Source organism: Anser brachyrhynchus (assembly GCF_964034855.1).
Source record: "Anser brachyrhynchus genome assembly, chromosome: 1".
NCBI classification, from domain to species: Eukaryota; Metazoa; Chordata; class Aves; order Anseriformes; family Anatidae; genus Anser; species Anser brachyrhynchus.
The window spans coordinates 112,047,867-112,184,217 of NC_137694.1; the positions used below are offsets into that span (position 1 = coordinate 112,047,867).

The window sequence follows — 136,351 nt, forward strand, 5'->3', positions numbered from 1 at the left end:
GTAAGCACTTCAGATAGCAGCAAGCTTTGGCTGTAACCAGTCAGTAGCCTAAATGGTTCACATCCCTTTAGTTTCCTGAATATCCATATCCCATTACTTATTCTCTATGATAAGTAAAAACTCACTTTGTTAGTGAGTTCATTTCTGTATGTTACTTGCCAAATTTAATAATAATGAACCTGTGTAATGTGTATTTTGTGAGTTTAGAGATTATGTTCACAGTAGCTGTTTCATTTTTCCATAAAAGTGAATAAGATATAATATAGTACAGTACAGTACAATACAATAGTTCAGTTTAAAATACAAAGACCATCTAGTCCAACTGCCTGACCAGCTCAGGGCTAACCAAAAGTTAAAGCACATTACTGAGGGCATTGCCCTAATGCCTCTTGAACACTGACAGGCATGGGGGCATCAAACACCCCTACAGGAAGCCTGTTCCAGTGTTTGACCACCCTCACGGTAAAGAAATATTTCCTAATGTCCAGGCTGAACCTCCCCTGGAACAGCTTTCCGCCATTCCCACATGTCCTGCCATCGGTGACCAGGGAGCAGAGGCTGGCACCTCTCTCTCCACTTTCCCTCCTCAGGGAGTTGCAGAGCAATGAGGTCGCCTCTCAGCCTCCTCTTCTTCAGGCTGGACAACCCAAGTGTCCTCAGCCTCTCCTCACAGGACATGCCTTCCAGCCCTTCTACCAGCTTCGTTGCCCTCCTCTGGATGCTTTCAAGGACCTTAACATCTTTTTTATACTGTGGAGCCCAGAACTATACACAATATTCAGGGTGAGGCCAACACTAGTTGGCTAGATAGTAGGACAATCACCTCTTTTGACCTGCTGGCTGTGCTGTGCTTAACGCACCCCAAAATGCAGTTTGCCCTCCTGGCTTCCAAGACATATTGCTGGCTCATGTTAATCCTGCTGTCAACAGTTCTCTTTAAAAATCTTTATACTGAAAAATAGAATGACAGTGCTTTCGATTAAATGAGCCAGATCTTCAGCTACAGAAGGATAACTTTATTTCACTCCAGTGGGAGAAAGTTGTTCAAAAGCCAATTCCCCTGACCTAGAGGATCTTCCTTGACTTCATCTCTCCTGTTGGACTTTTCCACTTTGTAATTAAACATTCACTGGGTAAGAGGGAAATAAAGAATAATGAAGAAAGGAAAAAATAAGCCCTTTGTAGAGGTTCCAGTTTTCTGGTCCAAGGAATATTTAATTATTTAGACAAAGTGGAACTACTTCTCTGGAGAGGCTGAGAGAGTTCCATGGTGTTTCAGTCCAATAGAAAAAAATTGACAGAGGAAACCCAGTGTATAAATCTCAGTAAGGGAAGAGGTATCTTCTTAGCTGTTTCAAACAACATAAATAAAATTATATTTACTAACTGAGTTGAGAAGGAAAAGTTGATTAGAAAGTTCATTGTCCTTGTTCAGATGTTTCACATTTCTTTAGAGTTATTACTCTATTCTTAAATTAGTCAGGTAGCCATTAGGGAAGGAAAGCTTTAATGCACTTGTTTTTGTAACATATATGGTATATTTGTTGTGATGACTTGTCTTAAATTATTACACAAAATTTTCTAATCTTTAGCAAAGCCTGAGAAGGATGCATCCTGAAAAAAAAAGGACGATATTTCTCACAGGAGAGAGATTTTTAAGGAAGGGTGATTAAGTAGTTATGTTACATACAGTGTGTACCTTTACCAGTGACATGTGCTGAATCCAGCTGATAGGTCAAATACACAAGTGAAGTTTTAATGAAAACAGATGCCCACAGGATCCTAGAGCAGCTGCATCTGCCCATTGTTCCATGTGTAGAACATCTTCCCATTGCTTCGCAGTGCTGCACTCCCCCACTTCCAAGAAACTAGGGGCCTCTTAAAACAAGGTTGAAAGGAGAACGTCTTGCTAGTCAGCTGGCAACATATCTGCATTTTTAAGCTAGCCTGGATACAGCAGAGGAGAGCTTAGATTTTGCTATGTGACTGACCTCTCTTAGCCAAGTTCATAGCAGTGTGAGCTATCAAATATGACAGACTCTTGGCAAACATTTGCATGCATTTGGCCAGAACCTCTTCTAAGCCCAGCTGGGATCAATTAAACTAAATAATAGTTCTTGCAATAACTAGTTCCTACCACACTCTTCAGAAATTGCTTAGTGTTCAAATGTAAATACTGTTAAGTTCATACCTTGCTTACCCTTCCCCCATTTTGCAGAAACTGTGACAGAAGTTCAAACCTAAGATTTTTAAAGCAAGCTCTTAAAGATTGAATAAGAAACATAATATGTACAGGCATGCATTCTTGTCTTCTTATTTGCCATGAAGAATTCTATTCTGTTCTTGTAATATCCCAAATACATATTAATATATATATACATATTAATCTCATTAAATGGATATCTCATTAAATGGAGTATCTCATTAAATGTTTAGTAAAATGAGTTTAGCTAAACTCTTCTCAAATCCTGCCTTCCACTTTTGGACGATTTGATCAAAAAAGCATGTGTTGTGCTATAACTCAAGCATTTCCAGGGCCTGATAATACATTAGGACAAGATTTTTTCTAAGTTTTTCTTAGTGATTTTACTACTGTATGGAACTTTGCTGTAAGCAACATGAATAAACAGTCTCATCTTTTAAATGAAGGAAAACAATGTAATTGGAGCAAATGCATGAATGTTTTTCATTGTAACTGAAAAGCCAAATTATTTTCCATTCAAGTAAACACAGAATCATTAAAAGTTAATTTCTATAATCCAGTAATCTCCAGATCTTTCCTGAGAGGAGCACATGATAAAGTTATGCATCATAACAGGTAGTTACTCTGAAGCCAAACAGTATTTGCACAATTGCAAAGTACCTGATCATTCTATCAATTACAGAGGAACACAGTTCTGTACCTAAATAAAAAGAAATTAATTGCATTTTTTTATTGTTATTATTTTTTGAATAAATGTCATGTAGCTTTACATGGTAGATTTACAAAACCTAATGTAACACTAAGAAAACACTTGTTCTGCTAGGTACTTGAATTCCGTTAGACTGCTCAGCTGCTTAAAGGCCCTTGATGAATGGAAGCCAAGATTTTTATGATCCTGTGAAATGTCCAGTGCTACCCTGGAAGAGTACACTATTTTGTCATTACATTCCTTGGGTAATGACTTTCCCCACCAAGTATTCTCCCCTTATTTGAAGAGCTGCAATAGCCTGTCCAGCCTAGGCTCTGTCTGCAATATTCTGCTAACATAACAGACGAGCTTGCAGAGGTTCTGCAAGCATTCAGATTTTAAACACTATTAAATTTTGCAAGGATAAGTCACGAAAATTATGGCTTACTTTAAATAAGCAGTATGAATAGCAGAAAACTTGTAACTTCACTTGACTTAAAAACAATTCCTAAGGTGAAGAGTCAGAGAATGGCTGAAGGCACCAAGATAACCAGTTAAGTCTTCCTCTGAGAAAAGATCAGTAAACATGGCATTGCAGGTTCAAAATGTATTATTTTTACATAATCTTGGAGAATATGCTCATTTCTCTAGGAAAAGGGAAAGTTTTTTTTATAGTTATCAATACTACCAATTCAAGTATGATCTGCAAGCATAGCTGAAATTCTTATCCACCACTGGCAGTACACATTGCCCATCTTAACCTGCACCAGCAAAATGACATAAGCAGCTTATCATTTTGCTCTCAGGATTACACAGTCCATCAGCAAACCTCTTTTGCTACAATGTAATTGATGGCCTCATCTGGTTTTAATGCTCCATAGCATGACAAGCCATGTTTATTTTCAGAATCCTAACCTGAACTGGAAACAATGCTTTTCAAAGCATACAGCCATAGAGAGGTACAAATGTACTGCACTGCATGGTGCTGTAAAATCTCCAGCGCACAAGTGATCATACTGGTCTCCATCGATCTTACAGGAGAGATGAGGCCTTGGTCAGAGCACAGAAGAGCATCCCAGTGGTAGTCAGCTTCCACCATGATCATCCTGAAGGCCCAATGCATGAAAGAGCAGCAAGGCGCAAGCAGGCTGGGTAACATAAACTAATTTCTGATGTACCTAATGTCTATAAGAGCTGTCTGATGATAGCCCATATGGGGATCCTCACCACTATGGCTGGACTCATTTACAGGAAGATCACAAAGACCTGTTGCCATCTGACCTCTGCTGATAGCTGCTCCAACAGACAAGAGGGATCATATGTGCTACAGGAGACAAACAGAGACATTATGTGTTTAGTGTCTCTATCTATAAATGGACTTGCTTTACTTGGATTTGCAAAGCTACCAGAGACATGGGAGATGAAGGAAAGGGTGAATAATAAGGGCATTGTAGCTTTCATTCCTGGGGAGGTCCCCAGACTCATATATAAACCCAAACTTGACAATAGTTCAAGAAGAAAGCTTACAGGGTGGAATTTAGAAAATTTCTTCTACCTCTGACTGCTCTGGGGGATTTCACAGCAAGAGGTAGTCTTTGAGACCAATAACAATACCATTCAATGGGTGAGGATTAAGCATTGGAAGTGTTTGCCAGTACATACTTTATTTTTTGTAGGAGAGAAGTTAATCCCTAATATAAGCACATTTTAGTGATATGATTCCTCCTACCATAGCCTCTCCGCCATTTTAGTTTGAAAAATTGTTTAAAACATAACATTCCTTCATAAAGTAAATCCTTATTCCAGTAAACTTTCAAATGTAGAACATACCAAGCAAAGTTACAGCTACCTTTTTAAGGTAGCTTCATCCTCCAAGATGACCTTGTAAGATAACCTCCTGGCTAGGAACCAAGAGATCTGACAGGAACTAACAAATCCAACTCATTATTTTATATATATAAATATCAACTTCCATTTATAACATCTCATCTCTACACCAAACAGCCCTCATGCTTTAAAGTATCAGTTCTCTGTTTCTGAATGATTCCCAAAGGGACTACCTTAAAGACAGAGTAGTTCCCCAGGAAAAAAAAATAAAATAAAATAATAACAATAATAATAAAAAATCACAGCCCAGCAGTATTTTCCCAATATTTTCCAGCGTATGTCTGGCAGCCTTCTAACTCTGTATTCAGTCTGCATTCTGGGAAGCACTTCTATTAGACTCACAGTTGAGGAAGAGAGGCATACAGATAACAGAATGAACATTTCTGCTGAAAATCCCAGAGCAGCTGCCAGCCTGTCCTGTAGGTGCTGAACAGCTATGCTGTCCAGAGAACTATGGGCATGGGGGCAAGAGAACAAGACCAGATTTATAAGCTAATGGACTTTCACAGTTGGACTGAGCTTTTCTGTGTCTCCTGCAGAATATGGGTAGATCAAGAAAAGAGAAGTGCAGTAACTGAGAGTGGATACAAAATAAGCTGAGATGGAGGATGCTGACAGTCTTTCAGTGTTAGGAAAAGTATGACAGTCTTTAAGAAACAGGGCTGGATGAACAAATAGACATACAAGTGACATGGGATAAAACAAAAGCATATGAGCTTAGAACAGTGAAACACAGATATAAGATAGCCAAACAGCTTACTCAACTTTCTAAAGCATTTAATAAGATATTATTATGGTACAGTCAGAACCATGATGAGGGAGGAGATCAGATTCTGTTATAAATTACCACTGACCATACAGTGTAACAGACTTACTCCAGATTTTCACCAGTGTAGCTGATTCAAAACATAGGAGAGTGTGGGGAGGGGGGTGGGGTGGGGGAAATGGGAGAGGAATTAATCAAGGGATATGTAGTACATAGTTAGTCATCTGTGTTTCACCAACACATTAGCCAATAATGAGAAATCAGGAAGATAGATGGACAAAACAAAGGGGCCAAAGCAATGTGGCAATATATAATAAAAATGAAAAGAGAAGGGAAAGCTGTAAGGGCAGGCTCTACAGCTAAAGGGAGAGCATGGTTTGGCCACGTGTTGCTGCGTGCTTGCTATGTCAGGCCTTGTCCCACCTGCCGGGTGTGAGGTGGCTTCAACTGCACCTACCAGGGAGAGGCAGCTGGGAGATGGGGGGAGAAGTGGCAGAAATAGCAAGAAAAGGAGTAGGCGACATTCCCCCCACCCCCCAGCATTGTTGGGAGGTGCAGTGGGAAGTTGGTGGGGACACATCGAGAAGCCCTTTCCCCCTCCACCTGGGACATCTCCCCACATATTGCTCTGGGTCTACCTTCTCCTTGCTTTCCCCCAGGATGGTACCACTCAGAAGTAACTTTCTTGACAGCAAACAATAAAAGGAAATGGAATTGTTAAAACCATAGCAAAGGTTGTAGAGAACAAAACAAATCTAGATCAGTTGTCAGCTTATTGTAACCAGAACCAGAATGCAGTACATTACCTGAGGGAGCATCCAGTATCACTCTCTGACACAGGAAATGCACCTTGCAAGAGAGATGGGCTGGGAGAAGACAGTATGGTTTTACCTGCTGTGCACTGGTCAGTCACATACAGCAGCAAAATGACCAGTAATGGCTGAAAGGAGTCAAAGTTTTACACAAAGAAAAGCAGATGAGGAAAAAGAAATCTGTACTTTTGGCTAGGGGGTTGATCACTGAAACAGGACTTCAAATAGTTGCAGCTTTGAGAAGAATATAAGATTTGTCCTCAAAGAAAGAGCAGCAAAATAACAAAATGGGGTGAGAACCTGAAAAAGTGGGTTTAATGCTACAGAAACTAGAATGATGTTTTGTTGTTTTTTTTTTCTTTTACATTTAAAGAAACTCAGAATGAACTCAGTAGGGTCTGTAACTTAACAGATCCTCTCCCCAGAGCACTATGAACCTTTAAGATCACAGAATCCTTTTTCTCTCCATGCACCCTTTCTCCTGGCCTTGCTGTCAGCCAAGCAGCTTGACATGGGCCTCTGCAACAGCACTATATAGTTTGCAGGAAGAAACTTTTGTCTCTTTAAGCTATTACATTCTCCCTGCAGCCCCTCAGGTTTGTGCTCAAACACATGCAAACATGCATAAACTCTTCTCCCTCTTCCCACTCCCCCCACTAAGTACTTATCCTATCCTCAGACCTTTCTCATCCAGATTCAGAGTGCAGCCTGTAAAATGCAAGCCAGGCAGCTTGACAGCTGTGCTATCTGCTGACTTTGGAGGAAAGTAGCACACAATGCAAAACTGCTATATACAAAAAAAAAAAAAAAAAGCTCATCTTTTACAGTCATTAACAGAGAAAAGGTTAAAGTTGGTTTGTTATGGAAGATCAGATATCAGCAATATGTGGAAAGAAGCTCTAAAAATATTTACTAATTAATAACATGTGTGTTAATTTATGTTCTAGCTCTTAGCTCTTTTCTAATAAAAGAGCCACATTGCATCACCAAGAAAAAGTAGCTTTTATAATCTCAGTGGGTATTATTATATATTTGCTTATTAAATGTTGCTTACAAAATAATTTATTGATTTTGGTATTTAGACTATTAAGGTGGAACATATAAGTCCTGAAGAAGTGAATTCTGTCTAAATCAACTCTTAATAGATGGCTTGAAGTGTATGGGACAGAAAGAAGAGAAACAGAAGATATATCAAGAAAAGAAAGGTCTATATTATTCTATTAAACTTTCTATATGTAACAACCTGATGATGTATTATAATCTACCATTCAATTCCTATAATGTGTTTTTCTTTAAACAGGAACCAGCAGACCCGATGCCAAAATACCTTACTGAATAACTAAGTGTAGTGTAATGCAGCACATTAAAAGCAGTCTGGTGAAAGAAAGCAGGTTCTGTATGTATGAAAGCTATGTTCTGAAATTTCATTAAAGCCTGTTAAATGTATACTAGATTGAAAAATATGTTTTAAACTCAAAATCACAGCATATATTTGTTGAAAAGGAAGCAGCAATACTAGATTCAGTGAAAGCAAATGTATCAGTCCCTGTTGTATGATCTACAGCTGGGGCTTGGAGCGTCTGCGTGACTGCCTTCACTTTCATCTGCGCATGCTGAGAGTGGAAATTGTTACCAAATCAGAAGCGTCTTGGCAATGAATGTGACAACTCCGTGGTAATTTACTTTTTCTCCAGGCTCAGGAATCCACAATACTCATACTATGCTTTCCTCACAAATCCATCAATCCTTCCACTGTCCACCCATGGGCTTAATACTTCAAAAACACCCACATTTGTTCTCTGTTTCCTTTCAACTACCTGTTCATCCAACAAGGGTATATGTTTTAGCAGGGAATTTTGAAAGTAATTTTCCAGTTGCCATTGGTGGGGTTGAGTAGTGTCCTCAAGTCCTTTAAAATGTACTTGAGAACCCACCAGTGGAAGGAGTGCAAAAGGGTGGGGGTGGGGGGCAGAGGGAGACAAAGAGCTGTGGACAAAAGGGCTTTGACTCTTTTGCAAGAGCTGCTCGGGCTATTTCTTCTTCGGGTGCCAGTGACTCCATCGTACATCTACCATATGCTGTCAGACATATTGACAGGTGAGACAAAAATAATTTCATAGCAGCTGCTGTAGTTACCAGAAGAATGAGTATACTCAGGAAGGTGGAAAGTTCTAACATGCAACCAGGGATTTTTGTGTAAACTGCTTGCGTTTTTTTATTGTTTGTTTGTTTTGTTTTGTTTGTTTTGTATGTTTGTTTGTTTTTAAGGTGAAAGCCCTATTTTTTCCCATATTTCCTAAAGTTCAGCTAGCCCCTGCCTTTGATTCATGCAAATTCCTGATAGGGACACAAACCAGGACAAAACTTTGGAGATGGAGTCTTTGCAAAATATATATATTTCGAGTATACATATATACCTGCAGAGACAGGAGCAGAGAGGTTATACAGCAGGTTTTGAGCCTGCTGTGGAATGGGACACATTCCTTTCAGTCTTCATAACCAGTCTGGGTAAGTTATGGTTGCCAGGGTCCTACTGACCAGTACACCTTACCTATCTTTCAGGGCTCAGCAGCCCAGTGCTGCACTTAGTTATGCTCATGGTGACCTGATTAGAACCAGCTTGCCATCATCTGGCTGAAAATGTGGTCAGAGGGAGAAACGACTGCAGAGCTGCCCATGGCACTATGCTCATAGACATTACAGAAAGTTTGGTAGTAATGAGGAGCCATTAGGGATGAAGAGTCTATCAGAAGAGTCATTACCCCCTTTGCAAACATGATACAATACATCTCAGTTATTTTCCTTTTTCGTCATGGGTATGATGAAAATGTACCTTTTTTCATGATACACGACACCTGTCATCTATAATTACAACAAAATAATCGCTGTGCTACACACATATCTTCCCTTTGAGAGGATAGGTACTTATGATAGCTATTAAATACATCACTTGGAAATCACAGCAATGAGACCATAATACTAGCTATGTAGTTCTACCCTACAAATTAGGATAGAACAGAAGAAGCATACACTGGGGTATGAAAGAAAGATTTCTTATTGTGATCTTCAGCAATTCAAAGAACATTAAATCTAAAAGAGTATAACAAGAAAACTGTAAGTCACTCTGGCTACATCCAAGTAGGGAACACAAAGCAGAGTTATATGCGTCTAGAGCTGGAGCTCTGTGACTGTCGGAATATGTCTAAGAAAAACTTAGAGGGACAGAGCTCCTCTTCCTTCCACAGAGATTGTTTCATGTATTTTCAGCAACATTTTATTCTACAGTAAAGTATAGTAATTGTTAATGCTCTGATGTTCCAGACAAATAAATAATTTCATAAGAAAGTTCACAGTTAATTTTATAATATGGTGGGGGAAAAAAAATTCTTGTACCGAAGATGCCTGAATGCTAAATAAGCCAGACTTTTAAAACATGTTCCAGTATTTGTTAAATTCAGTGAAAATGACTCTTTTTTTTTTTCTCCAGATGTGCTGAGCTGAGAATTCAGCTTGAAATCTGTAGTGAAAAAATGAACAGAAGTTTGTTTAAATATCTGGCTCTCATTTAAGACTGTGTTCAATTCTGTTTCTTATCCAGAATGGGTGGATTCCTTGAAGAGTAAAATATATGATATTGATATATTAACTTCTGGGTGTTCTAGAATTAAAAAATGTGACATTTATAAATGTATTTAATCATGTGTGCTGTATGACTTTAGCTGTTATCTTGGCTAGTGAAGTCAGTAAATTAAAGATGAGACTCACTGTTTTATACTATACATTTAACTCCAGATGTGTTCTTTTATTATTGTTAATATTACCTATGGATGTTTCACTTGTTTCACTAGCCTTGAGTATTTTCCTCTTTTCACTAAAAAGATGCAATAATATTATTGCACTGATGGCCTCCTGGAATCCCTGAACTTTTCCAGAACCACAAACCTGGCTATCAAAACATAGCCACAAGTGCTCCTTGGTGAGCAATAAACTATTCCCAGCATCAGCACTGGATCCAAACTTTTATAGACAATTACAGGATCAAATAGTTACAAGGAACAAGATATTTTCAAAGACTGGCTGTGGCTACCTCTGTCTGTGAATACCTACTAAAGATATACCTATTTCTGAGAAAACACATGCATCTCAACAATTAAACATCATTAGGAATAAGTTGCAAACTCGTTTTTGAAACCCAGAGTAAACAAATCATGCCAAAGCCATCCATGGCACTAAGCAAACTCCTTCTTTCCTTTATTTAATATCTACTCTTGCACTCCATTTCCTTAACATTTAACACTGGAATTAAATATTTACTCCTTTATGGAAGAGTCTGAGATATATTATTTTCACAAAACACAGCTTTTTTCTTTGATTTAAAACAAAATTCAAAAACAAACAAACAAATATAAATTTAAACCTCTTATTGCATTTTCTGTTCCTCTTTAGAAAGTAAATAAAAAGAGCTAAGCAATGGAAGATATTTTCCATGTGGCACTGTCCAGCTCTTTAGCAAGTTTGTCAGACAAATTTTGATCCAGCATTTTGTGTACGATCATGTTGCTGCTGGACACAGCAAGTTACACCCTGAATCCACTGAGATGCCATTTTTCCTTGACTTCTCTTCCATCTGAAAAATCTTTGCAATTTCCATGGTAGTTATGAGTAAAATCTTCACAGATTACATTGGTGGGTGTTTCATAGCCACAGAGAGATTCCTCTCCACAATCTCTAACTTGCTTACATAATTCAGAAATACCACTTCAGCAACCTGTTCTAATCTAAGTCTTAGATTGTGCCTGTCACCACGGTATTTATAGCTTGGCATCACTCAGACCTTTTGGATCTGTTGGAAGGATTATTTCTTTCTGTGTAGAAAGAGAGTTGGGTAAATATATTTTTTGCAGCAGAAAGGTCAACAACAGAAAAGTTCTGGTGGACTTGGGTGACAAAGACTTTTCATAAGTTCAGGTCATGCTGCCCACATATTTTGGCTAAAAAGCATGGGGAGAGATTTTCAGAAGTAATGAATCATTTTCCTTGGCCAAAATGTTTCATCTTGGCCTTACCCAAAAGGTTTCTTTTTCACATTAGTCTCCAACAAACAACTCCAAATTGTATTCAAAGATGTGGTGTTCAATCTCCATGCATATTCACCAACTTCCTCAACAGGCAGGACTTACAAACAGTCTGAATTGTCCTGTAGGACAGTGCAAAAGCCCCGCTGCAGCGAGTCCAAGATTTCTTTCCTTATCTCACAGGTGCCGAAGGGAACAGCATATCAGAGTGACTCTGACTCTCCAGCGCAGGCTTCCACGTCAGGCGCTGTTACCTTTTCTGATATCATGTACAACAGCATCGGGTGCTCCTGGGGGCTCGCCCAAGGCTGTGAAAGGTGCTCTTGCAAAACAAAACTCTGTGAACTGCATGTCTTGCACTGCCATATGCAAAAAGTCCTTCTCCAACTTGCCTGCCTTACCATCGACACTAAGCAGAGGGCAAAGTGCACCTCCTCTCTCTTATCTGCTAGACCACAATGCTGGTCAAGGCACTTGATACTGCCCACGTGAGAGAGGAGAGAGTGAAATGACTGAGGCTAGATATCCTGCCCAGGGCATTGCAGAATGGAAGCCGTAAGCCAGACCAACAGGGACGGTATCGGAGCTTTTACTGAATTAAAACAGGAGTGGAATGACCTAAGCACTGAAATTACAACTGTATAAGCAATAGTAAGACAGCTGTCTGGTGGTATCCATTAATTAGTCAGTGTTTTAAATATCTAAGCAATAAATGCATGCACTGTGCAAAGCATTACCACTTTTAGAAATGAGGTTTGGTGAGAGTGGAAAACACCTTTTTCAGAAGATTTCTCTTCATTATCTAAAATCCATGAAAGGATATAACATCTGAAACTCATGAACAAAGATTAATCCCTGACATTCGTAAATGGAGGGTTTCAGGTTCTCCTTTTTCTTTACCAGGCCATGAGGACTCTGATTTAAAGGCAAAAAACGCAGTTAATGATGACCAAACCTGAGGTGCTGCCCGCAATGACACATGTACAGTTCTTGTTACTTTCACACAAAGAAATGTGAGATTTTGGAGCAGGTTATTTTAAAATGAAATGATATCATAGCTTTTGAGGTATGAAAGTTTCCTACCATTTGTCAGTTTAATAAACTGAAGACTTTAATAGAGATCTTTTAACAACACATGCTGTACTCTGAAGGTGTGAATATTTCCTAACTAGCCAAGTTTACATACGGCTCACACAGGAAACTCATAGCTTTCTTTGTACCCTGACAGTGAAATTTAGTTATAACTTAGTAGTATTAATAAAAAGTAATCTTTAGGACATCTGCTCTCCACACTGAAAAGCTTGGTTTGTGCTTAAGAAGAAAAGTGCTTTAAACTAGGCTTCTAATTCCTCATTTAGGCAATGAGCAATTCTTCAAAGATCCAAAGTGTCCACAAAGCTTAAGACAGTTTGCTGGCTATCTCATACTTTTGAAAGGCAAACCATTTTCTTTGGAAGCCTAAATGTAAAATTGAAGCCCAATTTTAGGTTGTATTAAGGGTAATTATATTAAGGGTAAGAGTGATCTTCTTGGTAGTAAAAAGGAAGTATTATGAAGAGAAAGCAATACCAAAAAAAAAAAAAGTATCAGTTAAACCTTCCAAATCCATAATTTAAGAAAAGATTCCATCTATGTTCATAGATCTGTTAGTGCACATTTCATCTAATGCACTAATAGCCAATATGCTATATAAATTATTGATTATTAACTGCAATACTTCTTCCCTATTACAACTCAAACTCTTGCTGTGTAGCTGGTAGATACCCACAAAGGAAGAAAACACTGGAATTTGACCACAATTTTAAATTTATGTAGAAAACTGCGGATAAGAAACTTAACACTTTCCCACTACAAATAAATTCAAGCCTTTATTTATTGAAGCCATTTTTACCTTTGACCTATTATACACAGTGTACTGCTGTAGCATGAAGATGTTCAGAAGGGCTTTATCGCACTGCACTAAAATACACATAAAGTTATCAACAGTTTTTAAAAAATAAAGGACAGAGGTAAAGAAATGCTGCTGTCTCCATTTCTCTAGTAGAAAACTAAGGTACAGAGGGAGTTTTGTTTGTGTACAAAGTGGTTTGCACAGATATTACACTGTTAACTGCAGCTCTGCTCTGCATGAGTACTCTTCTCACTGACCCCTTCAGCACCTTCTCTACATCTATGCTTCATCACAAATGAAAAAAGAACAAATCAAAATCCAGAGGCCAGGCCTGAAAAATGTCAGTCCAGGAACATCCAAAGTAGGAGCTTCAAATGGTAGCTTTTTGATCCAACTTAACAGCTATTGCTAAAAATGGTAACAACTTTTTTTGTAGGGTGGACAAGGAGGCACAACAGTATAATTTATTGGCACTTATGCTACACAGATAAAAATATATAATTTTATTAATTTTCTTAGTTTTATTACATAAATCACTTAAGATATATAACCTATTTTTTCAGACCACACCAATACCAAGAAGACATTTCAAAATTTTACAGAGTAATCAGGCTGGAATCTATGAGTTATCAACAAAATGCCAGCTAAAACAAATCCATTAACAAAACATTAACAAAATGATTAAGCCAATTGACTTTTTTTTTTTTTTTCCTGGAAAGTGCCGCAGCTAACATACCCCTGGTTATGCTCACACTGTGATCAGTAAGTGGGTAAGCAGAAACAGCAACCACAAGTAGTTTTTTACTTTCATTTTGGTCTCTCTCAGTCACCAAATCTTGAAAAGCTACTGTTCAAATTATTTGGTATCTGCACTTGGAGATATTTAGGCAGCTAAATTCTTATAAGACATGTCCATCTACCACTCTCAGGGAGATGCTGGCAGCAGAAAATAACACTGATGAACACACTGAATGGTGGAAATTTGTCTCAGATCAGGAGGTGAATGGCAATGGAGATACAGCCAAGTGTTAAAGTACCTGGGATTTGCCTTACAGGAGGTGCCATGTAGTTGAAATTTAAAGTAAACTAATAAAAGCATCTAGTTCTGCTGTGAGATTTTAGATCTGTACAGCACCTCTAATACCTGTGAGTGGGTTATACTAAATGCAGTATGCTTAGAAAATATGCATTTGTCTAGAGACTTTTTGGGAAACAATTAAAAAAGAAAATTTAGGAGCTTAACAGCTCCTCCTGTTACCCTTATCCAACATTATGAGTTTGTTTCATCCCACATTTATCTAGGCTACCAAGTGATTATCCAGGTTAAACTTCCCACTGAAGTTTCAAAGATGCTTTTAACCATGTTTGGTGTCTCTGAACATTGTGTGCATGTCAGGTCTAATTTTCATATACCTGGTAGTGACTGCAGTTGGAGATGACTAGTCTTTCAGTGCAGGCCTTAACAAGGGAGGGAGACTGGTGCTGAAATAGAGGGATCAACGTAGCTGTCACCACAGCTTGGCTCCCCCTCACAGCCTCTCCCCTGTTTTATTCCATTGCCCACAACCATGGGAAGGAAAGAGCCATCTCATACTCCTGCTGGCAGTACAGGGGTAAAAACAGTGATCTTGGGGTGGGAGAAGTAGCAGTGAATGCCCTCTAGTAGGGCTGCCACACCATGAACAAGGTGACAAGCACCTACTCCTCCAGGCACTGTGTTTTAAAATGTAAAATGTTGTTAGTAGTGACTGTGTTTTGTGTAGGACCATCACTACAAATGAGATGTATCCAGAGGATATCTGCTCAGCCAGGTTCCTCCTCAACATGCCCTGCAGTCCTGTTCAAATGTCCATCACAGGAACCACCAGCTTAATGAAGGAGGCACTGGGGTTAGATGGGCAGATGGAAGGGGAAGTGCAGCTTTGGGGTCTTATATCCCCTTAGGACTCATTTAAGGTATACAAATCATCTTTTAAAGTTTTACATGCTAGAGTTTCATATTTAACAGTTCTCTTGCTATATTTCTAAAAGAAATATGAGCCTTGTTTGAAAAGGGAGAGATTTCAGATATGCCAGGGAAGGACTTGCTTTTCAAACATCTTAAAGACAGCTGTGCCGTCCAAGCAAAGGCTTTGGCAGAAGTCTGAGTGCGGTGGTAATACTGCCCAATCCAGACTTTTTTTCTTTAGTGGAAAATGATGGAAAGTCCCGCTTTAACAGGATTCAGACACTGACTCTTGGAAACAGGCTTTGGTAACCAAAATAAAAAGGATCTCAGAGACTTTAATGGCCTCCTTCACTCAAGCCAGGCCAAGTGCTTGCATTTAATAATTCAGGCTATCAGTTTACTTTACATAGTGGATCTAAATCTGCTCTCCAGTACGCTCACAAAATCCCGTTGGCTTCACTGCCTGTAGCTGGAATTGGGTGCAGGGTATATGTGAAAAATGAAAGATAATGATGTTAACTGAAGTAATATTGTCATTATGGTTAGAAGATGAGGTGGCAGCTGATAATCCTCACATCCTGGAGCCAACATAGTGTTTATAGATGTCAATAAAATCACTGTGACCTCAGATAACTGACAAGGTCCCCCATGTAGCTGAATAAGCTACATACAAAAAGTCTACATCTATCCCCAGCTTTTCCCATGAAATCACCAACGAGCTTCCTAAGAGATGAGCAGTCTTCACACAAGGCCTAATGTGTCCTACTAGATAAACTCAGAATTTCACCCAGGAAAGTTTGGATCTTGACACCCATCATTTTAGCAAATGTCTCTATTGCCTCTATTGCTGTGTTATAAATTTAAAAATATTTGAATTTTCTAGCTAACAGAAAATATGAAAATTTTTATTAGAACAGATGTTTCATATTATTTTTAGAGAGAAATATTACCAATCAAGCATGTACCACACTTACAGCAAACTGGAGCATTGAATGCATTGATCTATAAAAAAGGATAAAAGGGTTGCAGCATTGTGGCCTCGTGAGAAGTGCCTTTCATCTGGACCCTCACCTCCAAAAAGCCCTCAGATCGCCAAGATCTGTTTTGTTAAAGAACTCCACGCACTACACTTAAAACACACCTTCAAATTATTTCTGAATTAAGGTGCATATGCATATAAAAACAAATTAAAGAACATATGCATATAATTTTCCAGCTTCACTTATTCTGTTTGGACTCACTTATTTAGACCCAGGAAAAGAAGCTGACCATGAAATCTACTGGAACATAAGAAGTCCCTCTGTCCATTAAAACAAAGGGCATGGAACACACAAAAAGCAGACTTCAATGTATCCTTTCCTTCCAGCCATAAACAGTTGGCTGTTGAATTAATGGTGTATTTCCTTATGAATTTACTAATTTTATATAACATTCCTTTGAAAGTTGTGGAGCATCAGTATGTTGTGTAATGGAAATTTGGTAAATGGGAGGCTTGTCTAAGTCTGTGGTGGCTAACTGGTTAAACTAAAATGGAGATAGCTGTTTTAAGCTGCAGAAGAAGAAATGAACACTTGTGGAAGAATATTACATTCTTATCAGAATAGCTTTTTTTCCACAAAAAGCACCAGACGCTTTATACCTCTGATATGTAGGCCTGGATTTCTGCATGGCCTGGAGCCTGGCAGCATGATTCACTTACTGGATTACCACAAAATAAAATGCACTGTTTTGTGTTAAGTGTGTGGTAACTACATGGTAGATATACTGGAAACCATGATTGCTATTACACAGCAACTTGCAGTATTGGTACAATATTGCTCTATGAGATAATAGCAGGGGGCAAAGAGCTGCCTTGTGAAGAGGCTTGGAGAAATACAGCAGTCTTACTGGTTGCTGAAGTTTGTCATTATCACTCTATCGGCACAGAATCAATACTATTGCCAGCCAGGTAATTACACCATTTTATTTTCAAATACTCTAATAGCAAAAGAAGGTTATAAAATATTTAAAAATTAAACCTTGCTCAAAAAGACATCATGAGGCATAAAAAAAGCTAATGTTCTGATTTAAATCTTAGTCTCCCATGATCTGCCTGAGAACACTTGGCCTCTTGCTAAGTTTAAAAGTGCATCAAGGAGGCTTTGTTCACACTGAGCACAGTCCATGTGCTGGCATCAGGAAACTTGGTGAAGTTTAACCAGCAAATGATTAATTATTAAAAGGAACAGGAAAATAAGCATGGAAAAAGAGGGAAACAGCAAAAGTAGAGGGGACTCTGTCTATCGTAAAACTGTGATCAAATGATTTGTGTGGAATTACACTGCATCGCCCTCACCAGTCCACTGGATTTAACCACTTTCATTCAGGACTGGTTAGATCTGTGGAAGCCTGACAGCTTAACCTGCTGTTCTTATAACTACTGTTAAAAGGATCTCTTGCTCAAGTTAATAACTCAGCTTTTAAAAACAGAAATAAAATGTTTATCTTTACTAAAGCACGAAAATGGAACTTATGCAATATTACGATTCCATTTTAGCCAAAAAAGGAGTTTGAAATAAGGCAGTGTATACCCATCACAAAAGTCAACACTAGATTTTTAAAGGAGCTGGCTTGTAAAAAAGGAAGGGAATTTCCACCCTAAAGAGAATTACATCATTTTAACAATTGTTACTGCACTGGCACAACATAAACTCTTTCCCTATCCCTCTCACCCACCCACTTCTCTCTGTGTTTAATGTAAATGCTCTCAAATACTTCAACCAGAAGAAGAAGAAGAAGAAAAAAAAATTATTTTCATGCATTCAGTGTTGAGCTACATCTTCTGGTGCAGTGCCATGTGGACTTTGCTGCTTCAGTGCTTCATGTTCCCATTCTCATTCATAAAAGGGGCACATGATGGAGAAGTGGGATGATACTGATCAAAGGAGTCTCCTGATCACTGGCCAAACTCTTCCACTGACAGAAATGCAGTTGTACATCTTAGCAAAATGGTTGTTTCTGATTCACTTTTCACACAAAACTTCAGCTTACCCCATGGAGTCCTACTGTGACCAATGAATTTAATTATGATGAGGTTCACCTGCATTTAGATTTCCTAAAAGCTAGTCTTCTAGCCTCACTCTGTAATCAGTGCAAAGATATGGTTATCTTCACAGAGTGGTTTAGTTACACTAAAGACAGATTAAAATGTCAGATGTAAAAGACCAGGATCTGGTCCAGAGACATAGTTATGCACTGTGCTATCTTCAATACAGAGGTCATAAACTTAGTACTGTAACTTGTAAAAACAGCCCTATTACATGTAGTAAGATGTATGGTAAGTACATGATGATATGAACTGGCGTCACAGAGAAGTCATAGCAGGAATTTCTATGATACTGCTAAAATAAATGCACTTGTCCCTCAATATTTCTAAGGTCTTATGAAAACAGAAACTAATTCAACATGGCCTGGGACAAGTTGTTTCCCACAGTCTGCCTTGCGTGCACCTCTGCAGGAGACACACATAGCACGTTTCAGGGAGAACGCAGGCTCCCAGTACTGCCAAGTGCATTGCTTGGCCCTCTGCAATCAGAGAGGATCAGACTCCTCAAGAGGATAGTTCAGGAAAACTAGCTCGCTAGCTAAAAAGCTGATGTGGAAACTTTATTCAATACATAAACGTTAATAAGTTTAGTAGCTTAGAAAAGACACAAAAGCCATTTGAAAATTATTTAGAAAAAGGGTATTCCAAATAGAAACTGCTTTGACTTAGAACATGGACATGCTGATTTACATCAGAGAAAGGTACTTTGCTGTAGGAAGAAGGATGGTCGTAACAAATGCAACTTTTCTTACACAATACCTGTTGAGACCTATTAAAGTGCTTCACAAGAATGAGTTTTGTAAAATAAGAGGATTACAATTACTTGCATGGCTACTTGATGAGGTTTTTCCAAAAGGAAGTATAAACAGGATGTGTAGATTAAGCCCTAATAACAAAAGATAGTGTTTTCTTAGCTTGTTAAAACGGGAGTGCAATGCAAGCAGCCCAGATTAGGTTACTTATTATTATACAAGCAAAGGTCTAATAAAAAAAGCTGGAAAAATAAATACATTAAATTATTCCTCAAAAAGGTTTCATTTGTGTTTTTATGGCCTACCAAATCACTCCCACTGTGAAATTAAATTAAAAAAAAAAAGTAACATGCTGAAGGAGCTATCAAAGTTTCCCAAATTAACACCTAATTAATTAACACCTTCTCCCTCATCCTCCTGCTGTGCAATTCAATCACATTTCTTTTACATAAACTTTAGTTCAGTCATTTAGTTTGCCTAACCTTGCAAATAAGTGAATAGCTCTGGACAGGCATTTTTTCCTCCAGTCCCCTCAGAACATAATTCCACTCTCCCTGTCATGGTCTTTCTCTGATTTTTTTGTCGCTGATTAACAGAAAAAGAAGCAGAAAACACTATTATAAGAGCAATGATTAAAAAAAAAAAATACAGATACCTTTCCTAATATTTTGGGGCTTTTTATTTTTTATTCTTTTTGCCCCACCTCCACTCTCCCCTTTGGTGATGGCAACACAGGGTTTGCATAACTTCGTTTCCTTCTTGTTAGAAGAGAATATGAATGCACATGCACATCCACTTCAAAGTATCAAATATCCACCTGTTCGCATAGCAAAAATAAAATGACTCACAAAACCATACAACTACTTCTTGATGCTAAGTAGGTAAAGTAAATCATGACTTATCTCTGCACTCCAAGTAGGGGAGTAAATTTGATTCCACATCAAGACATATCCAGGCACCAAGATGCATAATCTCTTGAGTAAATTACTAGAATTAAGTTTTAAAATCAGATTCCTCCTTTGTCCACATTGTCCACAAAATTCAAATCACTGATTGTTTAAAAAAAAAAAAAAAAAGCAAAGAGTCGTTTTTGGTTTTCTGCCTGTACTGGACTGTGGTTAAAAGAGCCCTTTTTCCTCCTTATCTTCTGCTTCTATGATGCCAGCAAACATATATCTTCTCAGCCTTTGTTCACCCAGCGGGGCTGAACAAATATCTACATGATGGGTACAGACTCTTGAAGGACATGGGGGGTCCAGAGCAAAAGCAGTCTGATACTCCACTACCACCAGCATGATCTGTGCAATTTGTTCCTATACTGCAGTCCGTGTAGCCACAAGAACCCAACACAACATTCAAGCTAAACAGCCCCATCAAGGTCTCTGCATTTTATTTTACCATGAAGTATAGCTATTATTCTTTCTCTTAATTAGCCTTTCTGGGTACCCAATGCAGTACGAATTTGTTTCCCTTGAACATTACTGAAGCCTGTCACCAATACTTTCCCCAGAAGTACCAATACTTCCTGGTGGTTTTTGGAATATTTCCTCCTATCTCTTACAAAGAATTTACATCCTTGGGCAGTTTTTAAAGGATACATCACATTAGTGATGTATCAACAATCAACAACTGGGTATGATTTAGGCAATTCTTATGAACTGCTAGGAAGTGCCTAATTATGTGACTGGGAAAAGTGACGGTCATCTGTCACCACCTGTCTCATGACAGAAAGGGAAACTCACCTTCATTTACTGAGCAGAAACGTTGAGAGGACCATAGTCTAAAAAACATAGCAGATGAAGTTGTTAGCATGTTAGGAGAACAATGTGCTGGAGCACCTCACATGTGTTAAGCAAGGAGTCAAAGTCTGAGCAAAGCCAGCTAAGGATGCCTAAAGACATGAGCAGTTCCCCCAACTCAAACACCCAGAACTGAATTTCAGTGTATAGGTCCTATACCAAAGACATTGGGTGCTTACAGAGGTGAACATCTAAGCAGTTACTACACCCCAACATCTGAGTGCATCTGCAGTTCTTACTTCAAAGAGAGATGGGGGCACTACTGCACAGAATGAAATGCTAAAGAAGATCGTGGGGTGAGCCACACAGCCCTGTGGATGCTGGATTTAATCCTGCCTCTTTCTGTGGATACCATTTGAAAATTTAAAATATATTTGCTGAGACTGCATACAATCTTCAAGTTTGTACAAGCATTTGGTTAGTATTATCATTCCTCATTTGTGGTCTAACTTACAGAATAATTTAATAAATAAATGTCGGTCATGCTTTAATTAATGCCAGACTTTCTTGGGCAAAAAAGTTGCTTTGATTAGTTGCTTTGACTAAATATAACTAATTTAGCTTTCAGACAAATTTCACTATATTTTACATATTCTAGTACAGTGTACAGAGAAATGTAAATGATCTGTACAGAGAAATGTAAATTCCTATTACTTATTGAAGTTAGACAAAACTTGAACATTTCTAGTAAGATTCCTTCTTCCAGAGTGAACAACTGTCTCATGCAAATTAAAAAACAGAGGTCTGTCTTTTCCATATACACTTGCATAAAACATTAAATATATTTTTTTCAATGAATAATATTTTTGTAAAATAAGAGAACTAAATAAACAACTTGCCAAGAGAAGCAGATATATTTTTCATGTATAAGAGGTAATGGCTCAACCAAAATAGCATCTTTCCTATTTTCAACGGAGAAGAAAATGTTTTACTCAAACATTTATGTAACTACCAAAAATTTTGTGGTTAGAGAGAGCTACTGTATAGTTGTCATTCATTTCATCAGCCTAGACTAAATATTTTAGAAATCCATGCTGCTATTTACATTTAAGCAAATTCCCCCTTGGTCTAACCTGGTTAATGAATTTCCTTTGTGAGATGTCTATAATATACAAAGAAGGAAAAGCCTAAACTAAAGTTAAAAAACAAAACAAAATGAACATACTTGGAACAAATCAACCACTAAGATTACACTATCCTCTTGTTCTGTGACATCCATACCCATGTTCTCCAGACTTTCCAAAATACAGCTATTAAAACCAACTGTCTTCTGTGTCTCTGACACATCTGTACCTCATGTTATCAGACAGAATAGCTCACACACTATGAAAAGTACTAATAACTCCTCGGTGACTTTTGCCTGGGATGAAAGTGTACATGGTCAAAATTTGCATGAGTAGATTAATGCAAGCACTGGTTTTAAATAGCAATGAAAAAAAAAATGCACACAAAAACTGAAAAAATTCCACTTGAATCACTTTTGTTTTAGATCATTTGTTATTCAATATCCCAAGATTAATATAGCTAGTAATCTCTGTGCATTGAGAAACAACATCAGAACTGCACGGGTGAAGCAAAGAGAAGAGACTGTGATGCTCACTTTGAAAAGGCTTTCCATGGAAGCAACTTAGTCATAAAGTGATATGCTGGAAAGATGTTGGAAACATTATACCTGGAAAGAATATATAATATAATACCAACAACACGGTAGCTTTAAAGACAAAAAGGTTCAAAAATGGACAAATCTTATTTTGATAAAAACTTTAGAATTTAGGAGAGGATTGATGTTACCAAAGCAACAAACAAGATGACACATCTAAAGCATAGGCATAATTTTGTAGTCAGAGACAATGACTATGTAACACCTCTTTAGTAAAAAGTACAAGGAGGAGGTAAAGCTAATACCATGAGTGGTATGATTCAAGATTTATGAGAAAAACCCATCTGCTGTGACAATTTATGTACTTTTTTTTTTTTTAAATGATCAGTAACATTTTCTATTTCATATCTTTGCTGACTTCATGACATGAGTGATGATTCAATCTGAGTGCACCAGCATGAAATTCCTTGAAAGAGTGAAAATAAGAACACCTTCAATACAGAGTAAGAAGACAATGCAGCCCTTTCTAGCCCCTCCTTTTTCAGCCCTCAGGAGCTGGTAAAGTTTTCTGTGACTGCATCTTTCTTCTCCTTCCTTCCTCAAGGAGAATTTTTTTTTTAGAATCATATAGAATCGTAGAACAATAGAATCATAGAACAGCTTGGGTTGGAAGAGACCTAAAAGGTCATTGAGTTCCAACCTCCCTGCCATGGTCAGGGATGCCACCCACTAGATTAGAATCTTGAGTGAACTTGTCAAAAATTCTAAAATCTCAGACAGTATGATCAGAAGTGTGTAAATGTCTGTCCTTGCTCTGTTTATTTTACTAAAACAGAAGTAGTCTCATTGACCTTCAGCGGGCTAGAAGATCATGTGTTATAATTGTTTTAAAGCTCACAATTTTGCATACACTTTATGTGGTGAACAGCATGTCAATAGTTTAAGTGAACACTTGGTCCTTTTTGCAATAGTCTAATGTAGTGGCCCTGCTTTGAGTGGGGAGCTGGGCTAGAAAATATCCAGAGATCCCTGACAACCTGAATTGTTTTATGGTTCTATTATTCCTTAAAAATAAATAAATAAATAAATATTTTTTTTTAAAAAAAAAGGCAGAGAAATATATTTATTTTGATCTTGATATCTGACCAAGGATAAGGTACCAATTCAGTATTTCAGTGGTACATTTCATGTAAGGCTATCTCCAGATTTTCTTGTTTCTATTATATTCACTGACACATTATAGAATAAGGTAAAATTGTGCATTAGTTAAGATATAAAGAGATCCAAATCCACACCGTGAACCATTTCCATATACAGTTTAGATCTATGCTATTGTGTTGAGTGAAAGCCTTATCTGCATGGACACAAGTTTTGTTATGTAATTTTGCATTGTTTCCCTGTGTTGTTGTGGGGCGAGAGTCCTGTCAAAGGCCGTGGAGTCAGCAAAAAAATACGAGCAAGAGTAAGATAGATACAGCATTAAGAGGATTAGAAGTCTCTTCAGGCAGGTAGGTTGTGGATTACAAAAACTAAAAAGGTTTTCTTTTCTTTCTTTCTTTCTTTCTTTCTTTCTTTCTTTCTTTCTTTCTTTCTTTTTTTATTTATTTATTTATTCTGGAATTACTGTAGAAAGATTGTTAAAAGGAATTATTAGTAGGAACAAATCTGAATGAATAAGTCTCCGTTTGTTAAACAAGTTCCAAAGAATATTTTGGATGCATATTCCAGTGCTGTGGAAAAGAAATGAAGATGATACAGAGGAATCATTTGATTCAGAGGAACATAGGTAATTGAGAGAGAGGGTAGGAAAACAAGTGATTCATGGAGATAGCAAGCATGAAAAATGTTCATACATGGGAAGGAAATAGAGCCAGATGAAAAAAGCAAGAAAAAAAAAGTATGCTAGGGGATTATAATATCAAATTTTTTTAGATGGCTGAAAAGGAAGGAAAATAATTAATCGTGAAGTCCACAACAAATTAGACAAGATAAGGAAGAAAATAAAAATAAACACCGCTACCAAAAAAAAAAAAAAAACACGACCACCACTGCCCCCTCCCCAAAAAAAAAGTAATAATAAAGGAATTACCAAAATTATTGCAAAATTTCATTCTGACAGTAAGAAGTCAATATGAGAATTGTAATATAAAAAATGTTTATATGCAATTTATACTGTCTGTGTACATAATTGTAAGAGACTACTTGCATTTACAGAATCACAAAATGACTGAGATTGGAAGGGTCCTCTAGAGGTCACATGGTCCAACCTCACTTCTCAAGCAGGATCACAAGGAGCAGGTTGCCCAGGACCATGTCCAGATGACACTTGAATATTTCCAAGGATGAAGTCTCCTTGACACTTCCAGGAAACTTGTTCAGTGCTCAGTCACTCTCACAATAAAAAAGTGTTTCCTTCTGTTCAGATGGAGCCTTCAGTGTTTCAGTTTGTGCCCATTGCTTCTTTTCCTGTCACTGGGCACCACTGAAAAGAGCCTGGCTCCATCTTCTTCACACTTTCTCTTCCGTATGCTGAACAGTCCAGCTCTCCCAGCCTTTCTTCATAGAAGAGATGCTCCAGTGCCTAAATGATCTTTGTGGCCCTTCACTGGACTCTCTCCAGTATGTCCAAGTCTCTCTTGTGCACTCCATGTGTCCTCACCAGTGCTGAGTAGAGGTGAAGGATTACTTTTCTTGATCTGCTGGCAATACTTTGCTTAATTCAGCCCATGATATGGTTAACCTTCTTTGCAGCAAGGGCACGTTGCCAGCTCTTGACCCACTTGCCTTTCACAAGGACCCTCAGGTCCTCCTCTGACAAACTGCTTTTCCAGACAAGTAGCCCCTACCATATACTGGTACATGGTCTTTCCCAAAATGCAGGACTTTACTTTTCTCCTTGTTGAACTTCATGAGGTTCCTGTAAACATTTTTCTCCAGCCTGTAAAGGTCCCTCTGGGTGGCAGCATGGCCCTCTGGCATATCAGCCACTCCTCCCAGATCGGTGTCATCTGCAAACTTGCTGAGGGTGCATTCTGCCCCATCATCCAAATCATTAATGAAGATGTTAAACACGACTGTACCCAGTATTGACCCCCACCACTAGTTACTCTCCTCCAGCTAGACTTTGTTCCATTAATCACACTCCTCTGGACCCAGCTGTTCAGCAAGATTTCCATCCACCTCACTGTCTGCTCATCCAGCCCACACTTCAAGAGTTTCTATGAGAATTTTATGGGAGACAGCATCAAAAGCCTTACTGACGTCAAGGTAGATGATATCCACTGCTCTCCCTTCATTTACCAAGCCATGAACTTCTTTGTAGAAGGTTATCAGGTTGATCAAGCATGATTTGCCCTTGCTGAATCCATGTTGACTACTGTTACTTTCTTGTCATTTGTGTGCCTGGAAATGATTCCTAGGATTAACTGCCACATCACCTTCTCAGGGGTCAAGGTAAGGCTGACCAGCTTGTTTTTCCCTGGGTCATCCTTTCCCTTTTAGAAGATAGGAATGATATTTGCTTTCTTCCAATCTTCAAGCACCTCTCTCAATCATCATGATCCAAAGATTCCCAAGTGTCCTCCCAATGACATTTGCCAGCTCCTTCAGTACTCATGGATACATTCCATCAGAGTCGATGAACTTACATATATCCAGCTTTCTTTTATACCTTTTTAAACAAATCTACATGAAAAATATGATTTTTTATTCTCAAAGAGGTAGTGTGATTTACTTTTTCATTCTAGAACAAGAAAGACCCGTTTGAAACTTTTGTGACTTTTTTAACTCAAAAACTCTTTGTAGTCTCACATATCTCATAGGAACTGTTCTTTAGGTTAATGATACTCAAACTCTTAGCAGTCTGTAATCCAAGGCCTTGTTTTCGTACAGCAGACCTGTGTGATCTTGGCATGGTTTTACTGAGAAAATTGTTGTTTAAGGTGTGAGAATAAGTGAACTAAAAGCCATGCAAGATAAGCAAAATGAAAACCTAGACATGGAGTAGTTGTTGAGATCATGATAGCTGTTTACTGGTTCAAGAGGAGAAATGCTGGCATAAGAAGGTCTAAAACCTCAAGAGGGAAAAAAGAAGCAGAGGATGGAAGAGGCAATTCTCCACCTCTGTGGATCAGCCTTCCACTGCCAATTTATCAGTGTCTCTCATCAGGGAGCTGAGCATGCTAGTGTTCAACATAGTAGCTGAACAGCACACATATCTGCTCTGAATATTATTCAATAAATAATAGCTTAACACAGTAAAAGAGGCTTAAACACACCAGTCCCAGAGGATGTCTACAAAATCCTTATCTAGAGTCAGCTCCCTTGACATGAATTTTCTTTATGATGCTGCAGGTGGATTTTAGGAGATGAAGCTTCTCAAAGGAAGGAAATAATACGTTCCATGGGGGAAAATAGCAGAATCTTATATTCTTTTCATACTGTATAGCACAATGAGGAGATGCAGGCAAATGTCAAACTGACTCACTTTCAGTTTGGGTAGATAGATCAATATCTTTTTTCAAATTTCTCACTTTTCAATATTTCAAAAACTTCCCAAAATTTCCATTAAAACAATAATAAAATTTAAATTTTCACACACAGAAATACATTTTTACAGGTACTGCATGTTTTATGAAGATAAATTCGTGGAAAATATCAGGTTAAATTGCAGTTTCAACTCCATAGATTAAGAGTAGAAGTGGTTCTTTTAGTAAATAGATAGTGCATCAATACACCTTGCAGACAATGTAAAGTAATTCAAAAGTAGCTGTGGTATCATTCCACTAATAATGTGACTAATAATCAAGTGTTGATGTCATTGCACTTATTGAAACCTCCATTTAACTAAGTAGAACAGATTTCACAGCATTAAAATATATGAATGTATGTTTATGTATATATGTAAATTCAAAGTACATTGTATACACACTTCTCTATTTCTATGCCACTTGATATTCAGCTGGCATAACTGAGTGTAACACCATGCAATACTTTTTTTTTTTTTTTTTAGTTAACCTGTATCAGTTAAAAATTACTAGCAATCTGGCCTACTGAATGATCATTGACACTATTCTGCAAAGCATTTTAGTTTCGTTTACTCCATTTAAAGTGTTAATTTATTTTCTAGGTCTGTGCAGTATAAAGAGGAAAATGCATGACAGCTGATTTTGAACTGCAAAGCACAAAACCACGTAAGAAACAACAGTTCTTCCAAAAGTGACTCTCCTTTTCTTCTCATGATGATATTGAAAAAAAAAAAAGAAAAAAAAATCAGGAAGTAGAGAGAAAGTTATTGAGCTGTAACAATGTTACAGCTGAGAGAGATTTAACATGACCCAATTAATTTTATTTATCTTAACAAAGAACTGTGCTTGTTAACTTATTTTAAAAACAGTACTGAAGTCAGTCATGAGAGTTTTGTATAACTACTGCACTGTTCTGTACAGCTGCTGTATGAGACTGAAAGTATGCCGTATAAGTTTATCTCTCTGATGCCAAGCCAGCCTTTCATCTGCACAGGCAAGAGGTAGCAGCAGATCAGCTTTGGTTCCCGTCACCTTCAGACAAAGTCTCCTGTAGCACAAAACTTTCCTGCTGGGGGAACCTGTATCCTGTGGTTTCCTGCATGCAATAGGCTAGACTGGCAAAATCCCAGTACAGATGGAACTCCAACCAGCTGCATCAGCAGCATGCAGACAGGCAAGCACCTCACAGCCATGGGATGCCACCAGGAAGTATTTCTCCTTCACAGAGCTCCATGACATAATGGTACAAATCCACCCTGCAAAAAAAAAAAAAAAAAAAAAACAGACAAGTTGTTTTGTAAGGCTGAAATGAGTAGGCACAGCTAGTGTAAAAAATAATTTATTGCTGAACCTGTCATAAGGCATTTTATGAGCCATTACCTCAGAAGGATTTTATTGTGCTTCTGGGAAATGAGGAACTGGGGTTTGTAAGCTGCTCAGAGCTGCATGTGAAACACTGCCTTCTTGATTCTTGAAATCAAGATCAAGGTAGATTCTTGAAAGTCCAAACCGGAGGATAGCTCACTAAAACATAACTTGCTAAACTAGTAGATTAGCCTTTATATCGGTAAAGCAGTGCCCCAGGGAAACCCAAATGTTCTTTCGTTTTCTGTAAATAAATTGCATTGTTTGCATTAAACATTTTCCTGAATATAGCTTTCCTGTACTTGTGAAAAATAGTCACTTGTTATTACAAGAAAGAAATAATGAAGACTCACCGGTAGCTTTTTTTTTTTTTTTTTAACTCAGGAGAAATCTTAAATATCAAATACTTCCTAATTAAATCTTATTCATAGCCCTGGTTGACGGGCTGGAGAGGTCTGAAGAGTAAAATGATCTCAATGCACAAAGCGTAATACAATCTCACATTATTGGTATTCACAGTACAGTCTCGGATGACTCATGTAACCAGTTCACATACCTGGCACTAAGTTTTGCTCACAAAAGATGCCAGGTAGGGGGAAAAGCTGTTTCTCCCAGCTGGTGTTATACTGAAGCAGCAATGAACCTCTAGAGAATCCCTTCTTAGGGATAGGGACAAATGGTAGGACGAAATAATTTCTAAATTTTAAAGAGAAATCTCTTTTTGTCCCACTCAGTGAAGGGGAGAGGTGGTGGTCCTTGCTACCCCATACATTGACTCTGACCTTCTCCTAGGTCAACGGGGTGATACATTCTCCTCTGTGATCAGCCTTGGAGATGGAGACATTTAATGGAGTTGCCATGTAGGGCAGTTCTGTGGAGGGAGAGTTGGATCAGTGCTGAGGCAACACAAAAATATTATCAGTAAACCTTTCTACGTGGTCTGCTGCCTTACTGATAGATAGGTACCATCAAAGGCAAAAGCTGAAAAATTTCCATGATAACTGCAAAAGATACCTTTGGTGTGCCAGGTCTTCTCCCTGACAAATTCAAAGGTCCTCCTCCAAAGAATGGAGGTACCAAAGTGTTATTTTCACACTACTAGAAGAGTTTCTGTTCCTTTGACATATGAAATGGTTAAACCTCTGCTGTCAAAACATTCAGCCTAAGGCAAAGAACAATCATGGAAAATTTCAACCCAACCCGTTAATGTTTGGCAAAGCCATAACCAGCTTATAACAGAGGCTTGTAATTAGAGCGGGTCGGAACATTCTCAACTAAATGAAATTTCATAGAAATATGCTGTTTCATCCAAGCCAAGACATTTTTCAGAGACATATCTGTTTCCACAAAGTTTTTGTTGGGAAAGCTGAGAGAGAAAGCATGCTCACCCACTATACGTTGAGGATTAGGTCACTAGTTTGGGACGTGAGAGAGTACAGTTTAAGGCCTGACTCACAGTGGCCTGCAATAAAAATCTGTGCTCTTCATCAGAAAGAGTAGGTACAGAGCATCTGAAATGCCAAAGTATTGCCTTGGCTGGGTTACCTACAAGAAATGACACATCAAGAAAAACATGTTTTGATTATGACACTCAAGAGATTTTATGTCTTCAAGTGCCACACACAAGCATTGTAAATTAACCTAAAAGGGAGTTCCCATCTTCCAGATGTCTGTGTTCTAACAGGGAACATTAGAGAACATTTAAACATTTAAAGTTCCAATTATATTGACTCCAAATAAAATTATTAAATACGATTCCTTTCACATCAGAATACTTAGCAATAACCCTCTTAACAGACTGAGAAATAATATGTCAGTGTACTCACAAAAGCTTTGTACCCAATTTATTATGCAAGGTGTCAATATTAGGCCAAGGCCCAGTCAAAGCCCTCACAGGCCTCATATGTTCTGGAAAGGGAAGGTGGAAGAGCTCTTGTATGTCTTTAAAGTAGCATCTATTGGCAAAACACAAGCAAATCAGCTTCTCTCTGTACACGACTCCCTAAACTCTGCCACAGAACAGAACATACTGGCTGGGTATACATAGAAAAACAGAAAGAGACACAGTTCTGAGGGCTGCAAACGTAGAGAGGAAACAAACCCTGCAAACTCTTATCAGTAAGCACCGCTCCACTAGAATCAAACTTGTATGGACCAATAGATACCTAAAAAGATGGCATTCCATTAAATAATGTTTAAGAAAGGACAAATATTGCCAGGTGAAAAATCATTACATTTTTATACTTATGTTTTTCACATTTTAGACATGTATGGGAATTATGGAATAATAAGACAAAACATGTTTGCAAATAAAATGTATTTTATATTGCTGTAGGTCCTTCCACTGGTTGCAGCAAGGTTTATGGCCTACAAGTCTTGTTCAAATAAAGAAGGAGAGATCAGAAATTTTTATTTCCAAAGTTGTAAGCAGAAAGTCATTTCACTCTTGAGTTGGACTGACATAAACCTTTGCTTTTGTGGGACTACTACAACATCTCTAGCACTTGCACTTTTTTCCTAAAATATTATGTTAGATGCACAACTGTTTTTTTTAAAATTATCCAAAGGTTTTCTGACAGAAATGTTGGACTTTTAGCATTAACTCCCCAACTAAGCTATTGCTCATGTCAGCATGAATGAGTCATGTGATACAGAAGACTGGGATCATACTTAGATAATTTCTTGTAAAGCATTATGCTAGTATATTTTTTGTAAAAACATATTTTCTCACTTAGAAATTCTGGGTTCTCTATCTTTGTTTTAATTCTTAGCATATCATTTCATTTCTGTTATTCATTCAATTTATTTAAAAACAGCAATCAAAACAACAAATGTTCATTTCAAAGCAGCAAATAGCTGCTGTAGTACTCAAAATCTGTACTCTTCTCAAACCACTGTGATTTGTGGCAATGTCTTCCCTGAACAAGAGAGACTTCTAAGTGGCCAAGATCTGAAGTTTCTTGTTAAAGTTTTGTGAGGTGGAGTTGGACTACGTAAAATATTTTTCCAGAGATTGAGGGTTGTTGGCAGATAGTAAGAGTACAGGAACAATGTTAATGAAAAATAAATTTTCTTAGCAATTGTGAGGAAAAAAATGCATAGTTGTCCATTAACTCTTATGTTACCAGAGTCAGGACAAAAAGAAAGGCAGTCATTATCACTTGACATTAACCAATAAACAGACAGCTGTTACTGAAAATAATCCAAGTCTAGAACAGAACAGAACAGAATATAGAACAGAATAGAACAGAATAGAACAGAACAGAACAGAACAGAACAGAACAGAACAGAATAGAAGGTGAGGCTGCACCAACACTAAATATAGTGGGAGAGTCACCACTTTTGACCAGCTGGCGGTGCTGCGTTTAATGCACCCCAAAATGCAGTTTGTCCTCCTGGCTGCCAGGGCACACTGCTGGCTCATGCTGAGCCTGCAATTGACCAGCACCCCCAGATCCCTTTCTGCTGAGCTGCTCCCTAGCCACTCCTTTCCCAGTTTTGTGTCCAACATTATTTCATCCCAGGTACAGAACCCATTTTCCTTTGTTGAACTTCAAGACATTGCTGATTGTCCAATTCTCCAAGGTATCTAGATCCCTTTGTAAGGTCTCTTATCCCTCCAGATATTTAACAGCACCTCCCAGTTTAGTATAAGCAAACTCACTAAGGATACATTCAACTCCTTCATCCATGTCATTGATAAAAATGTTGAACAGGACCAGCCCTAGAATCTCAGTTCTGTGGAACACCAGACTGGTTGTTAGGGGTTTAAAACTGATTTTACTTTGTTTTTAATATTTATCAAGGACTTGCTTTGGCAAAGCCTTCATTACTTCAACTGCTGTGGTATCAGGATATACAAAAGTGAATGAGGAGAAAAACAAACAAACAAATAATAAAACACAGAAATGATAAACTGTCATACTTCCTGATAACCATTTTTAAAGTAATCTCAGTACTAGTGCACACTAAAAATATCCAAATCCTATACATTTATTTCTCCACTAATCTCAGATTATTCTACTGTCAGTGTTTGAGTTGCACATTATTTCTAAATATTCCCAAAGTTGTGTGAAACAATGTCAGATTTAAATGTAGTTTTTCACATAGATGAATTGAAGCCATATTCTGTCTCACAAAGCAGTGTTCAAAACTATTCAAAAAACACTTGGTGTTCTGCATTGTAAAGGAGTATATTACTGACAATATTACAGGAATAACATTTAATACTTTATTCCACAGTATTTTCTAAAGTTTTAAAACAGTCTGTAGCACTAGAAGAGTCAAAATAACTCCCCAACATAACAGAACTCCTTTCATCCTTTAACTCACTGCACCTTTCCCTCTCCGATAGTCCTAAATATACAAACACTACTAGAGGATGCTGGACCTTGATTATACATGCTCAGCCTGACCTAGCAACTGACTGATTCCTTAGCTGCAGTGACTCTGATAATTTGAATTCAGAATTTTGCCACATGAAGGGAAGATATTAAAAGGGAATTAATACTTTTGATTTGTCCCAAAAAGATTATTTAGAGTGAGGAAAAAATTTACTAACTTGGAATGGCAGAACAAGTCCAACAATTTTTATTTTTTTATTTATTACTTTTATTTCTCTGAGATGTTAACAGAAAACAAATCATTCATTTAATGTGCAGGTTAATAACCTTTCACACTTCCATTAGACCTGAAAGCATTTTATTTTCTCATTTTTAAGGTCCATGTACCTTCACAAAATTAAAACATAGTAAAGGTCAATTCGGTCTCCTAAAGGCTTTGGGAAACCACAAACTTTCCAGAAAGAAAATATTTTCATAAAAGTTTTCAAATTTTAACATGCAGAATCCGATTGGTGTGGTTTGCTTTCCATTAATGGTTGGTACTTCTTAAAACCTGGGAACTATGGCCATAAACTAAAGACTGGTGCTGAGCTAATGACTTCACTGGATTTTGTGGTAATTCCAGTATCTCAGGCTGTACCTTAATGAAGTCATCCAGACAGGCCAAAGACACATGGACATCCCTGCTGCTGGCACTTTTCTGGTTTTCAAATACTTCCCTTTGCAATGTTAATGATAAATTTTAACATAGATTTTGCAATTTAAAAATTGTATTATTTTCCATATGATTAAAGGCAAGAAATATAAATGTGAATGCTTATGTAGTGACTAGAAGAAATATAAGTTTATATAAGTCTTAAGTATTATTTGTATGATTTAAATGATCCAAAGTGTTCTCAGCTGCTTCTGAATAAAATCTTAATTTACTGCCTTAAATTTTTTTACCAGATATTTCTAACTTTCTATCAAAAATAGAGGTGAAAACTTCTTTTGCATACTGAGAACATGCATAAAAAAATTATGATATTTTTAACAGGAGCAAGCATTTATTAAAGTCTACCCTGGCTTTTGAAAGTAAGACAACTTCATACACAGGAAAGAGGTGTATATGATAAGTTGTTATTTCCGGGCTGTTTTGAAAACATTAAAAAAAGGGGGCTAAACCTATTTTACATGCCAATTTTAATTAACCTAATTTCCAGAAGAAATTTGACCACTGATGAAGCAAAGCATAACCTTCAGGAAAACTTTAAGTATCACACATTTAAAATTCTTTATGGCACAGTAATTTACTAATTTCAATACTTTATGAACTGCTTTTTTTGTCAAAAGCTTTTTACAGTTTGCACTGAACATTTTGAAGGCCTGTCTCAATTCTAATTGTAAAGTGTTAATATTGGCTTGAGCAAAATTAATAAAATAACTCTTACTCCCCAATCTTAATCTTCCAGCATATTCTGCCAAATGCTTAGAGGAGAATTTAAAAGTAATTCATGGTGGTCACAAACACTCAAGTAACTTCATATTCCATTGAAAACTTACCTATATTATATCACAAGATATATATATCACAAGATATTGTATCACATTTTCCTGACAGTAATATCCTAGTCAGATCACCATGAGTCTATTTCTAACTTGGCCATTTAACATTTTTCCATTTTACTAGCCTCCTTCTTTACCTAAGTAGATGGCTATCTACATTATTTGTAGAGTATTGATTTTCCTGATTTTTTTTTTAAGTAGAAGCAGAATTCAGTAGTGCCTTTGATCACAGAACAGAATCATAGAATGGCTTGGGTTGAGAAGGACCTTAAAGACCATCTAGTTCCAACCTCACAAAGGAAAGCATAAATGGAAATGCTTGAGCGCAATCACTGTGATCTAGACAAACCATGGGGAAATTGAGAAAACGGCAGAGAAAATTAGTATTGAGTATGCAAAAGGATGTACCTTGGAAAAGCTGGCTGGCAAGTGGATAACAAACCGATCAGTGGCAGCCAAACATGGAGTAGTGTAGAGAGCTATGTGTGGAAGTGCAAAAGTAATGGCTGTGGATAGGAGGAGAGGTCCAGCTAGACCAGAGCAAGTCATTATCTATTAAAAAGAGATAGATAGACAATGGAGCAGTCAAGATGTTAACCTCTAACATGCAGGAAGTATAAAAAGAACATAAACACTCTTCTGAGTTTTCTGTGGTTTTGTTGTTGTTGTTTTGGAGGGCAGGGCAGCGAGTGGGGTGGGGGTCTTTGCTATTATTTTTTTCTCAGAAATTCTTGTATGAGGTTAGAAACAGAATGGACTAGAACAACTTTCTCACCAGGGAGATGCCTCTCTATCTCTCTCTCACTTATGATTTGCATCTTATATGCCAGCACACTACCAAAGGATATGCCACTGTTACCTCTTTTAAGTTTATTAGTAAAGTCTCTCAGCCTTCCTCCCCAACTTTTGCCTCCAGCATTTTTCCCTGCAGACCCTTTCCAGTGTTCTTGCTATATACAGAGGTTTCTAAATGAAAGATCAGCAGCTACGGGTAATCCTTCTGGACTAATAGACTTAGATAGATAGATAGATAGATAGATAGATAGATAGATAGATAGATAGATAGATAGATAGATAGAAAGATAGATAGATAATGTAGACATAAACATGTGTATGTGTGTGTACACGTGTACATATATATGTGTATATAACTATATACACTAAGATATATATATGTCTGTGTGTATGCTATATGCATCTGTACAGCAAAGAACACAGTCTAGCTGTCCCAGTTCAATATATTTCAAGCTTTGGGGTTGCAAAAGGTCTTTTAAAACTATGCCCAAGCACATTTGCCTTAGCATTTACCATTGCACTGCAAAGTTATATAGAATTTCTCAAAATTAATAAATAAGTTAAAATAAAGAACACTACAATTGCATACTTCATTATTAAAGAACTTATCCTACACAAGCACATTTGCTGTAAGTGCTCATGCATGTATGAATCTGATTTGAACATGAGAAAGAACAGGGTTTGATAAGTCATCTAAAAGCAGCTGTTTTCACTCAGTAGATATCTAGTATTTGTGTCTACATGCATTGATGACAATAGATGTCTCCTCCTTGTCCTTATGGAATTTACCAAGGTAGTACATCAAAAACAGTCAAAACCAATCTTATTGGATGTCTTATAAAATATATAGAACTATGAAATAGCCCTTTTTACTCTTCATGACATCAATTTTCAGTGAGCACAATTGACATTTTCTTCCACCTATTTCATGGTAGGCAGAAAATCTTTCAAAGAAAGGAAATGATTTTCATGAGTGAGTACAGGATCAGACTGGAGACCATAGTAACAACCCAAGTCACATGTTGAAGAAAACAGAAGGTGACACAGGAGCTAGTTGTTTTAACTACACATGCCTCAGGCCTTTAACACTACCTATAGGGAAATATTTAACAGCCATTGGCACTCTTAAAAGGGTTTTATTTAGCCAAGATGAGCCAATATTGCATAGTTTTTTTTCTATTCAACTAAAAATTAAATTTACAGAATCCTGAAAATTGATTCTAAGAAAAGTAGCATATATAATTTCCTCTACTTCATTGCAAAATGGCAGTCACTTCGTTTCTCTTTTCCCCTCAATTTTCCTTTGTACTGTTGATCTCAGAAACCATCCTGTATTTATATATCTATGCTTATATTACCTTTATTTTCTTTTGTCCTTCTCAAACCACTTCCTAGTATGTAAACTTTCTAGGCTTGTAAATTCAGCTTTACATTATAGAGAAATTAGGCAGCATTTCTCTGGCAAACTAACCCAGTAATAGAATTTTGAGGCCCGAACTACAAACTACTGTTTTATTTTTATCCTGAAGTTCTTAGGTATTGCAAGGAAATATTCTCAGATAGGTAAAAGACAATAGGAAAATAAAAGTTCTTGGGTAAATAGTAATGGAAATACAAAATAACATTTTCTATATATTAGCCTTATCCATAGATAGCCTATTACTCTGCTTAAACATGATTTCATAGGCCATTATAATGGGCCATTATAACGTCACACAGGTCTATGCTGTCAGTGAAACTGTCTGCACTAAAAAAGGCTCTGCATCTAACCTCTGAGGAAATAAAAAAATGGGCATAAACACAACACCATAAGACTCATTTTTTGTTGTCATTATTGTTTCTTTCTAAAATGAATCAATACATTTGCCTTATTGTCATGCTGATTTTTTGTAGATTACCTCATTTTACCATCCCTGTTAATCTTTGTTATTGCACTATTTTTTTGGCTGCATCTGATTTTCTTTTAATTATTTTATTCTTTTTTTTTTTTTTTAAATTCAGTTGTGCACAGGCATTAAAAAAAAAAAAAAGCTGCCAGTGTATTTATTAATTTATTTTACATTCTTGAAATACAGAACTATTTTAGTTTTCTCACACTAGAGACACACTGAATGAAAATTTACGACTGGTTTACTACAGGAGTAATAAGATACAAAAATTCAACATATGGTAGAAAATAAAGAGGTGTCCTCCAAACTTTCATATTTTAAATTTCAGTTAGTAATTCACCTGAGTTGCTAATTCAGTGAGTGTTTTCATTTAGTATTAACTGCCGAGAACCATGTGAGACAAATTAAAAAATAAAATAGAGGAAGATATCTTTCACAATCATGTTAAGGAGATGCAAATCCAGATAGGTCACTTAAGTTGAAATGAAACATTATTAATCGAAAAGCATAAACTAAGAGGTGTTACACTGTCTAGTGTCTTTCTAGAATACTTTAAATTTCCCTCTGAGTAAATTCATGTAATTCTAGATCTCTCTTTTAAGATTAATTTTAAATCTTGATTACTCAGTATTCCAATTCATTTCCAGTCAGAATTTAGTAGAATTATTTATATATTATCAGATCAAAGTGATACATTTCATAGTTCAAAAGCTCTTCTCCAAATTCCTAAAAAGTTTTTTGCAAATAATAAAACAAAAAGTACATTTACAAAGAGTTAGGTATGGAAGTAATAACAACCTCTGAACGTACCAGAGCAGAATTCAGAGGCTGTATAAAAGTTGTACGAAGAAAGGGTAGATAAGAAACAGACTGCAGTTTAAAACCAAGAGTCTACTGGAAATATTATTTTAGATGTTGCTCAATGTCATGAGAAAAATCCTCTACTGGCTACTAATGCTGAGGTTATTAAAATTATGGTCTTCTATCTCTGTTCTCTGTTATATAGAGCTATAAAGATCATGGTCTGAGTTCCCTGCTAGTATAAAGAGCACAGCTGGATTTTTTTCAGTATTTTTTCATGCATATACTCTACAGAAGACTTCTAAAAAGAGCTGACAGGCAACCAGCATTTTCACCACACAGGAAATTCCATTATTGAAACACTTTGTTCTGATATCAAATCAAGACCAAAACTCAAAGTATCTTTTTGTTTTTCCACACAGCAAAACATGTACAGCTCTGTTTTTAAAAATGTCAACTGCTTGAAGTTTGCTTAGTGAAGAATGGTAATTATTTGTAACAAAAAAAAAAAATCACAGAAAAAATCTAGATCTATGTCCCGCATTTCCATTTACCCTTATGACTTCTCTGTACAAGTTAGGTTCCCTGAGTAAAGATCCTAGCCAAGAGGGCATTCACCTGCACCAGCCCATTCTAATAGGCACAAACATATATGGCTAGAAAAACATCCAAATTGACTCCAAAACCATTAAGCAAGTATGCACTTTAGCTCTGACATCAGATATTAAGTGCTACAGAACTGTCTTTCCTTTGTAACTGCATACTGCAAATACTAACGCAAAGAAGGTTTTGGAAAGGTGATGGCTATACTGGAATGACATCCATGACTTTACTAGTAAATAAATAAAACTGATTACAGAATTCATGGCAACTGCCACAATATAGTTAAACATATGTCTTTCTCAATAGAGAAATGACTGTATAAATCTCAGCATAAAATATGCATTAGCTGTACAAGAACCACTATTGCTCCCATGAATGTTATAAAGATTTATTTCGATTTCAGCAAAAGCTGACCAATGAGCAATGAATGAACCTAAGAAGTCTACAAAATACTTCATAAGTTATGCTTACCAGATGTAATGTGCTTCTGAGATGGACTTTTCCTATGGACCTCTCTTAACTGTAATATTCTTTATAATTCTCCTGTATTTTTATCTTTTAATTTTGTACAGATCTTACATATAAAACTAAAAAGATAACTCCTCTTTGCGTACAGTGTTTCAAAGAATTTGCACTCCCAGAATTGCAATAATTTATATTACAAGATATGGTAAAAATCATTTTACGGTAACTACAGCTGCAATGTGTTAGGCATAGATTTACACTATAAATTTTCCCAATCAGTTTGGCAAAGTTTTATCTCAGAGGTGTATAACTATTTCATCTATAATTTTCATTTTTTTCCTTTCTAGTTTTGGTGTACTTAGTAATTTTCTAGATTATTCCATGAACATTCTTCATTGAAATAGTAGTGAAAGGCAAAGTGAGAATTTATTCCTATATGTTGTACATTCTTGCTATGATATAGAGAGGAGTTTGAAGGTAGATGACTTGTTTTGTATTTTACTATCCTACTTGTTCTTTTTAAATTTTTACATTTTTTTTACGTACATTTGGTCTTAAAATCTTATCCTGTTATTCAACACCTTCTCTTGCTTAAAAAGTGGTTTTGGGTGTAAAATCTTGTCCTTAACAAAAGCAGAATTTATAGCACTTGAGTGGGATGAGGACTCTGCTCTGGTGATTTTTTTATGATGATGATACCAGTGCCCCTTTCATTTTGCAATCCAGCTTTACAGCCTAGCTGATAGACATATATATTGTTCCTCCATCTTTGCCAACCGAGGGTCAGTCAGTCTATGAAATTTTCAGTTGTATACCTTCAGCTGAAACATCTAAGAGAAAGAGTGGCCAAGCCTGCAGAGTGATGGAGCTGCATGTGGAGACACCAGACACAGTTGCAGCAGGATCTTGAGCATCAGACCATTTCCAGAGCAGCTGGACAAAAGGAGTTATTTTCTGGGAGTTATTATCTTCCTTCTTCGGAGGAAGCAGAAACCATAGAGTGGACAAGTAAGGACACATCTCCCTGTAAACAGCCCCTACTGTGTATAACCATTTCACTATGTGATTTGAATCACAGATTTCTCTGGATAGGGACTGTTTCTTACCAGATATCTGAAAACAGCCTAACACAGTAGGACTCTAATCTTGTTTGGGGTCTCTAAGCAGAAACCTACTGCCAAAAAAAAATAGCTGATTATTAATCTTCCCCTGCATAATTTTAACTGGTTATGAGAATATGCAGTTTAGATTAACAAAACAAAGATCTTTTTGCACTGGGTTTATGAGGCAAAATTTTTTGGTATCAGTGTGGATACAGGGGTGGCTTCTGTGAGAAGGGTCCAGAAACTGCCCTACGTTAGATAAGAGTCAGATCCAGCCAGCTCCTAACAGGACCTGCTGCTGGCCAAATCTGAAACAATGAGCTGTGCTGCTTGCACCTTTGTGAGAGCAGATTTAAGCACAACAGCAGCTGGGAGAGAGGAGTGAGAAAATGTAGAGAGAAACAATTCTGCAGACACCAAGGTCAGTGAAGAGGGAGGGGAGGAGGTGCTCCAGGCCCCTGAATAGAAATTCACCGGCAGCCCATGGAGAGGAGTGCAAGGTGGAGCAGGAGGTCAGGTGGGAGCTGCCACCTTTGGGGACCCATGTTGGAGCAGATTGCTCCTAACAGATGGACCCCATGGTATGGACCCATGTTGGAGAAGTACTTGAAGAGGTGCTGTCTGTGGGAAGCCCACACAGGATCAGTTTGGGAAGGATGGCATCCCGTGGAAGGGACCCCACATGGAGCAGGGGCAGAGAGTGACCATGAAGGAGTGGCGGAGATGAAGTAGCAACTTAGCAACTGACCGCAGCCCCCATTCCCTGTTCCCCTATGCCACTCAGGGGGAAGAGGTAGAAGAGGGTGGATGGGGAGGAAGGAGTTTTTAGTTTGCTTTTTGTTTCTCACTGTTCAAGTCAGTTAGTAATAAGAAATACATTATATTAATCTACCTACATTGAGTCTGTTTTGCCTGTGACAGTAATTGGTGAGTGATCTCCCTGTACTTATCTCTGTCCTTGAGCCCTTTTCATTGTAATTTCTCCCCCTTTCCTTTTGAGGAGGGGATTTGAGAGAGCAGTTGTGGGGGAGTATAACTGCCCATCAGGGTGAAACCACCACAATTCTCTTTTTAGTCTTTTGGTTTTGATTTGCACTCGTGTGCCTAAATAATTCAAAACATAAGTGCCTACTCTTATTTCTTACTGCAGATGACATCTGTTCCTTATGAATTCACTGAGTCGCATGCATGATATTTACTATGCCTGGATATTTTCCTTTGAAACATCCACTAACTAAAGATGAACTCTTATTCTGAAATTTGACAAAAGTTTTGATCAGTAACAAAGTTAAACCAAAAGGTCTGTGTTGGGCAAGATTTGAACTCACAGTTTGGAAAAAAAAAAAAAAAAAAAAAAAACTTCATAATGAGTTTTTTGACTGGAAACATTTATCTAAACAGAGCAGAAGGAATATGAGGATACTGTACTGAAGTGTCAGAGCCAGTTCATCCAAGAATAAGGTAAAGCTGCTTTCACTCCATATTTTTCAGAGCATTCTTTATGTGTTGGTTCTGTTATCAGGTTTTCCAAGCCAAACATGCAAAAAGAAATCAAAATACACACTCACAAAACACAGCTCTTTCCCTCTCCCCCTAAAAATGTGTAGTTTTGATCCAATAACTTAGAAGTTATACATTACTTGTTCAGAACACAGAGAGACTACAATCATAAGAAAAGTTGCTGAAGAGCCTGCCACCAATGCAGAAAAAAGTTTCTTGCTCTGATAACATATAATCCAGGGTGGTCTATTGTTGCCAGCTTAAAGATTTGGATCTACAATTCAAAGCCATCATACAGGCCTTGATCTGCTGTGAAAACCCCAGAGCCCTTCAGCAGCACCCACAGTGGCTGCATTTATCCTCCTGCCCATGCTATATAAGGTCATTGGATGTCCCCAAGGGGATACTGTGAGGCAGCTGGCAGAGACATGCTGACACAGACAATGTTCTAAGACATCAAGGAGTTCAGGGGAAAACACATCCCACCAACAGAAGAGTTTCTGCCATCATGACAGCATGGGGCTGCAGCCAATGTGTGCAAAAGGAACTGACTTAAAATGAGGTTTCCTGTCAGTTATTTAAGATTGTCTCTCCATAGGACCTTACCTATTCCTGTGAAGACTTTGTTCCTCTCACATTGAAACACAACTGTGAATTGGTTTTAGTCAAAAGAGGTTCAGATGAACCCTGTGTGAGAAGAAGGTACTTCACAAGTCTAAAACTGACAAAAATGCTTTTTTATAATCTGAACTGGAAATAAATGCAACTGAAAGAATGAATCTCTTTTTATCTTCTTTTCCCTTCTCCCTTTCTAACTCCAATAACTGGAAGCAGAAAAAGGTCTCAACAGTAGGTGTCCACTGCCCTGGACCTCAGTACTCTGAGGACTCATTTCACTGAATGCTGACTTTATCCTCCCTCCACTTCTTCCACCGTTATCAAATGCAAGATTTTTTGTGTTTGATGTTTACACTGAAAAGTTACTGTCTATTTTTCTCTCATGCCCACACCAATTTCTCTTTTTTTTTCAGTGAAAAAGCCCTCAATAGAATATTTAAGATAACTTGGTTAATCCATATATCATAATATGACACTAGCATAAAGGTATTTATGCTAAACATCTTTCTTTTCTTCCTTACACATATCTGATTGCCATACCTAACTGTCCCTGTAGCCAGCTATCTAATTCAGTTTACCAGCAAGTGGTTCTGTGCACCTTCTCTGTCAACATTGTATGTTTTTCACAGATTCTTTTTGATGGGGAATATGGGAAATTGATGCATCATAAAGCTGGAAAAGCACATAACATCACATTCTATCAATAAACCTAGCCAACCTTCTCGGATTCCTTCTTTTTCCTCTGTTCATTTTCTTTGTAGACTTCAGTGCAGGGCTGCAGTGATTAGGCTTAAGAAAAAAAAAATGAGAGAGAAAGAAAAAGATGTTTTGCTCATTTAACCATTTTCTTTTTGCATTTCTTTGTAAAAAAAGATATATGAAGGTAAGTGAAGGTAAGAAAGTCTTTAGTCTTATTTTTGGTTAGTTAATACCAGAGTCCTGGAACATGTAAGCACAAAAGTGGCCCAGACAGAGCTAGTGAGAAGACTTGATGTTCATTAACTTAACACTGGAAATTAACTGTGCTTCACTATAGCGTTACCATATCTCTGTAAGAGGTATGGGAAGTAAATGAGCTGTGCTTTTTTAAAATGAACTATTTCAAGGATATTCTGATAAGCAACGATACTTAAATACTGAAAGTTAATCTTTTAAGAAAAGCATGGTACAAACTTCATTACAATGTAATATTAATGGACAACATTAAGGCTATCTCTGACAACTGCTTTACAACAAACCACACAAGAAACATCATTACCCCTTATACAATCAAATGGGAAATCTTGGGGGGAAATAAATATATAATGGAGACAGAGACACTAAAGTCTGGTGTGGCCTCAACCTCCAGATCTGAAGGACACTAACCCTTTCATTAAACCACACCACAGTAAGGAAAGTGATATGAGATACAAACCCGTGCAAGAGCAAATATTGTATTGCAAGAAAACTTGTGCTGATAAAAGCTCTTATACAGCTACGGTCACATCAGAACAGACAAAACAATTTTCATGAATGAGATATTTTAGAGTAATTTGAATTTAATGGGCCAGGGAACTAAGTTCTGCTGAACATTTTTTTTCCCCCCTTCAGTTTTACATTTGGGGCTGCAGTTAACTTTGAGAAAGGACAGAGAGAGTAGAAAGAAAACAGCACACTCACACCACTCAGTGTGCTGTCTGGCATGAGTGATGTAGAGGAGACTGGCAGTTTCTTAACGGCCAGTACCTGTATAAACTGTTGAGATGGTGTTTCAGTTCATATGTATTACATCTTGCTAGATTTGATTTGGCATAATGAAAATGAATTCATGCATATAATATTTTTGCTATTATATCAAGCAAAACTGAAAATTATGTTTGTGGAGTAGCTGCTGGAGAGTGGTAGAGCTCTCCCCTTGTCCATGCTATTTCCATTGGAAGCAAAGATGTTACATGTGGGCAAGAGGCAGAGTGAAATAGCAGGACTAGATATATTTTATTTATTTTTTTTTCACAACCATCAGCCAGAATATATGTCTGGATGCAGGATGAGCGCTCAGACACAACCACAAGATACCACAGTTTTAATTTAATGCTAGCATTCCTTGGGATGACCAAAGGAGGACAAGGCTCCTGTATAAACAGACGGCTTCTGGCTGGATTGTAACATAGGTGGTAAAAAAATTATATCTAACAGAAATAGAAAGAATTTGCTACTAACTTGTTTCTTGTAGGTCTTTGAAGATAACGTTTAAAGTCTATTTAAAAAAAAAATCTTGTATTTTCATGACAGTTTATAACAATTTGTATTCTTCACATTGGGGCTGAGTTAAAAACAGCAGACATAAAAGAACTTAATGGAAAGAAGGAAGGAAGGATGGAAGGAAGGAAGGAAGGAAGGAAGGAAGGAAGGAAGGAAGGAAGGAAGGAAGGAAGGAAGGCAGGCCAGAATTTACTGGTGTGAACTTTTCATAGGAGTTCCTGTTGTATTTTAGTTCTTACAGTTTTTTGTATATATGAAACCATGATGCTTAACACAAAAAATGGTAACATTTCACATCCATTTATCACATGAGGTAGTGGAGCTAGTTTCTTCAGCTATTTTCAAGATTCCCTTTCTACATTCTAAGGGAAAGTCAAGTCTTAATATTTGAATATTGAGGAGTGTTTGATAAGCCATGGTTCTTTAGAAGATAATATCCAATTCCATGGTTATTGCCTGCAGGAACAGTCATTTCTAGACAAGATATGCTTCCTGCCATCCAGTGCTATAAAAAAGTGCCTTTTTTATAGCACAGTACAAATTAGTAAATTTAAAATTATATTGCAGGAGGATTGTCAGTGACCATTGTTCTTTTCTGAGGCAAATATGTTTTTGTGGCCACCTTTAGTGAGGTAAACATATACATAAGAAGCTGAAATCTATTATCTGAATCGATGGCTTCAATATAAATAAACTGAATTAGGTAGTTGAATTTAACCAAAAGATTAGCAACATAAATAACATCACCTTCTAATATGATGGTGTGAAACAAGACTGAATTTTCTCATGATGCTTGCCTTTAAAAAATAAAATAAAAAATAATAAATAACAATATAACAGTATAGTTGCATGAACGCATGGCTTAAATAAGCCAAGTAGTTATATGAAAAGTTAACATTCCATTTAATTTTGTAGTGTTAATGCCAACTTTAATAAAAATGCGTTTTCCACTAAAGCTGTGCTAAAGATATTTTTAATGAGAATTAACCAAAGCATCAGAGAGTAGCATTCCTTAAAAACAAGCACTTCCTTATCTGTTCTGTTTGGGAACATTTTTAGTTTTTAGTTTAATTATTCATATTTTTGCAATAATTTTCTATGGTACTTTGCCAAGTAGGTCAGTTTCATTACATGGTTCATCACAGACTTTATGGTGAGTATTTAATTTACTTGGTCAGTGTTTAAGATTACTTTTTTTTGTTCCGTAATGAGGGACTATCCATTGAGTGACATTATCTCACAATGATTTCAGAAATACACACACAAAAGACATTCTCTGTGGCTTTTCAGATGACAACATTTCATGTAATAGCCAAGCTTCTCTTCTTCTCTGTGGGAGTAAGATAACAGGTACGATAGCAGAACACTCCTCTTTCACAGAAGACATATGCTTCCCTGTCTTTTGTTCATGAGAGGGATGAAAGTAATGACCAGAGATGGAGACCTTAGAGATATGCCTTGTTATTCAAAATGGGAATCTCTCTCTTCCACAGATAGGCATTACATGGATGTTTAGCTACTGCTGGCTAGCACATACTTTGCAGGTCCATATATTTTTATTTATCTATTTATTTATTTATTTTTGAGATGAAACGACAGAAGTACATCTTACAGGAAATCTTTGTTACTTCACAGAACTATCTACTCTTATGTCAGTTAAACGGATCTCACCAGGCTTCTTTCTTTGTTCTCATTCTCACTTCCTGCATAGTCTCACTCATCTACTGTCTCTTTCATACAACTGACAGTCTTCATTACCACACTTCTCTGAATGGATTCATGTTGGCATCAGTTTTCATGGACCACCCATTACTATCTCATCAAGGCATATTGATTTGTTTTTGGAGTCCCACAGGCCACAAATGTCTAAGTGTTATTAGTTATTCTATTTCCAGAGAAGATGAAAAGTATAATTTTGTTGGCAGCCACCTGTCAGCTTAGAATTGTGAAAATTGCAAACATTTTTTTTGATTTTAAGAGCCCACATTTTAATGATAGCCTATTGCAAACTCCATTTTCCTTTACAGTTATTTATATGCCAATTTTCCACAATTTATTCTTTACTTGGCACTCTCTATTCCCACCACCTGTCATGGAGAACTCCATGTCACATAATATCATCATATAACTTCATTCCATGGGCACTTCCAGCTTTATATTTAATAGATTTATCTTTTCATTCTGTCTGCTTTTATGTTGTTGCAAGAAAGGTACTGTAGAAATGAGACATTATCCTTGAATAATTTTGCAATTTACTCAAGACCTGAATGTTACTGAAATATTAGTACAAACTCTTCTGAAACAAATTTCAGTAGTATTAATAGTAAATATGAAAATAAATGCACTGCTTCAAGAAACAGGATAGCTGCAAAAGATGAAGAGTTGTTCTAACATTTAGATATCCAACTTGTAATTTTTATGACAAGAGAGAAAAGTCTATCATCTAAATCAATCTGGTGGTGTAATGAAGTGACCAGTCTCATTCATTTCAAATTCATTAATTAGATGATATTTAGTAGTTAATTGCTAGTGCTTGGAGGTTTAATATTTTCAGTAATATTCACCAAGGGTGCTTCAAATACAGCTACTTTTATTTACTTATTTTCCCAGCAACCCTAATACTTCTAACTTTTGGAGAGAGTATAACACCATATTTTCTCTGTTGGTGGGGAGGAAGGACGACCTAGAAAATCTCATTTACATGATACTGACATATCGAACATACTGTTTATTGATGCCATAAAACAGCTGGCATCTTGGATGTATGTGGCTTTTGTAATGGTGGAAAATAGTTATAGATTGCCCATCTAATTGTAGTCATAAGGTTGTTCGAAATTTCCAGCAGTTGATAGGACCTTCTTTTTGTGTAGCTAGTAGAAAGAGGCATGAGAATAAACTCCAGCCACAATGAAAAATGTATACAGAGAGCAGCAGATAAATGTAAGTTTGTTTATTGTGAGATGTCTGTGTTTGTTAAAATCATCACATTTTTAATCAAACTCTGAATTTATACAAGTATTTATAATAAATAAATAAATAAATAAAAAACTCTGGGAGATACGACTGCAAGACATATCTGCAAAATTATAAAGTAAGCAATTACATGCTTACTTATGGGGTGAAATCCAGCTGGCAACCAGTCACCAGTGGTGTTCCCCAGGGGTCGGTGTTGGGGCCCATCCTCTGTAATATCTTTATTGATGATTAGGATGGGGGAATTGAGTGCACCCTCAGTAAGTTTGCAAATGACAAGAAGTTGGGGGATAGTGTTGATCTGCTGGAGGGTAGGAAGGCTCTGCAGAGGGAGCTGGACAGGTTGGATCAATCAGCAGAGTACAATGGGATAAGGTTCAACATGGCTAAGTGCTGGGTCTTGCACTTTTATCACAACAACCCCACGCAGCAATACTGGCCTGGGGGAGAGTGGCTCAAAAGCTGTGTAGAGGAAAGGGATCTGGGGGTGCTGACTGATGCTTGCCTGAACATGAGCCAGCAGTGTGCCCAGGTAGCCAAGAAGGCCAACGGCATCCTGGCTTGTATCAGGAATAGTGTAACCAGCAGGAGCAGGGAGGTGATTGTCCTGCTGTACTCTGCTCTGTGAGGCCGCATCTCAAGGACTGTGTTCAGTTTTAGGCTCCTCAGTACAAGAAAGACATCGAGGCCCTGGAGTGTGTCCAGAGAAGGACTGTGAAGCTGGTGAAGGGTCTGGAACACAAGTCCTGTGAGGAGCAGCAGAGGGAACTGGGTTTGTTTAGTCTGGAGAAGAGGAGGTTCAGGGGAGACCTTATTGCTCTCTACAACTACCTGAAACGAAGTGGTGGGGAGCTGGGGGTCTGCCTCTTCTTGCAGATAAGGATAGGACAAGAGATGAGACAAGTGATAGGACAAGAGAGAATAGCCTCAACTTGCACCAAGGGAGGTTAAATTTGGAAATTAGAAGAAATTTATTCTCAGAAAGAGTGATCGGGCATTGGAACGGGTTGCCCAGGGAGGTGGTGGAGTCACTGTCACTGGGGGTGTTTAAGGTAAGGTTGGACTTGCTGCTTAGGGACATGATTGAGTGGGTGATGTTGGTGATAGGGGGATGGTTGGTCCAGATGATCTTGGAGGTCTTTTCCAACCTTAATGATTCTAATGACCTTAGTATTACAGGAAATACTCTCTACAGAAGAAAAATGGGAAGTAAAATCAAAGTAACAATTTGAAATACTGTCCATGGCCACATTTGACAAAAGCCATTATTAACTATGACAGAACTCTTGAATGGTAACAGCAGTTAAAATGGTAGTCTGTGTGACTGTCATGCAGTATCTAAGCTTTATCCGGGAAACACAGTAGAAAAACCTCATCTTTTGCACTGATGTTTTAACTATTTCCTGCTTTCAGGCTTTTAGCAAAAGTAATGAATTCCAATATAGTTTCTGCTGGTCTGGCTGTAAGTCGAATCTCACTTATTTAAAATGGAAAGCCTGAGAGCGCAGCACAGATTGACATATGTTTATCATGTGATTTGATATTTTGCAGAGAAATATTTCTTGTCAGACAAACCATATTTCTTCCTTTGTCTGTTTCAGAAGGCCACTGAGTTTTGTTCCTTTCAATGTATTCCCTATATTAACATTATTAGTCTTCCCAAAATATGTTCTTCAATGGAAGTTGTATAAAATCACAGCATCTTAAGCTTAAGATGTGCGCACAGAAACTGGGTTTACATGCCTTTACAGAGAGAAACACCCTGCTCCACCATTACCAAAAACCCCAAAGAGTTTCAGAGTATGATTCCCCAGACATGCTTTTAGAACAAACCATACATAATTAATATTATTCCTATTATTCACCTGCAAGTGGCAATTTGAGCATGAAATAATAGGAAAACATATTTCCAGAAATATCTCTGATCATAGAACGGCTCAGGTTGGAAGGGACCTTAAAGATCATCTAGTTCCAAACCCCCACCATAGGCAGAGATGAAAAACATTCCTTATAAACATATTTATTCTACATATCCTCAGACAAATCAGTGAGAGAGATATTGAGTAAGACAGTACATTGGTTAGCAAATTGAAACATTTTGCATGAGTGCATGCCAATCCTTTCAGATTTTCAGTCTTTTATCCAGATCTATTCAAAATCTTTCACTAATACTGAATAAATCTTTCCATTCTTCTTCATATAGTTCTAATAATGCAAGATTTGTAATTTTCCTTAAAATATTTTCCAGTTCTTTTACTTTCAAAGGCCTCCTTAATATATGACTTGTAAAGCAATACGTAAGGTTCTGAGTTTTTGTTAGGACTTAATTATGACTTGTTACTAGTCATCAGTCAGTCTAGCCATTCACATTACCATTGAAGCCTCTGCAAGTACATAAACAAAAAAAAAAAAAAAAAGTCCTCTCTTACAGCATGTCCAAGGGTCTAATCAAGCTCTCTTTTCTGTTTTTTTTTTCTTTTTTTTTTCATCATCAAAAATGATAAAACACAGCTTACAAGCCCTTCTCTCAGTCAGATGATGTTTAGTCACCAATAACATGAAACTAATAAATTGTCGTTATCTTTTGAGAATCTCAGTGGTGATGGGATATAGGTTTCTTCTTGGCTCTGAACTTTATTGAACAGCCTTTGAGAGTCTCAGCTCATAAGTCAGTAGCAGCAATATTGCAATACCATTGCTACTTCACAGTGTCTGGGTGTGGAGTCCTTCAGACGCTCTCCACCCACTCAGCATATTGGTAATCAGCATTTGGCTGCTTTTTGAACAGATATTTCCATGTCTGGGAGGAGACTGACCTGGGTTCTTTTTTTGACTTGTTTTTCATCTCGATGTGTGAGGAACAGACTGTGATCCTGGAGCTGTCATTCAGCCTTAAAATGTGTTTCAAGCAGTAAAAAACATGGAAGCAGAAACTTCCCATTCATCATTCATTACACAGACTGAATCCTATCTGGCTGCCTTGGAACCCCATGATATACAGAGATTCCTAAGGAAATGGAAATCTCTGATGACATAGAAAAGTTTGCTGGCACTGATGTGTGTATGTGATAGGCACCTGGGCCTTCAGTGGAGAGCTTTGAAAATGCTTTTAATATGACAAACCTGGCAAAATCCCTTTGAAATGACACTGTTTCACTAACTCTAGGGCCTTTTGAGTGTTACTTGCGATGTGCTTAACTTGAAGTACCACAGAATAGAAAATTTTCAGATATCTGGAAGGAAGCAGTTTTCCTGCTCACACTTTCCACTGGGCTAACCTAGCCCAGGGAAATCTGTCTTGAGGGTTGATCTGCAAATAAAATAAAGTCTTTTCTTACAGCTTTAAAATACTTAAAACTTTTTGTCTTTTTTTTTTTCTTTTTTTTTTTTTTTCTGTACAGCAGCACAATGTTTGTGGAGATTTTACAGCGGACAGGAAGGAGGTACGAGACACTCCCACTTCAAAATATTCTGTGATTAAGGTATCATGACAGACAAAGTCCACACAAAGAAACAAATCCACAGAGATATCATTAATCTATGACACAACTCAGCTATAACCACCATAAACTATGACACAATTTTGCCTGGTCAATATTTTCTGCAGGCACATCTTATGCAAAATCCTGTTTATTCAAAGGAAAATGTGTATGTTAAAAGATCATTTCAGCTTTCTCTTTTAGTGAACTGAAGTTACCTTATAAGATCAAAGATACAGAAAGGATTGGCAAGGGGCAATTTATAACCGTTACAGACAAAATGAGGATAATTAAGTTCCACTAGCCCTTTGACATCTTGATTGTCTAACCACAGTATTTGCAAAGTGTTTGGAAAGAATACAGGTTTTCTGGGGTAGACCATCAGAAGTGGTTCCACACAAAACTCAGGGCAAGGGACATGAAGCTCAATCTAAAAATGAATTGCCTGTTACCATGAGGCTCTAGTTTTCATGTCAAGTAAAGGATTCAACAAAGAACTACATTTACAATGCAAAATTTCTGAAGAACATTTCTCAGAAGAGCAGTTCAGTGTGGTTGTCATTAAAGAACAGAATTTGCTTTACATAATATCTAGTCTATTCATATTCAATCATTTTTTTATGTTTTTATATTTTTCTTTATATTTCTATATATTTTCTTCAATCTGAAGGTAAAAATCAGATTAAAAAAAATAGAATGTTAATCAGGAAGCAATGATTTAATGCAATACTATCTAATAATGATGCATGCAATGTGTCCCATGACAAGCCACATACTTTGACACAAGATATCTAAAACATCATGACTTGTGAAACTCCTTGACGTTGTTAACTCAACTACACAGTATAGATCTCAACATGCTATTGTCTCTTAAAACCAAACATAGCTCTTGTGTTATTTAAAAAAAAAAAAAGACTATTTCCATTCTTTTTCAGTACACAGTTCAAAAGACTTCAAATTAGAAAACTTGAATTATAAAGCTATTCTATTTGTCCATAAACAAAATTAAGAAAAAAATATTTTCTGCAAATAGCAAACATTTTAAGTGGAATCAAAGTTATCCTTACCATTGTCTCAAGGATGTTATAATTTTCAATAAAATTCTGGATTTTGTTAATGATGTTTTTCAAAGCCACCTCCTCTAGATGGTCTTTTAAGACAACTTTCATGATACAATGAATGATGTCAGAAAACTAGCTTTATGCTTGTCATTATTTTAATCTTAGGGAAAGCTGTTTCCACAAGATAAGAAGAAAATCACATTTCTGGAAGAGAACAAAAGAACTTTACATATATACATTTCCTTTATTTTCTTTCTGAAACAGTGATGGCTGATAACAAATTTCAGAGTTTTTGCAGGGACCTCCAGGGTCTAAAAGTTATTATTATTTTTTTTTGCTGTGGCTTCTAGATTATGTCACTTTCATACGTTTTCTACCTGTCAAAGAGTGAGTCTCTTTAATTTGTAACCTTTTGTGTAGTTTATCACTTGACAGCAAACTCACAGGAGTGCCTGTTCCTTATTTCCTTTGCCGTATCTCCCCTTCAATTACATCTATGAATGGTTCCAGGAGAAGACAGGGTAAACCTGCCCCACTCTAAAAAAAAAATAAAAAAATAAAAATCAACAACCCACCAAAACAACAACAACAACTAACAACAAAAAATCTGTTCATATAAGAAAAAAACACTGGTTATTCAGATACAATAAGAAGAAATTTAAAAGGCAGTGCAAAATGCTGTTTAGTTTTCTCTCTTCCCATTGGTAGAAGTGCTCTCTTGAGTGCCAGAAAATGAATCTAGTTTCATGTTCTACCCTTATTTCTCTCCTGAGAGAAAAACACTGCTTAAAGCTCATTTGCTACCCCCTCTCTGGGTTTTAAAATCAAGTTAAGTATAGGTTTTAAACATAAGTTAAGTCCATGCTTCAGACAAGTCCAAAAGAGGCCCCAAATGAAAGACTTATTTGGTGCATTGACTTTGTCCTCTACAGTGGTAAACTGTACACTGGCTTATAACTCTCAGTCATCTGAGTTACCTTTTAGGTTTAGGATTTGTATCTTACGGAGGAGTCATGTGGCTAAATTCAGATTTTTAAGACCCTCTTGGCAATCACTAAAGTTAACTCAGGCCTTAGGTGTTCCTGAAGGCTGATCCTTTATGTCCTAAGGTAGGCACCTACAACAATCTGGCTTTGTGCCTCAGGAATATTTTGTTGTTTTTTTTTTTTTTTTTTTCAGCTGACACTAAAGACAGTCCAAGGTGAGCCTCTCCAGGGTAGATATCTAAAGCTACAGGAGATTAATCCCTCCCCTTAACATAACATGGCTTTCCCACATGAGGGAAGAAAATTGAACAGGAAAAAAACTCAGTATATAGCCGAGGAGAAAATATTACACAGGAAATAATTCATATATGGTAGTTTGATCAGACTACTGTGCTGTTCATAGGTTCAGTGCTTTCCTCCACTGGAGCATGTTTAAGGGACTGAAAAACAACCTTTGTCCTGTGAGACAGAGTAACTCATGCCGACACACTATGTGCTCTAACGACACAACTTCTGCTGCTAACATGACTTGCTGAAATAGTTGAATTAGCCATGTCATCGGGACAGGTGATGTGTTATATGTGTATTGCATAACATCATCATCTCATACAAAGTGGCATCATGCCAATTCACAAAGTTAGAGATGTGGCAGAACTGACCTTTGGCGTAATCCCAGTGTGTTAGGAAAACACCGAGCCAGAAATGCTACAAAAACCTCAGTAAGGCACTGATGTTGGACATGAGCACTTACACAAACCTGTGCCTGCATCTAATCCAGTCCTGACAAAATATTTAGCAGTATTCTCTGGACATTTCTGTCTTGACAGCCAGGTAAATTCAAGCCAGAAATACAAAAGATGCCCCTGAGCAAGGGAGAAACACAAAAATAAGCATTAGCCAACAAAACAGACCTAGAGATACCTGTCAATAGAGCTGATAAGAAGTATTCCCTTCTGTGGCAAATCTAAGGGGAATTCCAGGAAAGATAGAAATTGGTCACAAGAGGTTGTGGTGAAGCAGGGAAGCTGGCCCAGATGGGTTGCTGTACACACACAGTGCTTGTGCTCCATAGGTTCAGAGCACAGCAAAGCTTAGGGGTTGAAACACAGGATGAAGGTGTGGATCACCTCAGTCTCCTGCACTTTGCTGTCTCCCATACACTCTGAGGAGTATTGCCTTAGGTAAGGCAATATCCATACTGCATTGATGAGGTGTGACAGTAAGGTATGGACAAGTTTACCACACATACTAGCTGACATGTGCCATGCTCTGAGCCCATCTGGTAAAGTCCTGGGCAGCCAATGGCCATGCTTGTGATAACCATACTGCTACTGTCAATCAGGCTAATTAGTTTAAAGCTAGCTTACATGTGCTTTTATGATTACAGTCACACCTCTTCAAACATGTTTTGCATGGAAACATCTGGCAAAGTACTGTTGTTTCTCAGAAACTACCCCCTTATCCTTATCTGTGTTCACTTAATCTACTGTTGTTTGTGTTGTTTTTTGTCTTTTTTGTTTGTTTGTTTGTGGTTTTTTTTAAATTCCATTTTCATTTCTAATAATTCTGGTGTCAGTTTTTCAGATATGTTAGTTCTGTCATTAACCAAATATGCAACATATCTTGTCCAAAACCAGTAGATTCCATCAGTATCATTTGCAGAGCTGTCAGTTTGGTTTGGTGTGCTTATCTCCCCTTCATTCTCTGATGTTGGCTGAAGTCACACAGAGGATACTTAATTAACCAAAATGATTGTGGGAGTGAACATTTTCATAATGTGTATAAGGAACAAAATGTTACAAGTCAGTTTCCATCCTCTAATACTTGGCACACACTTAGTCCAACTCGGCACTTTTAGAAACATAAAGAAAGCCATAGGTTCAAAGAGAGAAACAGAATGGTAACCCAGAGTCATGTCCTGAAGAAAGGTAAGATTTTTATTTGTGACACTCATAACGGACAAAAGTGCTCAAGACAGTTCTGACCTAAGGTCTTCACCTGTTTCTATTAATTGCTTTTATAAAAATGTGGTCAGTGATCTGGTCCTCTGTACTGTATGCAGGATGAGGAGATGGCTTGCAGGAGGATGAATTACTTCAAAGTTTTGCCCCTCCAGAACCCAACATGTCTTCAGCATTGAGAAGAAATGGATTTGGTATACAACATTAAATAAATTCTGAATAAATTCAGAACATGAGTCTAGGGAAGTGAAGAATAAGGAATCTACCCATGACAACCACTTCCAGCATTAAGGAGAGGTATGAACATGGAGATCCAGTCACCTCAGAGTCTGTAGGGTTGACAGAAAGGAGCACCTCTGTTACAGCCCTGTTTGGATCCTGTTTGAGAAGAGCCCTTTGCTCCCAACTGACTCTCAGCGGTGTTCAAGGAGGCTGCATCTCAGAAGTTTGCATTTGAGACATCTCAAGCTGATGGTGCAAACAGGCTGTCCTGTGTCCGAGGTGTCCAGCCAGAAGCCAGGTGTGTGATAGTCCCATTCCGGGAGGTAATCTGATATCTCATGGGATATCCAGCTAGAGGAGCTAGGCGGGACTAGCTCCCTTTCCAAATGCACGTAGCCCTAAGCTGTTAGTAAAAGTTCAAGCTAAAACTAGTTCTTCCTGTGTGTAGTGTAAATCAACAGGGGAAGGTCTTAAACTATCTGTAACACACAATTTATGCTCTCACAGTCTTTCATCTTTTTAGTTCCCTAAGGTAATGGAGTAATTGCAGATAATTATTTCAGAGATTACTATCTAATTCATACTGTGAATCTACATGACAGATATTATTCATTTAGCCAACAAGCAAAGCTATTTTTAATTCCTATCTAGTCTTAGTTCAACCTTTCAAAATAAAATAACTCACTACTGATTCCACAATTCTTTGTGCAACTGGCAAGGTATTGTGGAACCTTATGCAGATAAAATGCCTATGCTTAGCAAAATTATGAATATGTTTTAGTAAATTTGATCTTGAAATTAACATTTTAATCTTAATGAATATGTTCACTCTGAGGCTTTAGAATTAAGAAAACATTTCATCTGTGAGTCTTGGAGGCAGAAGTAATGTTATATTTACCTATGTTTTTTCTATTTCTATCTTAGTCATTCAGATCTTTTAGGACATTTTCCTCATAATGTGTCTTCTCACTTTTTCCTATTAAAATTAATAATAATAATAATAATAATAATAATAATAATAATAATAATAATAATAATAGAAATTTTGATCTAGAACTGAAACCACTTTAAAAATTATGTTATAACTTTCTTCATGGCTCCAGATCCCAGCTGAGTGATATTACATGCTTACTAAATATAAAGAATAATTGAATCAGTTTTAAGAACATTTTAATTATTTATCTGATAGCTATTTTGGATGCTTCTGAAATTTTTACTTAGACCTCTTATAATGTTCCTAACTTTTCTTTTTCCAATTACATTTTTTAGTTGTTGCAAAACAATTCCTTCCTTTAATGGGTATAAAAAATACCTTCAAGTTTCCCTTTGTATCTCAGCTATAAAATTGTGTAAGAATTAAAATAGCCACACCCAATAAGGAAAAGCAAATCTTACAGAACTATGAATAGAGACATAGGCATATTATTTCTTTATTAGTTTATATATATATATGTGTATTATTATCTATATTAAAAGCTCTCAGAAACGTAAAATAAAAACAATGCAATGAATCCATTTATTCTTCCATAGTTTTCAAACTGATCTATAATCATCAGTGAATGTTCTTTCCCAGAACAGAAAGATCACCCAGAGTCCCAAGAGCAAAATAATAAATAATGCATGAACTGCAAGCAAGATTTGATATTGAAAATGAAAGTACATTACCTGCAGAATTACACACTTGCTAATACTTCAGATGACAGAACCAGGACTTAGCATGTCTTTTTATTCTTATTCAGCCTTCAGCTACCCAAATTCTAGGTTATGCTAGACTTTGACCTTCAGGTTTAGCTACATTCACAGCTAAATGAAAACACAATATTGCCACCACAGTAGTGAAACTGAGAAGTGAAAAACACTGTCGTTTTTCCCTGTTTCTATCCACATACTAGCTCAACCGTAGAAAAATGTGAAAATTAATAAATGTAATTTTGTTATTTCTTTTTATACTTCCTGCTTATATTTAAAAGTTGACTTTACTGCAAGATAAGGTTTGGTGTGCTCCCAGACCTTTATGAACTGAAAAAACATTATAAGTAATGAGAACATTTATAAAGCAAATGTCTGACAGAAATGCCTGTTCTCCTCATTTACAATATGCCAGACTGACAGTCAGTTTTAAATACAGCTATTTTTCATTTCTTGGGCTGCTTATTCACTTTTTCCCCAATCATTTAGTGAGGAGAATATTATTCAGATTGAGAACAGTCTTTGTCATATCTGGTTATAGTAGTCAATCTCAAACACATTAAATTCAGGTAGTAAGACTCCCACTGGCTTCAATTACTTTTGAAAAGGCCCTGCTCAGGTCACTGACCTTGCTAGATTCACACACACAAGAACATGGCAATTCCTTGTGGTGGCTGCCTTCCTGACCATATATGAAGATATGACAGTCCACATGGTGAGGCCAGTCAAGTGTGCAGTGTAGAGGGAGCTGGGATTCTGTCTCTGCTATTTATCTTTCTCTTTCATATCTTATTCTGAGAAGTCATTGGGATGGCAGCTCTGTATTCCCCATAACACAAGAATAACTGCTGGAAGACAGAAAAACTCTGTGTGTGTCTTTGTGATGTAAATCATCTCTAACACTTGTATAGAGTAACAAAATATATAAAACTCATTTATACAACTTTCTAGCCAGTTCTAGGCTTTGTGGTTGAATTTTGTATCTTTTTTTTTTTTTTCTCATTTAAATTTTATCCTTTCCTAAAGCTGAATGAAAGTAGTGTTTCAATTTCAATGAAGATCCGAGAAGCATCTGGCAGGCTGATTGCAAAAGTAAGTTTTTGCAACATTGATGTGCATTTGGGAATACTATTAGAAACACTTACTGATATTAACATGATTTATAAAGTAGTAAATTAAGCATTCAGTAAATAGATATGTAAGATATAAACTGGGAAAGTTACCTCAGTCTGCTCTCTTTATAGCACAAGTAGCATAACACTGGAGTGGACAGGACTTTACAGGCTTTACATACTGAAAGTAGAGCAAGGTGCTTTGCTGTCACAGATTATTGAATACCAAACAAAGCTTCAGTTTAGGTGGATTAAAAATTCAATACATTGTGCTCAGATGTTGTGGTTCACTGAAATTAAGAGTTTCCTGGCTTTCCACTCTACTGAACTCATATTTCCGATGCACACAAACATGTGTCAGCCCACCCTTCTTCCCAGTCTCATTTATTTACCATAGTCAGCAAAATCCAAATAAGTGACTTTCTGGCATCTTGCCATTTCCTTGAAGGATGCATCTTGCTTGTGCAAATGAAAGCCCTGTCATATGAAGCAAGGAGCTACAGCCCAAGAGGCTGCAAGTTTCAGCAGGCAAGTCTCCATCTTGGACTCTACAAGACAGATATTTATTTTATTGTAGCTTCTCCACACAGTGTTGTAATGGTCTCACATTCTACAAGAGCACAGTTCTTGTGTCTCCACTAATTTACCTTCCTCCTCTTCTCTGGATTTTTTTTCCTAGTTATGCTGACCTTAATATGTGAAGGGAGTTACAGATCTCTTGCGATAACTTTTGCTAATTTCACATCCGAAGCTCAGTGAGCAAACACAACAGCACTGCTCTCTTCACATAAAAGCCATTTCAGACCATGCTGTTTGTGTCATTGACTGCAGCAATTGGATAAAATGGAAATGCTCACCAAGGACTTCCCAGAGCCTGTGATAGCCTTCTCAGAGTTAGGCAGCCACTCACACATGCTCCGACCTCCCCTCCAGCCATGCACATGATAACATCTATTTGAGGAGAAGATGCCAACACCTCAAGGGAAACCACCCCTTTTCTCCTTTCTCCACTGAGGAAGCCTAGACAAGATGCCTGACATTCACACACCAATGACTGGACAAAGGAAGCCTACTGGCTCCTCTGCTTCCTCCCAGGGGACACCACCATATGTTATATGCATGATAGCCAAATCCCCATGCTCAGCACCAGCATGTATGTGTTGACCTGCACTGTCAGGTGCCACTAATCAAACACATGGAGCCCCTTATGCAAGAGGAAAAGCCAGGGAAAGCCTAACAAAGGAATGGAGAAACACTCTGAGTGAGGGAAACAAAGTGGAGGAAGATCACACAGGCTCACACACAGCTGCTGAGGGCTCAACCCTGGGTCACTGCATGGGTTGTTACCTCCTGCTCATTGAGCAGGTTCAGCATGCAAAAAGTATACTTGGGGTTCACACAGCACATGCAATGGGTGCAGAAGCCAACATGCAATGGGGAAGAAACAAAAGAAAACACAACTATGCAGAGGAGGGAACTTCAGGAATGGAAACCAGAGACCGACACTTTTAGAATTTTGTTTAGGCTGTTGTAATGGCTGAACACAAGTGACTGGGTTTGAAGGGTAGGTGGAGTGAAAGAGCAGGGAACAAGAGTGACTGTCATCTGTGAGATCGTCATTGCTGCTGAGGCAGGAATATGCTGTGTCCTGTATGTGCCTGACATGGTCTAATGTACCAGGAGACATATCAAGTGAAGCTTGAGCTTGAGCAATACCAGCAAAATAGCAACACCAGGCCAAAGAAGTAGATGGGGGCAATGTGAATCAGCTAGTCTTGGCCCAGTGGACACCAAAAATACCCTGGATTTGAATCATAAAAATGAGACAAACACCATTAATTAGAAAAGACGTAACACCTGCTTTTAATGATACAGGCCTTTAGACTAGTTCTCAGCGGAGGAAGTTCCTGCTGAAATCTTCTGGTACTTGAAGACAATGTGCTTCTTATTAGGATAACAGAATCTGCATTAGGGTCCCCAGAAACTCTGGAGAGCTGTTGCTCTGTGGCAGATGTGTATGCCCTGTTGAGCTTTTATATCAGCATCACAGACTTTCCTTACTTGTCCTAGCACACTAGCAGGGAGTCTGTAGGACCACATAACATGCAACCATATAGATACAGTTGAAGCAAGAAAACAAGATATGTCTGCAACACACTGTCCTCAGATTTGTTTTTATCCTAGGCCAGAACACAACCATGCTAGAAAATTAAATTTAAAATAATAAATAAATAAATAAATAATAGTAATAGTAATAATAATAATAATAATAATAATAATAATAATAATAATAATAATCTCAGCTCAGTGCAGACATAAAAATGATTTGGGACAAGCTTGGAGCTCTTCAGCATCCTATCCTGCATTGGACTTTGAGGGAGAAGCAGAGGCTGTGCAGAAGGCACCAGTAACACATTTATTCACTCATGGATTAAAATTACTTGCAGATGTAATTTACCAAACCATCAGTTTAGATTAAGAAACATGGATTCCTCTCTTGTGCATGTATTGCGTTAAGTCATGCCCTTAAAAGCACAGAATCACAGAATCGTTCGGATTGGAAAGGACCTTAAAAACTATCCGGTTCTAACCTCCCTGCCATGGGCAGAGACACCTCCAAATAGATCCGTTTGCTTAAAACCCCATCCAACCTGGCCTTGAACACTTCCAGAGATGGGACATCAGCAGTTTCTCCAGGCAGCCTGTACAAGTGCCTCTCCACTCCTCATAGTAAAGAATTTCTTCTTTATATCTAATCAAAATCTACCCTCTTTTAGTTTAAAGTCCTAGTCCTTCACTAGTTTAAACCTTTTACTCCTTGTCCTATCACTACACTCCCTGACAAAGAGTCCTATCTTTCTTGTACCTTTAGGTACTAGAAGGCCTCTATAAGGTCTCCCTGTAGCCTTCTCTCCTCTAGACTGAACAACCCCAACTCTCTCAGCCTGTCTTCACAGGAGAGGTGCTCCAGCCCACCGGTCATCTTCATGGCCCTCCTCTGGAATCATTCAAATAGGTCCATGTCCTTCTTGTGATGGGAGCCCCAGAGCTGAACACAGTCCTCTAGGTGGTAAAATACCAAAGAACATGAGTGTGTTACTGCTCCACATTAGCTGCAGAAATTTGTTCCTTGCTTATAAAACTACCAACTCCACTGATGTCCACTAAATGACTAAGTAAAATGCATTCACTTGTTAGAGCAAATACTTTTTATTAACATTATAGCTGAATATCTTGTAAGTAGAATTTGATTGCAAGTTTTTTTTGGTCTTGTTTTGTTTTTTCTAATATATATTCTGGTCAGCACCCATAACTACTTGCAAATCACATTTGCGGCAAATAATTAGCTTTTTACTGTGTTTACTTGATTATGATTACAGTTGGATGGGATATTGACACATGATTTTCATTGTAATGTTATTTTCTTCCATTTCAAGAGAGAAATCATTTAAAGAAAAAAGTATTTTCTTTTTGGTTTTTATTATTTTGCCATTTGTATCTTTTTTCCAGCTTGAAACATGTTTCACAGTACATCTTTGGATTCATTGTCTGATAAACTGTCCACATTATTGTTCTTGTGGAAAAAACAATTCAGTTAAAGTTTTATAAGTACATTTGCAATTTTTTTTTGTTTTGTTTTATTTAAACAACACAGAAGTAAGCATGTAAGGACATGGTGGGGCTGCAGTGACAAGAAATGTAAACAAGTTATTTTCCCATCAGTTACTTAAAGTCTTCCTGCTGTTTTATATGTTTCCCACTTTATGTTAACTTTGCTTATCAATACAGAGGCTCTTAAGTGAATTCATTCTTCAGCTCATCATTTACTCACTGGAATTTACAAGTAGCAGTGAATTGGCATGAAAAATTTGAAATAACATCCACATATGCTCTATGTCTCTGCATATGAATTCAATAGCATTCATACATGTGGTATCTGTAAGAGATATTTCACCTAATGTTTTGTTTTAATTAATTTTGTGAATGTCTTTTATGGTTTATAGGATGTTCCTCTCTGGAAATCATGCATAAATAAGAAGTAGCAATGAAATTACATAACAATGTCTAGAAGAAAGAAATCTGGATTTAGTATTCTTTAGTGAACAAATATTTCCTACAATTCATCTTTTTTCTTATACTGCTTTTCATAATTATTCTTGGGACAAGATTTTAACACTGTGAATCTTCAGGTTGTTGTGAACTTCTGAACTTTGTGCTTCCAGGTAAGTAACTACTGAGTTTCAGCTTTCGAATGCTTAATAGTTTTTGAAGTCAATTCAATTTTTAGGTAATCTATGCAAGGATTAGAAGACCATAAACTTACATTTAATTTTTTTCTTGAGCTTTGTAAATTCTATAGGCAAGGGAACATCTCTCATCTCCCCATACAGGATGGTGCTTACTGACACTATTTCAGAAAACCCCACACAAAATCAAAACAGTACAAAGAGTTCTGGTTACATATTCAACCATTAGCTGTATAAGTTATTATAAACAGCATACATTAGGCTGTTTGCTTGACTTTTATTTATAAAGCATTTGGGTCTATTTTTCCCTCTATCCCTCTCTCTCTCAAAAAAAAAAAAAAAAAAGAAAAAAAAAGCAATTAGTTGAAGGAAGCAGTTCAAATGATGAGAAAATGTATACTATGAATAAGGCTCTGGGACTTTCTGAAACATTCTCAGTCTTCCCCAGCAAAAGAGGCATTTCATCAAAACAGAAAGATCTGTAAACCATGCCCATTTCTAGGAGTTTTAACAGAGAAATTCATTTCTTCCTCTCAAATTTGATGCTCAGCATGCTCACAATTATGTTTCTTTTCTACTTGCATGTATGTATCAGGGCAGTGCCTTTAAAACCTATGAAACCTCTATATAAATTATATCCTCTATGTGTTAAAAAAAAACAATTCAGTTATGAGAATTTTCATTTTGTTTTCATTTTAGGCTAAAATGCTTAGAAAATATTTTGTCTCTAATCTCTTTCTACTATCAATGGACAGAGCGATATTTTTCAAAGTACTTGAAGATACACTCCTGAATCAACTCTCCTTTTAAAGAAGCTTTTCTCTCTCCACTGACTATGGCTTCCCTCTAGCTCCTTACTACTGAAATGTTGAAAGACTTCCTTTTCTTTCCATTTTAGAGTGGAAAAAAAAAAAAACTGTGAAACTTCTAAATGCCTCACAAATGGAATTGTTGTTTCAGGACATTCCTGGGAGTTCAGATGTTTATAAGTATCTTATCCAGTGGTTCCAAATGTCTTGACCTTGGGCTAGAAACCTCAGGAAAACACATTTTCCCAGTAGTTCTTTTGGTTCTCCTGATTCTCTTCTCATTCTCCTGTTTGCATTTAGATAAGAAAAAGATAAAGATAAGTCTGATTTCAGAGAAGTGGTAGCTCAATATTTTTTATCAAAAAAATCATGTATTTCCTTTATCTGGTCTAAGGTGAATGTTCTAATTCTCATGTGGTTGGGGTGATAAGAACAGAAATAGAACAAGTTGGTGGAGAGAAGTGGCTCACTCTCTATATGTTTCTAGTAGAAAGTGCAAGGTTATGAGCACAACCATGTGAACCCATCAAGAGGAAATATACTGCCTCTTTGCATTTCAAAATGATGCACAATCATTGTCCTCAAATCAAAGTGCATCAGAGTAGACCAGGTTCAAAGGTAATGCCCAAATCCAGTGTAAAAATTACAGAATGATATACTTTAATTACAACTCCCAAATATTGTAATGTGACTTTCCATCCTAACGCCAGACAAATAATGGAGAAATTAGGATATGGAGGACATCATTCTCGATTTTCTAAGTTCCACTTAGACATATTTAAACACCCATCTAACTTTAACCTAACTTCATAATTATTTTCCGAGCTTTTACCCTAAAGCAGCTTAGGTAATATGGTATGTGTAAACAGCTCCACTCCCTTAGTACCCAGAAATTCAAAGAGCAAATGAAAAGACTTACACTTATTTCAGTTGAAGAATTTAAAAGATTTTGGGAACTCCCAGTTGTGTGATGACAATACAGCTGGATTACTAGTAGTAGCTCAAGGAATTCCCATGAGTATATGGCCTAATGATTTTAAGGGTGAAGTGAGAAGACCCTAAAGCATTAACAGCTGCATTGGTAAATTTGCTATCTTAGTAAAACCTGAGCTACTGAATTGCACAGTGCATGCATGTGTGTGCATGTGTCCATAATTTGATGTCTCTCTGTATAAACATATAGATAGATATACGCGATTTTTATATTCTTATGTAGACACACACATACATATACAAGATAATGTATGCATATACATACGTATATATCTGAAAATTATTTTAATCTAAAGAGTTTTTCTCATCTTAGATGACATACTGATAAAGAACAGTCTAATGATTCTATAACAGGTCTATGTAAAAGTTTGAGCCAGAAAAAAACACTGGTTTCATTTTATACAGTTTTTCTTTTGATTTTAGGGAGCTCTTTGGGATAGGAATCATGTCATCTTCTATGTTTTATTTCTGTATAAACACTTCTGAACACAAGGCCAAATTTTAAACAAATGCAAGGCTTAAGTATTCTGGTGGAGGGCATGAATTTTCAGCTGATGGAAGGACACATGCAGGAAGCAGAACCTACACTGATATTCAGATCAAGCCCGTCTAGGCCATTATCTCTTGCTATGCGACTGGAATCGCAGTTTCAAAAGTCCAAAGCATGCTAAGTAACCGTGTACACATGTACACATATATCATCTTCCACATGGAACAGGCAAAGAGCAAGCATATAGCCAATGACCATATACTACCTGAGAAGTACTAAGTCAGAAATTATCACACTTCATTAGCTTGCAACCACCTGACCGTTCCTTAATGTTATTGACTTCTGTACTGTATTTGAAATAATATCAATATAAATAATTGCTGAAAGTGTGCAGGCTCTTTTTTTTTTCTTTTTTTTTTCCTTTTTTTTTTTTTTTTCTGTCGAAGAGAGCTAAATTTGAAGCAAAATCACTCTCCACAGCTTAATATATCTAGGAATCATTCATCAGAAAAGTAAAATGGAAATAATGTATAATACAATGCAGTCCTGAGAGATTCCAGATGTCTTTCTTCATCAGTTCAAAGTATTTTAAGTGTGTTTTTCTCAGATGCTGTGTACAGATAGTGTATTTAATTATGATAAATTGCTTATAGAGTGGTACCATTTTTTTGACATATAATAACATATGCTTGTAGAATATTCATACATCAAGACACATGAGTAATATTTCATACAACTGTTTCATATACCACAAAAAGAAATTGCAAAAACACTAGTTTGAGGTGTTCTTATTTATAATACATCTTATGCCAAAATATTTCAGTTTTTCTTAGTTTGATAGTAGGTCTTGAAGGAGATTGGAAGTTGCTAAAATGACATGGAAGACAGGCACATATGATCATAGATCATGCATTTTTCTAATGCCTTAAAGACAGAAAGGCATTGAAAACAACACAAATCTTTCATGTGATCCACTTTGGAAGTAATCAAAGTTTTCTTACTTTCAATGCATAAATAGTTGCATTTTTATATTTGACTGATGGACAATACAAGGCATTCAGACTTTCTCATTCAGATTTAAATCCCAATTTTAATCACTCAGAGTTGAAAACATAGTTTGTTGCACAAACATCTGGTGACAGTGACTGGAAAGAAATAAGGGGAAAATGAAAAAGTACACGAATCTTAAAGAGTTCACAGAAAACCTACTGAATCACATTACTTTTAAAATTGAATTTTGCTTCGTGCTGAAAGGAATCAAGAGGTACTTTCTAGCTGTAAACAACTATGATTCCAAAACAGCAAAGAAGTCCTGAAATTTGGTATGTGTTTGTACCAGAGGGTCATATTTACAGAGTGTTCTGCCATTTCAGCGTTCTTACAGACTCATTGTGAAATTCCTACCACGCTTCACACATGAGTGTCACATTTACTTTGCTCACTTCAGCAATAATGTGTGACCTTCTTTCCACTAACTATCTAGACCACCATCACGAGACCCCAGTAAACGGGAAACCTGCATTCAGGGTTTTAGTCTTTGTTGATTATGACATTATTCATGGCAAATCACAGTCTGTTCCTTCAGAGGGTGGCACAGAAACCCTCAGTATTAGACATATTGACAGCTTCTATGGACAGTAGGTGAAGTCCTTTCAGTGAATGTGTTTTCTGGCTAAATATGTACTAGGATACCAAGTTTTTCCTTTTTCTCTAGAATGCCATCAGCACACTGACAACAGATGATTACATTTTTGACATCAAATTAAAAAAAAAGAGTATAACAGGATCAAAACCTGAAACTCTCAGTATCTCAATATCATGTTTCATCAATAAAAGTATTGATTTAGAGCACTAACAAATATCCAATGGAGCTTAAAGGCAAAAATATTTAAGGGAGTGCATCAATAACAATAATAATTACCAACAAGTCATAATCGGCATCAAAATTCCTACAAAAACTTATTATCTACATCTTTAGAAAATCTAGAGGCCCCAAATCAAGCTTTACAATTTTACTTTACAACCTGAGTATCTCTTTATAGGGACTGTCACTACAACTTTTTTTTTTTTCCTAATGATAACAATAATTAAATGAATGAGTAACAAATTTTAAAGGTGATTCAATTCTCTAAAACTATTCTCCTTTGAGACAGGATTCTAACAAAACAAAATAATTTATTGCATTCCCAACTGCATAAGTTGTCAATATTTGAATAACATTATCAGTCAGAAGGAATAAGGATAGTCTCTGTTAGTGTCCTGTAATTATTTTAATCACAGAATTAGTCTGTGCTTCCTCATCTATCAGTCCCTAGGACTTCCATTTGAAACAAGCTATTTTCACAGCTGTTATAGTAGGACAATATTTTTTCCTCCATTATGACAGCAGAGATAGCAATTCTGTATTGCTGAACTGGGCCAGTTCAACAGATTATATTGCCTCAGTCAACTACCAGCTCCCAAAGAGTGAAGCTATACAGTTAACAGAATTCATAGGTATATAGTCAATGGTTATGTGCATCATATATTTTTCATAATTAAATATAGATATGAAAGTACAGACCAAAAATCAATCACTTTATGTTAATCTTAAAAAATGATGATAGAAGAATAATTGGTTTTGTTTCAACAGCGGGGCTGCATATTAAAATTCAGTTTAGCTCCAGTCTTATTGTGTAAACCTCGTGTAAGATAGTAACATACCTTTCTTTTCTACTCACAGAAATTCCAAAAAGTCAATATCTTGCCTGACAAAATTACGTAATTTTTTTCTATAATCCTTTTTTTTTTTTTTTTTTTAATCACCATTTAACAATATAGATAAATTAGTGGTAGTTTATGGTTTAGTATTGACAAAAGACATACTCAGAAAATCCATTTTTCTGCTTTGCATATTTCTTCTGCATTAACAATCAAACTTTTACTGCTGGTTGGGTTTATCTAAAGCTATTTTTAAAATATTTTTCCTCCTACTAATGAAAAAATGATGCTATTGTTGGCCAGAGCATTTGCTGGTAAGATACATGCTCACATCATCATAAAACATATGACTGGTAGATTATGTGCTAGTGAAAGAAGATATGGTGTTTAAGTATAAAATTTAACTGTTGAGTGTTGCAAGAAACAATCAGATCATAATAGCATTTTAAATTCAAGGAGTTTGGGATCACCAATTAGGCTTTTACTGTTAAAGGACACGAGGATCATAATTCTCATTTTAATACTTTGTTTAACCCCATGCTTCATCATTATGAAATTAGAGGGAAAAAATGATGATTAGGAAATGCTTGTTTATAAAATGTTGACTGCATTTCTCTAGTTTCAGCATTATTTCACTGATGAAGTGTATTCCTTAACTGGAATACTAGTTCCCTCTCTGTCAACTACAACAAACAAAAACAAGAGAAAGCAGAATATCAACCAACAAAGTGCAAAATAAATGAAGCCAAAACCTTTTGTTGTTGTTGTTTTTGTTTTCTAAGACTCGTAAAAAGACTTAGAAGAAAAAGAAAAAAAAAAAGGCTGTAAAGCTGCACTAAAAGTACTTAAAACTTCCTTTAAAACATATTGATGTAGCTAAAGGTGTCTGTAAACAGTTAACAAAGCAATTTGTCCTCTGGAGGACATAAGGCTGCAAAGAGCTTGGCACACCCATTGACAGCAGATGGGCCCACTTTTAGCATTGTGATTATTATCTTCTTCACAGACAGCATTCTGAAGATCTGAGCCCTAGTAACTCACAGACAGACATGCCATCAGCTGCAGAGGCCAGAGCCGTTCCGCTTGCAGCGCCAGAACAAGCATCCCATGGAGAGAACTGGTGGGGTCCCAGGCTGTGCCCACCACCCTCACACCACACTGCTGGGCTGATCTCCCTGTGGCCAGACTTCCCCCTCTATCCGTGCACAAAAACAAGTGACAGATCAGGAAGTCTGGTTTTGCATGCTAACAGACACATCTTAAACATTAACAACAGTTCAAGACTCATTTCACAACTACGTTTTTAATACTCCCCAAGAACCCTATACGCACACACACACATACACGTACTGTACATGACAAGAAACACAAAGTTTGCTTTGCTGACAAGCACAATTTGTCATTTGTAAAAGTCTGTCCATGTAAAGTTGCCAGAAGTTTAACAAAATGTTATGTATTCATTTGAACTCTATGTTCCTCTAGCCTTTGTTGAATAAAAAACATGGCCAATACTACGCACTCCAGCTGTAGGAATTTTTATTCTCAAAATATATGGGAGGATGACTAAATGGTTAGCTATACACAGCACAGAGAACTGAACAAAGAGGATCACAGGTTTTACATGTTTAATAAAACTGGACAGCATGGATAATTTATAGCAGCTTTGAACTGTAAGCACAACACACTGAAAGGTAAGGCTGTCTAAAGGTACCAGCCACTTAGCACACACTCCCCCTCCTTTGCAAAGACAAAGCTATTTCCAACAGGAGTAGGCATTTTTGAACATCCTGGTTTCCTTCACATGTTCCTCTTGCTTGGCCTCAAACAGCAGAACCCCTTCAGCACATTCTTAATATTATCCCATAATATTAACTGTTAATTCATAAGACCGTCAGTATAAAAATAAACTGCTTAAACACCTGCTTAAGGCCCATTTATTAAGAAAGGAAAGAAGACTTGGGAGCATACATAAGTGTTTTCTGAAGTAAAGGACATAGATCAAGAGCTGTAACCTCAGAGAACTGGAGAGTTTTCTTTCTTCCATTATAGGAATGAGAAAAATAAATAAATAAAAAAAAACAAAAATAAAATAAAATAAAATAAAATAAAATAAAATAAAATAAAATAAATAAAATAAAATAAAATCAAGGTACTATAAACCAATTAAGCTAATCCAGACTGGTTTCAGCTTCCCTTCTCCACTTTTCTCCCACCCCTCATTTTTGAAGTCTGATGTTAAACTTCCAAGAATGGGACAAGAGATCCTGAAAGGTTTGTTTTATCTGGTGAATGATGCAATTAATATGATGGACTAAATGCCACTGGACCATACAGGTGTCTGAAGAAGTAAATTTAAGACATTGTAAAATGCCCAGTAGCTATTTAGTTTATTTATTTATTTAATTATCTATTTTTATGTTATGCATTTTGATTCTATGTATTAATATCTGTATAACGTTTTTATTGCATTTACACTTTATTGCACTGATATTGCATCATTATCATTTACTTCTTGGAGAGTTCTGGGAGTTTGTGGTCAGTGCAGTCACTCCTCCCTGCCTAAAGTACTCTCTTCAGCTGCTATAAATCCTGGAGCTGGCAAAGTGGCTAGCAAATAAGCTCCTCTGTAATAAGAAAGATGACAAATGGAAGGAGAGAGAGCCACAGGAGCAACAGGGAGATGCATCTTCTAAATGCGCAGTAAAAAAACTGGGATACCTCCAGGTGATTTTTGTACTTCCTAAGCTAATGGATAACCAACTGACTGGAAAGAACTGGGCATAATGTGTGGAACAAACTACTTCAGTCCCATTTCCAAATCTCTTCCTGCCCTTTGGCTGCCAGCAGTAGCACTGCTCTCTTCAGTCCATACTGACCTGAAAGCTGTGGTACGGAAGTACACCACTCTCTATCATGCACCTATCCTGCTGCTCTCTGTGGGAACAGCACATCTGCAAGGAGATGTTCAAAAGTTGGGATGGAGACTCCCCATTTCTGGTGACTTGTTTACCATACTCACTGAATGAACACTACACCAGTCACCTCCACACAAACCCCTAGTACGGGTTCAACATTAAAAAATCTTTCAAGGACAGTTAAGCATTGCTCAGACACTCTGCAACCTTTGTATTAACAACATGATATGATGGCAGCTGATGGTTGTGACAGTTGTGTGCTTTGCCCCCAATCAAAAAATAGTCATAAAATCATAGAATCACAGAATCACTAAGGTTGGAAAACACCTCCAAGATCATCTGGTCCAACCATACCCTAACTACCAATATTACCTGATAAACCATGTCCCTAAATAGCACATCCAACCTTTCCTTAAAGACCTCCAGGGACAGTGACACCACCACTTCCCTGGGCAACCTGTTCCAGTGCCCAATCACTCTTTCTGAGAAGAAATTTCTCCTAATTTCAAACCTGAACCTCCCCTGATGCGACTTGAGGCCGTTCCCTCTTGTCCTATCACTAGTTATCTGAGAGAAGAGGTTGACCCCCAGCTTCCCACACCTTCCTTTAAGGTTCCTGTAGAGAGCAATGAAGTCTCCCCTGAGCCTCCTCTTCTCCAGACTAAACAGCCCCAGTTCTCTCAGCTGCTCCTCACAGGACTGTGTTCCAGGCCCTTCACCATCTTTGTAGTCCTTCTCTGGACACACTACAGGGCCTTGATGTCTTTCTTGTTATGAGAGGCCCAAATCTGAATGCAGTACTCAAGGTGTGGCCTCATCAGAGCTGAGAACAAGGGGACAATCACCTCCCTGGTCCTGCTGGCTACACCATTCTTGATATAAAACTTAGTCAACTTAGTCAATACCATATTTTCCTTTCATCAGTAAGCTTTGCTATGATCTAGCACACTGAGGATATGGTGGGTAGGTGGGTTGCAGTGTCCATGCTTGAAAACCCTGTAGGAAGCAGAGGGACACAGAAAAGACCCCTGTCCAAATGTCCACTATGGGATCAATGTGTCCAGTGCCTGACATCAGAAACATAGACCATAGCCAAACCTTTCAAGATGACTTGGTGATAACCCATCTCTATGGTCATTGCTGCTATCTGAGCTCTGATGGTTCATTTAAATGCAAAACAGCTGAGAAAAAGGAGTCTTCCTAAACAGCAGCAAAAAAACAAGGTAAATTCTCTGCAGCTGAGCCATGACAGGCAGGAACGAGAGCAAGTCCTCTTGGATAACACCTTAAAGTTTATCCTTCTCAGCCCAATTCATACTATTCTAATCTGAGTGCTTTGCCCTAAGGACACATGGTAGCAATATAGCAGGACGGATTCAACAATGCAGAGATGACAAAACAGAAAGAAAAAGAATTCTCTAAAGCCTAAGAAGAAAATGCTACTTGCATATTGCATATCAGTGGTGCTTCTAAGATAGGAAAAGATTTTAATGAACTTTGAACATCTGATTTCTTCCAGCATTATGGAAAAAAAGTTGTCATTCATTCTACAGTCCCCATCATAGCCAACTATATCCGGCACTGGAAAAAAATCTGTAGAAAGGTACAAAATGAAAGCAATTAAATTTCCAGTTATCACAATATTTTCTCAAATATTTCCCTGTGATAAGCCAAAAAGATTTAGTTAAAACAGGAACTGCTTCCAAAAAGCAGAGATGCCAGCACTACTAATTTAAACCAAAGCAGGGATAAATTTAGCAGTAAAAGTTTTCAGTGAACACTTTCTGTATAGAGAAGTATATCCTGAGTAATGGTTTAAAGTTAATGAGCACTGCACCAGTCACCTCCATGCAAATACTTAGCAAGTATTCAACATTGTAAACTGTTTCAGGGACAGTTGAGTATCACTATTATAACTACCTCATTGGAGTAACAGTCTGTATGATGCCTACCTCCTCTGAACCCTGATCTCAAGGCACTGATCTGTGCCTTGTCACACTACTCTCAGTATCTCCTACTTCTCACAGTTATTGGTAAAACATTTACCGACTCAGATATTTCTGAATTGTATTCTAATGCAAGATTTACAGAATGAAACACCTACAAGACAGGGCCCCAGAAGGAGTCCCAGCTGGCTGGAGGATTTACAATAAATACACATTCCTTTAAGCAAGAGCAATCAACTTGCTTACCCCTGGGCCAGACACTCATATCTGCGTGTGTCTGAGAGCCAGAAGACTCGCTCCATAGGCTTTAAAGAACCAAGGATAAATTGCTGGGAATGTGGTCCTCTGGAGGGAACACCGCTAGTTTCATCATTGGACTAAGACCTGGCTATGCAGCAGAGACCCAGGGCCATTTGTCACTGTCAGGTTCAGCTTTGCCTGCTGATTCATTGTCTTCCTTGTCCAGGAGTCCTGGTTGCACATAGCTTTGCACAGCAGCACGGCTTTGCACTGGCATACCAGTCACGCAGACCTGCTGTAAGATCCACACTACTGCTGCTTGCAAACCATATTGAAATCACAGGCTTCCTCCACTTTTAAGAGATTGTACCTGTCAGAATGCTAACAATTTAACACTTGCACGGAGTGTCATTCCTTCAGGAAATTACTTTAAAAAAATACTAATGGGCAGTGTGAGAGAGCACGATAAGAACTGCATATTAGACACATTGCATTATATACTACCCATCTGCCTAGTATTTGGAAGCTCTCAGGGCATACAGTTTAAACCTGTTATGACAGTATCAAAAAAAAAAAAAAACACAAAGCAGTTCATATTTTTACAATAGAACAAACTTTTCTGACTGCTTTAATGTAGTGTTTCAAATATGTCCTGGCCAGAATACCATTTGGTAAATAAGAAAAAGAAAAGACATTGTAAAACTTCTGGCAGTTTATGTTCCTTTCTCAGAACTGCAGTTCTCTCCTGTAGACCTGCTTCCTACTTCCTTGCACAGTCACCTTGCTTGTATACTCTCTAAAGTACAATAGCAGAGAGAAAATTTAGAAACATGAATAAGTGGAAAATTATAAACTGTTAAAATGTTTTTTTTCTATAAACAATATGTGAAATTAAGTGCAACAGGATAATATAAAAGCTAAGAAATTATTGCATGTGAATTATGATCAATAAGTATGAAAAATAATTACAAAATTGAGTAAGTAGAAAATAGTGCAAAAGATTAAATAAACAATTGTGTTACAGAACAGGAAGAGGAGTGGATGATGGGGTCTGGCAGAAGGAAAAGATAAACCCTAAGGCAGAAGCAGGAAAGAAGAGGAGAAAGGGGTAAAATGGGATAGTAAAAGGGGAAAGGGGAACATTCGATGCTCTTCCTGTAATGAAGAAGACAAGGAGAATGGAGAGAAGGAGGGAATATGCTTTGTTTGGATTATCTAGCATGTGCCTGCAAACTGCAGATGATACCAACCTAGACTGTGAAGAGGTGCACACATTACATAGGACTGAGGAACCTGACTGAGGACTTGTCAAATTCAATAACCCATCCACTTCAACATTAGCAGTGCTACGTTCCTCCATGCAGGAGCTGGCTGTTCCACTGACATCCTTATTTTTTCTTGTTGTATATATATTTTATGTATTTCTATATCTTATATAACCAATTTATAAAAGAAGTTACATCCATCTATAGTAAATGCTTTTTTCTTACTAGAGGTCTGGAGACATTTGGTATCACTTTGCAAAAAAACAAAAACAAAAACGAAAAAACCTACGTGGAAATAACACTAAAATATCATAAGAATTTGGATGATATTAACACCAAACAACTGAACAAATAACAGAATGACAACTCATTATTCTAATCAATAGGGTTAATTTACTATGTTTTTGTGAACTGTAACAGCTAAAGAAAGCTAAACAAAAATGAACAGGGACTACATGCTGTGCAATGAAGTATTAACTACTTCAGCCTGTTCCAGGCTGTTTAACTATGCTTCATTAACCTGACCATTTATTTCATCAGGGGTGGGTCAAAGTCCCGGAATTTACCTGCAGAGTTCTGGAAACACACAATAACTCTGTCGTATATTTAATCTCTACTACTGTCCTAAAAATACATTCATCTTTACAAACATATTTCAGAACACAAAATGAAAGGGCACTCCGTTGATGTACAATCTCAAACATATTTAAACAAGTGAGGAAAATAAGCACACAGTATGACATCTTGCCTTGCATATTTGTCTTCTGTACACTTTTGTGTCCTAACTGATTTTTCATGAGTCCTAACTGATTGCTTTCTGACAAGGAACAAATGGAATACTGCCAGTGACCACAGTTTGACATATAGAAAAATGAAGCTTTTAATCTCTAGGATTAAAATGCAGTCCCAGTGAAGCATGAAATATATTTTATTCTCTGCATGTTTTCGACACATAGAGTTTCCCTGGATTCACAGACAAAGCAGGAGGAAATATGTGCCATTGCATAAGTGGTTCATACACCAAACATACCTCACCACCAATAAAAGCAGCACTCAGTAGAGAAATATAGAAAATATAAAATGAAAGAGCATTCTTTTTCTGTAATAATTAATAATAATTAATTTCCTCAATTTTGAGTGAGAAAAAAAAATTACTTTTTTTTTTTTAATGTATAGAAAAATGCAGAATCTTCAAGAACAAGAGAGCCCATTATTGCATATAGCTCTTGCCTATCTTCAGATGAACTATTATCATGTGATTTGGGCCAGAAGTCACAAAATTACTGGTTGCAATTTTTCTAAATCCTTTTTACTGTTAAGACAAGATAGTCTCCGTGTCATGATTTTTGTCAGCACAGCATGAATACTCCAGTCTTCAAGAAGGGCAAGAAGGAAACTGCAGGCCAATCAACCTCACCTCCATCCCTGGAAAGGTGATGGAGCAGCTCATCCTTGAGACCACGTCTAAGGATGTGGAGGAAAAGGAGGTGATCAGGAGCATTCAACATGAATTCATCAAGTCACGTTTAACCAACATGACAGCCTTCTATAATTAGATGACTGGATGGATGGATGAGGGGAGAGCAGTGGATGTTGTCTACCTTGACTTCAGCAAGGCTTTCGACACTGTCTCCCATAACATCTTCCTGGGCAAGCTCTGGATGTGTGGGATCCATGAGTGGACGGTAGGATGGATCGAGAACTGGCTGGATGGCAAAGCTCGGAGGGTTGTGCTCAATAGTGCTGAGCCTCGTTGGAGGCCTCTGGCTAGTGGTGCCCCCCAGGGCTCAGTTCTGGGTCCATTGCTATTCAACTTATTCATCAATGACCTGGGTGAAGGGACAGAGTGCACCCTCAGCATGTCTCTGGATGATAAAAGCTTGGCAGAGTGGCTGACACACCAGAGGCCTGTGTGGCCATTCAGAGGGACCTAGACAGGCTGGAGAGTTGGGTGGAGAGGAACCTCATGAGGTTCAACAAGGGAAAGTACAGGGTCCTGCACATGGGGAGGAACAACCCCAGACACCAGTACAGGTTGGGGGCTGACCTGCTGGAGAGCAGTTCTGTGGAGAGGGACCTGGGGGTTGTGGTGGACAGCAGGTTAACCCTGAGCCAGCAGTATGCCCTTGTGGCCAAGAAGGTCAATGGGATCCTAGCTTGCATCAAGAGGAATGTGGACAGCAGATCGAGAGGTGATCCTCCCCCTCTACTCAGCTCTGGTGAGGCCACACCTGGAATATTGGGTGCAATTCTGGGCTTCCCAGTACAAGAGGGACGTAGAACTTCTAGAGAGGGTCCAGTGTAGAGCCATGAAGATGATTAAGAGATTGGAGCATCAGTCTTATGAGGAAAGATTAAGCGAGCTGGGCTTGTTTAGCCTAGAGAGGAGGAGATTGAGAGGGGATCTTACAAACCTCTACGAATACCTGAGGTGATATATGAATGTAAAGTGGATGGGCCAAACTCTTCTCAGTGGAGGCCAGTGATAAGACAAGGGGTAATGGGTATAAATTGAACCACGGGAGATTTCATCACCATATGAGGAAGAACTTCTTTACAGTTCATGTGACAAAGCACTGGAACAGGCTGCCCAGAGAGGTTGTGGAGTCTCCTTCTTTGGAGATACTCAAAATCCGTCAGGGTACAATCCTGTGTAACATGCTCTAGGTGACACTGCTTGAGCAGGGGGGGTTGGAGTAGGTGATCTCTGGAGTTCCCTTCCAACTTCAGCCATTCTGTGATTGATTCTGTGATTTTATACTTCAGTTGATAAGAAAAAGCAGGAAGACCAGGTAGGTCTGGCATGTGTTACAGGTTAGTGTCTATCATTATTTCAGAGATTGCCCAGAGAGCTGCAGCACACAACCTAAAATCCAAGCTTTTCTCGCCTGTTCTGAATGCTAGATCATCCTGTTCATCTGAACTGACACTAGCTTAGCCCTCTCTGTGGGTGTCCCATGGGATGTGTCCATCTTATCTAGTGTTAGAGTTCCAGATGTTAGACAGTAGTACAGGCTCCTTTACAGCAGGAGAAAGGAGAAAGAAAGAATCTCCCACAGCAGATATTTATCTTCCAACAGGATGAATTAATATTTGTATGTGTTTTTCTCTCTGTCTGGTTGTTGACTACAGTGGAGGCCTAGGTGAGGAGCAGCAGAGTAGCTGTGGCAGTGCTGGTTTAAGGATTCAGACTCAGCAAAGTCTGTAGTTAGAGGCAATACCTTTTATTAGACCACTTTTTCAAAACACAAAGTGGGAAGTGAGATGGACCTCCTCAAGTGTGCTTGACAGCAAAAGAGAAGGGATCACATCCTGCTAACAGGTGATTTAAATCACTCCCATACATGCACACACACCAGTTTCAAGGCACACAACTATATAGACATGCACCTCTCAGTTGGTCTGGGTTTGTATGTCAAGTTTTGTAGATTTTCTGTTATCTCAGCAGATTTTCTATCATTTACCAATTGCTTCAGCTCAGCCAGTGCTTGGAGTCTTTACACTTTTCTGTAATGCAGACAAATTTTACCAATGTTTCATGGAAATTTTGTAAGACAGCTTCTCTGGGTGACCTTATTAACCTTACAATAACACATTAATACATATCTTGTATAATTTATTGCCTCCTGTGCACATGACAAAGCACTGCTAGGGTACACTTTTTAATGTATGCATTCTGTGTGTGCATTTAGTGGAGAAAGCAAATTTGAAGACTCAATTTCTGAAATCAAAGCAAAAAGTTTACTTCCATGATGACAATAGAATAAATCAAAACCTGTTTTTGTAAGTTTCATATTGTAGCCTCTGACAAAATTGTGTTGAACTAGCACTCAGACTCTACAGAAATATTTCAGATATCTGTGAGTGCCTTAAGAAAACAATATCTTTACTGCTTCTTTGTACTTTTTACACTGCTTACATATTAAGTGAAAGTTAGAACTAATAGCTTCAGGGTCAAGAAACTGGAATGGAAAATGCCTGACAATAAAGATACACGTCAGTGAGCATTGGGTCATTGTCTTCTAGATTGGGATGGCCTTCTAGAAGAAAAAATTGTAACATGATTTGCATGAACATTCATGTCAGCTCCTTGCCACTGAAGAATCCAAGAGGTCATTTAAACTATGGTTTGATATAAGGTTTAGAAAAACGTCCTATTAAAAGTAGGGAAGCACTCACTGCTTGTAATCACAGACTTACCCATTTAGACATCTTGCTCTCTTCACAAAAATTATTCAATCATGAGAGAATATTTTCAAAATCCTTATAAAAACTATGCTAGTGTGTGACAATGATGAAAACTTTTTTCTACCTCCTTCACTTTCCTATACCTAAGGTGGGGAAAAACATTTGCAAATTATATGCAAAATTTAAGATGGCATGAGACAAAAATTTTCAGCTATATTATCAGTAATTTTACTGAGTATACCTCTGTTTCAAAGACCTAGTCTGAGGTAGGGTGGAGTATGTGTTACAAACAGGGGAAAACGAATACTGTTTCACTACTTTTTCATTTAGTCTAAAAAGGTATACATTTTACATTAAATATTTCTAGAATATTCTTTGCTGGTTTAATCTGATGTTTGAGAAGAATGGATTTGCCTTGTTCTCAGACTGTCTGTGTGGAGGTTGCCAATTGAAAGGGCCATTTTTCAAAACACGTCAATCAATTTACAGGGCTAAACATCTGTGACACTTACTAGTTTAACAAATGTTCTCTTTCTTAAAGAAAAAAAAAAAAAGGTCTTTTATTTATATGGTCTTTTACTTGAAAAAAGAATATATATATATGAAGGCAATAACTCATTTGATAAAGTAGACTCATACCAGACACCAGTACTTTGTGGGTGGCTAGAGACGAAGACTGTGAATATACCTGAATTATGAAGACATATGGTTTGACTAAACACCTTATAATTATTTATGTGTGTAATGGTTATATTGGTCAATTATTTTGTCTTCATTATATAGATATACCATATTGATACATAATATCTTACAGAAATCATTTTAAGGAATTTTTTGCTTCTTTAACAAAGAGACTTGTGCAATCATGACTGCTGGCAAAGGTTACTCACTGACTGATTCCATGAGTAAGACCCACATTAACATCTGAGTTCTTAATTTCATTAAAGAAAACCCCTTTGGCTTTCCACATTTCTCTTCTAAACGTCTAATTCAAGGTAACCTTTTAAAAGAAAATGGAACCTTTTGTTCTTCTTCCAGCTCTCATACATTCAAAAGTCGACTACCTGCTGGCACATTTGCTTTGATTTAGTAGCTTAAATTTATTCCACCTGCTTATCTTTCTTTCTCTCTTTCTTTCTTTTTTTTTCTTTCTTTCTTTTTTTTCTTTTTCCTTTTTTTTTTTTTTTTTTTAAGCTTACAAATCCACACAAATTGTGTAGAAACTGCATAAGACATTCCGAAGTCTCTTCCTCTCCCTGCTTACATTTTCTTTGGTTCACAGCAAGGGAATGGTATTATTATTTATATTAGAAAACACAACATTTTGGTGAACCTACTGTGGTTAGGAGAAGAAAAGTCTTAAACAATGTAAATGTAACAATAAATAAATAAATAAATATTTTTTTATTACATTAATGGCACTTCATATAAAAATGTAGATATTAATGTTTTCCATTATGTTTCCATATATTTGTTTTCCAAATGTGATATCATATATGTATATATCCATGTCTTTTCTATTTCCATGTGTTAAGAAAATAGAATTTCCCTAAGCATTAGGGGAGGCTGAGTCTTGGGTGAAGTGCCCTTTCATTCTGCTGGAGTTTTGGCTGATAAGTAGCTCTGTGAGAAAGAAGACAGGGTATATGAAATGTCTTTGGATAGGTAAATTAAGACCAAAACATTAAGTTTTCAGCTATGTATAAGTGCCACACTCACAGTGTGAGTTTGTGCTTTTAGAACTGCTCTTAAATGTATACATTCTTGATTTTATGATATGATTCTGCTAAGGCTCTTCTCTCAAGAAACAGAGATATTCTATTACATCCTTAGTCCTACGGATTGCTGTGTAACCTCTGCCCTCACGTATTTCAGCTCATCCTTCCCTTCACTGAGGTGCCCAAAGAATTTCTAAGGTTAACTGGACAAGGACTTTATAAATTCAAAGAATTTTTAGTTCTAACATCAACACTGTACCATACCATAACAAAATCTTCATGACTGTTATCTGATTAAAACATGTTGAAAAAGAAAACAAAAAAGAAAGAAACCAGAGGAAATACATTTGTAGAATATAACAAGTAGGAAAAGTTTATTATTATGCCAAATGAAAGAACTAATATATTGAATTATAGAATAATTTTCCTTAATCTATGAAATTCTACTTAGCCCTTACTTCAAACCTCCCAATTTTTTCTAGAAATAATTTGCTCCTACATGTGTTTTTTTATGGCTGAATCCTTTTTTACAACCTTTGATATGATTTCAGACTTCATCTTTATTCTGCTTCCCTTCCAATAAAAAGAAAAAATATTTTCAAAAGAAGCATAATCTCTAATAGAAATATGTTTCCTTTTTTTTCATGAAATAGTCATCTTTACTTCCCATTATGATTTTATTTTTTTTTCATTTTCTCAAAACCCTTGAAGACATAAAATGTTTATGATCCTTTATACATCTAAAATATTTTACATCTAAAATGTTTTACATCTAAAAGAGAAGGGAAGGGAAGGGAAGGGAAGGGAAGGGAAGGGAAGGGAAGGGAAGGGAAGGGAAGGGAAGGGAAGGGAAGGGAAGGGAAGGGAAGGGAAGGGAAGGGAAGGAAGGGAAGGGAAGGGAAGGGAAGGGAAGGGAAGGGAAGGGAAGGGAAGGGAAGGGAAGGGAAGGGAAGGGAAGGGAAGGAAGGGAAGGGAAGGGAAGGGAAGGGAAGGGAAGGGAAGGGAAGGGAAGGGAAGGGAAGGGAAGGGAAGGGAAGGGAAGGGAAGGGAAGGGAAGGGAAGGGAAGGGAAGGGAAGGGAAGGGAAGGGAAGGGAAGGGAAGGGAAGGGAAGGGAAGGGAAGGGAAGGGAAGGGAAGGGAAGGGAAGGGAAGGGAAGGGAAGGGAAGGGAAGGGAAGGGAAGGGAAGGGAAGGGAAGGGAAGGGAAGGGAAGGGAAGGGAAGGGAAGGGAAGGGAAGGGAAGGGAAGGGAAGGGAAGGGAAGGGAAGGGAAGGGAAGGGAAGGGAAGGGAAGGGAAGGGAAGGGAAGGGAAGGGAAGGGAAGGGAAGGGAAGGGAAGGGAAGGGAAGGGAAGGGAAGGGAAGGGAAGGGAAGGGAAGGGAAGGGAAGGGAAGGGAAGGGAAGGAAAGGAAAGGAAAGGAAAGGAAAGGAAAGGAAAGGAAAGGAAAGGAAAGGAAAGGAAAGGAAAGGAAAGGAAAGGAAAGGAAAGGAAAGGAAAGGAAAGGAAAGGAAAGGAAAGGAAAGGAAAGGAAAGGAAAGGAAAGGAAAGGAAAGGAAAGAAAAAAGAGCTCTGATAATAAAATTTTTGTGGAATGAATGAAAAACTTGCTGAAGTAGAAGCAAAACCAAGTGCTATTAGAGTACTGGTGGTTATGTCTCTGTTATCTTGTGAGATTCAAGGCTTCATTGTACAGTCCTAACACATGCAAGCAAAGTCTTAGAAGAGTGAAAAACCTCACACCTCCCATACTAAAGTTCGGCTAGATGTCACAGGTCTATTAATAGAGCTCTTAAAACCTAGTGAGGGTCTCTGTACTATCGAAGGCACTGTTATCAGAGTTGACAAGGTCAGCTAAAACTCCCGTGTGAATACAGTGACTGAAATTGAAAGAGCCAAATTCCTCTAGACACATCTAAGGTATCCAGGCATGAGAAAGTGATAAAAAAGACACAAAACCCATCTTATCTCCTTCAAACCTGAAAACAGCCTTTGAAAGTTTTTTTCACCTTGTTGTGCTCCTTTTCATTTGACCATTAGCCAAATCGTTCAATAATCTCAACAGCTCCTATTTGGGGTGAGGGAATTTACGTCATCTCTTTCCCAAGAGGAAATCAGATCCCTGTAGGTTGCTAACATGCCTTTTAGAGCTGATGATTGGGTCACATATAACAAATTTATAAACCTTATTCTGTTTTCTCCTTTTCCTCGTTTAAACTCTTGACTAAATTTACAGTGTTTTCTTTAAGTAATAATAAACATCTGTGACAGTGTAGAGGCCAAAATAAATTGAGTCAAGGAAATTCTATGTATGTACAATAAACAAGTTTTATTCACAGGTTTAGGTTTCCTATTAAAAGGAGTACAAAATATCTTCCTGTCTGGTTTTATGTGCTATTACATACCTTTCTGAAGGTAATGTATGTAATACCAAGGGGTTTGCCATATTCTTAAGATGGTTTTTCGCTCATATTCTCCTGGAATGAAAAGCAGTTGTGCAGCTTTCAAGTCATAACAAGGGGATCAATGCTTATTGTGTGAAATGTTTTCTTTTAGTGTCATGATGAAAACCAGCCGGTGCTGGTAGGTAACCCACTGTAAGCAATTCAGTCACCAACCATTATTTAGGGCAAGTCTTGACCTGGCCTCAGACAAAATCCTTATTGTCTTTGTTGTTCCTCTCTGTCTCCCTCCCTATGTTTAGTTATGATATGCAAATTGTACATGAAAAGAAAACTCCAAGGTAATTCATTCCTTTCCAGCTGCAACAGCTGGAGCTGGCAAAAAGTCATGAAAAAGTGATGTTCTGATCGAGCCTTTTTGATTATACTACTTTTGCAACATAATGTGGATATAGGAAGTGAGCAGTGGTTTGTATGCCTATTTCATTTCTTCAGAAGCACATGTATTCTTTTCTTTAATGTTTCTAAACATCCCAGTGATAGATAGCTGTGAAAACCACATTACACTTTTAATGTGACTACAAAAAGGTATTTCTCATGTGCTGCATTGCAGTATCTAAGAGACCCAGGTACGACATTTTAGGTAAAGTCACAGAGAGTTCAAATAAACCATTTGTTCTTAAAACACTTATTGTTATTTCTACCTATTGCCAATAAATTGATTGGAAACCATCTTATTACAATATGAAAACAGAAGAAGGAAAGAAGGAAGGAAGGAAGGAAGGAAGGAAGGAAGGAAGGAAGGAAGGAAGGAAGGAAGGAAGGAAGGAAGGAAGGAAGGAAGGAAGGAAGGAAGGAAGGAAGGAAGGAAGGAAGGAAGGAAGGAAAGAGAGAGAGAGAGAGAGAAAGAAAGAAAGAGGAAGGAAGGAAGGAAGGAAGGAAGGAAGGAAGGAAGGAAGGAAGGAAGGAAGGAGAGAGAGAGAGAGAAAGAAAGAGAAGAGGAAGGAAGGAAGGAAGGAAGGAAGGAAGGAAGGAAGGAAGGAAGGAAGGAAGGAAGGAAGGAAGGAAGGAAGGAAGGAAGGAAGGAAGGAAGGAAGGAAGGAAGGAAGAAAGAAAAAGAGAAAGGAAAGAAAGAAGAAAGAAAGAAAGAAAGAAAGAAGAAAGAAAGAAAGAAAGAAAGAAAGAAAGAAAGAAAGAAAGAAAGAAAGAAAGAAAGAAAGAAAGAAAGAAAGAAAGAAAGAAAGAAAGAAAGAAAGAAAGAAAGAAAGAAAGAAAGAAAGAAAGAAAGAAAGAAAGAAAGAAAGAAAGAAAGAAAGAAAGAAAGAAAGAAAGAAAGAAAGAAAGAAAGAAAGAAAGAAAAAGGAAGGAAGGAAGGAAGGAAGGAAGGAAGGAAGGAAGGAAGGAAGGAAGGAAGGAAGGAAGGAAGGAAGGAAGGAAGGACAAAAACAACAAAAAAGAAACAGATGTATCCTACAGTATCAATTTTTAACTGCCATAATTTAACAAAATTCAGATAATCATTAAGAAAGATGTGTACACTTCTAGAAGATATAGCTGAAAAATTGCTAGATTTAGATTAGATATAAGGAATGATGAGAGTGGTGAGGCACTAGAACAGGTTGCCAGAGAAGTTGATGACCCAACAGTGGAAGTGTTCAAGGTCTGGTTGGAAGGGTCTTTGAGCACCCTTTGAACATCTAATGAAAGATATCTTTGGATATGACAGAGGGGGTTGGACTACATGATCTTTAAGGGTCTCTTCCAGCCCAAACCATTCTATGATTCTGTGATATATTTTCCATGAAAATATCTATTACCACTCTTTCCATCGAGATTCAGAAATTTTAAAACCTTACAGGAGCAGAAAAATATACTGATTGTTGCTCCAGAAGTAATGTCTCTAAGGACTAATGATTTAATGTTATAAGCAATGATTACCTCTACATAATCAGATTTGGAACACAGATGGTAGGGTTATGCATATTTCCATGGAAACATGGCTAAATACAAGCTAGAAATTTAACTGATTACTGGTACCTAATGACCAGGTCAGAGATTTAGCTGACCCAAGCAAAGATTTCAGGAATGCAGGACCATCCCACCCTTGAAAACTACTACACCCTTTTGTAGTGGAGAGGCTTAGTCAAGAACTGTTTGGCAAAGAGTTGCCCATGGTGAAATTACAGACCCTAATTCACATAAGTGCTATACTCCAGTTGGTTCCAGCAGCCACAGTAGTCAGCAGCCATATCACCCAAATCATCACAAATGCATTAACTTTTTTAAAACAGTCCAGTCTTCTTCAGAAATGCTTCACCATGATATTCTCTTAACACTTAGAAATCCTACCCAATGTTTGTCTGATAAGTATAACCTCTCTATGCACATCAGCAAAGAGCTCTTTCCTGCTGCTTTGCCCTCAGTCTTTGCCAAGGTTTTGCTCACCAAGGAGTTATGTTGACAAATGTGATGCAAACAAGAGATTCCGTGTGTTTTCCTCATTACTTATAGAAAGCTCTTATTTTTATCCTGGGTGTCAAATTATCCACATTCAGAATCCTACTTTTTCTGATGTGTGATTTTAGACTTGGCAATGAAAGCCCAGACAGAGCAAAGCAGTAAAGGTCATTCATAATAAAATTTGGGATCCTGTCTAACCAGTGTCAGCTAGCAAAAAGCAAAATCTAACTGATCTGTATGGATCTTAGAGGAAAATATGGGAAAATCTCTTTGTTTGTTTGTTTTGCTGCTAAGTCCTATAGTAAGTATTGCTTGAAATTGTTCTCAAATTCTATGAGAGTATTGGGAAAAAAAAAAAAAAAAAAGGTTGCTTTCTTGTGAGTCCTAATCTGCATTAACATTAAGAGGCTACAAACACAAGCATGCAAAGTATTATAGGAAAAGACAGCTTCTGTGCCTTTATGATTATGGTTATGACTATGACATATAACCTACAATCTACATGGACAAGAAAGAAATTAGGAAACTAGCAGTTATGGAAAATAACCTAGAAGAAATATTTCAAGTTATCCAACTTCAGTTACCTGTCCACAAAAATACTTGGGGTGTTTTAGTCTATACAAACGGCATAAAGAAATTACTTCCAGAGAGTGTTTGGTTTTGGCTTTTCTTTTTCAAATATTATTAAAAAAAAAAAAAAAATCAGCTGTGATGTGCTGAAAAAGGTCCCCTGGCATAAAGCCAGCATTGACTGTTCACTGGAGTTACTAAAAAAGTGATTACACAAGAGAGAAACAAAGTGGAGCACTCTAACTGTTTCAGTACTGGTTGGTTTTCAGACAAACAAATTAAAAGATATCATTCTACCCTGTGCTTGCAGGAAGACATGTGTGGATTATGTAAACTATAAAATCCACATGTCCCAGAATACGAGCCAACTTGCCCCCAAGTGGTTGGAGACAACCTGTTTATTTGAAGGAAAAATTTGTAGGAGAAAATGGGGACTTTCTTTATGTTTAAAGCCTCTTAATATTACAGCCGAGATTATTAAAAGGAAAAAAAAGAGTATCCTTTCCATCTGACTGGTGCTACTAGTCACTGCAGTGCTGGCAACTTCTCGAAGAGCTAGACAGAAGAGCCCCATCAATATTCATAACAAACACTAAATAATAATAATATGTGTTTTGTTTTGTTTTGTTTTTCTGTCTTTCATACTACTTATTATCCACAACCACTTTATTTAAGCTTGGCTTGATAGCCACCTGCTGTGAGCCTATTTCAACCTGTTGTCTGAGTCAAAGTCCTTTGCTAAGGGCATAAATAAATTCTTGCCTTTACTCCAGTGGAACCTACCATAACAGTGAGAATTGATTTTCAGGAGATTGACATGGATGACACAAGGTAGCTTCATTTTGTCTATAGAACACTGAACAGACAAACAGGCAAATTAAGACCAAAATTAAAGATTTTGTAACACTGGAAGTAAAATGATGTATCTGTTACAATGCAACTTCACTAAATGAATTTCAGGGATCTTCAATTAAACACTAGAAATAAGAATAGCCCTCCCATTTTACACTTCAGATTTGAGATATGAATCGACAGAATTGAGAAGAAGAGTTTAATAAAATCGTGAGTTTCTGCTCTATAGATAGGCATTTTCTTTTTGACATAAGTCATTACTGATCTACTACAGGATGCTAAAGTGAATTCTAACTAATTGACACAGAAAAATATTTCTTTCACAAACACACATAAACATCTCTACTGAGTAATTACATGAGTGTCAGAAAGCACTTTGTATGTAGCACCACTGCAATGTATCAATGCTTTGGAAAACATTTTTCTTAGACTGAAGGATTTAAAAAAACAAAACTATGCTTCAGCATAACACACAGTTCAAAATAGTTATTAATCAGACATGAATTGAAGAAAAAAATCTCAAAAAAAAAATTGTTTCATGGAACTGCCAAGAAGCAACAGAACACTAAAATTTTATGACAGAGAAATTTATTTGTAGAATTAAGAATGTGAAATTAAAAGCTCCAACAGAAACTTTAGATTCAGTGAATACTCATTTGCTGTTACAAACTTTTGAATAAGATTGACACTGAAACCTGAGCTTAAAAAACAACAGCAACAAAACAAACATAACACAAAATGACACAGATCTAAAATGTTCATGCTATATTCTTTTTGAAATTCAGAGAGGCAGATTAATAATAATTTAGTTAAAAAACACCCTCAAACACCTAAATTAAAACTGCTCCAGATTAGACTTTAAATATCACAATTAAATAAAAGATTACCCTCCCCCGCCAAAAAATAAATTCAGGACCACATTGTCTACTATTAATTTCTCCGTAATTCCAGTTATGATTTTTTCCTAAAAAATCTGAATGCCAAAAGTCATACAATCCCTTCATCTCCCTTTTGCTCCTGAGTTCAAAGTTAGCTGGAAGTGAGAGAAGTAAATAACCTGAACATTTGCCTCCCACCTTGAATACTACCTTCCAAATTCTGTTTTATTTCAATTTAATTTCCTAGTTCTTATCAAATAAAAAAACCAAAACAAAACAAAACAAAAATAGCTTTAATGCCTCTGCTACCTTTTCAAAGTTACAGATGCAAATTTTGCATGAATATGTTATTTGCAGAGATCACTGTAATTTAAAACCTGTCGCATTTTTACAGCATTCTCACCATCATCACAGACTTAAGAAATCCCATCCTTTCTCTACATAAATAAAAAGGTAGCAGAAGAATGTTTGGTCTTAACTACCTCCCCCTGCATGTTTTATCAGATCTGTCACACCTGTGCCAAAAATCTAGAGTTCAATCAAATTGATCCTAGTGTTCAACACAATTTAAACACCATTAAGTATTTTGAACAATGCAAACTCGTTTCTGCCTACAGCTTTTTCTGCTCATTTCGACATCAAAATAAAAATACTTATTCTGAAATTTTCATAATTCTAGCCTTGCCCATGGGTACCATAGAGAGATTTACAGTTCTGAGGACTTCCATAGTTTACAGAACTGCTGCACATCTGCATATAAAATCAAATACAAAAGAGTCTAGTGTTTAAAATGATAATTTTCTATACTTAGGTAATTTCTATGCTTCCCTGAGGTTTTGACATGCACAGTGAAGGTAATAACTTAAATGGTGCAAAGTGGTCTCTTACTTTAGTATTTTACAGCTATGGAAAAATATACACGTGTGTGTGTTTGTAACATTAAAGAAAAAGATGAAAAAAATAAAAATTTCAGATTCGTTTAGATATACACTTTTTGCTACATAAGTTTAAAATTTTGGACCTGATGACTTGAAGAAAAAAAAAAAAAAAAAGACAGTCAAGCAAAGGTCATTGAAAATAAGTTGCACAGCTCTATAGAATCTTTCCTTCTAAAAGATATTGCTTATCCAATACACTAGTGTTTAAAGTGTAATAGTTAAATTTTACGGTTATCTTAGTTTGCCACTAATAACAAAAACAAGAACTACAAAACCTAGTTAAAACTAGATTAATTTCTCATTTCATTTATATGCAAAATAATTATAAAATAAAATATAAAATAATAAAATAATTTAAAAATAAAATAAAATAATAAAATAAATAAAAAATAAAATAAAATAAAATAAAATAAAATAAAATAAAATAAAATAAATAAAATAAAATAAAATAAAATAAAATAAAATAAAATAAAATAAAATAAAAAACTTTAGAAGGTTAGGTGTGTTCTAAAAGCCAACCCAATAAAACAGAAAAGATTTCATGTTATTCACTATAATTTTACCTAGCTAGGGTCTAGTGGCAAGAGACATACGGAAGTATATATGTGTCATGGGTGTTTGACATGTGGCTACCTTGAAAGTAATGTTTTCCAGGCCCCTAGAACTGAAACCAACAGTTTAACCTTTTTTTTTTTGCATTACAGGGCTACGTGTTGGGAATGACATTAGGCTGTGATGACTCCAGAAAGTCTCAGAGAAAGGGGACAAGTTTTCCATCATACTCATAAGGTTCTCTTAGTGTTCCACAAAGATGCACAGGCTGAAAATGCTAATATTTCATAGTGGAACAAGAGTTGCTGGAATTTCAGGGGGTTGAGAATGAAATAGGTTTTAAGTGGTAATGTGCCAAATACCCCCTGGGGCACTTCACTGAAGTTCATGGAATTTTGTGGTTTTCCTTGCAGTTTGCTTAAATAAGAGTAAATTAGAACCATGGCTCCTCTGAAGAAATTTGGCATTACAAGATATGTAATGAAAGTTATATTATGTACTTTAAACTCTCTATGGTGGGTAGGCTTTTAATTTTTGATAACTTGGCTCAATGTTCATTAGCATGCCATTGGGTATTTTTATTGGGCACGTCTCTGCAGCTCTTCTGAAATAGCATGCATGTAGATTTTTATTAGAAAAAATATAGAGAAATAGTTGAATAATGGCATGTCAAATACTCTGAAGACATTGCATGACACAGTCAATGAAAACAATAATAGTCTTATGGTTACAGCATTAGTTTGGGTTCTTGGAACTGTTCCATGAACTTCCTGTGTGGCTCTGAAGAAATCGTTGATGGTCTGGACTCTAGTTCCCATTAGTAAAGTAAGAATTATACTCCCTTTATCAACCTTTGCTCTTTTGACTATTCATGTGCTTCCAAAGAATACAACTGGGAAAAACAAAAAAAAAAAAAGTCCCTTGGTAGCCAAGGCTCTTTAGATATAAAGAAATATCCCCATACCAGATTGGCAAAGGGTGAGAAAGAAGAATGAAATATCAAGTTTTTCATGGGAAGGAACACAGACAGGAACTGACAACTTGATCCTCAAAAATCTTCATGTTAAATCTTCAGTTTTATAGTATATTCACTTTATCATAAAATGGTTGCAAATATCACTTAGTGGATGAATTTTGGTGGTAAGTTTAACATCAACCCAGGAATAATGGTCCACTCCTGAAAGTAAGACCTGTGGATTCAGAGTCAAAGAAAGACAGGAGAACCTATCTGAATTAGGGTTGAATGGCAGGATAATTTCTAAAAGATTTTTTTTTCATTTCAGAATACTGTTGAACTTCCTGCTTCTGAATAGGAAGAGAAGCTGAAGTGATGAAATATTATGGGAAAATCCATTATTTCAGTATTTCTGGCCTGACCAGAACCCAAAAAGACCAGAATAGTCAAAATTTCTTCTTTCCAGATTTGTGACTCTGCAAATTCAGAATACAAGATTTGTGTAACCATCAGGGTCCAAGTTCTGAGAAGTGCTAAGCACATACAAATCCCCCTCAAGCTAATGGGAGTTACAGGTGTCCCCAGCAATAGCTACAGAGAAGATATCATCACAATTGAGGTTTGCCGGCTCAGAACTTTGTCCAAATTTGACTGAAACTCTAAACTCTTTGCAACAATTTTGTTGCTAATTCAAACTCCAGCTTTTACTTAGTTTTTGTATCCTTCATTAAGAACTTCTGTTTCCTAGCTACAAAATTGGCAACTCAGTGAGCAAATTATCCTCTTTTCCACATTTCAGTATTCTGGAAAGCACTGCACGTTTAGCACTGAGCTTTGCCACAACATCTACTAAAGTCTCTGGAAAGAATGCCACTTGACTTCATATGCAAGCTGACAGATTTTTATGGACTAGATGACTAGATCCTGAGCTGCTGAAAATTCACATCTCTTTATTAACAATAACGCTAGCTGAATATCTGGTCCTCTGTTGCACCTTGATTTTTCATCTTATGTGCCACATATCCTCAAGTTTAGCAGAATTTGCCAAACAGGACCATCATTTTCAGAATGGGCATTTTTGCCTTGATACTTTACACATTAAGAACAACTTCTTGAGTATTAATCATAAATGACTTTAGAAAAAAAATATATTTGTCTTAAACTAATACCTCTGTAGACACTGAAAAGCTCTGTTCTTCTTTCCCCTCTTTCCAGTTCTTTGCACTTGAGAGACATACACGTCTGTCAGAATTTAAACACTGGAAGGATTTTGTTTCCTTAATTCAATAAAATTATTTCATTGATACACATATGGACCTTCTTATTTCTCAATAGAAATACATGTAAGGATCTTTCCTTCTAAATAGAAGGAAAAAAAAAAAAAAAAAAAAAAAGCCAAACGTACATTATTACAGTTAGCATGAATTTTCCAAATTGTTGCATAATGCCATGCATAACAGTACAACAGAACTGGAAGTTACTTACATTTACAGGGACAACAGCTGCAATACTTTATATGTAACAGACCTTAAACAACTGTTAATGTATTCACTGTCTATAATATTTTGGCTTTTTCTTTGGGGCAAGTGAACTTCAAAACATTCTGTGATTTGGATCAGGATGTGGTTTTGTTGAATGCAATCACGCAGCATATGCAGGTCAACCAGGGGATCAGGCCCAGTCAGCATGGGTTCATGAAAGGAAAGTCCTGCTTGACCAACCTCATCTCCTTCTATGACCGGGTGACTCACCTGGTGGATGAGGCTGTTGACGTAGTCTACCTAGATTGCAGCAAGGTCTTTGACACAGTCTCCCATAGAATTCTCCTGGAGAAGCTGGCAGCCCATGGCTTGGACAGGTATACGCTTTGATGAGTTAAAAACTGGCTGGACAGCCGGGCCCAGAGAGTAGTGGTGAATGGAGTGAAATCCAGCTGGTGACCAGTCACCAGTGGTGTTCCCCGAGGGTTGGTGTTGGGGCCCATTCTCTTTAATATCTTTATTGATGACTTGGATGAGGGAATTGAGTGCACCCTCAGTAAGTTTGCAGATGACACCAAGCTGGGGGGTAGTGTTGATCTGCCGGAGGGTAGGAAGGCCCTGCAGAGGGACCTGGACAGGATGGGTTGATGGGCAGAGGCCAATGGGATGTGGTTCAACATGGCTAAGTGCCAGGTCCTGCACTTTGGCCACAACAGCCCCATTCAGCACTACAGGCTTGAGGCAGGAACAGGTAGCCCAGGGAAGTGGTGGAGTCACCATCTCTGGGGGTGCTTAAGGAAAGGTTGGAGTTGGTGCTTAAGGACACGGTTTAGTAGGTGACATTGGTAGTAGGGGGATGGTTGGACCAGAGGATCTTGGAGTTCTTTTCCAACCCTAATAATTCTATGATTCTATGCTTTAGTAGTATTTACTGCATGGCTGAACAGTCTTGGTGAAAAATCTGGCCTAGAAGAAAGATAATGTTTTTCATATTTTCTCTGTATTTGCTATTTTTTAACGTTAGCACAGGAAGTAGAGCAATTCTGCATTAAATACAATCTTGGAAGCATTTTCAGCATATCCCAAGTCATTAGGACTTGTTCAACTGCAGTAAATACTAACATTTAATATCTAATAAAAGGTAGCAGTACCTAAAGTTGAAATAATCTGACCATGCTAAGGTGACTTACAGTTTTCATTTCCAGTTTTACGTTGTTCTAATTCAGGTTTTCACCACAAATACCATGAGACTTCTCTATATTCCATAAAAAGAAATGTGTAGTGATAAACATTAATATAAATTATTTTCATTATTTATAGGTGTAGTACTCTCAACTGTGACAAGTTCAGAACAGTAAAAATTCTCACATTATAACTTTCTAGGTAAACTGTTTATCAAGAAATGATGTTAGAATATTAATCTGTCTTGGGCCATGACTAATTTATGCTTAAACTATGGTAGAGTTTTAAGGGAGAAGTCATTAAAAGCATGGTGATCACACAGTACTTGCAAACAAAAAAATATGGAAAATATAAAATAGCAACATGGAACTCGGGTAGGAGCCCAGGCCTAAAAGTAAACCAGTGAAAAGGAACATACATAAATGGAATATTGTAATCTGATGATTTTCAGAAAATATTCTGAATTGCAGCAGGAAACACATTTTTGATCAAAGATGTTGATTCTCCTGGGATAAGACAAGAAGCAATTTAGAACAAGGGGCAACCCAGCTGTACCCAGTTCTTTAGCCAACTGAGCATGTATGTAATGAGCAAGCAGTACAATACTCAAAAAGTGTTGTTAAGATCAAGCACTCACACAAACTAGAGGAGAGTCTCTGGGGCTTTTCAGTTTTAAAGATTTTATAAGAACTTATAAGAACATAACTGAAGAGCAACTGCATTCTGGGGCAAGAATCCCATTCATCCCAGTGAGGTTTAAAACAGACCTTACAATTAAAAGATATGCTATCCATTCAGATATCAAAATTTATATCAAGCTAAGCTTGATAAGATTAGAAATTTTTCATGTTAACATGAAACTATACTTTATGACTAGAGGACATTCAAAAAGCCGAGCTGGAACAACGGGCTCTTAAACACAATAGTATTAAAATAAAACAAAACAAAGTAAACCATGACAAGGTAATGTTACCACTTTTGCTGAGAAAGGAAGTATGCATACATGAATGTTATATAAAAATTACATAAGTTTTCTTTGATCTGTTAACAAGAAAGCTAAACAAGCTGGTGGATATTCTCCAAATAACTTGTCATTATTGGATTTTTTTTTAGATGACTGAATTCCTTCCCCAAAAGAACAAAGATCGGTCCTCTGGGAGAAAAGACCTGAAAGCCAGAAATAATCACTCTCTGCATATCCTATTCTTAGATGATGCCCAAGGTTAAGAGTTCTACAGAACTAAAGACAAAGGCCATTTCCCTCGTATGACTTCATATGAATAGCAACAGGACTGTGGTTTAAGCAGGTAAATACTATCCCCTTTGTTTTTGTGAATTTTAATTAACTTTTCTACATTATGAGACTATTTGGCTTCATTCTTCATTTAAAAATACAGGGTTTAAGATAAGACATCAGGCAAGGACAAATTACTACTTTTTGTACTACCTATCATTAGTCAGCAATGACTGATACAGTAGAGTGGGAGTGCACATTATTGGCCTTAATACAGCATCACAGAGTTGAAGCAGCTGTTGCACTGCCCCTCACACCTCCCAGGAGCCTCCTCTTGCATGCACCTTCTTCATCTCTTATCTATTAGTGTCCCCCACAAATTTCCTACGTTGAAGACTCTCATATAAAAGCACAAACACTTGATCTCCTTCCAGTATGTCTGTGGTGGCTTTCTCCTTGGAAGAGTCATCAAACTGTGCCAGAGCCACCATCACCACAACTTTTAGATTCTGCTTGCCTGGAGGAACTGGTCCCTGGCCTCCAGGCCCACCAGCTCAGTCTTCAAGATGGGTTGAGACAAGGTGGAGCCAGACCTTCTGTCCTATTTTATAGCTGACAGCTATTATTGGGTGAGGTGGAAAAAAAGGGACCTAGATGGGCCTAAGCAAAATAAAATTAGTGATTTTAGATAGTAATTTCTTAATTGTAAATGGTGTGGGACATTTCCTTTTACCTTCTCATCTCAGCCTCCATCGACTGGACAGATGTGGAGCTTCACAGAAAAGAACTGAATGGGCCAGAAAACTGGCCAGCTGTCTACATGCCCAAAAGCAAGTAAAGTGTCTACCTTGCCCTGGAACTTCAAATTAACTAACCAGGTTTTATATTTCTAAGTAAATATTCTTCAGTTTAAAAGTATTAATCCTGGTTGTTTGGTGCACTTATCAGACTTTTGGCCTTTGTATAGTATTCTGTTGCAATCTCATATGTGAAGAACTAGGCTTGTAGTATTGGTTAGTACCTGGCCAAAGCTGTTTTATTTGGTCAAAAGACAGGCCATCGGGAGTATCAGTCCCTCTGAGCACAGATGAGAGAAATGACAACAGTGATAATAGCAACAACATTGCCAACAGCAATGACACCAAGAGCAGAAGCAGCAAGGAGCACGTTGACACAGGAGTGTGAAGCAGCAACTGCTGGTTCATAACTGGCTGTTTGATAGCTGTGCAATCTTGGTCTTTCCTCCTTTGCAACATACCAGTGGGCAATGTAACTGCACCTACTGAGCATTAGAGGGTTCTGTACAGCTGTATATGGTACTGAGACAGTTCTTGAGTCAGGGTTTGCTCCAAGGGACATGAAATATACAAATGGCTTATCTTCCCTGTGAGTTGCTCTGTGATTCAACGAGATGGAAGAGAGTCTTTCCTCAGTGAGTGGTGTGCAGACCAGATCTTGTGCTCAAGCGTTTCACACTAACTTGGTGGTTTGTCCCATCACCAACTTCAAATTTCCAGCCTGGTGCTACTGAAAGGTGATTTTACAAGCATGGCTACTCATTCCTCCACATCTATTTCAGCTTTTTTTATTCTATGAGTTAGTTAGAAATACAAATTAAATCTGGAATGTCATGTTATGCTTGAATTAATCACTACTCTTTCCCAATAGACTGATTGGAAAGATTACCTTTGTTTCCAGACTGTTTAAAAGTCATACTCAAAGAATTCAGAAAATCCGAGCACACACTGCTTCAAATGAGTACATTCAGTAACTCCAAATGACTCAAATTGTTTGGAAGGGAAATATAAAAGGTAAATAAGAATGAATGAAGCAAGTTCACTAAAAAAAAAAAAAAAAAAAAAAAGATATACTATATAAATAACAATAAGATCATTATCAGATTTAACAGTGTGTCATATATTACAGATAGGGGGGATCAAACAATTAAGGGTACCATCTAAATCCATTCATGTCTTGGATTTAAAAGTTAGCACTTCTTGCACTGATGGACAGCTTTGCTGTAAGATAACTGTACTAGAATCCTCTAAAAAAATGGATTGAAATCATTGATGAATTTTGAATGTCATCATTTTTCATCATCCCTGTTTTTAAATAACCAGAACAGGTATTCATATCTGCCAATTCAGTATCATTATTGCTCTGCCTGAATTAAGCTTATAGATTGTTTCCAATATTTATTACTTGGTTAAAATAGAAAATAAAATAAATTCTTCCACTTGAGCTCTGGACCAATCACTATTGCTCTATTCAAAATACAGACCATGTACAATGTCCTGAAAACATCATTTTTGAACAACCAGAAAAGTTAATATGTTCAGTATGATCATGCAAACACTACTAATATCAAATGCTGACTGAAAATCTGAGATTTATTTATTTATTTGTTTTTATTAGTTCTGCCTTTCAGCTACAGGGACTACCGATGCATTCTAGATAGAAAAGTTCTAACAATTCATTTACATGGCTGTGGCTTTGTAGCATTTCCTGTTTGGCAATGAAGTGCTCTAAAAGATATTTACTTTCGGTGGATCTATCATTTTACAGCCTAGAGTGCCAAACAGTGTATTTTAAAGGACACTGTATGTATGCAACTAATTATCAAGCAGGAATGTGAGGTTAGGGGAAAAGGTGTTGAAATGCAATAATGAGTATGGAAAAGGCAGTTTTTAGTTTGACAGAAAAATTAACACACCAAGGATTTGATTCTGAAAGTGTAACACTAGATGTCTTAATCTTGCCACTAATTTTAAGAACAATGAAGCATTTATATCCATTTGGAAAGTTTATGATTATAAACATGACAAAACCTCTATGTATGTAATATGTTCTACACAGAAAGACTAAAGCTAAAACTTTTTGAACTGTCACAGATATATATATGCGTATGAAAAGGATATCTGTATAACCCATGTCTTTTTTCATGCATTGCCTATTTTCTGTACACTGTAGTCTTTATAAAAATGCTCAATCATTTTACTTTAATTAAAATTTGCCTTAAAAGGAATAGTTTCTCCTGTTAAAAAAAAATGCTGAGAATTGCAGAGAAGAAAATGAGAATTTATATGGCTATGAAATTCCTCCTAACCTTACTTGATATAACCAAGTAAAAAGCATAAAATATCCTTTATCTAGCCAAAAGCACTCTTACATTTGACTCAGAAAGACACTTGGGAGTTTTAAATCCACTGTGATTCATAGTTATATGAAATATTTCAGAATATGAAAAGTTCTATTGCCACTACTATTAAAGAAAAAAAAGTGTCCATAAAGCTTTTCAAATTATATTAAGGACTAATTAAGTCTCTTAAAAGATTTTAGAAGTCTTGCAAATTTTTAGTTTTTGTTCAGTATATTAGTTCAATCCTCTACAATCTTATTGTGAATTTTCAATATAACAATAACAACAAACCAAATTCTTAAGCCATTATGTTTTCAAATTTTTCTCCAAGCGCCATTTATGGTTTATCAACTATAATTGTGGTATTCTGAAGGGAAGGTTTTATACAGGTTTGCTGTGAGTAATTTTTATACATATAGTTTCTACTTTGATATATTAGATTTTCAATTCTATAATGCCAATGAAAGCCAATGCCAAGAAGCTTCACAATATTTGCAAAAATGCTTACTGTGTCATTTGATTATTCCTTTACAGTGATACATTACCAAAACTAGATATTAACCTTTGTATGAAGTACCATCTACGCAGAGTAGTCAAACAAATTAAAGCTCCAATCCTGCTACTTAATACACACTGACAGTACATAGACAGTGTTGCTCTCTTGATGCCCACACAAGGTTCTGTTGAATTTCAACAATTCTTCTTGCATGATTCCACATACTCAGCACCGTCTCTAGGATTAGGGTTTGGCTACGCTACTTCAGAGTCATTGATGAGCTTCAGGCCTACCATCTTGCAATTAAGTCCACATAGACAAAACTGATTTTAACAGTTGCACACGTGCTGTTTTCTTTGCAGGATCCTGGGTTCAGTCTAGATATTAACAAAAGATAACAAAACCTTTGATCTAGCAACACTTACCATCCTTCCTTACCAGTTCCAGAAGATGGGTGTAAAAAATGGTTTCATGCTTTCATCCTTCATGCAGATAACACCTAAAAGCACACAAGGCATACATTATATATAATAAAACAAAGGATGGACACCTTATTATCCAGTTGATTACTTCCATTTTTGAACTTTCTTTTTTATTCAGATTAGAAGTGGTTAATTTTTCTAAAAATTCTAATTTTCTAAATTAATTTTCTGTATCCTAATAGAATGTGTCATCTGTTTTACTTGGGCCAAGACACAATGATTATAAGGGTGTGGGGGAAAAAAAAAAAAAAAGCCAATCTCAGCATAAATGAATTAAAAAAGAATATCTAAGCCACAAGATCAAAATGATTAAATTCAAGCAGAACATCTAAAAATCACATTCAACTGAACTAAATCAATCTTATTCAAATTTCTTTTATGTTCCTCCTTAAATATTGATAATTAGCTATCAACATAAAGAACAAGAGGAATTAGGGGTCATACACAGTTTTTCTTTTGATGGCTTTCTCATGAACCTAAATTGCCAAAGAAACAACATTCAAAAAAAAAAGAAAATTATTTCTGTGGTCATCTCAAGATCATCTGCAGCATTTTAATCTGGCTAAATCTGTATACTCCTAAATATAGCACATTGTTTTGCTGTTAAAAATAAGCTTCTTTATTAATCACGTACTCAGTACAATGGCGACACAGTGTCTGTTCTTGTACACATAATGTGACACATATTCTAGCAACCAGCAGACTTTGGAAGAAAATAAACCTGAGGTAACTATTTACAATGATTTGTAGTAAGCTCTTCATGGGTCTTGTTTACTTCCACAACAGAGAGAATGTTCCGTCCACTTCAGGTACAAAGGGATTCCTCGGATATGATAAAACTTCAGCACTGAAATAACGTGTCACTTGTAATACAATGTACAATTGGAAAACACTGCCAAAGCTTCAGCTGTTGTAACTCTCCATAGTCAGTGGAATTATGCCAATTTGCAATCTTTAGGGTCGTGGTTCTAGTGGTATAAAATTATACAACATAGGATATACAATATTGCTGACTAACTCTTTTTGTTGATATATGTATAATAACCAGTAATAGAAATCTTCTAGAAATTCTAGAAATTCTTATCCACTTTTCTTTAGACATATCAAAGCAGTATATTGCTCAAAGCACTACTTTTGAGGGTGGCCTTTCCTTTAGCCAGAAAAAATATTACATAGACATATGCTAGAGTCAACAGAATTTAAATACTCATAGCCAAGATCAGAGTTTGCATCTTTTTGCAGTCTGACTTTATATTTTTGTGAAATAATCTCCTCAAACTAAAATCTCTTAAACAGAAAAGAACAATAAATTCTCTTAACAAGAAAAAATGATCCTACTTCAATTTTTTATTTTTTTTTTCATACAGAGAAAGTGTTTAAAAAAGAATTGGCCTGTAAACGTAGCTTTTGGCAATAAAATTAGATTGTAAGCTAGAAACTTAATGCAGTAATAGGGAAGACATCTTTTGTATTTCACAATCCACATTAACCACACTACAGCACACCACTCACCATAAAAAAAAATAAGTGATGGCAAGTATTTGGGGGAACTAAACAGACAGTTCAAGCCCAGTAATCCAATATGCAATAATATTTGCTTGCAAATCAAGAATACTTGATACTATAACTAATGTGCTGAGAGAAAGCAAACACAGAACATTATTTGAGATTTACATCACAGACATGATTTGATGTCATCACAGATGTTAGTCTTACAGAACTTCCATTTTGCTCTAAGTTACGTAGACAACCAGCATTAATTTAAACCCAATGCCACTAGCAGATATTAAACCAGTGAATCTGCCTCCATTTAACATGTGTAAAAGAAAAATGATGTGGAAAGAATCCAGAAACTCTAAGCTTCTAAAATCTTTTTTCCTTTTATTACCAATCATTAATCTGAGAGATGTCACCCAACAAGTTGTTTATTTAGCTCTTGATCTTTAGATAAGTGTCATTCTTTTATAGATGATTTTTAATTTCTCTTTGGCTGGTGTTGTTTATAGAGTTACTGAAGTAAATGTTTTTTATGACTTTTAGGCCTAACTCAAAGCTTTCCCCTGCAAGCAATTATGCTTGTGTGAAAATGCCTGCAGGACTGGAGCCTAGAGGATTTATCCCATATTCTTTCCCATGTAGCTAAGGCCCTAAATCAAATCAGTTTATCTCCAGAGAAATATGTGCTTTAATCAGATTACTTGGAATCAGGTTTTTGTGCCTGGTGCTAAGTAATACTCCAACACTTGGGTTTACCCTTACAGCAATGACATAGAAAAAAAAGAAGAAAAAAAAAAGAAAAAAAAAAAAGAAAAAAAGAAACATTAAATATATATATATAAAAACATGTCAAATATATATATGCACAAATAAATACATTAGAAATCTTAGACATACTTTTAAAATGGTTTGCTGGCTTACTGCTTTGTGAAACAATTACCCTAATACTGCTGTAAGTGTGTGAGATATAAAAACCAATAAGTGGATAACATTTGTCCATAGGAGGACACTCTTTGAATTAGTAGCAGAAAAGGGAATTAATTCTGTGTATCTTGGTTTCACCTTTCAGTGATTCTGTGGGCAATCTTCAAAAATAGGATTCCTGCTATGTGTGCTTATAAGATTATAGTACCAATATGCCTTATATTCAGCCCGTTTGAAAAACAATATAGTCTAACAACAAAGATTTGGACCTCATAATTATAGTTTAAAATTCTTCTTTTGTTGTGCTGTATATCCTGGTACTCAGAAATCAGCCACTACCTTTTGATGCTATTAAAATGTTTCTTAGTGGGGAAACAGGCAGGTGATCACAAGTCCTAACTGGTGAGATTATTCCTGCTGGAAATTTACCATGTACAATTTTTTTTTTCTTTTTTTTTTTTTTTTTTTTTTTTTTAAGTGGAAAAAATGAAGCATCTGCAGGGAGCAGAATGGGAAAATATGCCATAGAGACACAACCTTGAGGCAAGAAGTTAAGGGGAATTGCCACTGCAGCCCACTGGGACTTCTGGTTTTGGTGCAGTGCTATGGCAATGACAGCCTCCCTTTATGCCATGGCCTGTTCAAATGCAGAAAGAAAAGGCAGCCACAGACACAAAGGACTTAGTTTCCCATATGAGCCATACCTTCCTGCCAGGGAACTGCAGAGGAAGGAAGGGGCTGGGGAAACTGGAGGAGGAAGAGGATAATTACATGGTAAATATCATCTTGCTAGTGTGGCTCTGAGTCCTGGGATGTATGCTGGATTAACAAAGGGATAGGCAAAATTTTTAGATCAAAGAGCTGCCCCCACATCAGGAGAAAAAGATTGCCTGTAACAGTTGTCCACGAGCAGGAAATACAGAGCCTTAGTAATAGGCAGCATTCATGGTGGACAGAGGTGCCTAAGCAGACCCCTGTACACTTGTATCTACACCAAATCCTCAGTTTCCCTATCCAAGTTCAATTTAATGTTTCAGCACTAAGGTGAATCCATGCAACTTAAACTTTGCTTGTTTAATGCATAGGTGCATGGGCTTACAGGCAGGAGAGCATTCTCCACACAGCCAGACAACACTATACCAGTGTCCTAAAGCACTTGCAACTTTAAGAAAGGGAACAAGTGCCATATCTCTACTGATAGCAAAAAGACAAATTCTCAGTATTTATTTTTAACAAGACTCTCTGACAGTCATTCAGAGAGAGAAATTGGTAGTCAAGTTTCACCTGTGGAGACAAGCATATCTAGAGACTCAACCATGCACTCCCTGATGCTGTCTCTGTTGACTCTTCCCACTACTCCCCCTGAAGGCTGTTCAGCCTTTTTGCCACCACTAGTTGCTACGTTTTGCCATGGTGAAGTGTAAGAATAGAGGGGATGTGTACAGGGAAGGAATGCTGGGCATTTTTGAGACAAATCCTTTTTTTCCTCAGAATCCATGAACCTTACCTTCATTTTAATATTTTACCCACATATCCAGAGCTTGTTCAAAATGCACAAACTGATCAACAGCAGCTCCCCTAACAAAACTTAGTCATCATTATGTGGTGGGAACAGTGACTGTGCCCCTCAGTTTCATCCAAAATATGCCCCTCTGCACTTGATGCTGTCAGTAAGAGAACAGCTCGTTCCATAACTTTAATATGTTTCCTGCTTATAGCCCTAGTCTGTCTTTTGCTGCTGTGGAACTTTTGCCAAAATGCCTAAGAAATGTATATACGTTTTCTATACAAAAATACTGTGGGCTTTCTATGGCCTAGGACCAACTTTGTCTCAGGCAGTGTTCTTTGTATTCATGAGATGATATAACATTACTGATACTTGAACAGTTTGTGTTGATGATACATGAATTACTGGATCAGAGGAGAGTTTGTCTCCATAGAAGACATACTAAGTCATTCTGGGAGTCATGCTATAGAGTTTAATTTGATAATGACTTGGGAGAATAATGTTCCTAATGAATTTAGGCCTAATCCTTAAAGTTCTCTCCCACAGACTTTTAAAAGGAAAGGAAATAGGGGTCACAGGAACAGTCCTTTCTCATTAAGTACTCAAGATCTCTCCCATCTTATCCATGCTGAACACAGAGTTACTTTAACAGCGGTCTTGTTTACATTATGTGAATCAAATCCCCTCACGTGGGCCCCAAACATGCAAAATTTGCAATCAGCTATGTTGACTAATCTTCTTAACAAGCATACAGCAGGAAGACATGGGAGTTACCACAACATTTGTTAGTGCATATGGTCAAGTTTTGGCCTCTTATTCTCAACAAGCACTATTAAGCCATTCAAGCAAGCAGCAGGGCCAATTAGCCTAAATGGTAAGGTGTGCTAATATCTCTGCTTAGGGAATTAGTTTTGCCTTATGTCAAACATACTTGCCTGGAATTGCTATGTTGCTTTGCCTTAAACGTTGAACCCAAACTCCCCACAGTTAACAAGCAGTTTTTAATGTTCCATATGTTTTTGAAACTGGTATTCACAAACAGACAGCCCATGTCTCCTCTGCCATAAGGTAATTTGAGCCATATCTGAATTTTATAGCACGGAATAAGAGGCCAATATGTAAGGCAGTGTAAAAGACTCAAAAAGCTAATTGTTAATATTATCTAACCAATAATCAGTGGTCATGAAAGTGTCATGTACACTTTAAAGCAATGCTGGTAATATCAGGCACCAGCACAGAAGATATGCTGCTGCTGCTAGGACTGGGACAATGCTGCACATGATGCGAAACAGGGAGAAAGTGGACATCAGACTGGATGAAAGATTTTTTTTGTTTGCTTGTTTGTTTCATTATTTTTGTTTGTTTTTCTTTTGCTTTTACTAAGTTGCTTTTGCAGCTTTTTTACTTTTGCTAAGCTGTCAGAGTAACAAAAACCTTCATATTATGAGAAGGATACCAGCTGAGCACACATAAGACAGAAAAAAACAAGTGTGGGATATTGTAGTTGCTGCTGAATGCTTTATTATTCTGGACCAGCACCAGGATATGAAAGAGCTAGTACCACAGCAGAGAGCAGTGGGAATTCCCCCAAGCTTAACAGCAAGCTAGAAGCCATTAATTAGAAGCTGAAATAAAATATATGGAAATAAATGTGTGTGAAATAAAATGCAAAAACAGACGGAATTCTATGAATAGAGAGTAAAACGACAACCCATTTTGACATTGTTATTCAAATGATGCCCAAGAGCTGGAGTGAAACACTGGTCAGTTTGAGCATGGCTAGGCAGAGCTGACCCCTAGTAACTGGCAATGGTAGGAATTGCCACTGTGCAATAGCTTTGTTTGCACAGCATTAAAACCTTTTTTTTCTGATGCTCTAAAATACTTGGGGGTAATTACTATGATCATGACACAGGGATAACTATAATGGTCACTGACTCTTCAAAGCAAGATGCACATTCTGGACTTTCTGTTGAGATCACAGAGAGCTGAACATGCTAACTCTACATTAGATCTGTGATGTGTTGTGCACATAGGTGCTTTCTGGTTTAACAGAAAAGGGACATTATTGCTACTGTCCTGTCTGTGTTTTATCCACAGCAAAATGAATAAATAAGCATACCCTGTCACATCTAAACAGTATCTTAGATTTATCCTTCAGACAAAGCTGTCCACAACTTGCTGATAGATGACATTGCACTTTTTTATTATTATTATTATTTTTCATTGCTGAATACCAGCTATGACTGAAAAACAGGTTTCTTAGTGTAGCACAACCTATGCCAGGCTGTTCTAACTTCTATTTTTTCCTGACTGAGGGGGAGACAAAACAGAGAGAGATGGAGGAAAGGTTTCTTTTTAGTTAAAAGTTCAGGAAATGTTTTCCCAATCCAAGCAGATTATGCTGGTAGCTGAAAAGCTGAAGAATAGCCCATCATTAAGATATTTTTTTTTCCTTTTTCATGCCTTCTCTAGCCAAGAGATAGCATGCCCCTGAGGGGCCTCACTTCAGACTCTCTGACGAAAGCTGAGCAGCCTTCTGAGCCACAAGATGAGATAAAGTTGCAGCTATGAACAGCAGGGCAGAAGCTCTGGCATTTTTCCCTCCCACAAACCTTCATTAAAGGTCAAGCAAACTACTTAGGCCTGCTATTACAGGGATGAAAGAAGAACAGTTTTGCGATATAGATAATGTATGCAAATAAATAAATAAAACATGATGGACAATAGACTCTCCTTGATTCCAGCTAGGAAAACACAAAGGAACAACTTTCATTTCAGACTCTGTTTCTGGAATGTTTTTCAACCTTTAACCTCAAAACATCAATTCTAGGAAAGGAAGGTTTGTTACAGATTGCCTGAGATTGGTGCTCATACAGGCACAGCAGTAAATTCATTCACCTCCCATTTTCCCCCTCCATCATTCCCAGGAATATTATTAGGTAGTAGTGTTGGAAGATCTGTCAGTAGTGTTCATCGTGCTCCTAGGAGTTTGACTGAGAGAGCTTGTAATGTGTCTCAAGACGTATCTGAAAAATAAATAAATAAATAGATATAGATAGATAGATCAGATAGATAGATAGATAGACAGATAGAGAAACCCCAGACCTAGGTTTTGCAAACATTACTGCTAAAACAGAAAAATGAAATTAGAAAAGACTTATAACCTGATACGCAGACAGGTTTTAAAACAGTTTATGTCATCTTCTGAACTGAAGCATCATTACTAGGAATTTGTAGGGCAAAGAGATTGCTTCTTAAAATATCCACACGGTTCCATATGTGAAGCTATAAAGATTAAATTAAGATATAGCAAGCAAACCATACTAACTCACACATTTTCTGATTTAAAATAAATATTAAAGTTTTTTTTCCTCCACCAAGAGAAAGCTACAATATAGCCAAGAGAAGACAGAAACTGCTACCTATTTTCCAAGACCCTCCTGAACTACAGGACCATTCACTATATTTTTTTTTAATTAGAAAGATACACTAAAGCACAAGGAGGCCTGTCTTAATAATTGCTCCTCTTTGAGGCAGAGATGATAAGACAATTTGACAGAGCGGGCAGATACTTCAATATTCCTCCAGTCCAATCAGTTTGTTTACAACACAGGCACAATGGCAAACAAAAAGACCCACCTGGCTGTAAGTTATCTTCTGCCTACAATGAATATCAGAAAATGCTAGGAAGTTACTTCCAGCTCCCCAGGAACAACATTTGCAGTGTCTGTGCTCTTGTCTCTCCACGTGATCTCAGAGGCAGGTTTCCTACCCAGGAATTTCACTTAAGCAGAAATTAAGCACTTTGGTCTACACTGTCCAGAAAAGTACCCATAAAGCAGTACACACAGAGCAACTCTAGCACACAAGCACAGCCTGTGAGTCCACAGACACAAAGTAAATGAGACATAACCTGAATGCCCATTGCCCAGTCTTCTGTACATATCCAGTGTTACGGTAAGACCTGTACAGTATGACAGGAGCTACACAGACACTACATACACATGCACAGTTTCCATTTAGGAAGTCCCAGGACAAATGTGGGTTGCACTAGATTTCCTTAAAGGCAGTCCCAGTCTTCCATAACTTTTCTTACCGTACATGATCCAATACATAATGCCTCTAAATCCATTTTACTAACATTACTATTACCATTACACACTACCCCACATGCAGCGTATGTATTTGACTACCAGAAACATCAGGAAGATCTGCTCTCATGTCTCAGATGACTGCTGCACTACATCTCTCCATATAGTCAAGGAGACAACACAGGGCCAAGTACCTGACAGACTGAGAAAAGTAGTAAGTTAAATTGGCCATGACTCAATTTAAAAAACATTAGAGAGACATTTACAGGTTAGAGCTAAAATATATTCCAAAGGCTATAAGGCCTGTTGGCTGAAGATATGAATCTACCAGCTGTTAGCTGAAGTTTTAAGTTGAAAAAAAAAAAAAAAAAACTACCTTGCTTGGTCAGACAGACACAGCCTTTGCAGTGAGAACTCAGAACCAGACCAGCACTCACAGAAAACTCTTTTTTAGTTTCTAACCCTGATGCAGATTTGGAAGTAGCTCAGAACCCTAGACCCCTTCATCCTTTCCTGCAGGACAACTGGGCTAACAGTGCACCCCATTCATAATTCTGGCATTTTTACCCGAGCAATTACTCATTACTGTATAGGATTGTTAACATTAGCTTAAGAAACTGATTTTAGGTTGCAGGCTTTTGCATAACCTTGTTTATTTGCTCAGATTCCTCTTTTCCTGAAAAAAAAAAAAAAAAAGGATCTCCAGAAAAACCATCTGTATCCAAATCTCTCCTCTTTGTTTTCTCTAGATGGTAGATACTCATGTTTTCTACTGTCTTCCTTTCACTTAGAGCAGACTGCAGGTCAGCCTTAGCTTCTACACTTCACACCAGTCCCTCCTTCCCACTCACAGCTATTAGCATCCTTCTGCACCACATACATAGAAACACTTCAAAAACGAGTTTGGATACCCACAGAGAAGTAAAAATATAAAATGTTGCCAGTGGTTGCCATTACCTTCAGAGTACTAATTTCAAAAGAGGCACAAGCTCCACAGAAGCCCGTTCTGTTCTGTGGAGAAATGCTAGCTGCTCTGATATGAACCACACTGTCCTGTGTTAAGAGTCACCATATGTAAACAGTTAAACCACATTCATAGGCTTGGGTATTGAGGTACTGCCCCTTTCAGCCAAGTCTTTTTTGCCACAAACTCTGGCTGTACAAAGACCACACGGGAAGTTAGTGAGATTTCTCACTGACCTGAGGATATGCCTCATAAGGTCTTTTGCAAAATCCAGATCTCTTATGTCAGTTTACACTTACTCCTGAGTGTGGGAGTCCATCTTCCATAATCCAACTCATTAAATGACATTTTAACCTATCCAAAAATCCAAAGTGTTCTTTTCAGTAGGAAATACTTTACAAGGTCCACATCCTGCCATCAACCCAGGCACTGATCTCCCACTTGAAAACAGTAGAGAGGTCTGTATAAAATATCACTGGCAGGATACGAGTAATCACTGATCTTTTTCTGGCTAGCAGTAGGAGTAGAAATATTGCTGTTTTTCTCATATTTAGCAGTTATTTGGTCTGAATTCATTATTTACCTGTATGTTATTACGGGTATTTGAAAAGGCTTGTTTTCTTCCAATCCCTGAAGGGGAAGAGATTCATGCCAAATCTACCCACACATAATTATATATTTCTACAGTAGAACTATTAAAAAAAAGTCCCTTTCTTCAATGCTAAGATGTAGAAAAACTCTCCTCGCCAAATCCAGGATTCACTATATAAATAAATAATTAAATACACAAACAAAAAAAATAATACGAAATAAAACAAATTAATATTTCTGATACCTTCTGCTGTATAAAATGTTGCCGTATCAAAATTCTGTATTCATTTATGAATTATAATTACAACAGGAAAGACTATAGTATTGTCTCCTTAGGCCTGAGCCTCTTGTAACAAATGAACAGTGATAGAAGTACTGACAGGAAAACATATAAGGTTAGCAAGGCTTTTACGTGGTTATATTATAAAGGCACTCTTACGTTATCCATGCCAACTGTTTATTGGTTTGTATGAAATCAGTTTACAAAAGCACTTGAAGAGGCCTAAAGTGAAGAGTTCAACATCTAATTAAAGCATGTGATGTTCATTTTTCAGAAACATTCAAATACCACTTACAGGTAGTAAGAGTAAAAGAGCAGCAAAAGGCAAGATCTCCCAAATTCTAATTCCAAGTCTACAGCACCAAATTAGGGTATGATTTAAATTATGGAGTATACTTAATCTCACTGCTTATAATGATCTTAACAGTGTTATAGGCTTGTACGGAGCTAGAGGCATGGAGAAAAATTCTCCTGCTTCCTTTCTGAAAGTGTATGCTTAATTGAAAATATCGTCTTTAATTTTTAAATAGTTCTAAACCTCAGAATTGCAGTAAACTCTTGAAATTATGTCTTCAGTACAGAAAAGGAAAATTAAAGGCATCCATGTGTGGGTTTTTTTGTTTGTTTTGTTTTGCTTTGTCTTTTTTTTTTTCCTAGGGGAAAGTAGAGGAGGAAATAGTTGACAGATGTTTGAAGGGCTGAAGTTAACAGTGCAGAATATATATTCAGGTCTCTCCAAGTGCAAAATAATCCTTATGAAAGCAGGATACAAAAAGGATACAGAAGAAGATACAAGAAAAAGAGAAAAGGTGGTAATTGAAGGAAATCTTACTCCTTTACTGAGGAGAAACAGTGGTTTCCTCTGTTCTGCTTTTCCTTGCTTTCTTGTAGAACATGGTATGCTAGCACAGGTAGTTGTTATACTGTGGGGGAAGAACACATCATTGGTAGAAGGAAAAGCACATCCTCTGACAAGACATGCTGCCCTGAAGTTGGCACCAAATCATTAGGCAAACCAAGATGAGACAAGCAGTGTAGCTGATGCAAACGGATTGGTTATAAAATAATAATTCCTTTCCAGATTCAAAATACCCAGCAGTGCATTAAAAATAGATGTAAAGGTATAAAACAGCCAAGAGAAGCAACTTCCTGCTGCATAAAGACTCTTACTTGAGCAAAAGTAACTAAAATACAAAAGGCCCTAGCTCTCTTAGCATACTTACCTTCTTGAAAAGGGTATGTCAGCACCAGAAAGATTACTGTATTTTTTCTTTTATTTTCTGTTTTGTTTTGTTTTGTTTTGAATCATTTCTAAATACCCAAGGGAAATACTTGGAACCATGTACTTTCCGTGGAGGAAAGTAAAATGGTGCAGGGCAGCTATAACAGCAAGGCACAGAAGAAATGAAAGTCAAAAAAAGACCCTTGTTTGCTGCATCACATGTATATGGCAGGTTTCTATAATAATGTCTGGGGGAAATGGAGAGAAAGAGACAGAAGTGCTTACATTAAATCACAGTTTTGTGTTTCATATTAGAGACCAAATACTAAATTCATATGCCTTTCTACATTCCTTATCCTTGTATGGTGGACTAATTGCTTTTCAGCAAATTTTTCAGCACTGCTGGTCAGTGAATTGAATTGGCTGACATAAGTTAGGAAGAAGCTGAACTGCACAGTTGGAAACAGGGGATGAGAGGCAGACATATCTTTTCAGACAGTCCCATCTGATTGAAATGCTACTTAATCTCTCTCAGTGCAAAATCAATTGGATTGGCAGGGACCAACCTCCTAAACTGCTCAAGCTGCAATTACAAGAGTGTATCTTTGTATTTCCTATGCAACCTGAGGGGACTTGAATAACTTCACAATAAGTCATTAAATTAACACCTGGGGCAAGAAAATCCAGGCAGTTTGGACTTCTCTCACCTTGCAGTATTGCCAAAAGAGACACTTTCTTAATAGCCATCTGTAAACCAGACAGAACAAACAGTAAAAAGAAACAGCACTCTGAAGTACCTCACAGGTGTATTGTACTGAGGTTGCAACTTGCACAACTTAGGAAACAAGTATGTTAGTTAATAATATCTATACCATCTACCAAAGTGTCTTGTTCCTGTAGAAGAGCTAGCAGAAGAACTTGTCTACAGTATTGCAGCCATTGCCACTCTGCCAGTTTACACAAAATGCCCAATTTTTACAAGATGTGGAAAAGACCTCATTTTTCTCCTCTCCCTGTTGTGACAGTGAATATTGGGAAGTAGAAAGATTGTTCTGAATTCACACAAAAGTCACAGAACTGGTGGCTGAGCAGGCTGAAGTGGCATAAAGATAAATGTACTGTACCTTGCACAGCTGGTGCACAGAATAATTTGAGTGTGACTATATAGGCATGCACAACTAATGTGTTACATATGGTTTATGGCTTTTGTCTGGCCTCTAAAGCTTAGCATAATATTGTCGTTTCCCTTTTACTGAAGGAGATACTGCAAGTCTCACAGATTTGAGATAAGAGCCATGTTCTGGTTATTAATTTTCCAGGCTCCCTTCCCAAAACTCTCATGGTTTGCAAGAAAGAACTTTGACCCAAACACCTCTGGCTCAATTCTGAGCCTTACAGAACTACCACTCCCCTGAAAACAATCTGCAAAACTATGACCACCTTCATTTGTCCCTTAGGGACAGGATAATCCCAGACTGCTATGCAAACTCCCAGGTTTTGCTTTGGTGTTTTGAATTAACTAATTTTCAAATCCAAGTCCAAACTGACTTTTCAGTTGATTAAATCTTGCAATGTTAAAAATCAATCAATCAACCAATCATACAAACAAAAAATATAGAACAACAACAACAAAGAAGAAACACAACAACATGGTTTCCCTGGTTTATTTTGGAAAAAGATACTGAAGTTGCTGTTGGTATAAAACAGCATCAACACAACATATTCAAGCTATAAGTTATATTTTTAAAAGAGTCTTTACAGTTACTTGCAGTAAATAAACCAGTTAGATAAAACAAGAACTGCCACAGACTCTTTGATCTGACAAAAAATATCCTTTATCTCTTACAAGTTGTTCTGGAGCACCAGGCATAAAGAAGCTTACTTTATTTCTGATTTGTGTTCAATGATGGATTGGCTTCAACATGTGGAAAGTTTTGAGACACCCCTACTTTCCCTGAGCTAATTCCCCCACAACTAAACTTTGTTTTTTTTTCTTTTGTATGGATTCACCAGTGCCTAGGGCAATTATTTGATCAATTTAAGCCAACATCAGGAGTGGAAAAAGTGGTTCCATCTTTCTCTTGTACTATAAACATGCCATCACACAATGAAAATCGTTTGGATTTTATTTATTTATTTGTTTGTTTGTTTATCATTCTGGAGGGCTTTTGAAAACAAGAAAGAGTCGCCCCACCTCTAGATTAAATATATAAAAGAAAAAGAACCAAAGATAAATAGATTTAAACTAAACCTGATTTAAACAGATGACAATCAACATGAAATACAGCCAATTTTTTGTTTCCTTAAAAAAAGTATTTGGAGTATGTGAAAATAGCAGGCATGTGAGATTAAAGATAAACCTGCATAGTCAGACACATTAGGCTGAAGGCTATTTTCCAATTCTAAGAAAAATATATGTAAGTGGTTAAAATATACTTACCAGGGCATTACATGTAAATAATCACAAGTAGCATATGATCTAAAGTGCCATGATTGGATTTGTCCAAGATGTAAAGGACAGAGAATTAGTGGGAAGCCATACTGTCACAGAGACCCAATGAAGAGACTTGCCCCCTCCAGCAGATCAGTAATAGGCTTGTTTGTGAGAATTTGTGTGGATTGTCATCTGTACTGAATCTAGTAGATACACTTAAAAAAATCCCATGCAACATGGTTGTCACTCTGGTACCTTTCACTTTACAGAGAGGGAGAATAATATTTTTAATATCTTTATTCTCATAACCTAACATTTCTGTACACGATATGTGCCATTATCCTGTTTTCTCTGGAAATTATCAGACTTAATAACATGAAATGGTACTGGGTACATATTCATTAATAATCAGAAAGAAATGCTTTCCACTAGAAGACTGAAAATTAAGGATTTTTTTCTTACTTCTGGCAGGCAACAGATAGGAAAAAACTTAACTAAGCCAATGCAAAAATATCAAGTTGTTGTTATCAGAATAATAAAAATGTCATGGAAACATGTCCTTTATTGATCTGTGATGAGGATTTTTTATTTTTATATTTTATTTTATTATTTTTTTTACTTTGGAAATTACAGTGTCAGGTAAGAGACTCCACATGGGTCCATGAATTTCTCCTTCTTCATCTGCTATGACTTTTTCCCTTTGTTACATGTCATAACTTATAGAAAGTCCTTCAACACAACTTGGAAAATGTATTGCCTGAAACCGTCAAAGTTCATGGTGGTTCGTAAATAAGGACTTGGTTTGGGCTTTAATCCATGTGTCAATCAGTTTTATTGGCCTAAGCACAGAATTTAATTGAATTCACTCTCAGGGCCTTTCTACTCACAGCTCTGCAAATTCTTTCATCCATTATTTTGTATTCATGTATTGTGTATTTGCAAAGTGTTGAAATAAGTTACCTTTATTTATAGCAACCAACCTTCAAAACTGCAATGGAAACTTGTTACTATTTTTAAGGTTCTAAAAATAACACCACAAAAGTACACAAGTACAATAGCTACTGATACTGTGATTTCATGATGGCAAAATTTAGGTCAGATGTTTCTCTTTCTAATCTCACCATTTTGATCAAGCTCTCCACAAGCAAGTTTGATTAACAAGTTAGAAACACACAGTCGCTGTACCTGTCTTCATCTGTGACCCAACATTCCTCCCACTGAGTGGATTCTGTTAACGGGAGAATATATTTACACCGTGTATACCACACAGAAGAGCTCACTTGGCCCATAATCCAACTCCCAAGCAGATGTGGTCATTTTAGCCCAATGTCAGCCCTAAGTTTATAAAATCACTGTGATAGATAGTACATTAACTCATGATCAGTGCCACTCTAGTACGGTTATAGATTTTATTTTCCTCAGCATTGTGCAGGACTAAGCTTGCCTCTTTCTCAGTGCTACTTGGTGCAACAGCATGGCTTTGGGCAAACATTGCAAATTTGACAAAAATGCAGATTTTGTAAAATCAAAACCTCAAAATTAATGAGATTTTTCCATTGTCTTTGGTAGAATTCAGGTTTCACCCACTGTAACTGTGGGGTGGAAGAAGGGCTTATCTAGACACTGAACACAAAAGCAATGGAAAGGGACTTTATATAGCAGACAATGTCAGCTACTCACTGACACAGGATAGAAGCTCACAACTAGCAATATTATTGGTTTCATTAACATGGACCATTACTATGGAAAACTTTGACAAGGCATATGTCAACTCTGAAACTAATTTTTCTGGTCTGTAAAATGGACTCCTTTTTAGATGTTTTAAGATCTATTCATAAAGACTGCTACATAAGGAGATGATGCTTTAGTAAGTATCATATTGCTTACTAATTACTTTGCATGTACATGCATATATGCACATAAATAAAATGTGCAATTATGACCATTGTTAAAGTTGAGTACTATTACAAGAACATTTAGAAAAATAATCATTTTGAAACCTTTATATTTACGTGGCAATTTCCTTTGCTTTCTGACAAAGGAATGGTTGGCATTTTTTCCAGTGTTAACATATAAATAGGTTAGTCATGATGTTCCACACATCATGAAAGTAATAATTTCTTTACCCTGAATAAAATAAAGTTTTTTTTTCTTTAATTGTTCTAGAGATTCTGAAATTTAGTGTCATAATCTACAATAAAATTGCAAAGCCTAATTTTGGGCTTCGATACATTAAATACATTAAATACACTTCAATACATTAAAGTTGCTGCTGCATTCAGCCACAGTGGACTCCTGAGAACATTACTGTCTTCAGAATACGTAAGTATACACGACATTATGGCATGCATCATAACTACACAACAATAAATAACTTAAATTATGACACACTTAAAATATTTCTAACTAAACCATTTTTAGTGGAATGTCAACATTCTACCAATAGTTGCAGCCTATTAAGAAATGTCTCATTTTTCACTGCATCTCTAAATTTTTCATTTTGAAATGGTATACCATTTCACACAGGCAATGTGTAACATTTATGGAGTGGGTTAAAATTCACATAAGAGAACAGAGGATATAAAAAAGCTTTTAAATGTAGAAGTTTCTAATGGATCCAATGAGTTCATCTCCCAGTCTGTACTCCTGTCTGGGGTTGCTCCAACCCACGCACAGCACCTTGCACTTGTACTTGTTGAACCTCATGAAGTTCACATGGGCCCACTTCTCCAGCCTGTCCAGGTCCCTTTGGATGGCATCTCTTCCTTCTTTGGTATCAACAACACCACTCAGCTTGGTGTCATCTGCAAACTTGCTGAGGGTGCTTGTAGTCAGGTTCACAGACAAGACATCCTATGTGTATACTACAAGAGCAAAGGAAAGAAAACACAAAGGAGATGGTGCAGCAGCATGTTCATTTTAATTGGCTATCTTGTTCCTGGTCTGTGTTGAAATATTAAAAATAAGTATTATATACATAGCTTTGGAGATAGTTAAGACTGTGAAGGTATCTACTGCAAAGATTATTAAAATATGAAGGGTAAAAGGAAGTTTGGAGTTAGGTATCACAATAAAGCTGTTTGCTTGGGAAACAAAAGGGAAAGCATCATCAAGGGTTATGTGACCATTCTGTAGTTATCTATGATCATTCTCAAACGTTATTGTCAAATGCATTTTCAGTTCCTTTCTTCCTCTCCTCCTCATCCTCACCAGAAAGCTTTGTAAGGACTTATTGGTCTTCAAGGAAGAGTCTTCAAGAGTTTTAAATGGGTACTTAATAATCAGTAAGTCACTTTTACCCAAAGGACAGTCAGATAGTACTGCTCTGTTTCGTGACTGCTCAACTATTTTCAGGATTCTTTATTATCCATCAACTGTCCAGATTGACTATAGAAAAAAAAAAATAGTTTCAAAGTACAACCATTTCTTGGCCACAAAAACAGCCTGTAACTATCAAGCAGTTAAAACCAGCCAAAAACTTACCAATATATTGAATACCCAAAAACTCTTTTCAGAGTTGTGGGAATTCTTTGATCAAATCGCATATTCCTGGCATATGGTGCCAGGCTTAAGTCTGCAGTACAACTTCTATTTCAAGAAAACTGCCACTGAATGTACATGATAAAGGGCATTAAAAATAAAAATAAAAATGTGGGAAGAAAACTTATTTGAGTTGGTATGATGTTACAAGGATATACAGCCTTGTACAGGCACTTCATACTGAAGTAATGCAGTGTTGTCGAATGTCCTACTGTATATTTTTAACAGATTTTAGGTTAGTCCAGTAAGTGGAATTTAAGTTTCTATATACTATTTCCCCAGCTACTTATTATTGCCTTCAAGATTTCAAGAAATAAACAAGTAGTCTGGCACATTAGAAATATTTATATGATGTTTTAGGTTGTTATGAACTAAAAAGCCCTTTTTCTCAGCAGTCACTGCAGTTTTAATCGAGGGATATCCTAGGAACTGTGCTCAATGGAACATATCAGTTGCCTACCTAGTAACCAGTACCTACTTGTGGATACAGCCAAATTGGGAATAAGGCCACATGTATAGTACTATGCAGAAGGCAGAACTGAGCTGGGTGTGATCAGCTGGAGTATCTCACAGGCACATGGACACAGGTTTGTTCTGTTGACAATTAGTCTGGAGTTAAAGTTCACACAGGCCCTTCACCTTGAACTCATAAAAGATGGCCATCCTGGACAATGAACTCCTTTTTCCAGTGTCAATACTGCCATTGCACAAATGTCTGGGCTTTTGTCAGGGGTCAGTCAGATAGTGCCACAGCATCCCACATTCAGGTGGTAGCAGGTGGAAGGTCACAGATCTCAATGGCTTAATGTGATCTCACTGATGTTAATGGTTCATTTTGGGACATGAACAATGGAGAAAATTTTATTAGGTGTATTATACTTCATAAGAAGTTAGGTTTTGATCATGAAAACATATCTTATGGTTGAAGCTAACTGAAAAAGCCAATAACAATCAACAATCTTTCAAAGCAGTAATACTGATCCAAAATAACTAAGCTCGATATTTCTGGATATAACTAATGGACTAACTCCACCAAAGTACCAAGCTGAATAAAAGGGTTAGACTCACTGAAATACTGATATATAGGTCTGTCTCTAAGCATCCAAATAATTAGAGAAAAAAAAATACACAGGCAGGGGATATTTTAATTCAGTTTTGATATTACCCATATGATGACATCATTAACTTAATCTATCATAATTTAAAGTCATAAAATAATTGAGGCTGAGAAGGACCTCAGGAGGCTTTCTTGTCCAGCCTCCTTCTCCAAGGAAGGCTAAACTCAAAGTTACATCAGGCAGCTCAGAACCTTGTCAAGTTTTGTAAATTCTTCAGCAATGGTAATTCCACAGCTTCTCAGGGCAATCCATTCCAGCACTTGAGCATTTTCATTACGACATTAGGGAATTCGTCCACAGCACCCCACCCCCCCAACCCCATACCTAGTACACATTAAAGAATACCTTTAAAACTATCTTTTTTTTTTTTTCCTTTCAGTGGTTGCTGGTTCATCCGTCTCAAAGACAGCAGCCCAAATGGCAAACCTCTGTAAGTAACCAACCCATCAGGGCAACACAGGAAGGATTACTGACAATCGATTGCATAAAAAATGCAACTGGCATGTTAGTAGGAAGTCCCACTCTTCATCTTTCTGACACTATTTTTTCTTGATCAAAAGTTCACACTTAGAAATTCAGTTCACTATTTGAGTGCCTACCATGCATGCATAATGACTCTTCTTCGGTCTTTCCACGAGGTGAGTGGATTATTCAAATCCTTTCTGTTTCAGTTTCTTCTGTGATGTGATGTGCTGTGCCTTGCCTTGCAGGAACATCAGCTAGCTGTTTTTCCCATCTTTCAGAGGACCACCAAGTAGACTTCTTTATGCTTTCTCCTCAGTCTGGGAGATGTCGGGAAGCCCAGAGGGTTTCTGTTTCATCCTCCTTTCCTCAGGGCTCATAGAATAAGTAAGAGCAATAATGACAAAGACAACTGTCAAGGATCTGCCCACTTCACTGTTGTTCAAACCAACACTGACTCAAGGTTGCATAAAGCACGTTCAAAGCAGTATCTTATTCAATTCAGATGGACCTAAGATTTAATGGAAACATTTAACACAGTTCTAATTACCAGTCTCCTGCCTACATCCTCTATTCAGCTGAATCAAAATAAATCTGCTGTACTGTAATACTTGGCAGCATCTTTGTTTTGCAACAATTTCCTTTTGGTTCCAATGATGTTCTTTAAGTGAAAACCAACATTGTTGACCATTCAGTACTTCCAGAATGCATAATTAATTCATATTTCCCAAGATTAAAAAGGTAAAGCCGCAGGAAGGAATAAAATGTAATAATGAATCTGAAAAGTTCAGTTTCAGCACAGCTTAAATTGAAATTAAATGGTATGTTTACTCTGATTTCAGAATCTGAAATTCTGATTTCAATAGCACACCTTTAGTGTCTCAAGAACTGAGTTTGAGAACAAACCCTAACGAAAAAGGACCAAAAAAAAAAAAAAGAGAGAGAGAAAGAGAGAGATGCATGCATGTTTGAGAGAGAGAGAGAGAGAGAGAAGGAAATTGTGTTCCTTGCTTGAAACAAAGTACTTCATACAAAAACTAGTTGATTAGGTCAGACTTAGGAAATTATATAGATCAGTTGATCTGGGAACTTTTTTTGGCATAAATACATAAGCATTTCAGGTGACTTAGTAAGTCTGGATTCAGTATCACTCCTTGTAAGTTCAAATTCCTAAAATTTCCTTCAGGTCTTCAGTCTACATGATGAGGACCTCAATATGATGTTTCTTCAATAAATACTCCAAAATGCTGTAATGCACATGTTGGGACTCAGGTCTCAGCTCGGATACACAGGTTTTCACATCACTGTCTTTTCTGAATAAAAAGTTTCAAATAGAAGCTACCTCAATGGAGCACAGCTAGATATCACCTTCAAAAGTTTCATGGTAAACCTGTGAGCAAGTTAGTACAGTCACAGTTAGTTGGGGCTATGAAACTAATGGGGTACTGCAGAGAAAATGAATCCCAGACAAGGAACACTGCAGGTCATTCTGCTCTGGTATAAAGACAAATCTTATCGTCCCCAGTTGGGAAATACAAAGGATATATAAACTCTGCCTTAGATAAGACGATTTTTCATATAAGAGAACTTAACTAATTCATCCCTTCTAGAACAATTGAGATAAGCTTCTACACAGGTAGTACCCGAGAGATACCCTTTCCTTCATGAAGTTTTCTGTAGAGAAAAACTCACCCTATTCTCCTTTATCAGAGTTTACTGTTGTCTTAAAAATTTATTTTACAGTTGTTTTACAGGAACAAGCAAGATCATAAAAGAGTGAACACCATTGCTGACATTTTTGTTGAAGCATGCTTCAGAACAGAGAGGGGATCATTCCAGGTTATTTTGTACATAACAAAAAAATATGGAAAAATAAAAAGATTCTCTTGGTTATGCAAGACTCTTGTCTTGATTCTTGGCCAGGTCTGGATCATAATCTGTATTATTTCAAAATATCATGCTGGAAATTACACTGGAATATTACTAAACAAATAGCTTTACTGATAGTCTGCAACTTCCCTGATTCTGCGTGCAACATTCTCCATAGCACTGGAGACTAGATTTGATTAGTGAAAATGTTTGTGAATATATTTTTGAAAATCCTGAATGGAAAAATGGCATAACGGTAACCAGCAAAAAATAAAATAAAATATTTTAAATTGATTTTTTTTTATTATTTTTTTTTTAGCTAGTTCAATGATATTTTATGGAAAGACTCTTCAAATCCTGAAAGGTCCTTTTTTTCTGTTTTCTGCTGAGAAATTCAGTATACAGTAACTTGGTGGTTAAAGCACAAAGTGTAAAGACTCAGATTCAAGTTTCAGTTCTGCCAAATTCTCTCTCCAGTGTGTTCATTAAGTATTGTTGGGTGTTTTGCATTGCTGTAGAACTAAAAATAAACATTTCAAAGTCTCTGTTTTTCATAAAACAGAATCCTTATTTCCTTCCTGGGCTTAAAATTAATTTTCTTACCTTTTGTCAAACTCAATACAGACAGATATCTGAGAGTTTCATTCTGAACCAACCCGCCTTTCACTACAATATCAGGTCAGAAGAATGCCTCGTGCAGCTTGCAAACTCATTCTTGTAAAGGAATTAGCTCCACTACCTGGCTGAAGTCACTACACAGCCACAATTGTGGTAGACAACTGCATGTTAATCTGCAATGACAGGAAATGTCAAGTGTTTGCCACATAAAACCCAGTAAACCACCTATAATGAGAAAATGCCTTGTATTGGGACCACCTCAAAGTATAATCTTGGAAGTTCAAAGCCTTACCTAATCTTTAATACAAATCCACCCAGTATTCAGCATTGCTCTAACACCGCTGTCCACAGGCTCCAGCAAGACAAAGTTTTTCACTCCAATCAAGACAAATTTTGGTAGAGAGTTCTTTTGGCATATATCCTAAATTTGTCTAAAGTGAATGAAAAATATAAACTACATGTTGTACTATCTCTTTTGAACATTGACTCTTTAAACTAAGAATACTGATAGAAAGGTGAGGGTTTTTTTCCCCTCTGCTTTTGTTCCAGGATTTCAAAAGTGAGCAACTTCCACTTACCATCAGCCAGGCAAACATTACTTGACCATCAGTAGGGTCAGTGTCACCAAAACACCAGTATTTTCTTGTGAGGAACCTTTGTCTTCCTTTTCAGAGTGTACATTTTTACCTGATTACTTCCTCATGATCAACTGCAGTCAAGTTAGTTGAAAACAGTACGAATATCCTAGAAATGAATCATAATTCAGAGGAAATAAAGAAAAAACAAACAAACATCCAACTGGCAATAAACTTGTTTCTTGCCTTGTTTTTTCTCAGTCTCAGAAGACGGAAGCGTTGTAACACAAATACTTATTATTAGTTTCTTCAGGTGTACAAAGCCTAATAACAATTTAATCTAAACCATATTTACTGTGCAAAGTGCCTTACATGAGTGCAACAGTGTGGGTAAGAACTATATTCCCTCTTTTAGATCAAAATTTAGTTTTTCAAAACACAGTTGTCTGATGCAAAGTCTTGACATAACTAGATAACCACTTGAGTTTGCAGATGCTTCTGACCAGCAGTTTTACAGAAATTCAGAGAGGTATAGGAAGAACAAAAAGACTAGGTAAATGTATGCACAGCTAAACAAAATCATATAACTATAGCATTACATTTGGAGATAAAAAAACTCACCACTTTAACCATCAGAAACAGGGAGGGGGGAAGATGCATCTGGGGATAAATATAGACAGAGGCTCTGATAGATACGCTCACATACATTCTGTTTTCACATGGAGATGTCTTTATTTCTACATGACTCCGTGCTCATTTGAAAGGTATGTTCAAGGTCATAACAGTTATCTATAGCTTCTTGTGGCAAACACTAACAAGTGTTTCCCTCAGCTGCACCCTATAATAACATTTTCAGCCAAGGTTTCACTATAGAGATCAGTTCAGGTGTCACATGGTCCTTGTATAAGGTTTTTTCAAGTTTGAACATTTGTATAAAGAGACAGCTAGATTGCCAGAAAGTTGCCAGAACCTACCCTCAAGTAAGGAACTCAAAGATAACTTAGTTTTGTGCAAACAAAATTTGCAAAGAGTGTTGAAGCTATGTGGCACCATGATGTCAAACAGCAAACTTTCATAAGTGTAAAGATGATTCCTGATAGCATGTAATATCATACTTGGACATTTGTCAGGAGCCAGCTTGAGCTGACATTGGTCAAAAGTCCACATCCTCAGTGGGTAGTATGCTTTATGCTTTAATGTGACTCTTGAACAAATGAATCCACGTATTCTTATGTATATAAGAACACATAATCAAATACGGGGCACTTTAAAGATGGTAATATAGTATATAATTGACCCATCTTGGTTAAAGCTGCAGATTTAATAATGAGCATCAGCCCAGGGTTAGCAACACCTGATGCAGTATATTTGCCCTGAATATCCACAAGTCTTAGAAGAGAGCAGAGCAGAAGCTCCAGCTAGGCTTCTGGACAAAGAGCAATGCTAGATAAATAGTTTTGATTATGCCCATGAACAGTGACTCCAGTGTGCACAGGACACCAGAGGTTCAATCTACACCAGCGGTGCAAATGCACCTTACATACACAGGTGAACTCACACAAACCCCATGCTCTCTGGACTCTGCTGAAGTACAGCAAATAAGTCTGAAGCTTTCAACAGCTTTTACTGCACATTCAGCAAAGCTGGTATTTTCCTAAAGCATCAGTCTCTGTGTATGAACAACACTCATCTGGATCTCCAACACAGAAATTCAGCAGCTATAGACAGTGCACCTGCAACATATAAGATGGTCTTGGCTGTGCAGCATCATTTTTTGCTATGGATAAGGACAGTATGTGCCTCAGAATAAATATGCACTTAATACTTTCGATAAAGTCAGCACACTAGGCTCACTTCCAAATGAGCTGTTTAAAACACAGAATATTGATTCATGAACTGAGAACTATTTGGACTCAAATACATCTGATCATTTTATGTTTGTAATGACATGTCTTAAGCCTACAAAGATCTTCTAACATTACTGAATGTGCAGTCCAGAATGTAGCTGTGCAACAAAATTTGATTTAAAAAATAAATAGATAAAATAAAGATGATGACAGACCTGCAGAGAAACAGAGGTTATTACAGTTTCTGGTCTGAAACTGAAAAAAATGTGTTCCAGAGAAAGGCATTCTGGCTGATGAGTCTGTGTACATTTCAAATCCAAGAACAGTACTGAAACTGGAGCTAAATCATAATAAAGATTTTATAAGAAAGTTAATTCTTATCACAGTTGAAGTGGACTTTGAAAAACATTAGAAAAAATAACAAGACTTCCATGCAAAGTTGTACTGCTTCTCATATTCCTTGCAAGCAAGAGTTACAGAAAATTAGATGACTGATTTGAAATTTAAGGGCTGACACTGCTTTACACATGAACAACATCCTAAGTTTCTTGAGAAGCTGAAGGCTGAAAAAATCATTTTTCAGGAGACAAATTTATTTACCTGAGAAAGGAGAAAGGAGTACATCTCCTACTATAGCTTGGAAGGTTCTGCAGATATTTGCTTATTTGGAGATGAGAACAGGCTTAAAACAAAATACATACAATGAGAAGAGAGATATTTTCTCTCTACTTACCACAATCATAAACTTACTTCTGTGAGTACTAGAGTAATGTGGAAGCCAGGGAATTTAGAAAAGCAGCATATTAACTACAAACAAAACAAAACAAAACAAAACAAAAAAAGCATTAACTCTAGTTGAAACAAGATGCTCGTACATCCATCCTTGAAATGTTTTCAAAATATCAGCTGTTCTGTGAGTTCCAACACACAATTTGAATGTCAAGCTAAATTTGTGCAAAAGTGTGGCATAAGGGACCCTCACAGTGATGTCTGCCTAAAGCTACAAAATATCTGAACTCATCATCTGATACTGGTTTCATTCAATTTTGCTTGCATTAATATTTTCTGTAGCTGTTAATGTGAAAGAAACTCAGCTGAAATTTTCAGTCTCAGGAGGAACACACAAGACTGTTCTTGTAAATTAGCTGCCTGCAAAATAGCTGAATTTGACACAGCAATAGGTTTGAGCCGCTGAGGGGACATGGTGACATTAGGGGAAAAAGAAAAAAAAAAGTCACCACAGTTTCTTCTCTTTTCTGTTCGAAGAAAGAAGCTTTATCTTTTCACTGTAGAAATATAGTTCATTTAAGGTCACTTGCTAGATAATATACCTTTTCCAACATTATATTTTATCTTATTTTCTCATTCTCAGTGTTGCTGTACATTAGCCCATAAAGTCAAATTCTCCATTGTCTCCATTGCAAGTTTTCAGCTTTATAAATCAATTGCTCTGCTACTACAAACAGCACGGCTGGATTTTCTACTCTTCTTAAAATAGGTTAGTGCAGTTATTTGATAGACATAAACTTCCAGTTAAGCTGGGTATTTTTTCCACCATTTGTTGAATTCTGCCATGTATTTCTGAGAGCTACCTTGTTTCTCCAGAATACCTGCTGAACTGTTAGATGTCTCAAGAGGCAAATAGCACAGGTAAGGAGAAAATTTTCTTACTAAAATATTTTCTCACCAATGATTAAAAAAAAAGCCTAATATACTTTATGATAGAAATAAAATCCTTCCTGCATTTGTGCTGTGTGTAGAACATTATTTAATTTAAAAGTAATTTAATTAACACTCACACTTTTAAAAATGTTTCACTCCATTCTCCCAGGAAAGACTTTTCATAGTACAGGTTTGACTCCATATATCCTGTTTCAACTGAAATTATTCGGCCTTAATCCATACCAGTCAAAACCATAAATTTGCACTACAGGATATGTATGAAAACTGAGAAATACAAAATGAACATTAAAATTTTAAGATTAAAAAAAAAAAAAAAGCAAAAAACTTAAAACCCTAAGATTTCAGAATAAGTGTCAGCTCTGAATATCTGAACTGAAAACCATATAAGCCTTTAAAGCCTCAAATATTCATCTGAATGTTTAATAGCTCACCCACTGAAGAGTCTTCTAAAATAAGACATAAAATTTGTCTTATTTTAACTGTTTAGTATTTTTCACATCAGTTTTATTTTGTTGATCTTAGAATTACTTACAGAGCAAGAAAGACATTTTCCATATAGGGATTTCAATCCCTTAAAGCAAAAGAACTAATTGCAATTCTGCATCACTCCCAGTTTTTACATATAACCAGGATTGGGTCCTGCCTTGGGGTCAGTGGGGCTCTTCCCCACAAACACTTTGCATTCTGTAGTGTAACCTTCTCCCTCCTCCTTGAACTAAGCCTGGACTGAACACACACAAGCATCCTGGCCCCGTGCTATTGAAACACGCTGTAAGAGCAAGGACCAAGTAGAACCAAGTCCCTGGCACTCGTGGAAGAGCTAACCAGGGGTTTCACTGCCAGTCTCACCAAGACAGGCATGTGGTCACTTTGACTATCCAAAAGAAGGGGCAAGTAAGAGTAAATTAAAAGATATTTTATCAAGTAACAGTCATTTTTTTTCTGTTTTGTGACATGTAACTAAACATATTCATTGCATTTGCTCAACAACCATACAGTTAGTGTTTTATACAATACTGTTTTCTTAAATCTCCCTTGCATTCCATGCATGATCACGCACACCTCTCTGCTACAGATTTTACTGCTGCTATCCGCACCAGCAAATATGCATTGGAGCCAGCACTCCACACAAGCTTAAGCACCCTCTATAATAATAACAAATAACTAGTCTTTAAATAAAGATGATTATACAGTGTTGTTTTTCTTTTCCTCATTTACATTAATGAAACCCAAGTTTATAAAAAATGGTTTTCTACAAAATATAGAATACAGCTGTAAATTATTAATCAGACTCTCAGTACAGTGATCCCATGTTATCACTGATCCACTGAGAAACAAAAGTTGCTCATATTCTTTGCTAGTATATTCTCTTGGGCTCCTCTAAACATTATGTATTCTTTTTCTCTGATCCTTGGTTGATCATGCTTCATCAGCTCTTTTGTACTAACAAAATCTGGCAAAGTAAGTGGTTTCCACCTTCCTACACTTAGCATGGAAAAATATTAGTCATCTAAACTTTGTTCTCAGCAAAGAAGGTTTTAACTGTATGGATACATGACCTTAATATTTTGATTCTGAAGTTATTGTGGCTCTTGAAAGCTTAACCTGAGAATTTTATGAAAGCTTCACTTGGAGGGTTTAAGAAATAATTTCCCCAAAAGACTAAGTTCTCTGCTTGAATTATAGCTTTTGGAGGCTCCATTAGACTTTTTCCTCATCCCAGCTAAAAGATGAAGTTGTTACACACTGTTGGAAATGTGTTCTCCAGACAAAGCTGGTACATAATGCTTGCAATAACCTTCCTTTCACAGCTGTAAGACTGGCAACTTTAACACATGTCGGATGCTAACAAAACACCCTATTTTGTAGTCCTCCTACTTACATCGCTCCTTGGCAAGTCTTGAGCTACAGAGGAAAGAAAGGACCCCTCTGCCTGTCAGAGAAAAGGGATGTGGCTCATGCTCTTGTAGCTGTCAGCAGAGTGTTCACATGATGCACTTCTCTGTATGTTGAAAAACAAGTTAAGCTACAGGCCTGACAAAGTCACCATCAAAATCTTGCCTTTGGTTTCTGAAACACAAGCCACCTCAAGACAAAAACTCATCCTGATCTGGATGCTAAGTATTTTGTTTACCCTCTTCTAAAATACCAGTTTGCCCTGTTAGGTTGGCTGCAGCAACTTATTTTGAAGGTGGCCGTGTTCTTCAACTGACCTTGTTATGCTACTCTTTGCCAGCTCTGTAGCCATAAATAAGTTGCAGCAACCCTGAATGTAAGTCAAGCTTCAAGTCTTCAGTGAGTAACTACACTTAAAACTTATAATTGACTAAACTGTTTCTCCTGTCTCTTTGCTTCAACTCACATTAAATTGATTGACTTTGTTTTTAACACAATTGGCTCCAGCAAGGTATCATCCTGTTACTGGTCATGACCTGGTACAGAGTTGACAGGGTACATGTAGCTAAACGTCTGCCTAGAGATTTGAACGAGGTGATAATTCAGCACACCATACACTGTGTTATGTGTTCTCTCTCAGCTGTACAGTATGTACACAAAGCAGAATTGGCGTCAGGTAGGGCTTGTGCTCCATGTGCCAAAGAGCTGCACAGCTGCATTTTCCCCAGCTTAATGCAATTTGTTTTTCCAGAACATCTTCCATATGGTTTAGCAATGAACTTATTCTAACTGCCCTGTTTCAGTTCATCAAGATCAGGCATTATAGCCATGGACCCAAAGTGTCTTTTCTTCCCTTTGGAGCAAGAACAGGCAATGCTCTGGGGCAGATGTGGAGAAACATCCCCAGTGTACAAATAGCTCTATGAAAAATAGCCAGCCCTGCTGCCGTTTGTGTTCACAGATCGCCTGATGGTGTTCTCGCCTGATGGTGTTCTCCCCTCGTATTTTGTATAGAGTTTATATTGCATCAGAGTTCCAGGAAGGACAGAGATGGACAGGAGGAGGAGGAGGAGGGAACTGGCAGGGAAGTGCCCATAATCTGATAACAAAAATAAATGGGGAGAAGAGCAGGGAGGATGGGACTAAGGGGAGGAAGGCTGCGACAATCAAGAGGAAAAATGAAACGTCAGTAATGAACTAGGTGTCAACTGAACCTGAAACTTTAATCCATAATACCCTTTCTATACAGGTGGGAAATTTGAACAAATAGATTGAAAATAAAGATCATAACTCCAAAGCTCAGGAGTTAACTGTCTCATCTTTCTCAAACAAACAACAGCTGACAAAAAAAAAAAAAGGAGCAAAAGTTAGGAGCAGAAGTTAGGAAGCTGGATGAAATTAGTATAAATATTATTTTGTTAATCAGTTTGAATGCCAGCATCAGGGTGCTGGCACAGGATCCAATAGAAATCTGATTGTTTGATTTCCTTTGCTGAAATTCCCATCTCAATAGATTTAAAAAATAAAAATAAAAACAGAAAATAGTTCAGTATAGCAGTGCAAATAAAATAATCAGAGGCAAGTACCATACAGCATTATTCCATAATTTCAATACAAAAGTCACACTGAATTTACACAGATTGTTATTTGCCAGAAAATATGTTTTAGGGGCAGGGCAGGGCAGGGCAGGGCAGGGCAGGGCAGGGCAGGGCAGGGCAGGGCAGGGCAGGGCAGGGCAGGGCAGGGCAGGGCAGGGCAGGGCAGGGCAGGGCAGGGCAGGGCAGGGCAGGGCAGGGCAGGGAAGGGAAGGGAAGGGAAGGGAAGGGAAGGGAAGGGAAGGGAAGGGAAGGGAAGGGAAGGGAAGGGAAGGGAAGGGAAGGGAAGGGAAGGGAAGGGAAGGGAAGGGAAGGGAAGGGAAGGGAAGGGAAGGGAAGGGAAGGGAAGGGAAGGGAAGGGAAGGGAAGGGAAGGGAAGGGAAGGGAAGGGAAGGGAAGGGAAGGGAAGGGAAGGGAAGGGAAGGGAAGGGAAGGGAAGGGAAGGGAAGGGAAGGGAAGGGAAGGGAAGGGAAGGGAAGGGAAGGGAAGGGAAGGGAAGGGAAGGGAAGGGAAGGGAGAACAACTCAGTCTCTCTAATCTCTCTTTTTCCTTTTTTATGAAATGTATATTTTTTTTTGTTTATAGAATAAAAATAATGCTTTTATTATTATTATTTTCGTGAGAAAGAACAGGGGAACCTCACTATAGATTTTCTAAACCCCAAATAAAATGTTTGTCTAAAATGGACAGTAAGAGGTGGTAGTGATGGAAAAAGGGTCAGCTGTGTGCACCCCCAAAGGTCCTCAGCTATTCAAACATGTGAGTTGAGCAGCTAAAATACATCACACCTATGAGAGGTGGGAAAGGAAACATTTAGGTGAATGCAAGACTATCTCTTGGCCAAATGGACCAATGGAAATTATAGGAATTAAAGCTAGAAAATTGCAGTGAGGCAGGAGAGGAGATTGCTGTGCAGAGCTTTTAACACCTTGAGCCCTAGCTCTAAGGTAGGACAGACAGGACTAAGAAATTCCTCATACTTGAAAGACCACTAAGATTATTTTAAACAAGAATAAAGACCATGTTTTAAAAATATACAGAAGGCATATTGCTCAAAAATAAATAAATAAGAAAAGAAAAGACACTGACAATTGACAAGCTGACAATGGTAACACTCTAGTTTTGTTCTGCAGGATGTTACTGCTCTATAAAATAATAACCATGCTATCAGTTAAAAAAAAAGGGGGGGGGGGGGACATTGGGAACCACCCATACTACCCATGATGATCCAGGACTTATTAAAAGGACTTGAAGGACTTTTCTGACCTACTTGTCAGTATGGAAATGGAGGAACTGTCTACAAAGTCACTCCAGAAACATGAGCTCTTGACTATTGCAGGAGGAAATGAATAAATATGCATCAATCCAGCTATGCCCCATAGGGTTTCCCAAGTTCCCTGCCCCTGCTCATTTCCTGACCTCATCCCAGTTCCCTATCACAGTGAGAAATAGTTGCTACAGTTGCTCACCATGTCCACTACCTACAAGAAGGAAACCTGGGCATGCAAGCTGGAAGGAAACTACAGGGCACAGTGGCTAAGTTTCTGAAGCTTGAACATAGCCCAAGAGTCACAGAATAGGAAATGAGTCACCGTGTTCATTTCTTGTAAGGAAAAGAAGAACCAAGGAGGAAAGGAGAGAAAACACATTTAAACAACCTTTCTCCCTTCACCCACACTGGTACCACCAAAATAATCCATAGATGGAAAGTAGTGCTTGTAAGGAAACAAGGCAGTCATCGGATTTTGGTAAGACTTCAAAAACGTGGAGAAACTTTTTTACTGTTGGAAAGTCTGCTGATAATAGTTCTCCTATGGAGGCCCCAAGATAGATCATCTTCAACATATTTTGTCCATTTGGGAAAATTGGCTTCCATTACTGCTAGCACACAATGGTCTGTACAACATGCCGTTAAAGTCTATTGCACTAGGTTGTTAGCTAACTTTTACAATCAAAATATTCAAAAGGTATACTGACACAAGAAGTTTCCCGTTATCCTCTCTCATCAGCTCTCTCCTCCTCTTCCTTCCCTGTACTATGCTCACACAGAGATAACAGGATCATAGAAAGGCTGAGGTGGGAAGGGACCTTTGGCAGTCATGTCATCCAATCCCCCTGCTCAAGCAGAGCTACCTAGTCCACCACCCAGGACAATGTTCAGATCATTTTTGAAGATCTTCAAGTATGGTGACATCATAACGTCTCTGGGCAGCCCATGCCACTGCTCACACAGCCACACGGTAAAGAAATGCTTCCTGATGTTCTCTGGGGTGCCAAATCAAAGAGGCAATTGGTATGTGTTTGGACTGTATGAGATATACTTGACCCATATTAGACGCATATCCATTTCAGGTCCTTTAGAGGAAATTAATCAACTTTAATCACACAATAGATTCAGGTCTGATTTAAAGGAAAAGTGTTTTTGTTTTGTTTTATTCTTTAAATTAAATTCTGCAATTAATATCATTTTTTTTTTGATGTCAGCTGTCCCTCAGCACACTGAAACAAAACAGGCTGTATTCATTTAGTAAGAAAGACTCTTCTATAACTCACCAAATAAAAATTATAAATAAGCATGTTGTGATGAATTGCATCAATAAGTCATTTAGCTGACTTAGGAAGCAAGTATTCCAATAATTCATTTAGAAATCTGTGAACCTCCTTTGAATAAATTGCTGTTTTTATTACACTCAGAACAGACAAGGAAATCTCATTTTCACATACAGTGAGATTAATTTTCCCTTCAAAAACTTTTTATTCCCTGAAAGGTTAAATCACTGCCCCAGCACCTTCCTCCAGCTCAATGATTTAAAGTGACTGCATTATTAATAACAAGCTATAGCTGTTTTGATATGCTATTGAGGTATGTAATTAAGTTTGTACCTGATTTTGCACTAAAAGCATAACTAAAGGCCCACTTAGATTTTTACTGTGAAATGCAGTCTTGCCATTTGGCATCATGCCGTTAATTACAGAGTAATTTTACAGATACAGTAAAGCTCTTGCAACAGAAACCATTTTTAAGTGTTCCCTTTTAAAAGTTTTGTCAGTTTTGTTGCCAGTATCAAGGTTCATTAGGAAACCTCGGCTTTCCCAACAGAATTCCAGCTTCTTGCACGTACTTTTACACCTCAGACACAAGCCACTCTGCGACATTTAAAATTTCATCCATTCACTTCTTTTGGTGTCACAGATAATGAAAGAAGGGGAGATGAAACTATCAGGTTTCCCAATCTTCAAGCCTTCTGTTGCATCTTGCATCTCTCATGCTCTCTTTAACTTGTATCACCACAAAAAAAAAAAAAGACCAAAAAATAAAAAATAAAAAAATAAACAGTAGCTATAATATTTTGCCTACAAGTCCTACTCAGTTGTTCACCACCCTGTTACATATTCAGTGGTTTGCTTTCCCTTCATCCATGGTCAGCATGTATAAACTACTGAAAACCAATCACTAGAAAAAAAAAAAAAAGAAGAAAAAAAAAAAAAACATAAGCAATTTTCCCCAATCCACCATCACTCTTATTAGTACACTGACTTTCAGACACAACTCCAGGTATACCTCAGATGGACTGTGTAAATACTTTTGGATCAGCTTTCATTCAGGAGACTAGAAACTGCCACTTTATCATTTAGTAAACTCAGGTGATATTTTCATAAGCCTACATGCATATTTTGTGTGCTTATATGCAAGCTAAAGAAACTGGCAATATGCATTGTACAGACTTGTACTTTAGACGAAAAAAAAAATGTACATAAGTGAAAGAAACTGTTTTTTCTTGATTGGCAAGGTATATGAACTGAAGTAGCCCTGGGTGTGAATGTTATTTTAACCAGTCATTTTCTTAATAACATTGTGTTGATAGAAAATACAGTCAAGCATCTCTAGTACTAATCGATACTTTTCAATTAGAAGACATCATTTTGAAACTTGCCATTGAAAGACTAAGACAAAAGAAATGTTGGTTGTACAACAAGAATCAATTCTCTGTAAGTTTCTATTTTTAATGGAGGTCAGGAAGGTCTCAGGCTTTAAAGGGATTGTTATATCAGGTCAAATGTTTTCTAACAAAACAGTTTCAGTATTTCACTTTATGAGGTTTTGTAGAATGTGTGTCTGCTTTCTGCTGAATGCTTATTCTTACCAAAAAATGAAAAATTTCCCCACCTAGTAAGTGTTATAAGATTGAACTACTTAAGTGAATCAGGCAAGATGTACAACAGGAAGAACACGTGGCATAGAAACTATACAGAGCTCAGCCCAGCTTTGCCCAGATGGAAGAAGGGGAGCACAGGTTATCTGAAAAGTAACTCCTAGGAGACATCAGAGCAGCCATGAAACATGTGGTCTGGCATATTTAAATTCAGTTTCTACTGAAAATAACCTATGTTGTTTCAATCAATTTCCAAATGGAAAGTTGGAATTTTGGGGGAGTTTCAACAAATGTCAAAATATTCCACAGTAAGAGAAAAAGGAAAACTGAAATAAAGTCATGTATGACCAATTGCAGTGCTGATCACTTGATGCTTTCAGAGATTAAACAGTTCCAGCAGATGAGACCTGCAAAAGAATTATATGCAAATTTACTTTATAAACCTATTATGATGACTGTAAATAATATTGATCAAGTTTTATTCAACACTAAACATAAAACAGTGACCTGGTGACCAACAGGATATCAATACTGCAGCCAGGCTACAGTTTTAATTCACTATTAACTTACACCAGATTTGTTTATAAAGACAGCATTCCAGTCACAGCCACAGGATTAAAGTTTGATTTTAACAACATGAACATGCATACAGAATAACTGCCTCTGTACTAGTCGCATAGTGGAAGACTGAGCTCTAGAACATATTTTGTGCCTAGGCCCTGAATTTACAGTCTTGTCATTAAAAAAACAACCTGCATTTATGTAGGATTTCCTATTTTATGTGTGCTTAAACTGTTGTTCACAGCTGGAGCCTACATTTGCATTTGTTCCTGCTGCAACAGGAGACAATAAAGTACTGAAAAAATTCCTACAGTTAAAATAGACTCATTACAACAACAAAATAAAAGCTCCCAAGACTTTATTTGACCAGATTATCTTATATTTCAATCAAAGGAAGTTATCACTCCCTCCACATTTTTCTTCAGCAGAATATTCAGGGGAACCACAGTTCCTGTGGAAAACAGAAATAATCAAGCTCATAAGCCCATTTACTGTCTTAGTTTCCACACTTGTCTGCATCACCATCTCAGGCACACCTCCTAATGTTATTATAAGGGGAACTTTTGCTCTTTCCTGGACAGGCAGGATTTACCTTCCAACCTTTTGTCAGAGTTCATCCCTTCCAGAATATCTCATAAAAATATAATAGACACAGACAGCAACTTTCCCACTAACTTCTCTTTCAAGGCAAACATTCCCATGAAAATTCAATCCTCATCCATCTTTAGATTTTCATCTTCCACTGATTTCCTACCCTCCTGGCATCTTTCAGCTTCTTTTGAACTCTGCCTATTAGTTTAGGCAGATGTGCAGCTTCCCAGTGCCTAAGGCTGGGACTGGGATCCAAAAGAACCATTTAACACCATTCTCCAGATAGAGAACCCCATCAGACCTGTTTTTTTTTGTTGTTGTTTGTTGTTGTTGATGTTGTTGTTTGTTGTTGGTGGTGGTTTTTGGTGGTTTTTTTTTTTTTAGTATTTGCATCTCTAAAGGTTGTTCCTTAGCACAGGAGATACAGCTGAGAATCTAGCTGCATTACCACATTATCATGCAGTATCAGTCCTAACCCAAAGGCACTACGGACACCAGGGAGAAGAGGACAACTTAGTCAACACAGTTACTCAGTCTTTGGTCTCTCTACAGAGACTGCCAAGTTGCAATGATTGCTTTAGGCCCTGATCCAGAAAGGCCCTTAATTTTCTGTCAAACTTTAACCATATGAGTAATCTTATTAAAGCCATGAACTACACATGCTTAGAGCTAAATACTTGCTCAAGTGCTTTTCTGGATCAAGAACTCAGTGATGTGGATGCTTATCCATTAACGTGAACTGAGATAACCAAGTCTCTCTCTTTCAGTTGCGATAAAATCTCACAAGATTTAGATCCTTGCATTAGTAGGGGAAGGTTCACCCACCCCCTTTGCCAGAGCGCTGTTCCTCATCACTGCTATAAATCACAGGAAAGTGGTTTGTATCAAGGGCCTAATCCTGAAGACCCATAAAATATGAGCAGTGTTGTTATCAGCTGTCAGTTAACTCACATGGAGTGGTAAAGTACATGGCCAATTAGAAAATATAATGTATCTTCTGTTCCAGGCAACCCCTAAGTAAACACAATACTTTAATTATATGAATTTTTAGTCTAGCTAAGCTTTCATTACTGACTGTGTTCTGCTATTCAGATATTAGAAGTGCTGTTATTCTTGATATTTTCCACTAACTAAAATTTAATTGTTTAAGAAATGCAATACTGCCATCTAGCATCCATAAAATATGACAAAACTTTCCTTTTATCAAAACACCTCACATCTGCACAGGCTCAAATCAGTTTTACATGAGCTTTGGGGACTGCAGGTTATAATCAGGACCCAGAAATAGCCTGGACATCAGAAGGCTGCTTGCTTCCTCAGAAAGCACTGGGAGAAATACACCCAGAGGCTAGATGAGTTTCACATTTTTGAAATCAATCATCTTCATGGCTGTTGTGCTATCTACAAAGGGGTCCTGGAGTCACCAAGCACTTTAGGAGATCAGCTAGCTCACTCAAACTTCAGGCAGGACAAACCACACAAGACCTCAACATCTCATTCAGAGAAGCATTTTAGCAGGGAAGATGAAAATGTTCACTGTCAATAGACATCTCCACGACCTTTACCTTTCCTTTCCCTCTCTACAGTACGGCTTAGGTCAGACCTGAACCAGACATAGGTATAGCAAAACAGCCATAATAAGATCTCCACCAGACTACTGAAAGTGCCCAAGTGGTGGCAGCAATTTTGTTCTCTATCTTTCTACAGAAGTCTTCAAATTAATGCTGAACACACAAGCATTGTCAAAGTTGTTGTTTCTGGGTGAAATTCCTGAAGGCTTGCACTTGCGTTGGTATTTAAACAAACAAACAACAACAACAACAAAACAGCTAGCATGATCCTGTTTGCATAACTCACAGCTCCGGTGATCACCTCCTGTTACCATCGCTCCTGCTCAGACACAAGGCACAAGTCCACACACCCTGTGCCAGCTGCTCTCCTCAGTCAGCCTCATGGCCATGAGTAGCTGGGCCCCACAGGTGGGCCCAGCAGCCATTTTGTGGCCCTGACCTCTGGTGAAGCTGTAGTCTGATAACCATCAGATCAGTCCCATGCCTCTTGCTGTAACATAGATATTTGTTACATATATTTGTATGTATATATATATTTATATATGTACAAATATATATAGTATATATACTATATATATTTGTACATAGTTACATAGTATATATGCATAGTATATACATAGTGTGTACAGAGAGAGTATATAAAAATACACACTATATATGTACTGTACATATATATATAAGGTATATGTATATATAGTATGTATATAAATATATGTGTGTGTGTGTGTACATCTTTATATATACACACTGTGCCCAAAAATACCAGCTAGGACACCTAAAGCAAACCTTATGTGCGTTCAGCAGCAGATGCAGAGGTAAAGTGTACTGCAATTTTCCCAGCCCCCAGGTTTCATAGAATCATCAAATCATAGAACATCCTGAGCTGGAAGGGACCCACAAAGACCATCAGGTCCAGCTCCTGGCTCCACAGAGGACCATCCAAAAATCAAAGCATATGTCTGAGAGCATTGTCTACATGTTTTCTGATCTCCAGCAGTCTTTGTGCCATGAGCACTGTCCTGGGGAGTCTGTTCTACTCCCCAGCCACCCCAGGTTTCCATCCTGGGAAACGTCTCACACTGGTGAGCATCCCTGGGCCTAGCATGACAACTAGGACACCACTTCAAAAGGCAGGCTGTTCCCAGCGCTGTGTTCTCTGCTTGTTGTGTTCTGCCAATCGTCGCTGCTTAAACACTTTCCAAGGATGTTCACCTCCCCATGCAGCCTTCACAGAAACAGCAGCAAAGACAACTGGCAGCATACACTAGGAAGTGCTCATGTCTGCTGGTCTAGGCAGATATTATGCCTCTGTAAAATGGAGCTATGTGAAAAAAATCTTACTTTTTCATTCATTTATCAATGACCTTTCCCCTGTTTAGGGACCCATCACCACAAAAATTTTGTCTCACTTGCAAAACAACTGAACACATTCAGATAGCTGTACACATAATCTTGCATATAAAGAAAGAGATGGAGAGATACGGAGAAGGGGAAAAACGCAAGTGTTAAGCTGCCAAGTGTCTGAATCCTCCATTTCCCTTAAAGGGTGATTTCTTACTCAGAATTATAGTGGCCTACAGAGCAAGTATTATTCCCCCTGGACCACAAAGCTGAAAGTTGAAATCCCATATATACTAGCTCAGAGAGGCTGTCAGATTTGAGGTAGACAACAATGTTGTTTGTATACACAAAACATTCAACAGAGTCTTTTCAGCATTTTCTAAAGACTATTCACTGGATTCATACTACTAAGACATCTGGCTTTGCAATTTCATTTCATTTTACCTAACTTTAGATGTATATAAGATAGTATTTATGTCTGAGCTACCTGTCTAGACTCTATTTATACTTAGTGGAGAAAAATAAGCATCATTTCAGATGTCTACATAAGGGTGAGATGAATCGTGACCTAGAGGTACCTATCCATCTCTTGACAGCTATAAAGGGAGTCTGAGAAACTAGCTCAGGCATGGACTTCTGCAACATTGATGTCTAGATGAGGGTGAGATTAATCCTGTCTTTTGATTTTTAAATCCAGGGAGACTGAGCTCAGTTAGTTAGCCATCTCTTGTTAAACATTGGTCAGAAACAGTCAGCAAATTATGCCCATTTTAAGCTTAATATCTTGTATTTGCCTTTACCTACAAGGTATGCATTCAAATCCATCCTTGATTCAAAGACTGATACCAATGGAAAAGTCCATTTTGCTGATAAGTTTGTTCAAGTGGTTTGTCACCATTGCTGAATTATGTACAGAAAGAATATCACTTTGGATTTTACTTTTGCTTTGTTTTTTGTTTCTAGCAAAGATATGGGATAGTGAAAAATCACATTAAAATGTAGACAGTGCATAGTACTTAAGGTAAGCATTTAATTAACATTTCATTAACGAATTTCCTACAGAATTACTCTAAGTCTTCATTAGAAGAAAATGAGGTGTAAGTCTATCCCAAACTAAGGTCAAAGACGGTTTTGTACTGTAGAACCATTCTCTCCGTTTGAGAATGCTTTCTCGATAAACTACATTTAACATATGTATCAATTTCTTGTCCATGTAGAAAGATTCAATTCACCTGTTTGCTCTAAAACTCTTAAATGATAGTTCTGCCACAGTGTGAAAAAGAAGACATCACTGTTACTTCTCCTAGTTATAATATATGTTTAGTTGATTTGCTGGGAAGTAGTATTATCTGAATACAAAGCAGATGAGAGTCAGCTGAACCATGAGGATGTCCCTGTACAGCGTGGTCTCCTAAGATTCTTCCATGCCACTAACATCAGATTAGGCTAGAAGCAGCCCAATTACCACAATTGCTTTTGTAGTGAATGGATGGAAAATGAATTTATAAGGGACAAAATTCGTGAACTATTCAACAGCTGGGAAACATTTGGGAGTGGGGGCATGGGTGGGGGTGGAGGTGTGTTTTTTTTTCCCTTTTGTTTTGCTCCTAGGTTACAGGCCTAGTTATAAACAAAGGTATGAAAATCATGAAACATGAAAATCACAAGCCTAGAGTTAAAGCGTATATTTATCATTGGTGCTACAAAATTAAATTTTAATTAGTTCCTCATGAATTAAAACCATTGGGCTTATATCTAGCTTGACAATTTATAAAAGTCATTATTTTTATTGTGGATATTAAAAAATATGGAGCTTCACTTCTCATTAGGACATGGACACTGAACCATCACTATAATAATTTGCAAGCTTCTTCCAAAGATTTATGATTCACATGATCAAAACTTACTAACCACTCCACATTTTAAAGAAGAAACCCTTTGTTCTTCCTTAGTTACTAAAGTACTTATTTTGTGTGACCTCAAATCTGTCTCACTCTTTTAAGTTCACTCCACTTAGCTCTTTGTGGCTGAGTTGAAAATATTTATTGAGATGTAGTAGCATAGGAAGTAAATGTCAAATTCCTTCAAAACATTTAAAAGCAAGTGTTCCCTAACCTCATCTTCCTCTAGCATTAAGAAAAACTGCCTATTCAAAACATGTGGTGACATTTACCATTACTGTCAAAGTAGTCTTTCAAGTGATGAATTCAAGATATAAATACATGTCTGCAATCCATGGCAGATTTCAAAACTGTCACTCAATGAGAACTCCTTCAGGGAATGAAAAGAACCTCCCATTCAGTCATTTTATCAAAAGGTACAAAATACTAAAAAATCACCCTTCTTTCCTTCCTGTTCCCTAAAACAATATTTACATAATTTTGCTGTAACAGCAGTTATGATGAAGTGATTTGACCTAGGTATAAATCTATAAAGCAGTTTGGAATATTTGGGGATGTGGTTTACAATAAGATATTTCTCTGAGTAGAGGTAATGGACTGTTTTT

The 136,351-nt window shown here is 37.2% G+C and overlaps 3 long non-coding RNA genes across 4 annotated transcripts; all 3 read right to left on the reverse strand.

Moving 5' to 3' along the window:
• Positions 1-26,777: 26,777 nt before the first annotated feature.
• LOC308187693 lies at positions 26,778-30,137 on the reverse strand. Its single transcript, XR_013944868.1, has 3 exons — positions 29,786-30,137; positions 29,180-29,268; positions 26,778-28,288 (listed from the first exon to the last, which is right to left on the reverse strand). It is a non-coding gene; the product is annotated as an uncharacterized lncRNA (long non-coding RNA).
• A 21,888-nt stretch (positions 30,138-52,025) lies between these two features.
• On the reverse strand, positions 52,026-105,968 carry LOC308187692. The gene is made up of 3 exons (XR_013944867.1): positions 105,891-105,968; positions 96,855-96,928; positions 52,026-52,350 (listed from the first exon to the last, which is right to left on the reverse strand). It is a non-coding gene; the product is annotated as an uncharacterized lncRNA (long non-coding RNA).
• A 3,682-nt stretch (positions 105,969-109,650) lies between these two features.
• LOC308191808 lies at positions 109,651-121,262 on the reverse strand. 2 transcript variants are annotated; one of them, XR_013948286.1, is made up of 3 exons: positions 118,610-121,262; positions 115,682-118,462; positions 109,651-113,277 (listed from the first exon to the last, which is right to left on the reverse strand). It is a non-coding gene; the product is annotated as an uncharacterized lncRNA (long non-coding RNA). The 2 variants fall into 2 exon arrangements; XR_013948287.1 differs by having other exon boundaries at positions 115,682-118,204; positions 118,324-121,262.
• Between the last annotated feature and the right edge of the window lie 15,089 nt (positions 121,263-136,351).